At 28.0% G+C, this 144179-nt stretch overlaps 2 protein-coding genes across 3 annotated transcripts in view; both read left to right on the plus strand.

Moving 5' to 3' along the window:
- The window catches only part of LOC129961680 (CDK5 regulatory subunit-associated protein 3-like), a 21484-nt gene extending 1548 nt beyond the window's left edge, over positions 1-19936 (plus strand). Inside the window, exons 3-14 of the mRNA XM_056075210.1 lie at positions 1636-1767; positions 4028-4177; positions 4529-4617; positions 4950-5039; positions 6914-7050; positions 8931-9096; positions 9551-9640; positions 11497-11614; positions 12565-12650; positions 16166-16374; positions 18403-18574; positions 18681-19936. Of these exons, the coding sequence (XP_055931185.1) occupies positions 1636-1767; positions 4028-4177; positions 4529-4617; positions 4950-5039; positions 6914-7050; positions 8931-9096; positions 9551-9640; positions 11497-11614; positions 12565-12650; positions 16166-16374; positions 18403-18574; positions 18681-18770 (1529 nt within the window). The 3' untranslated portion in view covers positions 18771-19936. The remainder of the gene's footprint in view (positions 1-1635; positions 1768-4027; positions 4178-4528; positions 4618-4949; positions 5040-6913; positions 7051-8930; positions 9097-9550; positions 9641-11496; positions 11615-12564; positions 12651-16165; positions 16375-18402; positions 18575-18680) is intronic.
- Positions 19937-57380: 37444 nt separating this feature from the next.
- LOC129962005 (protein singed-like) lies at positions 57381-116348 on the plus strand. Of its 2 annotated transcripts, none has more exons than XM_056075666.1 (6): positions 57381-57501; positions 73419-73863; positions 76848-77301; positions 102926-103082; positions 110098-110399; positions 115216-116348. In XM_056075666.1, exons 2-6 carry the CDS (start codon positions 73450-73452, stop codon positions 115419-115421), a joined length of 1533 nt encoding a protein of 510 aa, XP_055931641.1. In that variant the 5' UTR covers positions 57381-57501; positions 73419-73449; the 3' UTR covers positions 115422-116348. The 2 variants fall into 2 exon arrangements, with proteins under 2 accessions (XP_055931641.1, XP_055931642.1); XM_056075667.1 differs by having other exon boundaries at positions 110110-110399.
- The last annotated feature ends 27831 nt before the right edge of the window (positions 116349-144179 follow it).

The following is a 144179-nucleotide window of genomic DNA, read 5'->3' on the forward strand; positions in this document are numbered from 1 at the left end:
TTTTCGAAGTGCATAGTTATATGTAGTCATATGATGTGAATTTTTAAATGTCATTCAATTTTTCTAAAACAGAATTCTATTGCCTACATAGCAAACTAACTACCTTAAAACAAAGATGCTTGTAAGAATTTGTGTTTTATATTTTACATCATTCTAAATATTTATTATTACTTTTCATTCCTTAACTTGTTTGCAGAAGATTGCATTTGAAAACATATACATACAGTGACTTTTTGCAACTTTTAAAATTTTATAATTGGTTTAAGTAGAAAAGGGGGGAAAGGAAGGTTACTGAAAACACTGACACAATCTTTCATTTTTTTTTCATTCTATAGTATTTATTTCATAATGCTTATTTTTCAAACTTTTCATAAGATTTTTTTTTATTTTCTTTAGTATTTTAACATAAAATTCAAACCTATAACATCATATTTCAAATAATAGTCAAATTTCAACTACCTAACAAGAAATTTGCAGATTCAACTCTCAATTCACCAAAGATGTGCTGTATGGATTTATCTAGTGCATATTAGCCTTCTGCTAATCTGATGTTATGTCTAATACCGATGTTAAATGTTATACTTCTCATTTGACTAAAATTCAAAGCCATAACTTCCATCCTCAAACAGTCTTTGTAGTGTTTCAAAATAGAATGTTATTGTTACTAAACTAAACCAGGAAAGTTTAGTTTAAAACATTTTTCATCTTTTCTTTTTGTTTTGCAGAATGTTGTGTATCTAAACTAAAAAAAAAAAAAAAAAATCATTAAGTATTTTCCTGTTTATTGAGATGCACTGAATAAAGTATTTATAATTTCGAAAGGTTCACAAATACCATAAATGTTAACTAGGATACATTTGAAATGTAGAATATAAGGAATACAAGGTCTTTTATTAATCTGTTTTTCAAAATTCCAACAATTTGAAAGGAATTTAAACGAAAAAAAGAAAATCTTCTGAAAATTACAAATTTGCAATTATATTCAAAATATATTGAGCACATACATTGAAAAATCTGTTATGTATAACTAGTTTTTACTATTTTCTATATAACTTGAAGCAACACTTGAAGCAGCTTTAACATATTAAGTGAGTAAAACAGTAAATTATTGTCTGATTTTATTATTGTATATTTTTGAAATTAGAATAGTCATTATGCATATCTATTTTGTTTTTAAAATGAAATGTCTTTATTATGAATTTTTATTTATTAATAATAGTTACACTTCACATTTATTGATTCAAAAAATTAAATATAACTTGTAGAAAAGTATGTTATTAATTTGATTCTATTATACAAATTGTGAGAAATTTTCTTTTAAACATAATTACTGTTTCGGAATAATACTGTTTCATTTAGCCAACTTGTGCAATGTGGTTGCTATCATACTAATAGAAGAGTAATATTTCTTTGTAACATTTGTGCTTCTTATAATCTGTCATTCACTAACAGAAATTTACTAATAACCCTCACAGAATTATAAAGTATTACATATCATTCAAAAAAAAAAATGTCATGCCTTTAATTTTTGTAATTAATAGGAAATTATTTTTATAATTGTTTAATTGTAATAAGCACATTCTATTTTAAATGTTTTTTTGACAATTAATTGTAATAATTTTTATATCATTTCAGATTGGCTTGTCAGCCGTAGAATTTGTCCTCGTGATTGGCAAAAAAATATTATAACTGTAAGACAAAATATAAATAACGCTATTCAGGATATGCCTGCTGTAGATGAAATTGCAAATTTATTAGCTGGGACTTGTAAGTATGATTTTGCTATTTCATAAATTTTCTCTAAATGGTTTTAACAGTATATGATTAATTAATATCTGTAGATTGCAGTTCATTTTTCTTGTGTTCTTACAAATTATTTATCACAAAGTATTACATTCACTTATTCATTGCAAAATGTTCTTAATTAATTTCGAAGAAAAACTGTATGTAACACTAACTTTCAAAAATTTCGAGATTTGAAATTTTGCTGAATTCAGGAAAAAATTTTAAGTTTTAGATTTTTATGATACCATGTCATATCTCACTATTTTCTCACAGATGATTATATCCAATGAAAGATTTTTTTCCAAGAAAGAATTTTTGGTTGTGAATAAGTATCTGGTTAATATTCTTATAGAAGGTACAGAAAACAGTTTGACTTCTTTTAAAAACAAATTGAATAAAATTTGTACAAAAATATTTACAATTTAATTTGTACAAAATTTTTTAAATAAAATTTTGTAGCAAAGAAATTTTTTTTAACAAGTTACAATCTCCATTGCAATATATATATATATACACTGAAGAGACAGAAAAACTGGTATAGCAGCTCGTATGCAAATAATGGAGAGGTTCAATCATTCGGCGTAGCGTGATGCGGTTGGTAATTTGCATAGAAGACAGCAAGTGTCTGAGGAAACTATTACATCGATTCTTGCTGTTATGATGGCAGGTTATTAAGATTTCGGTGATTTTTAACGAGGCGTAATCATCAGCACACGAGAGATGGGAACAGCATTTCCAAAGTAGCGATGAAACTTCAATTTTTGTACATGACTATTTCAAAGGTATACCATGAATATCAAGTTTCCTGTAAAACTTCAAATCTCCTGCAGTGGTGCAGCCAGGAAAAGAACAGAAAGGAATCATCGAAGGCTGAAAATAATCATTACACGAGATAGATGTTCAACGCTACCTCAAATTGCTGCAGATTTGAATGCAGGCCCCCATCAACAAGTATCAGTGTATGTACTGTGCAACGTACCCCTATTGATATGGACTTTTGCAGCCTCAGACCATCTCATGTACCATTTTTGACAGTGACACAAAGCTCTGCATCCAGTCTCAGCTCAGCAACATTGTCATTGGAATCTTAATAATTTGAAAAATGTTGTTTAGTCTGACAAATCATCTTTCCAGTTGCATTGGGTGGATGGCCATGTATAAGTGTGGGGAAAATCCCATGGATCCCTCATGCCTACAAGGAACTGTTCAAGCTGGTGGAGGTTCTGTGATGGTATAGGCTGTGTGCATTTGGTATGAAATGGGACTGTTGATGCACCTAGAGAGGTCAGCGGTACGTTAATATCCTTCATGACCACCTGCATCCATTCATGTCCTATGTGCATTCCGATGGACAATTCCAACAAGATAATGTGCCACTCCACACGTCTACTGTAGCTACAAGTGGCTTGAAGAGCCCTTTTCTAAATTTTGTTCCCTCTCTTGTCCACTTAATTCCCCTGACATGAATATTATCGAGCATATCTGGGATATTTTGCAACGTGCTGTCCATAAGAGATCTTCACTACCTCGCACTCCCATGGGTTTGTGGATTGCCCTGGAGGAGTCATGGTGTGACTGTCTAAAGAATGTCTTCACAAATTAGTTGAATCCATGCCACGCTGTATTGCGGCACTTCTGCGTACACATGGGGGGCTCTACTCGACATTAAATAAGTGTACCAGTTTTTCTGGCTCTTCAGTGTATTTTTTATTTATGATGAAATAATCACATACACAACTAAGTAAGTTAATCTTACAAATATTTGAAACACCACTTTAAATTCTTTAATTTGTAGTTTTTTTTTATCATTTCTATTATTTAAAAATCATATTTGCTATGTTATATATATTGTTATTATTTATTTTTAAAAGTTAAATTTTATGTATTAAAAGTATATCATGTTGTTTTTATATCACAATCACATTAATACATTATCACATCTTGTTACTTACCCTATTATATTGCAACAACTTTGCATTATATATATTTGCAATTTTTATAAATATTTCTGTTTCAAAAGTACTTATATTTGTTAAGTAAGTATCTTTTTCTGTTGCTTTTTCTAATTTCTGTTAATATTATTTTAATGCATTTTTTCATTTATTATGTCATCAGCTGAAAAAATAGCAAAGAAAACTAAAATGTTTCTTGCTACAATTGTGCAGTTCTTCGTATAATAATTTTATAATTGAATTCTGTTCATAATATAAATATTTATTAATTTAAAAATTCCATATTTCAGATATTAATTACTTTCATTGTCAACGAATAGTTGAAATTTTAAAAGAAACAGAATCTTCTACTAAAAATATATTTGGGCAATATTCATCACAGAGAATGAAAGATTGGTTAGAAATAGTGAAATTATATGAAAAAGATAACATATACTTAGGTAAGCATACTGCCCTTTTGAAATATTTAAATTTTATTTCTTAGAAATTAAGTTTATTTTGCTTGTGTTAAAGTTAAGAAGTAATTATTTCAAAATGAAATTTCAATTTTTAAAGTAAATTAAAATTGTATTATATTTACAAATATATACATTATAAAGTAATAGTGTCATCATTTTTGATAATATTTTATCATTCTAAACTTTTTTAAAACCAATCGCTTCTTATTGCTTTCTGATTTTATAATAAACCTTTTTTCTGAAATTATCTTATTATTCAATTTTTTTTGGTGATTCATGGTAGTGTTATTTCAATGTCTGATCCTGATTACTTATTAAATATTTTGATTTCAGCTGAAGCTGCTCAGTTATTGGTTCGCAACATTATTTATGAACTCCCTTCTTTGAAAAAACAACTAGTTAAATGCAAACAGATTCAAGAAGTAAGTTTATTTTTATTATTTTTGTTGATATATTAATTATTATTCTATAAAATATAATAATTCCTGCAGTAATATTCTGATGTAAGTTTACTGCTTGAGCAATATGTTTTTAAAATGTGATGTAAAATTTTGATCCATTCTAGTACTAGATTAAGGGCATATTTGCAATGGAATTGTAATTACTTAAAAAATTATTCTATATTATATGACATTAGTTTTAAATGGAATTTTGTAAAAAATAGTCAACTTATATAGTTACATTTTTTCCTTTTCTTACTATTAGACTGTCATCTTTTACTATATTAGTTATGCTTATTCTCCTTTTATTTCAGGAAAGTGTTAAGAAAGAAGGAGATTATGTGAAGAATGAACATGCTATGCGTGAAAATTATCTTTCCTCTTGTCAACAAATTGGAATTGAGGTAATTAATTATTAATTTATATTTGATTTAGATTAAAATAAGCATAGTTTTGTATGTAAAATTTTGAATCAAAGATGGGATATTAACATATGGTAGGTTTCTTTTACCTTATAAAACTGAAGAAATTGAAATATTTAGCACATTTGTGGAAAAAAAAATAATATATTGAATTATTTTCAGCATTATTTTAGAAATTCAGTTATAGAACCTTTGCTTGTATGGTTTACTGTAGCTGTGTTTCATTTTAATTAAAAGTAAATTAAAATTCTAGTTGCTAAACACTTGAAAATAGAAAGGCCTTCCTTTATTTAAGATATTTTATAGAAAATAGCATAGCCTTATAAAACTATTGCATACATTTATTTCAAAGATTTTGAATTAAATCATTAGATTTTATTTTTAATTTATCCATTATTATTAATTCTATTATTTAATCCTTTCTACTTATCAAATAGTTATAATTAAATACTTTTGTTAAAACATTGTTCTAACTTGAAATTTAGCCCAAACTGTGTCTCTGACTCGTACCTTCTTTGAAAATCTAGATGATAATTATTTATATTATAATATATTGTTTATTAAATATTTCATCACAATTTTTGTTTTTATGTTCAAAGTATAATGTTTATATGCTGATTAATTAATTGAAATTTAAAAGTGAACTCATCAAATTCAAACTTTATTTGGAACTTTTGATATACTTTCTCATCATATGAACTAGTAAATATAATTTACTTTAAAATCTCCAAATTAACATTTAATACTAATAATATATCATGGTATATTTACTTTATATTATCCATAAAATTGCTAAATATTTTGTGAAGAAAATTTTCATTAATTATTTAATGAAAGGTTAATATTTCCCTGAAAGGATAACTACATTATAAGTGTTTTACTCTCTTTTTTCATTTTGTCATTTTGTAATAAATTGATTTTTTTTTTTTGCTAAGAATTTTTAGCTATTAACTGCTTTTTTTCCCTTATTGAAAATATGAGCTTGTAATGATTTCCTTCAATTTTGTGATGTAATTTCCATTAGAAGAATTTACCTTCCATTTGACACTCATATTTATAATTGTTTCATTTTATATTTGTCCCCCATGAGATTTTTTTAAAACTATACTTTACTGTTAGTTGGTTCCTCAAGTAAACTTTACAAATGGATAAGAGATTTTTTTTTGTAAGCTGAATGATTTTTCTATTTTATATATATATTTCCAAATCATAAATAAACTTTATAAAATCCATAATTAAATTGTTATAATATTTTACTCGAATTAAGAAATATCAATTATTTTTTCTTTCCAAAGAGAAAACAAAAATTTTACATAGAAGCATAATACCATTTGTTAAAGTAACAGAAAAATTAATAAATATTTGATTTATGGGTGTCTTTCATTTACTGTCTCAGTAGATCTATTAAAGAGTTTTAATTTGTGAATGAAAAATTATGAATTCAAATTTCAGTCCCACCCCACACAAAAAAAACTTATCATATACTTGGAATTGTCATGAACTATATCTAAAACATTTTTCACATGAATTTGTCAGAGAATAAACAGTGTTTTAATCTAAATAATAAATTTAATATTTAAAATTAAATAAAATGTTCTACTATTCCTACAAATTATTAATACTTATTGAGTTGGGATATAGAGCTCTTAAAAATATACTCATTATTCTTGATTATTTTAAAATTCCTTTACACCTGATGTTCTGAAGTGTTAAAATTTCCGTTATATCTTTGTAAAATGGTGTTAGTTCATTTTCTGTTTATTAATTTTGTGTAGCTTTCTTGTATTATTACTTTGTTGTGAGCATATAAAAAAAAATTGTGTGTCTCGAATAATATATTTTTTTTATGATTTCAGGGAAAAAACATAAAAAAGGAGCTGCTTTCATTGTTGGATGAACTTCCTGGAGCCTTGAATGCTATTGCAATTTCGGTCAAAGAGCTTGCACCTGTCCGAAATTATTATGTGGCTTTCTTGAATTTTACTCTAAAAAAGTATATATATTTTTTATTATCCTTTATTATAATTATCATTTATTTTTCATACAAATCATTGATTTTTTTTTTTTGTAATTACTTCAAGTAACAGTGTTAAATTTTTACGATTGCTGATTAATTCAGCTTTGTTTTCTAAATCAAAAGGTTTTTTAAAGAATTTTCTGTATTTTACGTGGATTTTTTATTTTGTATTTTATTTGAATATTTAGTTTAAGAAATAAATTAATTCCTTTTTTTTTGCATTGCTTCATTTTGAAAATAAGTGCTAAATTGTTCCTGTAGATCGAATTTTCATTTAATCAAACAATGGAAAACATGCAAGTTTTTATCTTCGCTTACATATTGAACTCATGCTTTACATTGCATGCCCAATTTCTTTTTCTGTTATTTAATTAAGTACCATCTGTTATTATAAAATTAAAGTTTTTTCTTCTTATACCTACATATAGAAGATTGCCATTTTATTGAACTTACGTTTCAAGCTCTATATTGGAACAAGTTATTCTCTCAATATATTTTCAAACAAATTTGAACATAATGCTTTTTTTAGAAATTATTTTTTTTCTTTTTGCATCGTTATTGTTGTACTGTAATCATTTTAAAGGTTCTGTTTATATCAATAAACAATTTTTTTATGTAAGAACACTAAATTTTGAACATTGTACATTAATATTCATTGACCTCTAATATTTTTAGATTTTTCCTTTCCTTTAATTTCAACATACAAAGAAACAAATTTCTCACTGAACAATGACGCTATATCTTTACGATCAAAAATGTGTAATTGTGTATGATTTTGTCTAACTTTTGTAAACGTTCTTGGTCTTATACTATAGGTTTTGATCTAATTGTCATTAATTTTAATCCATCATTTATGATTTGTAAAAGCAAATTTCATTCCATGCCTGTAAATTTTTTTCTAGATGAAACGTTATTCACATTTATTATACTTTTTCTTAGTTATAAAAGAGCAGAGGTAGAGAAATTTGTTATCTTTACCCACATGGCACATTCTGAAAATTCTTCATTGCTTAAAATTGGGGCTGAAATTCTTTAAAAACTTTTAAGAAATTTTTTAAAATTGGATTTACAATTATTCTCACTTTTGTTAATTTATTTAAAATTTTCTTAATTATTTATTTTAAATGAATTTTTTTTAGAAAAAGTTATTCTTTTGATTTTAAATTCATTTTGATAATTATTATTGAAAAGCTAGTTACAGATGCTGTTGAATTGTAATTATTTATGTTAATGATTATTAAACATACTAGCTGAAGCATGCTATACAGTTAGAAATGGAATTGTAGTCTATCTTGGTGACAAACACATGACTGCATATGTGAAAAATATACTGAGAGCTATTGTTATTATTCATTTATTTATTATTTATTTATTTATTATTATTCATATATTCATTCATTCATTTATTTATTTTTTTAAATTTCAGAATGAGAATTACATTAAAGAGCACATTGCATATTTTTGTACATACAATTAAATCTCATAAAAATAAAGCGATTAAATTTTTTTGTCACCCTTAATCAGTTTTCAATTAATTAAATTAAAGAAAGGGGGGGGGGTGCAACATTGTAGAATGGTATTTTGCTGTAGTTTTTAACACCAAAGCAAGCCATTTTTTATGCTTATTTTTTAAAAGAAAAATTGTGAACTTTTAGTGTGACACAAATTTTTTTTTTTTTTTTTTGCAAATACTGATAAATAAATAAAAATGAAAATAAAACAAATGAATAAACAAAAACAAATAAAAATAAAAACAAAAAATTACTGCAGATAATATACATTTATGTGATAAAGCTTATTCAGAATGTAGTTTTAATAAATTTCTAAAGTCTATTGTTTTAATTTTTTATTCATAGAGATATGGATTCAGATTGCCTTCTTCTTTTGCATCATATTCTTGAGAAGGGTAATACAACCACCTTTGAGTGGAGAACTGGTGAACCACCCGAAGTTGTTGAAGTTACTACACCAGTTCTCCCTCTAGATGTCGATTGTGGAAGTTCAGGAGCTGCTGATGACCAGGTAAAAGTGCATATTATAATAGGCATCTGCTTTTGTATCTTGATTCAAATACTTAATGCAAAAGTAGTTTTTAAAATTCATTGTCAATTACAAAAAATATATTAGTTAATGAAGAAAGAGCATGCTTCAGCATTTAAGATTAATGCAAATTGTAGTAGGTACATGGAACTCAAATACTTGTATATGTACATACTTTTCAACTGAAATTGTGAAGTTCAATTAGTTCATTTTCTTTGCATATTTGTGTAATTTTTATATTTTAATTGTTTTACAAATAATAAAATGCTTTTTATCTCAATATTTTTCCTCCATATTCCATAATAAACTATTAAAATTAATTATTGATACAAGTTCAATCACATGAACTTTTTTTTATTTTCTCTATTTGAATTTTATTTTTGAATATTTGTTATAAATCACCAATCATCTTAATAACTGTACATTTCTTTATCAGATAGATTTTGGAGATTTGATTACTAATTCAGAATCAGGTGATGACAGGAGTTCTAGTTCTCCAAATGGAGATTTTGTCCATGTTGATAGAGTGAGTCAACACTAAATAGTTATTTTATAAATTGCTGAAAAATAATCATATTTAAAATATAGTTTTTTAGTTTTCTAAGATATTTCCTTGTTTTATTTTTTAAAATTTTTATTTTATATTGAAAAAAATCTTTTTAAGATTCAAAATATTATTCAGATGATAATTTAGTTTGCTTGTACACTGCTTAACTAGTTTTAGTTTAATTTGCTTAGTTTACTATAGTTTTAGCTTGTAATGTGATTCAGAAATTGTAATTATGATTAAAAAATGTTTTCTCATATGTGTTCCATACTAAGTCAAAACTAGTTTTTCTCATTTTGTATAATGTTAATTTTTTTTCTTTTTTTTTCTCTTCCTATTAAAATGGAAGAGATTAAAAAATTGACTTCAGGATGAAATTTAGTATAATGCTAGTATGTCTTCTGAATATTCATTCATTAAAGTTTTAAAATGCAATAGCTGGCCAATTTCAAGAAAATGCCCCTCAAATTTTCAGTATAGCTTATATAATAATGTGCCACTGTTGCTGAGTGCCAGAAATGCTCACTTAATAGCATTCAAGAGACCTGAATTTGGTCCTGGCTAATGTTCTTTCTTTCTTAATGTTTATTTTCTTTCAAAATTATTCCAAATTAAATTAACAATTTAAGAATGGTTTCAATGAATACTTTACTTTTCTCTTGATACTTAAATTATAATTAAATCTTTAGAAAAAAATAATTAAAAATATGGATGCGATTTTCTTAACAAATTATTTAAATAAAATTAACAACTTGCAAACAATTTCAATTAATATGCAACTCCTGTATAATGCGAAAAAAAAAAAAATCATCCATCTAATACTTGTATTATAATTTTATATTTAAGCATTAAAAGTAATTGCAAATATAACTTAAGTGATGATAAATATTAATTATAATTACTGTCATTATAAAAATATTTCACCAGTTTTATATTATATATTAGAATTGGAATGATAATTTTTGTAAAAACATTGGAAACAAGATGCATTTTGGCATCTTGCATAATTGATAAATAATGATAATCCTTAAGAGAAACATTAATGGAATTGATTAGGAAACAAACTTACATTAATAAAATATTTGTCTTTCTTTTGAAAATTGGGCAACATACCAAGCATAACATATAATGTTGTTAAACACTTGGGACTATTTGCCTATGGTTTCCATAACTTAACACCTGCTTTCTACTTATACTGAGTTTTATTTTTGCAAACTCATAGAATTAACTAAAATATCTGTGTTGGTAGTTTATAAATGTTTGAATTTTTACTAAAAATTAAAGTAAGCTGTACTTAATGAGTGGCTTTTATAGATTTTTGAATTGAAAAACTGGTATATTTATAAAAATCTATTTTTAGGATTAAAATTAAGTAGTGAAAGTGAGAATAAAATCAAAAATTTTCTAAATTGGGGGTCAGGGTTATTTTCCATTGTTTGCTTATTTTGCTATAAAAATAACTTTTATTTTTTCTTTAACCTTTGAAAAAAAAAATGTTTCCTAATGTTTTTCACCACTAAATTCGCCTTCGAGTTCATTATATATATTGAGTTGGAATTATCTTCAATTTTACCAGGTGTTATTCAGTGTGATGTTTACTGATGCTATTTGATTCTGTAATGAAGAAAAAGAGATTTTATTTAAATAAGAAGTGAATTACAAAGATCACTAACTTTGGAAATTAACTGCTTAAGTATGAAGTTTAATAGATGCAAATTCTATTAATTTTCTCTTTATATTTCTTTATAAGATTACTATGTGATATGTCTTTTTATCATTGATTTAAACTGTTACTAACAAAATAGTGCGTTTCTTACTTGTGTTTATTATTTTAGGAAGAATGTAAACCAGATAATGGGGACCAGATTGATTTTGGCGATTCGGAAATCAATTGGGATATTTCTGTTGAAACTTCAGGCACTTCTGAATTTCAAGTTCTTGATAGTGGATCAGGTATTTAAGTTTTTCTTATTTGATTCTTTAATGTGAGATATGGCAGAAAGTTATTTTCACTAAGAGATTAGGTTTTTAATTTTTATTGGGTCATCGTATTAATCTTTTAAAAATATGTAGTATTTCTAAATCATTTGAAGAAACCATGAAAATTAAATATTTATTGGTTATTTTGTTTTAAAACAGTTGTTTGTGATCTGAATTTCATAGTTGGATATGTGCTGGCAAAAGACATATTTTAAAAAATTATTATTTTTATTTTAAATATAACAGTTTTATTTTTAGTTGAAAAAATATTATAAAAATTTCTTTGTTTAAATTTGTAAAATTTTATTTTATGAAACCTAAATTAAATTTATTGATTTTATTGCTGAAAGCATAAATTAGATTGTTATAGTTTAAACCTTTTTCTTTGTTTGTTCTAAAATTATTTAAATTTTAACTACTTTATTTATAAATATAATAATTTTTTTATAGTGAAAAAATATCCATTAAGATTATTTAATTTTTTTAAATTTGTTTTGTCAGTTTGAAGTAATTTTACTTTTTATTCATGATAATGCTTAGCTTTATCACTAAATTTTAGCATACATTTGTAAATCAGGTACTTTATTAATTGACCAATAATATTGCCTTTAATAACATCCTGCAAAACATAATGATTTTAGAATCTGTTTAATATTTATAACATTATCGTAGTTTATCAATTGAAATGCTTTTGCATATGTAATATTTGTTTTGTTTCAAATCATCTGGATATTATTAACTCACTCTAAAAGATAAAGATGGTAAATGATTTATATTATTGGCATGACTAACTTTAATATTTCAATTTGCGTTTTTATATATTAACACAACATATTTACTGTCAATAATGCATTTTTGACATATTATGTAGACATAATAGAACACATATTTGCATGTAATAATGCATTTTTGAAATATTACAGGTGGAAAAGTGGCTCATGGTATTGATGCATTGTCTGTTTTAGAAAATGAATCAACTCGAAATTCTTTCTATAATGACTTGTTAGAGGTGTGTATATTATTTTTTGTTTCCATTCTAATATGTTATATGTAAATTAATCCACTCTTCTTGAAAGAAAAATTCTAAAAAATTGCTTGAAGCAATTACAAATTTTATCTGTGGTCAGGATATAGTTATCTATTGTGGTTCGGATATAGTTATAGTTTTAAAATTATATTGTCTAAACTTTTCCTTTTTTGATCTTTTCTCTTTGATACATCTTTCTTATTACTTCATTTTTCAACAACTGGCTGAGTGCAAAGTAGAACTAAAATCTAGAGTTAACATTTTTACTGAATATCCCAAGTTCTTGGGTTAATTCAAATTGAAATAGGCCTTTGAACTTGAATTTAAATTATTAAACTTTTAAGATTGTCTTATTCAGTCTTTTACTTTCTTTGTTAACAAAAGTTTTCCCCATCTGACTATATTATTTTTTATTTCATAGCTTATTTTGTTTCATATTGCAATTTTGTCTTTGATAATTACTTATTAATAAAGTTATAACTTATTAGTAAGGTTATGCCGTTTTAATTTTTTAAAAATTATTTTTAATTTTTTCTTAAGTTTGTATGAGTTTACATATTTATTATAATTTCTAAATGTACTGTTGATATATTTATGAACTCAATAAACTCTCAATCAGCTCAATAAAATTTCTACTGCTGATATAGAAGAATGTGTGTTTTGGCTTTCTACAGAATAAATCATTAAATCTACTGCTACGAAATTTAGGAGGGTAAAAACTTAGTATGGCGTTTTAAAAAAATTTAGAGAAATGTTGACATTTTCTCTTCATAATTATGGAAAATATTTGGTCACTAAAGTAATTTCTAAAATTTAAACAAATTATTACACCAAAATTAAAAAAAAAAATTATCATAATAATTTGGTTGGTGTAAATTTTCTGTCTATTTTTAATCAATTTTTAAAAATATTTTTTTTAGTGATATATTTTATAATTTCAATGAAATTCAGATAGCTTTCATTATTATTTAATTCAGATAGCTTTCATTGTTGTCAGAAGTTTAAATATTTCACCCTGGATTATTTTTCCATTATTAATGATGAAGGCTGTTGATATAGCTTATTTTTCCATTTTTTGAAGATTTTTATTTGAAATATGCTTTTAATAATATTTTTTAATTTTTTGAGGAATAAATTTAAGAGCTAACTTCACAAGCAAGCAATAATGAAACATTTTAAAAATGTGTTCATTTTTTAAACACTGTTGCTCTTTTGTGTCATATATATATTTGTATAAAAATATATTATTATTCCTATTCTTATTACATGAAAATTATTTTCTTATTACTTATTATTATCAATTGTTTATCTTTTCTTTTATTATTATTTTGAGACACAATGAATTCTTTTGTTGAATCAGATACATTTTTATTGAATGTGATATTATATACATTATAAAACATTCTGTAATACATCCAAAACTTTAATTCTATGCAGTTTCACTTTCTACAAATATTTTTTATGAATATGCTTCGAATTCAGGCAGATAGTTTTTGTATTATTTGAAGTTTAATCACTTTCATTTCTAATTAAATTTCAAATTTTAGGAAAAATGACAGAAAATTAGAGAGATGCACAGCTCAATGATAAAACTCCTAAGCAGTACATCTGTCAAAATGTGAAGTTTAAAGATACTTTACTGAAAAAGCTATTAGGAGCAAATTACTTAATTCAGTTCTTAGCAGCTGTTAATCCAGCAAAGTCACCAGAGACAGTATTTAAAACAAAACATAAGAAAAAGGAAATTTGATTTGTAGTTAAAAATTTACGTGAATAAATTATTTATTTTCCCAATATCTTACTTTATAATTTTAATTCATATATTTTTAACTATTTCATCTCTAATGGTTGAAATATTTTTCTACAAATTAAAAAAAAATCACACAAGGACCTGTTCTATTTTAATTGGTTGATATTGATTTATATATGATGTTATAATTTTCAAAAACTTTCCATCCTTTAAGGAAATCCTCCAAGGATTAACATTGGTTAAAAAACAACAACTTAAAATTAGGCTTTAAAAAAAACATGGTTACTGATTGTAGTTACACATTAAATAGATATTTATGATGGAAGAAAGAAATTCAGTTCAATGCTGATGTGATTATTTTTTTCATTCGGAATTAATATTAATGGATTTCTAGATCTCAAATATACAGACTCTATATAAACTCAATAATGACTCAATATTGACTTGTCAATTGTCAAAACCTGCAGATTGCTATACTATTTGTTGACTTAGCTGACTTAATCTGAGCTCATTTTTCAAGTGCAAGATAATAAAAGATTTTTTAAGAATATAAGACTTTTAAGACATCAAGATATAAGAGTTAAAACTTAAACATGTATTTAGTAAGCAGTAAATGTAAGAGGAATTCATAATTGTTTTACCATAAATTTTAAATATGGTAAAATACCAATAAAATTGTTACTATTTGTAAAGCAGAAAGTGCATGCTATGTTTCTTCTCAATGAAATTGGCACATGCCACTCTGAAATCTGTTTTAACATTAACTGGACTATTTTTGGTTTTCAGAATTAAATATTTCTTAAGATATTTAATTAAATGGCAAAAAATTGAGTCAAGCTTTAGCAATTTTGTTTAGTTTTTCACTATTGAATTAAATAATTATTGCATGGAAATGGTTTATATGCCATTTTAAAGAAGACTAAACAATTATATTTTCATTGAAATTTTTTCCATAATATGCATTGCTTTGTTTAATTTCCACAAATTTTTAAATGACTCTAATCATTAAGTTGTGTTTTATATTCAAGGGAGAAACTAGAGAGAAATAAAGGGGAACACTATGCTATATTTTTTTTTTCTCATCAAGCATGCAAACATAAAATGAATGCATTTTGGCAATATAAATAATATTATGGAGGAGCTATTATTATCTTAAGAGCAATGATGAATAGGGGAACGGCTAGACTTGTACAGGTGGTTCAAAGTATGATATGCAGAAAGATAAGAGTCTGAACTGTTGGTTGAGGACTGCAGGTGACAAAAGAAAGGGCAAATAATTAAAAAAAGAAAATGAAAGAATATTAAGCGATATGAATACTTATTTTTGGAAAATATTCAAAGTCAGTATATAAAATAAATAAATATTTAATAGCTCTTTGTTAAGTATAAAATTATTTATTGAATTAATAATTAATTGGATTATTTTATATCTCTTTGGGGTAAAAAAGTGTGATGAAACTTAAATGTAAAAATTGATTCAAATCTCTATTATATATCAGAAATGATATCATTAATATTTTAATTAATTCAATATTGTGGAATACATAATATATATCCATAAAATCCTCCAAAGTTTTGAAGTAGGGAATATGTTAAAATTTTATCTAGCTGAAATCTTATGCCTTTCTCTAATGAAATGTTATGAAATAATAATGTTTCAAATCAATTAAGGAACATCTTCAGTTTTTGGTAGTTAATGAATATATGTATCTTTTTTTTCTATTAATTTTTTATTTTTTATCAATAGCTGGAAACGTTTCTTGAACAGCGCCTCTTGGAAGCTGAATCAGCTGGAAATGATGTTTTGTCTTCAAGTTTGTTTCACAATGCTCCATCAATTTTACAGATGCAATCAACTGAAAGTTTGAAACAGATGTTAATTTCTGTAAAATCTATATCATCACAACTTATGACAACCAAGCTAAAGCATTTATATCTTATTAAAAACTCACCAAGGTAGAAAAGATTTTTTTATTCCTTAACTTTTTCCAAACTTCCAAAATAAGAAAGCTATTTATAGCCTAGTTTTTAAAATTTTCCAATTATTTTTATATAAGTCTAAAAATATCCAAATTTTTTGTACGAATTATTGTCTTTCTATTTTTATGGTTTATTTCATTCTGATTGTCAAAATAAAACATCAGTCTGTTATATATCGTTACCAGATTTGTCTTTTACAGAAGAAAAGAAGTTGTATTTTATATAGGAAAATATTGAATTATCCTTTAAAAAAATGTGTGAATTTTTGTTCCCTGTGATTTTTAATAAAGAATAAAACCTTGTTAAGCCATCTCTTGGGACCAGGCATTTTTGACAACGTAGGAGGATCAAGAGATTTTTTGGGAAAAAAAAAAAGCACTGAAATATTTTCATGAATTGCCGAGTGATTCAGTGACAAAAACAAGAGTTTTAGAAATCAATATATGCGAATGAATGAGTGGAAAATAAAAAAAGCAAGAAACTACTTTTTATAATTATCACATTCTATTTTCTTTTAATTACTTTGGTACATTAAAATATCGAAAAATCCAATAATATTGATTGATGAAAATGGTGATTACTGGAAATATTTTTCTTTATTTTATTTTCTTTATTTTCTTTTCTGTACTGGAAATATTTTTCTTTATAAATATTGAGGCTTTAAATTCTTCGTATGTTGTGTCTTGAATGGATATTATTGTCTAGGGTTTCAGTTGTTCTATCTTGTTGGGTGGGATTTTGATCCATATTCTCAACCTTATTATCCTTGCTTGAACTGCTTTTTTTTTAAAAAAATTATCAATGTTGACAAATGCATTAACACCATTGATATTGCACTCTTTTTGATTTGCAGTAAAGTCTTGAATGGTTCCAGCTTGATGATGTCTTCATTGTGGATTTCTGATTCTGTATTTGCTATGAATCCAGCGTGTTGAAAAAAATTTCAAACAGTTTCTGTTGAAACAGAACTCCAGTTTTTGTTTGTGTATTTGATTGCATTACAAATCGAAACTTTTAACTTTTCATTCCTATTAAGGCTTTTATCAGATCCTTTACAAGCATTTTTTTTTGCTTAAAGCCATGAATTATCCCTTAATTAAAGGATGAAGAAGTGCAGTTACATTTGGTGGAAAAAAAACAATTTCGATTGCTTTTAAATTTTTGGGTTGATTGTAGTGGTGCAGTTATTAACAATAATGGCAACATTTCTTTACTGATGTGAAAACTGATAATCCAGTTTACGAATATGTTGTTCCCAAATCATTGTGATTTTAATTTACTTCATATTCATCTAGAAGGGATTTAATATTTTTAAAGCATCATGACTTTTTGCTTTTACCTATTACAAGTGGTTTTAGTTTCACATTTCCACTCATATTAACGCCAAGCAGAAGTGCCGAGCATTGCTTACTTGCTTTTCTAAAAGTGCACTATTCATCCTTAAATGATATGAGTTTTATCAGGCAAATGATGATAAAATAAGCCAGTTTTATCAAGATTAAAAACATTTGATTCATCAAACATAGATAGACAAGCATAAATAGAATGTCCTCGAGAATATTGTTCTTTACTTTATACAAAAACTAGCACCTTACTTTATAACAGTTTGATTGAGAAATATTTATTTTCTATATTATTCATTTGACAATATATTTTGCTGTCATGATGACATGTTTAAAAGTTATAGAATACATATTTTATTTTTTATTGAAAAATAAAATTATTGGGAATTTTTGAATTAAAAAAAAAATGCTCTCATGGTTTATATTTGGTAATATATAGTTTATTAAAAGTATTATTTCTCTAAGGTCAAAAACTTGTTATATGTGTTCAAATTTATGAATAAAATCATAAAACTGTTAAATTAATTGGAAATATTTTTTGTAAAATTAGTTCACTAATTCCTGAAATCCTGTCAAACTTTCTCTGTTTTATTTTATAAAATATTATTTTTAAAATCGAAATAAATTCAAATATTTATGATATTTAATCATTTTTTCAAAGGTATGTTGACAGATTAGTCGAATCCCTTAAAAGCAAATTGGAAACTGCTGAGAGAATGGTTGAATGTCAAAAAGCTGTAAAGCTGAAGTATCAAGAAGCTGTTGAAGAAGAAAAAGCTCTTGACCCTAAGATTAAGTTAATTGTAGAGAAAACAAAAATTCTTCTGTCTGAGGTAAATAAATGTAAAAATTTGTTTAAACTATTGTTCAGTTATATATAGTATATTCTAATGGTGTTTGCTATTTAATATTGATTGAAAACTGATAATTTTCTTTTAGGTTGAAAAGGATATATCAAAGAGATATAAAAACCGACGTGTTAATATCATGGGAGGATTAAGTGCTCTACAACAGATTACTGCTTATTGAATGTATATTTTTTAAATATTCATAACAACCAAAAATTTTGTTGTAATAATTTTATACGTATTCAATTTTTTTTTTATTTTCGATGTGTTTTTTTTTTGTGTCAAAGAAAATTATTTTATTATTAAATATGCCTAATATTAATTATTTCAAAAATTAATAACTTGCCACTGAATAAATTATTTCTTTTGATATTTATGAAGTTTTTTAAATGCAAATTCAGATCTTTTGATATTTATTAACAAAAATGTGAAACATTAGTGAAGAATTATATCTCAAAATGTGAACCTTGCACATGACAAATATTTATTTCTCTATGAAATAAATTCCAGATTATGATATGTAAATCAATAGTGAATGTGTCCTTGAAGCTTATAAAATTGCAGCTGAAGAATTTTTTCTTCATTTCTGTATTCTTCATTCAGATATAAAAACTGTTACTTGGTTCTGTTGCATGATTTTACGAATACTGAAATTCAAGCCAAAAAGAATTTATGTGAAGAAAAAAAGTCAACAAATTCCATATTTCAATATTTTTTTGTGCATATTAATTAGACCTTTCGGACTCAGTCAGTTTACATGCAAAGGAAACAAATGTGTAATATTCTCATCTTTCATATCTTTGAATTTTTTAAACAATTTTTTCCTTGATGTTGATTTTCTGATTATAAATCTTAGAAGTAAGACCAAAGTAAAAGTCTTCTCAAAATCGTTTGTGAGTAGGTAAATGAATTGTACGACTAATTTTTCAGTAAGAGTTTATTTTAATGTTTCCTTACTACAGCCATTGTTAAATAATTTTCAAAAGTCGTTTTGATTTGCTAAAATATAATTATGCTCAATATCCTGAAAATGTGCACACATTATGAGAAGTGCATACAAATTATTTAAAGGAATAAGTTTAGAGTTGTTTTTAATAGCATTCTTATTTTAGTACGAAGACTTTTTTTCCACTTAAAAATCACTGGGATGTTTCCTGGAAGAATAAATTGTCTTAGTGCCTTACATTGGTATAATATGTTTTCTCATTAATATATTTTTTTACTAAATATGTGACTTATAGAAATTTTTCAATATAAATTGAACTTTGAAATTGATGCTAAAATTTTGTTTTCCAAACAAGATCTTAAATTGCATATATCTTTAATTTATGGTTATTTATTTTAGCAAAAAAAAAAAAAAAAAAAAAAAAACTTCTTTGTTGGTTAAAATTTATTCTTCAAATTTTTTTTCTGATATTATATATCATATGTAATTTGATTCTTGCAACAATTTACTTTATGTCTCTTTTCATCATACATGAAAAAAAAAATATTAAAAGTCTGAATGTATTTAATATAACAATTCAGATTAAAATGTAATGGTTTGTGAAATAACTAATTTAAGAAACTTCTGTATTTATATTGAAATTAGTCTTTTTATTTTCATGTTTAACTTCATAAATATAACAAATCTTACTCAATATGCATTTCTTTGATGCTCAAAAATTCAGATAATATTTTTAATTTGTTGACTGCTAATTATATAATTCAGATATATCTTTATTTTGTTGTAATTTATTTATTTATTTTTTATAGAAATGTAAACTAAGAAAAATATTATCCTTATGGTTAATAAGAATGTAAACAAAGAAGACAAAAATCCTTTTATTGATTGTTTGATGATAAATTATACTTGTTATATTCATTTATGAAAATAAAGCCATTTTAATTCAATTATTCTGTGTAATCTTGTACATATATTTCCATAGTATTATCCTTCATGGAATTCAGAGATATTCCATTATGGGATTTAATTTCTTTATATAGGAAACTGTCTAAAACACTCCAAATTATGAATCTCTTTTAATAATAAAGGGGAAAAAATGTTGGTACTGAACAAGAGATCTTCTGAATTATAGTTACTAAATTTGACATAAGTAAATTTTCCCTTTTTTTTAGTGGAGTGTATTTGTGTGTGTTTGTTGGCCGTGCTAAATTATTTTTTTTTCAAAATTTTTATTAATAAAACATTAAGCAATATTGTTTTCTGTTTTTTAGTGATAAATTTTGAAAAATATTATTACTCGAAATTCATTTTGCTGTTTTAATCTCTAATAATAATAAATATGAATGTGTGTGGCTGCGTTGGAGCTGTACAGGCCAGACAAATCGACTTATAGCTACAATACATGGCACATATATATTTTGGAGGTTAAAAATGTGTATCTGGGCATGATCATTTAAAACAAAATTTAATTAGAATTTTATTTAAATAAAATATCAAGTCGAACTTTTGATGATTTTTTTGCTTGATAAATTCTAAAAATAATTTTTAAACTGTTTCAAAATTTAATTTTCTTTTTCTAATAATATCAGTTTTATAGGCGTGCAGATTTTTCTAATTTTGGCGTTATTTAAAGGATATTTTTTTGTCAAATTTTCAAAAATAGATTGCATTATTGCCCTGAGATTTAAAAAAATTTTTTTTTTTTCTAATAATATCAGTTTTATAGTCGTGCTGATTTTTCTAATTTTGGCGTTATTTAAAGGATATTTTTTGTCAAATTTTCAAAAATAGATTTCATTATTGCCTTGAGATTCAAACCACTTTCATAGTTTCATCAACTATCTGATTGCGTTATTTTCTTCCATTGTTATAAGCTTAAAAAGAAGGATCATGTTTACTTTCTGTGTAGCTTATCAAGCGAATAAAAAAGCGAAATTACAATACTGCAAAAGATAGGATATTTTCATTTGAATTAAAGTGACAAAATATTCCCAAAATTGAAGGCCTCATCTACACTGGTGTGCAAAAACGTAAATAAGAAGTTTTTTTTTTTTTTTTTTTTTTTTTTTGCTCTAACTCTATGAGAAATCATCTGAGAGACATGAAATTCAGAAATGAAAGTCATCATTTTGTACTTGAACGATGACGAAAGCATTGTTGTGAAAAAATGAATACAATGCGTATAGTATGGAATCGAACAAAAAAAAAAAAAAAGGCTTTATTGAACTTATAGCATCGTTACATATGATTGTCTGTTCAAGAGGGAGAACAATAAGCAGATGTTCCTTAGTATGATATATGCCCTCCTCGCACCATCTCTCCATACTCAGCATCGGATTGTCCAACATTTCTTGAGGTAAGAGTGCCCATTCCTCAATCAGCATCTGTTTCAGTTGTTGGGTGTACCTCGGAAGAAGTAATCGTGCTGCAAGGCGTCTCCCCAAAGCATTCCATACATATTCTATGGGGTTTAAACCAGGAGAGAATGCTGGCCAATCCATCCGAGTGATATCTTCACTTTCCAGTAGCTGCTGAACATCAGCAGTCAGGTGTCTCCGTGCATTGTCATCCATAAAAACGAAGTCTGGTCCTATAGCACCTCGGAACCGACGTACATGGAGAAGGACCACCTCCTTACAATAGCGATCTCCGGTTATAGGACCTCTGTCAAAAACGTGGAACTCAGTCCTCCCTTGCAGCATAATGCTCCTCGTCGACAACACCAGGACCACCCTAGCGGTCTCTTTCCGTGATGTTACTGGGATGAAACCATGTCCCGACCTATTTCTAAATCAACTGGCATTGAGAATCACTTGTGGCACTGAAACGACTCTCATCTGTAAAGAGGAAGGACACGATGAAGACTTTGTGAAGGCGTCTAGCCACAGTAAACAGCGATACTTGTCGCCCTGTTGCTGTTCACAGTTGCTGAGCAGTGGCGTTTGCTGACTGGTATTGGACTCTTTTCGCCTGCAAGATGATATATCGGTCATCCACTACAATTGGGGTGGGAGGCTACCACCAACCTTTCTAACAACTGTACCCATGGTTTGGAAGGCTTTCCAAGCGCACGAAACGATACTTTTGTTGATTCCGAACTCCAGCTACACTTCTCAAATTGCACCACTCCACCAGCTTTCCGATCATTCTTCCACGTGGGAAGTCGTTCAGGTGATTTCCTCTAGCCATATTTCACGAAAGAACTTACTTGCACTTGCAGCGATGTCTCTAATTGCTCCTTCATTCTTCCTTTCTTTGTAGTCTTGACCTGCGCGCACCGACTGTACGCGTTTTGCGTACATTCACGTCGCCTATGATGTTTTGTTCCTGACATTTGCATACGTATCACCTTTCTACTGAATTGCGTGTTCATTGTACTGATCGCAATAACCCCTTTTCTGCACTTTCATGGCTACCTACTTAAAATTTACATTGTTGCTTAAGTTTTGTACACCAGTGTAATTGGATAGAGGAGAAAATAAATCAATTAAGGGATTTTAATGAGCAAATTCTCCTTGAGTGATTGACTTTCATATTTTTTGAAGAGACAAATCTACTAGGGATGTTTTAAAGCTAAAAATGTTTGTAGGCATACTCGATTTTAATACCTATTTACTATGCCGCCAGATTGTCTCTTTTTATTGTACAGCTTCACTGATAATTGATTGGTTTGGAACTCTTCAGAATACCATTACAATACGTTTGATTATTAAAATATTGCGTACTCAGTTTATGAATCTTATTAGGAAAATTTTGTGTTTTCAGCTAGCTATGTCCTGAAATCGCAGAGCTGAAATTCTGTGAAATGTTCTCACAAAATTTTATTGCTTGATTAGGAAAAGTTTTTACATTATAAATAATGCAGTTATTTCTTATTCAATTTCTTTTATATTGATTTATTTCTTGTATAATTTATAATTAATTTTTTATTTTCCCTCTCAGGGCCTGGATTTCTAAAACCTTGTACAGTTGTTTGTTTCTGATGCCAATGCAATAGTTTAATATTTTCAGTATTTAATTATTGATTATTTTTAAACAAAGTTTGATTCCAGTTGAATGTGTCCATTGGCATTGAATTTGAGAGAAAAATTAGTTTTGGATTTCTTAACATGCTTAATAATGAAATAAATTTAAAACTAAAAGTAGAAAAAACAATGAAATAAATTTAAAACTAAAAGTAGAAAAAATAATGAAATAAATTTAAAACTAAAAGTAGAAAAAATAATGAAATAAATTTTTAAATTGATGCTTTCATTAGCTTTTAAATATTATAAAAAATCCTTTTTTTGATCCAAAATTTTAACATCAAAATAAAATAATAAAATTGTGGGACTCTGAAAGCAATATTGTGAAGAATTTCATGCATAATGAAAATCATATGAAAGATACTACCTAGAGATTTCTTACAAATTAAAATAGGCAATGTGATTAAAATTTCAATTTCAGACCCTGTATTTTGTACGATTTTGTCTTGTGCTTGTGGTAACGATATATTTCCCCCCTCCTTTTATTGCACAAATAAAAATGTGTTTTGAAAAACATTGTTATTTTTTATATTCTTTAATGGGATCGTATCGTCTGTTAAAATAAATGAGAGGAAGTTGATTGTCCTTTTGATCTAATTTCTGATATTCTGAGGCTCGAATATCAGACAAAATAAACGACTTTCTTGTTATTCAGAATTGTACAAATTACAAAATATTCTGTACTTTTGAATAACACAGACAAGAATTTAGAAACTCTTATTAATGTTGCGTAAAAATTTTCCTGTTTAAAAATCTAATTTTCAAATGAAAATAGTTTTGAAAATGTAAATAGTTTATGTATGTAAATGTAAATAGTTCAATAGGTTTTTAAAAATTAGTTTTGTCGCAACAACTAACAATGTGAATAAAATCCAGTTCTTAAAATTTCATGGATTCTGTTTAAAAAGTGATGCATCAGTTCTTTCTCATCGACTGCTGAAAAGGTGACGGATGGAATTAAACAAACTAAAAAAAATGAGACGTTTACTGTTTACGAAATGAGTTAGTGCTGTATACCTCAGTATAGTTTAAGCTACATGAACGCAAAATCTCAAGTTAGAAATCTGATTGTACTGCAATAAACTTTTTCAACTGTAGAATTAGAATTAAATCTGACACCATCTGTCTCATATGAGAAAACCAGTTCTTCCTTCTGTTATTTCTAATTTATATTCTCAGTAAGTCATTGTACAAATTGAGCCTCTGAAGTATAAAAGTGACTCTTTTAATAAATAAAGCATTTTAGCAGAATGTTTATAACTCCTTAAGATAATTTGATATATTCTTTCATACATAAAGACATCATTCATTCATACTTGTACAAAAACACTTGTTCGTAAAATGAATATGCTAAATTAATAAAAGTAAAATTGTTATGATAAAAAATAATGCCAAAAACGTGAGAGGATATTTAATATTTCGCCATATCATCAAAAAAAACTATGAAAAAAGTTTCGTTATGAACAGAATTTAAATGTTGAATAACCTTTATGTTCGTAGAATGTAAATTATTTAAGATGTGATACCCGGAAACGGAAAAACAGTTTACTCTTGTCGAAATTCTGTGGTTACGTCTTCTTCGCTCCCAGGTTGGAAACTGATCAGATTAAATCAAATTCAGTCTCTCCAACGTTTCAGATGCTAGGAATAATAGGTTATTACACTGACTTACATTTTCCGATACAGAAGAATACGCAAAGGCATTAATTAAAGGATTATTTGTCGATTTTCAAATAGAATCCAATAGGCAATCTTTTGGAATATTATTTTTTGTTGACTGCAAGATGCTTTGACTTAACATTTTTCTTTCATACCCATAGAGTGGAGAGTTTATGATTTATTCTCAGTTGGTTCAGAAACTTTAACCAAAAAAAAAAAAAAAAAATGGTTGTTCTTTATCCTAATTATATTTTAGATTCTTTATTTATATGATTTTAAATAACATTTTAAAAGTCCCTACCATTCTGCTTCATGCTTCCTTGTTTCTTTGAGGTTAAGAAAATTATGTCTTAACAATCTAGCGACTGGAAATTTTAAAATGGGGAAAAAGTATGGATAAATTTTTATTATTTCAATCATTTCAGTAAAGGTCTAGTATAGCTATTTCAAGCTTTCCCCTTAACGAGAGGAGAACTTTGGCTCTTAGATGGAAAAAACTGGAAGTGAAATGAAGTGGTTTTTCACTTTATTCTTAAATTACTCAACGACACATGCAGCCCTGAAACTAGGTACATAAAAGGCGCACATAATAAAAATTTGCGTAAAATGAATATCAATATTATATATTTTGCTGTAAAAGTATTAATTCTAGCTCTTATTGAATTTCCGCTTAATTTTTTCATTTTTTAAAAAAAGTGTCTTTTTCTTTCGAAAGAAGATGCATGCAGTCAAATGAATTAACAAATAAAGATTCTGTGCGAAAAACTTTTTCTTATATATACATATTTAGTTGGTACATCAAATCCAGAGTGTTAGTGTGGTTTGGAAATTTGGAGAGGGAGATTCTGCTAGTTTGGACATTATTTAATTTACCACGGTTCAAAATTATGAAGTCTATACCAAAATAGTTTCACATAGTCTCTAAAGGTACTTTGATCTAACTATTCTGAAAATACCAAGCAATCTTAATAAATTTATTTCTACTTTTTAAAATTGGGAAGAAACTAGAAAAATTCAGTGTATGAAGTTTTCACATTTGATATTTTGCACGAACTACTACAAATACATATACTGAGGGCTTTTTTACAAACTTTAAGCTGATCTCAAAATTCCCCAATATTTTTTTATACCTTCCTTATTTTTACTTGAAAGAGATGAAATGAGTAGAAAAGTTTATTTTTCCAATCTTAATAAATGAGACTCGTTTTATAAATACTTTTTAGAGCTGAATAACCATTTTAATATGATCCTTATATATATATATATATATTATAAATACTTTTTAGAGCTGAATAACAATTTTAATATGATCCTTATATATATATATATATATATTATAAATACTTTTTAGAGCTGAATAACCATTTTAATATGATCCTTATATATATATATATAAGGATCATATTAAAATGGTTCTAGACTATTTTATTTATTAGATCATTATATTATATTATTATATTAGAATGGGTTTTATTACAGAGAAAAAATATCTGTATTTGATCATAGAAATTAATATGCAGTTATAGCAGATCCATTTCATTTGTTTTTCAATTTTTTCATTGCTCATAACTATTTCCTTTTCATAGATTCTTTCTTTGTGCCGGATTTAAACAGGACAGCTCGTGATAAGTTTCACAAGATATGGAATAATGGAGTCCTAGCTTTCATCAACCATATATTACAAACTTTTAATGGGAAACATAAAATCATGTTCAAAAGGAAATTAGAGCATATGGCTGCGTTGATCGAATGGGAATTTTAAAAAAATCATCTTTAACAGCTCAACCCCGTACCTCAGCATTTAAACTCATTTTCAAGCCATGTCTATACGGTAATAAACTTGAAATAAAAGTTGTTCAGTTGCGGTTGAAGTGAGTGGTAAGATAGTTAAACTGACTGTTTTATTTTCTGCCACAGTTTTGATTAAGTTTCAATGGCGATAATCATTCAATGAAGTTTCATTTATAGATGTACCATACAGGGACAAGAAGAATTTTATGTCTTTCCCAATTATTTCTAAGCGAGAAAATCACATTGATTAAAAATTATATTGAATGATGCCAATCGGAGGTTTTTATAATAATTTTAAAGCTTCCAATTTTCTGTATAAACTGTAGATATTTCACTACATCAAGAAAGAAAGGGATGGGGAGAACAAACGAAGGAATTAAGCATTCTTTTTTACATTTACTTTCCAAACTTCTTGATAAATAAATTTATTATTTCTTCCTTTTTCTTTTTTTCTTTTTTTGGCTTGAAGAGAAATATTCTAATTTTCGGCGAAATTTGAACTGTCATGATTACTAATAGATTATTACAAAATAAATGCACAATTGTGATGAGCTTTTGAGGTTCTGAGTTCTTTCTACAAAGAGTAACATCAGCATCATTGACAGATATACCGGGCTTTGAATGTATCAGAGAGCAAATTAATTAATATACATTTGTTGTTTGTACTTGCTAAGAATTTTTCCTGATTTAGGGTTGTATTCATAATTTACTCAAAAAAAATTGAGAAAACGCTTTGGATCATCATCAAAGTTGCTCCATGACTTCAATATTTTTTTTGTAGGATTATTATATCCATCTAATATGGTATTGCGGTTCTGGCCATGTTTTTTTTCGACATATTTCGCATATTGATCACGAATTTTTGTAAAAGAATCGTTTTGATATCGCAGTACTCGATGAAAAAGGAATTCCCCATTAATGACATAGTTTGTGGTTCCGAAATCAGGATAAGCATTGATGGAGTTGAAACATTCGAATGGGGAAGACCACTTTGTTTTCCTTACACCAGTTTCATGAAAACATAATGAACCAGTTCAAAATTTAAACATACACGAAGGTTATTTTTGTGATTCTTAAATAATCTGATCTTTTGATTATAATGAGTTGTTGAAATAACAGCACTGTATCAACAAGAATGACAACATAATGTACCATCACATAAAAATACTCTAATATTCAATCCATCAAAGCAATTTATCTTTTTTACATTAAATTTTTCTATCAAACCGATTGCTATAGACATGATCACTTGCACTTTTGGAAAATAGCTGTAGGTTCAAAATTACTTTTATACTTTTTTGACGTTTTCTTATTCCCTTTTGATTCTCGATTTTCTTGCACCCACATGTTGTTCTTTATTTGCAAAGGAAACTTCACAATATTTTTCATTTTTTTCGAAATGTTAATTGTACTTAAAAGGCAACAAACTTATTTCAAACACTTTCTTTCGTACTCCTTCGATGTACAGTTAATTTTCCATGCAGTTCATATGGTGCGCAGCTATATCAGTGATTTTATTTCATTTTTGGAAGCTAAAAGGACCATCGCATATGTTTCCTTATATTCACTGCTAGTTTTATTTTATTTCCCACCGTATTTAGCCTCGTTTATCAGTTACTTGGAAGCTTTTTTGGAATGGAATTAATAATTTTAAATCATTATCAATAAAATAGTGCGCAAAACCCCTGGAACTCCCGTTCTAAACTTCCACGCCACACTAGCGCTCTGGTTTTGATTATCAATATATATACATATATATAAATGTAAAACCTTTGCGCAGATTTTTTATTAAACAATTCATTTGATTGTATGCGTCGATTTTTAGAAGAAAGGCGATTTTTTCATTGAAAATTGGGAAAATTAATCGGAATTTAAATTAGAACTAGGGCAAGCATTTTTATTGCAAAATTTATAATATTGGTATTCATTATATATATATATATATATATATATATATATATATATATATATATATATATATATATATATATATATATATATATATATATATATATATATATATATATATATATTCTACAACCTTTTTGTCATGCAGTTTTAATATTCGAAAGTCCTGTTTTGAGTAATTTAGGAAAAAGTGGAACTACTTATTCTTTTTTCATCTAAGAGCCAAAGTTCATTTCTCAGTTGAGGGAAAACTTACGATAGTCATACTGGATTTTATTGAAGTGATTAAGGTAATAAAACATTATTTATACTTTTTTGCAGATTTAAAATATGCAATCAGTATTTTATACCCAGATAACTAAGAGAAAATTTTCTTAGCCTCCTCCCCCTCCCCCCCCCCCCCAAAAAAAATGGAGAAGTGTGCTGCAGAATCTCGGGGACTTTTAAAATATAACTTAAATTGACGCAAATAAGGTATTTGTGAAGAAAACCGTTCGCATAAAATTTTTCCGAATAAACATCCCTTTTCGAATTTTTTGTGAAGAAAAACGTTCGCATAAAATTTTTCCGAATAAACATCCCTTTCCGAATTTTTTGTGAAGAAAAACGTTCGCATAAAATTTTTCCGAATAAACATCCCTTTTCGAATTTTTGTGAAGAAAAACGTTCGCATAAAATTTTTCCGAATAAACATCCCTTTTCGATTTTTTTGTGAAGAAAAACGTTCGCATAAAATTTTTCCGAATAAACATTTCTTTTCGATTTTACATGTTTTTATTAACGGACTTTCTGGTATCTCTATCTGTTCGATGCAAATTTTTAAACTTGAAACTTTAAAAATGGTTTAGAACTGAATACAAAATGTAATATAAATTCGCTTCTGACTGTTCGTACAAATTTTTTAGTGGATTAAAAACTTTTAATTACCGGCAAAGGGCGCCATTTCAAGCTCACCTGGAAGTTAGCTTAAAATCGATTGTAACTTCGCATTTGGTTCCGAATTCAATCGACGTTTTAGTTGTTAAACCAGCGTACCAAATTTTATCTATCTAGTTTTTAACATTTTGTCATTGTTTTTTCACTTGTATTCTGACAGCTGGGCAAGCAAACTTCCTCTAAAATTTGATTTGATTTCGCTCAAAATTTGATAAAATTCTACACATTTGGTGTAAATATATACTATTTCAATCCCCCTCCCCCCTTCAGCCAACACCTTTTTCAGTTAACGTGCTCACAAACAAATTACAAAAAAAAAAAAAAAAAAAAAAAAATTGTTTTTTAGACTTAGAAAAGTCTAAAAAAAATAAGAAAGAAAATATCTCTTCATTTTGCATGTTAATGTACATTGTACAGCTATAGTGATCTAGATGTCTTTGAAGAAGGTTAAAAAAAACCAAACCTAGAAACAGAATCTCTTTCCTGCAAAGATACTTCGTTTCCAGAAGATAATAAACTGATTGATTTAAATAATATTTTCTTGATGATAATCACTTCATCATTATTCCACTGCAGTCTTCTTCATTATAATGTCAGGAGCCGTCTCGTTATTTTCTCAAAATAATAATCTAACTTTTTTAATAATTGTTTTAGAATGTCTTGAAAAAACATATTTAGACACTTTATTAGACAAAAACTACATAATGGGCCAAAAAATATTAATAGTTTTGTACCTGAGGAAGACTGGATATAACAGTTCTAATCATTAATCACCATATAAATTTTGTATTATTGGTTTCGATAATAATTCTTTACCATGGGCATTTCAGTAATTGAGTGATAAATATACTTCTTATGATTTTAGAAAGAGCCAAAGTAAAATGAATAAGAATTAAAAGAACATTATAATAAAGACATGTCGATATTTTTTATTTTATTATTTTTATCAAATCACTTAACAAGGCGTAATAAATGTCCAAAACTGCTTTTTCGCGCAAAAAAAAAAAAAAAAAAAAAAAAAAAAAAAAAAAGAAAGAAAAAAGCATTAATATGAAATATCGAATAAGCTTATGTAAAGTTTTATTTTTCATACACATTTTATCTAAATTTAAGGACTACTTTATGAATAATTGGACACTTTTTCCTATTATTATTTCAGCTTCAATAACACAAATGCTATGTAAGTGTTTAGGGAAAACATTTCTTTTCCTCATAAATTTATCAAAAAAGGCACTTCTAAAACATCTTATTCGCAGCTAATTGAAATTCGAAACGCGTTTACAAATTAGTTCGAAGCCGAGCTGCTGAGGACTGTCTTAAGGGATGGTCTTGAAAAGCTGCAAAGCAGATAGGGAAACAATGCGCTAAGCCTTTCCAAATAACGCATTTATCACCCTATTACACAGATTATCTGTGGTACGTTGAAGATGGCATATTTGAACGTTCTGAACCGTTACGATGTTTTTCTATTGATTCCAGACGAAAAGTCGCTAGCCTTTGTTCTATATTTGTTATCAGACCGTCTAGCGCGAGTACGTTGGGCTAAACGATTTCACGTATGATCAACGATACGGAGTAGTTAATCCAAACAACGAGTACGAAAATTGCGAAGGGTGAGATAATTTATCGGTTCAATTTTATTTAAGATTACTGAGGTTTATCTTTTTTCGAAGTTTTATTACTTTTAAGCAATTAATTGAATATACTGTCTAAGAAATGTCACAAACCCTATCGTTCATGCATCAAATACTGAGGATTAATTGAGAATTTAGTATTCAATAAAATTAAGAATTGCGTTCCTTTCCAAAATCTGTAATATGGGGTAATTAAGCATTTATGTAGCTCGAGTATCAAGCACTTAAATTTAATTTGTCAAAAATAAAAAATGATTTAACAATTCCTTTTATTCGAATTTACGAATTAGAACGCAGCTTCTAAGACTTTTTTCACATGCGACCTCTTTCCATTGAGGAAATTGTTTTTATATATATGTATATTAAATGTTTGTTTAATTGTTAATCCATATATATTTTAAGTAGCCAGATAAAACTTCACTAAAGAGAAAATTACCTTTTTTTAATATTCCAGATTTTTAATAATATTTTTAATTTACACATCATTTATAAATTTAATATTCTATTAGCATTAAAAATATATTTTTACTTTAAGAATGAATTTTTAATTGCTATGTTTTTAAAACATTCTCAGTTTTTTAGTTTAATTATTTTTTTATAGTCAAAGATATGGTTGTCAGAGCAAAATCATAAAAATGTGATATTACTCTACATTTATAATATATTTTAGTTTTCATTGAATATTCAAGAATATTTCTTTATTATAATTTTCTAGTCTAAATTTTTATAAAATTTATAATAATATTATGTCCTAATTTTTACTAAACTAATAAAATGACTTTTAAATCACATATTTATTTTTGTTATAATTTTCACTTTTTAATTCTTTCTATACTTTATGATCCACGGTTACAAATATTATTAAATCTAAAAAACATTATTTCTCAAATTAAGTACCAGATCGTTATAATGTCAATTTTCAGCTAAAGTAATATATTAACTGTAAATTAAGAGAATACTTAATTTACAGTTAATATAAAAAATTGTTACTATATTCTATTGTAACATAGATCCAAAAAGTACCAAATTTCAGAATTCTAATACATAAGAAAGCGAGAAAAAAAAATTGATTACAGAAACAATTTTTATAAACATAAAGCATGTAAAGTTAAGATAAAAGAAAATTTAAAAAAAAAGGGGGGGGCATATGTGTTAACCTTTTAAAATTTTTCGTGTTTGAACTTAAAATGGAGAAACTGAACTCAAAGAACCTGTTTATAGACATGCAAATAAAATGGCAAATGAAAGTGTCAAATTTCTCGAATTCTTATTGAATATATACATTTGAATTTCTATATATCAATAATCTCTGTATCCTGAACGATTTTCAAGAAATTCGAAATTTTTCCTATATATCGGAGAAATTTTTAGGTATGGAATAAAGTTCTTAGCTTAAAGGAATACGTAATCAATTTCAGCCAAATAACACTAATTTAAAAAAAGAGCGAAAAAAAGATTTCATTAAAAAAAAGGAGTGTAAATTAAATATTGGGGGGGAGGGGAACTGTCCCCCCGATTCTTATTGGAACAGAAATTTACTTTACGAAGTCCAAATTAAGCAAAGGATTAAAAAAAAAAAAAAGGATAAAGTAGGAATTGCAATATCGGACCAAAAGTTCAATACCGGTATTCGATTTTCTTAGATCTTAATACTGGGATACCGGTTTTAATACAGGTAGTAGAGATTTTAGAAATAGAAAGAAAACACAGGTGTTTCTTTGTTTTATTTGCCAGTTTTATTAGAGAGTGTAAATATCACAAAAAATAATTAGTAACTTATAAATTATAATAGTATATGAAGAATCACAAGAAAGTAAAGGAACATCTTATTTATTTAAATCACAAAAAAAAAAGTGTAAATATCACTATTCATTCTGTGGAACTATTACAAATTTTTGAAACGTGATTTAAAAAAAAACATAATACATCAATTGTACTGTCATTAAGCCTGGAACGTAATTTTGTGCAAAAATTTCCAGCTGTCGAAAACGCTTTTTCGGCATCTACGCTAGTTGGTGGTACTGTTAGGAATGAGCGATATACTTTTTCCAAGTATTTACCTCTAAATCCCTCATCTTCAAATAAATAGATTTCTCGTCGGATGGGTTTTAATATAGCTGATTTCTGTATTGTATTTTGGTTTGTTGAAATTTTTTATTTATTGCTAATTCTAATTTTGGTTCAAGAGACAATTCTTTTTCACTTTTGACATTAGCTTCATCATAATCTTCGATAACTGTACCGAATTCTTCTGAATGTGAATAGGTTTGTAGGTAAGAAATTTTAAGAAAATTTACTATAAACTTGACCAGATTTGAATTGGTTAGTCTCTTTTCTTCGTTTTCATTTTCATCTTTAAAATCATTATAATTATATAAATACCGTAAGACATTTTCTATTTCGGTATGTCTTTCTTTTGTGCGATTTTTCAATGTAATATATAATTCTTCAGATAGTGATGTGTGCTGTTCTTTCAGTGACTGCAACATGAAATTTATTGTTGCATTAGCTGTTAATAAATTAGAATCACTCTGACATAATGCCTCAACAGCCAATTTTAATGGAAGTACAGCTGATACAGTTCTGGTTATTAAATCGAATTCACTATTTGAAAAATTAATTTGCAGGTTGAAGTCTACTATTGCTTTTTGGATTGGATTTCTCAGTTTCAAAAATCGTTCCATCATTAGGAGTAAACAGTTCCAACGTGTTTTAGAATCTAATATTAATATATATTCTGTTTTATTTCCAGTTAGTATATATTTTTGTAATATGGCATTTTTTGTAGGGAAACGTTTAAATATCTTAACAATTTTTGGAACTTTATAAATTATAGGAAGCAATTTTTGATGAGTTAATATTTCATCCTCATTAGCAATATCTTCTTCAACAATTACATTGTCATTGTCTTCATTGTCAATATCATTCTCAATCTTACTCCCTTCAAAGTCGGAATCCGAAGTTTCTATATCCACTGTATTTGGATTTTTTTGCTCTTTATTTTCTTTGGTATAATACATTTATTACTCCTAAATGAATTCCATGAACATAACACAATTGTTGATTTGCATCAATCAACTTTCCAACTTTTTTCATAACTGTTGCTCCATCAATCGTTATGGATATAATATCTTCTTTCAGGGATAATCCATGTTTCGCTAATTTAGATTTAAGCACTTCCACACATTTTTCGGTTGGTATACTTCCCGAGACATGTGTATGTCCTATATTGCAATTTTTTTTTTCTGAATGAATATTTATATTTAAATAGCGTCTATTTCTTACACTGTCCATTCATCAAATGTAAGACTAAATTTTTCACATTTTCTTTAAATTATATTAGCTCGTGTTTTCAAAGAATTGCGAACACTGTCACTGTAGTTTATAACAGTTCTTCTTATATTGTTAATCGATGTTAGTAGATTTTTAAAACCTCTGGCGAATAGTGATTTTTTTAATTCAATAGAATTGCAAAACACTCGAAATGGATGCATGAGATGGTTTCATCTCATGCTGTCATTTTACTTATAATTTCATCCAAATTATCTTTTTTTTCTCAAATTAATTTAAAACCCCTGATGGCTTGGGCTTAGAAACTGTGCTTAAATTTGTATCTACATCTCAATTACATTCTTTCCTCTTTAAAAAATTTGTATCATGTTTCGTTTTTAAATGTGTATGGAGTCCGCTTGTAATGTGTATGGAGTCGCTCCATTCACTTTAATAACTCTCGAACATTTTTTACATTGTGCCACCGTATTCTTTCCATCATATAAAGAATGAAACCAAACCGAAGTATTATCAACTGATTTTTTATGTTCTTTAAAGTTATTCTTATTCATTATTATGGGTTATTATTTATGAGTATATATATAACAAATCTGAAAAATATTTTGAACCCTAAAGTATGATATGCAAATAGAATGTGAATAACAAACTCACTAATTTAAAAAGTATCGAAATATTACGCACTTTCTTCACTACTACAACTTTGTTTTCACAGATACGAATATCTGACTACGAATCCTGCGCGTGTGTAGCATCGCTCGAAGCTGTAATAGGATAGTTTGGACCCGCCTCCTTGGATGATTCGCATTTTATCACTTCTCTTGATTGTACGATGCAACATAACATAAAAACAGAAACATATATATTTTGCTATGTTGGCGATCCCTGAACCTATAGTGGAGACAATTTAAAAAATTTCTAGTAAATACCGAAAAAACGGTATTTAAACTTGTGAATACCAGTATTACAAATTGTACAAATGGCCCAAAATATCGGTATTCGGTATCCTGGTATACCGGTTGCAATCCCTAGGATTAAGCGCTTGCCATCACCGTTTTATTTCTAGACTTGATGAATATGTTCTGTAATACAATACAATACTGTTCTAGAATACAATGAATATGTTCTGTAAATGGAATTTTTTTAAGCGTGGAAGATAAAGACAGCAAAAAAAAAAAAAAAAAGACCTAAAATATGAAATTACAACAACAATTCTTATTTTTTAATCATTAAAATCTTTGAAAGTGAGGTAGGAAAATGGGAGCGATTTAAATATTCAAATTTGACAAAATATATGAAGCAGTATTAAAGTGGTAGGAGACAAAAATATGCATGTGACTTGGATAAAGTCACTGAGTTTTATGGAAAGTAGGCAACTTGGTAAATACAAAAAACGTTATATGTAGTTTTTTTTTAAAAAAATGTACATGATAAAAATGAATATATATATATTAAAGTTGTGTGTCCATTTATCGAAATTTTTATATATCAATTCCCCCCCCCCAATCTCTCTGTATAAAAGGTGCGTATATCTTATATAGTAATCCAAATATCAAGTTCTATAAGCATTAAAATATCATAAAATTTGGATAAATCTTACAAATAAATACACACACAAAAAATTTAATTTCTACATGTAAATTAAATAAAATTTGTACCGAAGAAAATATTTTTTAAAATTTACCTTGAAATATGTAATGGTTTCTTGGAGGATTTTAAATCAAAAGTTGATTGAAAAAACAGTATTAAGCTTCAGATAAACAGCTAGTAATTCCGTTTTTATGGTAAATTTTTGCAACCACAAACAAAGATGAAAACTTAAAAAAAAATAAAAAAAATCTAACATTTGTTATTACTGATAGCTGATCTAATAAGATGATTTCAAATGTAAGACCCCTTCATATAATTAAGCTCTACATTGATCTTAAGAGAAGACAGTGAAACAGTGACAGAGAGAAAGGGATTAAATGATTCGAGAGTTAGACATGACGACTGCCGCGATGAAAAAAAAAAAAAAAAAATACTGCATTTATGTCGCTTTTCAAAATCAAATACAGCGACGGAAGGAGATAAAATCGCTATGACCATCTACATGCCATCTGCTTTAATTACTACACCGCAAAGCAGATTATTTCATATCACTGCAAAGTACAACTAATTCTTTCTATCTTCTTTCCATTTATTTATTCATTTATTATTGTTATATTTTGTAAAATATTAACTTGAAATCAGTTTGTCGAAGTTTAGCTAAAGAAGGATATTACCTAAAAGATATAATAAGAAAATAATTTTTTAAAAAAAAACCACGTCTGGAAAAAGAAATAATCGGATTGGCTGCTTATTAGAGCTTGTTTTCGATGAAGGTCACAACACACAACTATGAAACAAAAGCCTTTTATCTTAATTAGGATTATATATATATATATATATATATATATATATTAGTGGTTATGTATGGTTTATTGCTATTATAGCTCTATATGGTATTTAAAAAAATAATAATTCAGTATGTATAGTTTTATTTTCAATGTATAAAGAAATTATCCGGGAATGGTTCAAATTTATAAAACGAATAAAAAACAGAAACTCAATTTATTCAAAGCAAAAAAAAAAAAAAGAATGGTTAGAATTTTAACGAATGTCGATAGCTTAGTAATACCGTCCTCAAAATAGTTGTTTGTAAAATTTCTTTAAAACTGTGCTTATAGTTCTCGTACATATATTCACAAGAATGATATTTTTCTTTTGTTTAAAAATCTAAATTTAATCACTTAGATATCTTTTAAGTTTCGCAGATTGCGGATTTTGAAAAATAAATGTTTCTTATAGTAATATTTAGAAATGCTATGTGTTTTTTAGTTTCGCTTATTTATAAACTCAAATATGCATGGATTTGAAACATTATAAATTAAAACAGGATGTCATTTTAACAAATAAAAGGATAATAATTATTCAAATGATTTGGAAATCTTGTTGGATTCATAACAGTTTCTTAAACTGCAGTTCGTTTATGAAATAATGAATGGAGTATGTTAGTCAACAGATTATGCTACATTTTACATGACAGAACCCTAATCTCTCTAAATAAAGCCTCTAAGGCAGAGTTCTAAAAGTGACTTTCTGACTTGAAACATGTAAAAAGTGAAAAGTTATTTGAAAAAGTTACAAAATGTTAACATGCATATGATGTACTTTTGATTTGATTACAGGAGCATTGAATAGACATATAGATCTTTTATTTGCGAAAAAAAAAAACAATGCTTTTTTTTGGGGGGGGGAGAATCTAATGTGTTAAATAAAAAAAACAAAAACATAGTTATTATTTACAGAGAGTCTCTTCAATAGAAAAACTCCTAACCCACCTCCCTCCAGAAAAAAGAATGATACTTTTTGCACTCTCTGTGTTGGAAAAAGGTCGTTCATCTCGAAGCCTGAAATACAGGGTGTTTATAAAGTCCCGGACCCATTTTGATGTTTAATAACTCATAAAATAATGAAGATATAAACAAACTTATGGCATTTATTGATGGAATAACTCATATATTTTCCTTTTCAGGTTTGAATATTTTTACTTTTGTAAATATCGTCTGCGCGTGTGGTTAATTTCAGATAATTTCATTTTCCAGTCTAAATATCTGTACTTTTCTAAATATCGTCTGCTTATTAATTGCCTTTTTCTCTCTTTTGTTTTTGGCAACTATTGCAATGTTATGTTTACTTTTGATGTGTTTGTTCTATGTAGTACTTTTGTATGTGATGTTTTATTCGAGTGGATATTAAGGAGAATGCATACACCACAAGAGAAAGCACAGATTTTATGGTGGTTCATAGAAACAAAATCGATAGTGCAAGCACAGAGAAATTTCAGAAGAATTTATCAAAAAGATTCTCCATCCAAAAACAGTATCTTGCGGTGAAAAAAGAATTTTCTAGAAATTGGAAGTATCGCAGATAAGAAACGTTCCGGACGTCCTTGAGAGGAGGATTGGGTGGGGAGGTCCAATTCCTTGGCCACCCAGATCACCTGACATAACGTCGCTGGACTTTTTCCTTTGGGGGTTTGTAAAAGTCAACGTTTTCAGGAGGAGAGTGTCGAACATTGATGACCTAAAAGCCAGAATTACAACCGCAATAGGCTCTGTGGATTCCGACATGCTTGCCGCTACCTGGCGTGAAATTGACTATCGACTTGATATTCTCCGTGCGACGAAGGGGGCACACGTGGAAGTTCATTGACAAGGGCCATGAAACTTTTTGAGTCTATTTAACCATTTATGTTATTAATTTTAATCTATCTTTATTATTTTATGAGTTATTAAACATCAAAATGGGTCCGGGACTAAATAAACACCCTGTATAAGCAACGAAAGAATACAATGGGCAATGAACTAACTAATCGATGATAAAACCTATCATTAAATATAGTTGTTATAAGTTATTTCGGTTAATTTTAATCTTGATTTCTTATAAAGTACTACTTGGTACCTGGCGGGTTGCTGCTGCAATAGAAATAATTTTGGAAATATTGTTTCAAATTTTAAATAGTTATCTTGTTTAATTAGAAATGCTAGAAAGAATGATATTTATTTTCATGTCGATAATGAATACATTAATTAAAATGGAATAATATATAAAGTAGAAGTATAAATAATATTTTTTCTATTTTTTTCTCTTTATATCTTTTTAAATATAATAATTGTACTATGCCTATAACCTTCAGTAGGTGCATGCAATAAGTTGGCAACATTTTAAGAAGAATTGATTTTTCATGCTGCATAATTAATTATACTGATTTATAGATGCATTTTTCATATTCCTATTTTCGATAAATGTTTATGAACCAGTATACGTTTTGCGGAGAATCAGAATTCATACATTTCTTGGGTAACTAATTGTTGTCTTTGACAATATTTTACAGATTTTTGTTTCATTTGATTTCATTCATTTTTGTTATTCATTTTTTATACATTTCGCACTGTTTAGAATTTTAAAATTTTCTGCATTTGTGTGTACTTATAGAAAATGTCCTACTTTAAAAAAATTCAGAACTTAATTATTAGTTAATCGATCAATTTAATTAAATTTTGATTTCTTATTGAATTAAATAATAATGAATTAAAAAGTAAAGACTAAGAAATAGAAAATAATGGTACCTTTTTAGTGCGTTAATAAAAGCAAGCTACAAAAGTATTTTTATGAAATTTAATTTTTTCAGAAAATATTCGGCTAGAAATACTACTTTCTTATATTCTATCTTGAATTTTAGATATCGATTTGATCATTTTCTACCATCAAGTCTTATAGAAATACCACGCTTTGAATATCATTATTTTAGGCCAATCAGGCTTGGGTAAACTTCGGATGCTGATTGGTGTATTTTCTATAAGAGGTCGATAGTGAGATCTAATATCACGCATTTTAATCGAATAAAGATATTTAAATTTCCATAACTCTATCAGCTGTAGTCGCAAAAGAGAGGATTTTTTAAAAAATTTAATGTCTCAAGAATATTTTGTTAAATGTGACTTACTAGACAGAAGATTTGTATAAAAAATTAAAATTCGTAATTCATCCGAACATATATTGATTAAAACTGCATAAAATGCTTATATAATTATTTCATTTAAACCATTTTTTCTATTAGATGTATGTGCCTATTACTAAAATTTTAGAAATTAGATATTAGCCCTGATTAGCGTAGAAATCTTGTATGTCTCATATAAAATTGAATTATTGAATTAATAATATAAATATTTTTAAAAATGTCAATACTTTTTCCTGCATTTATTTTTTAAAGAAAATATCACATTCATTCATTTTATTCAGACACATGCTGAAAATTACGCTATTCTAGTTTTAGTTTCAGTAAGAGTTAATTAATTTTTTAATTGAGCTTTTATCAAGGTGATGGCAACACGTTGATAAAAGCTAATTTTTCCCATGCACGCATAATGTGTTCGTGCAGGTTAAATTTTACTTTTATTTTGTACGAAATAATCAGAAAACATGATTAAAATATTTTTTTAATTCATGAAAAATATAAGCTTAATTATAAATTAAAACATTGGATCATTGAAAACATACTTTTTTATACTTTAAAATAATATATATATATATATATATATATATATATATATATATATATACAATTTTAAAGTAAAAAAAAAGTATGTTTTCAATGATCCAAAAACGCCAATGGTTAGCTTGATTTTTAATCAATTAAAATGTCAAAAAAATAGCTCCAAGGTACTCATTTCCAACCTCTAAAATATGTATGAGTCAAACTCATGGTCAAAGAGTCTGGCCTATAGAGCACCAACTACCGCCACACATGCAAATATAAACACATATTCATCTTTATTATAAGTAAAATTGAAGAGAAAAATAGGGTTTCGAAGAATAATAGAACAAAATTTAAAGACTATGAAAGAAAAAAAAATTCTGTAAAAGAATGCACAAAAAAAAAAAAAAATGATTATAAAAAAAAAGAATTACTAAACAAAATACATTTTAATTTTTTTATATTTTATTGATTAATATACCATAACAAAAGAATTTATTTCTAAAAGATTGACAGAAATTGGTAATTTGCTTCAGGAATAAAGAAAAAAAAATTCTTTTGGTTCTTTCTTGGAAATGCATCAAGGAATCATTGAAAAGAAGCTGTTTGAAATGCCGGCGTCCTGGTATAGGGATAGTGCGTCTTCCCTGTACTCTGGGCGTCCCGGTTCGGGTATGGCTGTTCTTTTCTGTGTTCCATCTGTGAGGCGTGTGAATGTGCCCTTCTGTAAAAAGGGGTTGTGTGAGCGAATGTGACGCATGAAGTAGCTAAGTTGTACTCTTGGCCCTAGCTGGCTTTACTGAAAAAACAAGAGACGCTCACTCGGCTTAAATCGCTGACAGATAACTGTCAGCGGGCTTGTAAAGTGCCATAAGTCACAACAACTATTTGAAATGATCAAAATATTTCGAATCACTGAACAAGAAATTTAAATGAATGAATTCGAAAGGGTTCTGTGGGGCTGAATTCAAAGTTTGTGATTTCTTTTAAAACATTCGAGGCAGAAAAAAGAAAAAAAATATTATCATGATTTCAAATAGTTTTTTTGGGACATAGAGACAGTCTACTAGAAATGTGCCCGACTATTCCATAAACAAAATATGCCGCAAAATATTTCTTTTCAACCTAGGTTTTATTTTAAATGGAAGCTTTGACAGTCATCCCTACAAGAAAAATTAAAATTCTGGTCAAAACACTTAAGTTCTAATAACTCGTTTTTGAAAACAAAAATTTTCCAATTTTCTTGTCATTTCATCCAAAGCTTTCTTTTTCCGAAGAATTCTTCCCAAAGTACTTCTGCCAAGTAAGATGTCGTCTTTTCTTCCTTTTCTTGTGTTGCCATTCGTCGGAGAAAAACTGAGGCGCCACTGGTGCAATTATCTTCGCTTCTTAACTGTTCATGCCTCAGTTCGTGAAATGCTGCGACCAGTTACGGGAATAAGAAATAACTCAAGCATAAGACATTGTTTGATGGGCGTGTTCCATTTTCTAGACCCAATTTTACTTACTTTTCAGATTTTGTTCCTCTCCGAATTTCGAGAACTTTTTCGTCCTCAATGCCAAGGTTATCGGCTTCTCTCTACCACCGATTTTCGAACTTTTTATGCATATTTGATGGACGTTATCTAAACGCAAAGAAGACACTTGAAGGGATTCATACGAACGAGAAAAAAGAAAGAAAAAGGTTTTCCACTCGTATTATTCCGCATTATTTCATTAAAAGTAGAACATCATGAAATAAATAAACAGCAAGATAAGGTTGATTTAACACGATTTTTTGGCAATGGTATAATAGCACGAGGTTTTATCTGAGAATTTCTGGTTAATAGCATCGGTTGTTTGACAGATGATCAATTGTACTTGCTTTTTTTGCGTGACTATGGCGGTCAATATGGGTTGTTATCCCTTCCTTTTATTATTTTTTTCCCTTAGAATATTTACTTTTTTATTTCTTTCCCTTTTTCAAAATAGTTTATTTCAAATATGTTCCTCATCAATCTTATAAACATAAACTTTAATTTAGTTTGGAAAATTCATAGTTAAATCACTATCAATTTTATGACATCGATTGTACAAATTAAAACATTCTGTTTCCATAACATGTTGAACATTTCAACAAGTTGTTTACATTAAAGTCTCTTTTTCTCTCTAAAGTGATTTGGGGACGAACCTAGTCATTTTAGAATCGAAGATATTTCTTGAGACGGATTCCAGAAATCACACTTCTTTACACCATACTAGCATGACGACATTTGACATATACGATTGGTTGGTTGATGGAGTTTATTGGCGCAAGAACCATTTTTGATTAAACTGCGCCAAACATACGGTAAATTTGATATATACGGATTCAACGTATATGAATCTTGTGATTGTTGTGCAACTTTATTCTGTGTAAATTATTTATAAGACATAAAAGTTATCTCAAAAAACGTGCAATAATTTTTTTAATGCACACAACAAATAATTACTCAGTACTGATATATATTAACCCTTTCTAGGACGTGGGAAGTATGCTTCCCACCAAATTTATCAATCTTTGTATGAAATTATGTAGGTTGGCATCAGTTCTGACAAATTTTTTTAGAAAGGCAGAAACTTAGATGCTTCAGTTCTTTATCTCAGACAAAATGATGTGTCGATTTTTTACTTAATTATTAATTAACCAAATTAATTAATTAATAAAATTAAATTTATCGCTAAGCTAAATGAATCCCTTTTCTTATTCTAATTTCAAGCCTAAAAATATTTTAACATAATATGACTAGAAAAAAAAATGGCCCTTTAAAGGGTTAAAAGGTCACAAAGTATACATAAGAGCAGGTTTCTATTTAAAAAGGATATTTGTGGTGGATATAAGGTGAAGGAAGGATATAAGATGGATTATTAAATTATAGAATTCCGTTTAGAAAGTTATATAGTAGAAGATGTATAAAGTTCCTGCCTATTTTTTATTTTAGTATTCAGTTTGTCTTCCATTCCTATAACACTGGACACTTGGGAATGCATAAAATAAATATTTTTAATTCTAGCCAGCTAATCTATTCAGATATTGGATGAAATTACCAGTAAAACTGTCAAAATTTAAAGAAGAAAAGAAGTATCGTTTGTTGGTTTATCGTTTGTGTTATGAATATGTAATAAAAATATAATCAAGACTTAAAAACATAGCTTACATCTGCTTGATTTCATTTCGTGATATTTTTTAGAAGTTTACCTTTTCGATTGGATATGGAATGTCTTCAGCATGATTCCACCAATTTAAAATAAAATATTCAATTTTATCAATATTTGAGGCATAATATCTTTTATTAACATCTAGACAATATATAAAATCACAGAACTTTTAACAAGTTTTGTTAGTGTTAAAAGTGGCAATAAAAACTCTACTAATAATAAAGATGTATGTATGTACATCAGTGTGTGTATTTTGGCGATGTACAGTTAACAAACAGGGTACCATATACGTTAAAACGTGGGAACGAGCACTTCACCGCGGTTTTTTTTTAAGTTTTAGTTAGAATTTTAACTAATTAAAAATTATGATGAATTTTGAGGGTTTTCCACGGTAACTTCCGAAAGTATTATTGAACAAAAAAGTTCTTTTACATCGTTTTTTTTAAACCAATTTAATGATATAGTTTTATAAGCCCGTGAATTTTTCCGAATTTTTGGAATCTTTAAAAAAAAATATTTTTTTAATTTCTAACAATAGGTTGCATCGATTACCTGAAATTCAAACCATTTTCATTGTTTCTTTAAATATTTAATCATGGGATTTTCTTCCCTTGAAAAAGAAGGATTTTGTTAAATATCTGAATTGTTTACAAGGCAAATAAAAGGTGAATACGCGATACTACAAAAGTTAAAAGCTAGATGAACGGGACAATTGCGTTTTTAATAGCGATGTGATATGATTGGATTAATCAATATTAGGAAAGTTCATACACATAGGAAATAGAAGATACGCAAAATTATTAAAGCAACACGATTTTAATGTCTGACAATTTGATGGGTCTAGCGAAATTTTGTCTAAGCGATTGAATTGAAATTATATATAATCAATTTCCTGTCGAAACTAGTTGGTAGCCAAAGGTGACTAGAATAAAATATTTATCATCATGCAAAGTCATAATTCTATATTTCTCAATGGCAAGTAGAAATATATGGAATTTCGAGACCATCTGAATTGATTGAAATAACTTTGCTGGATTATGTATAAATAATGCCGTTTTAAATGTGAATTTTCAACCTGTTTCAAGTCCAAAAGCTGAAAATTTATTTGTCCAATCCAGATTGCGTTGAAGATGATGAATGGTATCATTTCAACAATTTAAATGTACAAATAAGAGAAAAATAAATTCTAAATCTGTACTTTTAATTGACTTAATAGCTCTATGAAATTTTTTTAGTATAAGTATGAAACTTAAATGCTCAGTAAATCAAATCCTGAAATAATAGCAACAACAAAATTAAAGTTTCGGAATTTAAGGAATTTTGCTTTGGAATTTATTTATTTATTTCATTAATTATAGCGGGTTAAAGAGAACTGTAAATAAATATTTCCTTTGTCAATATCGTCTCCTTCAAAAATTTAACAAACACAGATTCAAAAATTTCATCATAGAGAGATTAGCAATTGCATAAGAGATTTTTACGACATAATTTGTTACTCCTAAAACCAAATTTACAGTTGCTATGCGTTCACATATGGAGTTTTAAAGAGAATAGTCTAAATTAATTATAATCATAATAATTTATTGAAGTTCATTTACTAAACACACAATTTACCATAAATATAAACAAAAATCAATTAAAAGTTAAAATAAGCTATAATGTGTTCAATTAGTTATAATTATTTTTTTTTGAAAACAAAATCAGTAAGCATACAACGAAATTCATTGTGAGGTAGAATAGGTATGCGTAGATAAACTGTTATTATAAATTCTACGAATAATCAAAGGCAATGTGTGTATGTACGTTGTCGCTCTATAATGCAGACTGTTAGATTTTCAGTTGTCTAATTGGGTACAAATATACATAGAAAGGTGGGAACGACATTATTTTTTTGATTATATCAATTTATTTCCCTAGATTTTTGCATTATTTATTTTTTTTTTTTTGTGTGTGTGTGTGCATATTTTCTAACATTATGTTGCAGTGAAATTTAAACCGTTTTAACGGTTCATCAATTGTTTAATCGATTAAATATTTGATTTAAGTGATTTTCTTCCATTGTTGAAAGCTTAGAAAGTAATATTTTATTTATTATTTGCTCAGTTTACGCGAGGAAAAAGAATTTAAAGTTGCTGCCTCATAAAATATAGAGTATAGATAGAAGGCCCGAATCGTTACGCTTTTATTGGCACTATGACTTGATACTATTATGAAGGTTCATTTACAATACAAATAAAACTATATAATCTTATTAAAATAACAAGACTTTAATGTTAATCACAATTTGATGATCAAAATTGCTTTGTTAAGGTAATTGTAAACATAAAGTAATGCATACTTAGTTTACATAATCGAAATAAGGCACAACTAATATTCCTGGGGAATCAGCTAGCTGATATAAATTGGTTTACTAGTCGGTTTAATTTGCCATTAGTAGCGGCTAGTGACAAATTAAACTGACAGAACATAGAAGATTACGAGATATAACATCACTAGTGAGAGATTTAAACGCATCTTATGACTATAAAAAAATGCTATGAAATGAAATATTTTTTTAATTTAAATAAAGAATTTCATTAAATTGAATATATTTTACAGGCTTTATGACTAATTCATTTCATATGTATTAATTAATTTAAAATTCATTTGAATCATTATTTTATGTGAACAAAATAATATACCTCTGAGATTTTTTTTTTTTTTTGGATTGTCAATTTAAACTTTCACTTACTTTCTACAAGGGTATTTTTATCGAGTTGCGTAAATTTTAAGAAGTTAAATTTATGCAAATTTTAATGACTTCTGAAAAATTTCTAAAACTATTTCATCTGATGAATTTTATGCATTCGTCATCATTTTTTTTTAATATTAAAAACAGTTTTTAAACTGAATTAAACTAAATTAAATCTAGTAGCTAGTTTTATAAATTGATATTTATGGTACTTGTTGACATTTACGGTTTTCAATTTACTTGATGATTTTCACATTACGCCAATTTCTATTTTAAATAAGTTTTCATTTTAATTTCCATTTTATGTTCCGTGATTGTTTTATACATAATGCGTTTAATTTATTGGCGATTTATTGCGAGTGAATTCAGTTGGCGTTGTTTGCAATTTTTTGGCGATTTATTGCGAGTGAATTCAGTTGGTGTTGTAATTTTTTGGCGATTTTTTGCTGGTGCCTTAAGTATAACCAAAACTTATTAAATAGACTGAGAAAATAAATATATGAATATTAAAGAATGAAGCAAATTATTTAAAATTTAGCGAATGAAATAAATAGTGCAAAATCTTTTTCTCATTCTTTGTCTATAATTCATAAAAATAAAAATAAAAACAAATTTTGAAATTTTTTAAAAGTAAAATTTTGAGAAACTAAAAAACTCTTTAAAAATATTTGTACCATTGTAATAATATAAAAAAAATGTTGCTTTAAAATATTTCCTCTTCATTTATCATGTCATTTATTCTTCTTATCTTATATATCAGTATTTTTTAATCTTATATATCATATATCTTATATATCAGTATATATCTTATCTAACAATATTTTATCTATCAGTGTCTTATATATCAGAATTTTTTTAATTACTAACGATTTTAATAAAATTAAAGTGAAAGATGTCTTATTTTCAAGTGGACATATTTTAAGAAATTCAGTTCATGTGATCGATATACTTATAAAGTGCGCACACCTTAAATTTGGTATTAATTTCACATCTTACTAGAACTAAAAAGGAATAAACATGAAATAACGAATAGTCATTTGATTTGCATATTTACATCTGCAATTCACTATTTATTAAGAAATTGTGATGTCAAATAAATTAAAACTTTTAATTTTTTTCGGTCAACATTAAAAAAAATCTTTTTAAATCTTTTTAACACAAAATAATGAATTTAATTTTCAAAATAAGCAAATTATACCAAGATATGAACAAATTGAAAGTCAAGTTAAATGATTTCGAATAAATTTAATAAATGATTAATAGCAATTTATTCCTCATTTTTACATTGTTTTATGATCCCTTAAATTTAAGTTTTCTTGTCAACAATATATTAAATACAAGAAATTAAGTATTACAAAAATTAATAATTATTCAGTAATTGAGATATTCTAAACTTTCCTTACCTGTTGGAAAAGTCCTATTATCTTAGTATTTCAATTCAATAATTTCTTTTCAGTTTGAAATGAATTAGTCCAGACTGTAAATATTCTGATTAAACACTTTTTTTTGGTTTTTTAAGCTATGCCTCGCAGATAAATAAATCAATTTTATACAAGAAAATCCCTTCTCGAACACAACAATAATGCGAAATGGAAGGCACATCAACCATTCGCAGTCGGTGATTTAAAAAATAAGAAAAGGAATTTCAGAAACTGCGTGATAGCGGAGCACATCTCTTGATACTAAATATTAAAATTCGAACAATCACATTTTTAGATTGAAGTTCCGTGCTGTGTTAAGAGCATTGTAACCGAAAATAGGACATTTAGTTTTTCCTTTAATATAAATAATGTACTAATTTGTAGAATGCCCATTTCACTGAAAATGTATCGGAATACGATAACTGACCTGGTCGAATTCTTGAATTGCAGTCTGTCTTTCAATATTTAGGTTATCTGCACTTTTGTTTAATAAATTTGTATTAGTTTTTTTATGGAGATAAATCAATATATACAGTGGCTCAAAAAATTGAGAGTACACCTTGCGTTTACTTGATAAATGAGACTTTCAATATAAATAACACATTACCGGGAAGTGCAAACTTGTTTTAATTTTTACACATAACAAATGGTTTAATTTAGAGTAAAAATAAAGAAAAAGCAACGAAAAACATCTAAATTGAAATTTTTCTGAAGCATTTTAAATAAACACTCAGATTTTACTCATATTTTTGCCTCAAAAAATTGAGAATACACCAATGACATTTTTGCAATATCACGCATAGAAATAAAGTGTCACTATTAAATTGCATGTCTTTTGGCTCTTATAATGGCCTCTAAACGTCATGGTACCGATTCGACCGATTTTTGGTGGTATCTGAAGATATTTTACCCCATTCTTCTTGCACCACTTGTTTTAAATGGGGTTTGTTTCTAATTTTGTATTTTTGAACCACTTTTTCGAGTATCCCCCACGAATATTCAATGGCATTGATGTCAGGGTACTGTGGTGGTGTGTTTAACTGTTGTTTGCAATGAAAAAGACATCATATTTTGAAGTTACTTGCATTCTGTTTGGGGTCGTTGTCTTGCTGGAAAATGGAATTTACATCTAAACCCAAATTTTTAACACTTTCCTTTAGATTGCTGCTACCATATGGTTCATTTAACTTGTTGCAGAAATTTTTCAAATCATAGGCAGATGCGTAAGTGCTGAAACTGTGCTAAATGCCATTAAAGAAGCTGGATATAAAAGTAGCATTGTTAGAGAGAACCGTTCACCAGCTTGCAAATTCAGAAAAAGCATTTGAAGTTTGCAAAAACTCACCAATTGAAGACCAATAACCTTTGGAAGAAATCTATATTTAGTAATGAAAGAAACCTCAACACTTTTGGCAGTGACAACCATCTTACTGTATGGAGAATGCCTAATACTGCTTTGTATCCAAAAAATTTACGTCCTACAGTTAAACATGATGGTGACTCCGTGATGATGTGAGGTTACATGGCTTCATCCTGGATAGGAAATTTAATTTTTATAGATGGCATTATAAATGATACGGTTTACTTGGATATACTTCGCAGCAATCTAAAGGAAAGTGCTAAAAATTTGGGTTTAGATGGAAATTTCATTTTCCAGTAAGACAACGACCCCAAACAGAATACACGTAACTTCAAAATATGGTGTCTTTTTTATTGTAAATAGCAGTTACACACACCACCACAGTACCCCGACATCAATGCCATTGAATATTCGTGGGCCATACCCGAAAATGGGGTTCAAAAACGCAAAATTAGAAATAAAACCCATTTAAAACAAGTGGTGCAAGAAGAATGGGGTAAAATATCTTCAAATACCATCAAAAATTGGTCAAATCGGTACCCTGACGTTTAGAGGCCATTATAAGAGCCAAAAGACATGCAAATTAATAGTGACACTTTATTTCTATGCGTGATATTGCAAAAATGTCATTGGTGTATTCTTAATTTTTTGAGGCAAAAATATGAGTAAAATCTGAGTGTTTATTTAAAATGCTTCAGAAAAATTTCAATTTAGATGTTTTTCGTTGCTTTTTCTTTATTTTTACTCTAAATTAAACCATTTGTTATGTGTAAAAATTAAAACAAGTTTGCACTTCCCGGTAATGTGTTATTTATATTGAAAGTCTCATTTATCAAGTAAACGTAAGGTGTACTCTCAATTTTTTGAGCCACTGTATATGCACGTTAGTGTGAATTAAAAAAAAGACGAATTACTTTTGCAAACATTGATTAAAAGTAAATTTGAGATCACATGCTGTTATTTGTTTGAAGTTAAATAATATCAACAATTATGTTTAAATATAACTAATTTCTAGATAAAACTTCAATTGATTAGTCTTAATTTCTGAGGTATAACTTAGAGCAATTACAATTAATTAATTTTTTTCCTTGTATCTAAGATTTTACCAAAGTCAACCCTTTTGATATGCAACAAAGACATTTTTGTTGTTCTAATCAAATCATAGAAAAGCAGTTTATTAGTTATATCTTTTGTCCATATTATTAACATTTTTTTTTCTGAAAGACATAAGAACACATCAGTTAGAAACTGCATTTAATTTTCCATTGCAAATCAAGAGGAAGTTTTTAAACGAATTTTAAATGAATCTGTTCTCCTGGTCTCAATTTTAACATAAATGGCCAGCCTAAGATTTTACCATTAATTTTGGTATTGATATTCCTTAACTCTTGGAATTATCTAAATTATCTAGTATATTAATTAGACAATACATATATATTAATTAGACCTATTTGGAACATCAGTTGCTATTTAAATCCGCATAAAAGAGTCAAGAACAAGTGAGAAATTTAGCGAATGTCCCGGCGAGTTTTGCCTTTTAAATAGATTGACTTTTGTATATAAAAGAGAATATTCGAAAGTATTAAAGTATCTAATAGATAATGAAAGAATAAATAAACGTAAAACATTTATGACTTCTATTTTAATGCAGGACCTTCTTTCAATCAAATTCCTTGGTTAATATCTTCTCCTATCTCTATTTTAAATAAAATTTTGGTCGAGAGACAGAGAGAGAAGGAGATTATTAAATATAATTAATTTAATTTCTCTTGTAAGCACGGATACATTCTTAATAGTAATTTAGAAGATTCCATGATTAGTCCGACCATTTGTCCTTGATCATGTTGCATTTTGCATAAAAAGGAAAAATGAATTAAAACGTTTTAGTATTTTATCTAATACAACTGCTTTCAGCAGAAAGAAAATACCGGAAATTGAGTGTCTTCTTCATAATTCAAGAAAGTTCATGTTTCTTGAATTACAACAATGCTGACAGAGTTTAGAATTCCAAGATGTTTCACTGCTTCACTTATGTGATATATTTGATAGATTAACATTTGTGATTTGATGGATTTTGCAAGTATGCACGAAACATTATATTTTCATTCTTCTAAAAAACATATCCCTCCCAATGATTGGAAACGTTCGTTTAAAATGAAATCTAACTGCTTCCAGCACCTTGATAATGAACAAATTTACAGATGAGTTGACAGAAAATGTAACTAAAATACAAGGTACATAATTCAAATATTTTAGAACATAATGATTTTCATCTTTGTTGCTACCGTTTTGTAGCTGAAGTATAAAAAATTGTAGAGGTGAAATTAAATGGATTGATAAAGTTTTTAATAGTGAAGAAAATAGTATTAGTGATAGTTGTGGTGAAAATTTTCCTAATTGACATCTATTTACTTTCTCAGATCAAAGTATAAAAAAGAAAAATGACTGTAATAATCAAAAATTTAAGCTCGAGATTTTGATGAATCACTATGTTTCAAATCTCCGCGAGGCGGAAAACATAGTTTTGGAATTATGTCTGTCTGTGAGCAGAGCACGATACTTGAAAAACACTTTGAACCAGACATGCATAAGTTGAATAAAACCATGCAAAAGCTGTTATGTCGCGTGGAATTACCTCATACAAAATTTATTCATTCACTTCTCATTTCGATTAAATATAGAAAAAATGATTTATTCTATTTAAAAATGCCAAGTTTGATAGTATTTACAGATAGAAATATTCCTTTTTGCTTTCAAAAGGAGGCTTTAAAAATCGGTTTGAAATTCTAACGAAAGCGTCAGTTCCTTTGTAAGTCTGAGAATTCTTGAGCCTTGAAGAGAAACGTGAATGTATATATGGTTTAACCTGATACACATCCCTTTCATGATATAGAGAAATGACTCGATGATATTTCCGCGCTTGAAATTATTGAAAAAAACTGTTTCCAGTATATGGTACTCCCTCCCGTATTCTTCTACCAGTCTTTCATCTAATATTTTCTAATATAAAAGTTAATTTTGTTTAAAATATGAAAATAAAAATAAAAAATTCTTTCCATTCTAGAATATTTTTTTAACCAGAATGAGCATGTCAATAAGATGACTCTCAAAACCCACTAATAGCTAATTTCCTCCATAATTTATTAATATTTTTTTGGATCAGTACTTCATATTTTGTTCATAAATACTTCAAATAAGAAATATTTTAATGAGGGATTTGAAATAATTAATTAAATATTAATTTTTCAATAATGAAAAACAAAAATAAATCAACAATTGATATAAATTATTTTTCGGATACTTTAAACTTTTTCTTTAGTATTCCTGCAGAATTCTGCTGATGCTTTCTAGTAACAATCCTCTTTGTATTTGCTTGCAGTTTCAATAATACAAATTTTTAAATTTGATTCAATAAACTTAGGATTTTTTAAAATTCAAATTCAAAAAAAAAAGTCAAAAATATAATAAATAACACAGAAATATAAACGAATAAAAGTAAACTAGAACAGCCACACAGTGGAATTTTGTCTAAATTTCATTATTTCAAAACTGTCAGCACCGATTTAATTCTTAAATTTTGAGAAATTAGAAAGTATTGAAAAAAATTGCACAAGAATGAGATTGGTAATATTAAAAATTAAAATATTGAATTAAGTATTATAAAAAAAAGTTTTTTTTATTCTGAAGTTACTGTGGGAAAACAGTAACTTTTAATTTATTTTGAAATTAGAAATTAAAATTTTTAATTTCAATTTTTTAAACTTCTTATTAAATATTAAATTGCGTTTCCATTTTCAAAAGTTGAAATATTATTTCTCTTGCTTAAAAAACGAATGCGCAAGTTTTCTTAAATTCGATAGAATTGTTTAAGAAGTCATGTTGTTTAGCCACAATGGCTTCTATTTATATTAAAATGCAATCCCAGAACACATTTTTGCTCATTAATTAATTTTAATTAATTTTCTGATAACAAATCTGGCTATTTTTCATTTAGTTTGGTACATTCAACTCTTGCATTTTTATATTACAATTTCAACTGAAATCACATTTTCGTTCCAAAATGATTAAAGAAAAACAACATTTCACGCTTCAGTATCATATTAAATGATTGAATAAAAAATGATCAGTTCTTAAAATAGCTTTAAATTAACTAAACATATTTTATAAATCATGGAACAATAGATTATAAATCATTTATTTTCCTAAATAGATCAAATTTTATGATACATGTGTTGTTTATTCTCTTGTAATATGCAGTATGCTGTTTTCAAATAGGATTTGAATGTAAGAAAAAATATGTTTTTAAAACTTTGTATTGTAATGCCTCATTTAATTTGTAAACAAAATGGGCAAGAGAAAGAACAAAGGCACGAAATGTCGTTTTAATGAAGAAAAATGTTAGTTTTTTAAACAATCAATTTTGATTAGAGATCTTATTCATTATTCTAATAATACTGAATATTTAAAAATAAAAAAAAAATATCAACAAGGATGGAAAATTCTAAACAATCAAATGATAAGGTTTACCTTTTTCACAAAATTCAAAACAACCATTGAATAACATTTTGTTTGAAGAATATTACTTTTTTTTTTCAAATCATTTTGCAACATTTTATTTTTATATTCTTGCTGTATAAAAATATTTTATTTATTTATTTACTTGATGCTAAGTAAAAAAAAAAATTCTTTCAACAAGATGAAAGGCAAAACTCGATTCCTTATCATCTAAGTTATTCTTTCCAAATTCCTTTTAATCCTTAAAGAAAAATTCAGTTATTACATTTTGAAACAACCATAGATAATGATTTTATTGCTATCTCAAAATCCAGCATTTATTGTAAAATAAATAATAAGGTAACAAACATTAAAAAAATAATATATAAATATAGGCTTGTTACAAAGTTTATATTAGTAACCTTTAAAAGTTGTAAGCAAATACAAAACGTTTGTATCAGTTTGCAAGAACTTTATCTCCTTATTTTAAATATATTTGGTGAAATTAACTATAGTTTACAATTATCCTTCTAACAATTAAATGCAGAGAATACCGTTTGATGTTGGAAAGTACAAATTTATCGTTTGATTGTTTAATTATATTTGAGGAAAAAATCGCCTGCTTTTCTTAATTTATTTTGGAACCAAGAGCTTGTTTGTTTCCCTTTTGAATAATTCAGTTATAACTATTGATTAGATAAAAGGGAATTTATCGTAAGTTTAAAAATATATATATATTTCGGTAGTTGTGTATTAATTTTGCAATATCATTATTAGTGAATTACTATTGCCCGTAACTTTATTCCCCGTATTCCCCGTAACTTTAGATTTCTTATTATATTAATTTGGTGATTTTGAAAGATTTGGCTGGAATTTTTTTCCCTTGGCGGAAAATCTGGTACTAGTATACGAATTTCCTATTTTACCAGAGATATGAAAGAAATAAATTTACATTCTAGCTTCCAAGAAAAAGATTAAAATAAAATATACTCAAAAGAACTAAAAACGCACTAAAATTCTGAAAATTTTTAAGCTTATCATTAAAATAATGTTTCCATTAAATTTTTACTTAATTAATTTTATTCAAGCATTAAATTTTAAACCAATTGATTCAAACAATTTAAAAGAATGGAAATGTAATAAATGTAGAAGTTTTATGATATTTATGATGTTGTAACAGTCAAAATTAGTGGTTTAAATTTACTTTTAATCTCTAACTTCTAAGAACTTGAAATTTGAATAAACTTTTGAATAAATTTGGGTTCGAGGGACCATTATTGATGGAGATTTGTAATTTTTTTTCATAGTCATGTCATGAGAACCATTGCAATTGATAGTCTTTCTATAAGGAATATTCCTAAAATCTTCTAACAAATTGAAATAACAAAATATTTCATTGCAAGCTGTTTCAAAATCTAGTTTATAAATAAAATTTTAGAACTACTATCTAATATTTTTTTTTAAAGGAAACAGTTTAAATATCACAAAACATTTCTAATAGAATCTGAATATTTAAATGCAAATTTGTGGGAACTGTTGACTTATGATTCCGCCAGACAAGTAAGAGAAGAGGGAATCGTAGTGATTTGTAAGCGAATTTCAAAACTTGGAATAAAAGCTCAAGGAAATGATATTCTGAAATTCAACTCATACTTGCCTTTAATTTTAATAAGTTCAAGTACATGGCGTTTTGTAAATAAAATGACCCCCCCCAATAATTGGACTATTTAAAATTACAGTAAAAAAATCTCGAACTTATGCCGTTCTTCAAAGTTATGGTGCCCCTAGACAATTGTCTACCTTGCCTACTTGATAATCAGACTCTTTTTCACAGAACCATCTATATCTAATTATTAACGCAAACAAAAGTTGCTGTAACTGATTTGCTAATTACATTGATTAGCAATGATTGCTGAATTAAACAGGGACTATTAGAAATTTTAGGGCGCTACTTCATACAAAATTTTATTAGATCCCTTTAAATTTTAATGGAGATTAAACATTCATGTGATTAAATATTCATGTGTTTCACAATTACATGGCAATTGCAATTGAAAATGTCATCTAATATTAAATTGCACGTTGATTTTCCATTTTTCTTCTGTAGAATGCACATTATATACCAAAATGATATCAGCGTAATATGTGTGACATATAGCATTTGAAATTCCACTTAATTCACTAAGAAATCTCAAAATACCTTTCATCCTGATAATAAACAATGTATATTTTCTGTGGCTCTTCAAATTAATCTTTCCTGTAAATTCTGTTTCTAATCAATTGAGTATATAAAATAAAATTATAACTTTAAGTATTATAATTCTTTATGTTAATTTACACATAAAAAGGAGAACTTTAATTGCGGATTGTATCCTAAAGCTAAGCATGAATATTTTAATGCGTTGTTATTTTTAGTAAAATTTTTCAAACATCATTTTACACAAAATCTAGAAATGCGGCATAATTTTCAATCGCTCAAAAAGCCCAATTTTATGATTTTTTTTTTTTTTTTTTGTGAGTAGATTTCATAAATAGAATAGAGATATGGTATATTTTCTTCTCGATTCGAATAATAAAAATAAAAAGCTATTTTAAGAATTTGCACAATTTTAATTTATATTTTTTATGTATTGGATTTAGATATACGTATATTTAATTCAAACTGAAAGTCTTTAGGATTGTTAGATGTTTTTATTTTAAAACTTTTACTATAATTTCCAGTTATCACAAACAGACTTAGATATTAAAAGGATTTGAATTCTAAAAACGAAGTACGTATGGCGTTACGCAGATATTGCTTATTTCTCATCCTTGACAGCAAAAATAAGGAAGCGAAGATGTGTAATTGAATTTAAAATTTAATTAAAACAATTGCTGTTGACAAAATTTGTTTTTCTAAAAAAAAAAAAATGCCTTCATGCGAAAGAATTTTGTAATTTAAGATGAAATTTTTTATTAACTCGTTAAAACGTATTTAGCTTTCGTGTTTCTTGGAAATCTCATAAACTTAAAGCATATAAAAACAATTCTCATCTCATTTTCCGCCAAACTCTCCTAAGTTCTAAATTTGTCCGAGAATAAGTGTAGGTCAACGAGCGAAAAAATAAAATAAAAAAAGACAATCGAATTCGGATGAAAAAAAAAAAAGAGCGAAGGAGAGGGGCAATGGTAGTAGCGCTCCGAATACAACCGGAAGAGGTAACAAAAAATATAAATAATAATAAAAAAGAAACTATTTCCCCAAAACAAAAGAACTGTACGGAGAAGAGGGAAGAGAATGAACGGTTGAATCATTCTACATTCCCATTGGTTCATCCTTTTCACGTGACCCAAAGCTATCATAACTATCGAAGTAGAAGATGGAAAACTGTCAGACGATCACCTGAGCAGCTGGTTGGAACAACTCGGCTCTCGGAGAAAAAATCATTTGTTTATCTTCCTCAGTTTCAGCGGTTTATTTCATTTTACTCTTTGTTTAAAGGTAAGTAGATATCTACCTTATTCTCTTTGCTGATGCCATTTAAATAACTAATATGAATCGCAATAGAGATTGTAAATGCCAAACACCTTCAATAGATTTGTAGATGGAGTTGTTTTAAAGGAAAAAGAATTCTGCGCAGAAATTTACTTATTTTGGAATAGTGTTATGTTAACAAGCAGTAGGCGCATTTTTTAAAGTAAAAAACTTTATTTGTTATTGTTTTATGTTTTGTTACCCATTTACTATTGAAGAAGGAAAGTAATTTTATTTCATATTGTTATTTAAATAAAGTTTGAGAATAAATTTTCACACTGGTTCTAATTTTTTTGAGAAAAATATGAACGAAAAAGATTTTTTTAAAATTATTTTTTGAATAGATAATACATTAAGCATTTTATAGATTTTTTTGATGGATAATACATTAAGCATATTTTATATATAAACGCTTGTTTGTTTTTTCAAGAAAATGTTTATTAAAGATATTTTTGAAAGACAATGAACTTTTTTTAAAGAAAAAATTTAGAAAAGTCTAAGATACTTTAATTTACAGTTAAATTTTGTTTATTGTTTGAATATTTTAATTAATGCTTATTTTTTGTGTTTGATATATGAAAAAAACCAGAATGGAATAGACAGAATTAATTTCTTTATGCATGGTACTTTTTATGCTTATTATGTGTTACTTAATTATATAAGTTTTAAACAAATGTATTAGTATTGTAAATTTGTTGCTAATTTTAGAAGAATATATTTATTGAATTCTTTAAGCGAGATCTTATTTTCGTTTTTTTTTTAATCGAATCACAAATTTTTTGCTGTGAGGAAAATAATCAATCAAAAGTATTTATGCTTTCACTTTAATAATAATTTTTTTCAATAAATATTGAAAATTATCTCTTGAAATTCATTTACATATTAAATACTTAACCGTCATTCTAAAGGAATTGTATCGTTCTACATGTCTTAAGCATTGTTCATTAGATTTCTACAATTTCTATTACCATCCAAAGATTTCGCCTAAATTCCCATTATTATTAACTATATTCATGATTTTTAATTAACCAGAAAATATCTACGTCTTCGCGAAAAATTTGCTTTACTAGCTGAACAAAAAATCCCACACATTATAAAAATGTCAAAATAGTATTTGTTAAAAATGACTGTTTTTTCGATGTGATATTAATAGTGATGCCATTAATTTAAAAATAAATCAAAAGGAAAATATATTATTCAGTTTTGCTTCTCCACATCAAGCTTTGGAAATTTTTTGGCATTTTTTAACTAAAGAAAAGCTGATCAATTTTTTTTCCATCATTGGATCGCTTTTGTTCCTTTTATCAATTTTGCGAAGAAATGTTGCAATTCTTAATCTATAAGAAATTTTCGGGAAATCAATTGGTAGGTCAAACAACTGTATTTCATCTTTTTTTTAGAAATATTTTATGTTATATGTTTTGCGGGAAAAATTATTCAATTGTTTGATCAATTAGCAGAGTCATTTTTTTTTCTTATAATTGATTAATTTATCAATTTCTAAAAATATGAACGAAAATATAGCATTATAAAACTAGGATTTATAATCAATGTTTCAAAGAGACCTGGAAAACATATGTTTATAAACTAGACAAACATTCCACTAGAAAAAAAAAACTTTTATTTTTTACTTTGTTTCTCAAAATTGTCTAATAATAACTATTATAAGTAATGTAGTAGCTTTTATAAGTTAATGAGTTTTGTTCTCTTTTTATTTTTCAAAATATATGAATGTGAGAGGGAGCAGCGCTTTTTTAATTTTTTTCTGATTAACATTCTACATATAACATTACTTTAATTTTTAAAAATATACAATTACATGTGTGATCTCAATTAGTAAATATGAATTTTACTTTCCTGATCTCTTTCATTAGCCTTTATACATACTTCAGTATCATATGTCCTAATACATGATAAAAAAATCGAATTCAGTATGATGAATGAGTAGAGAACATTGGAAAAACACAGACACTTTATACAAATTGCACATCAGATAAATTGAGATGCAAGCCATATTATATAAAAGCAGCTTAGATATTATCTTTCGAATGTATTTTTTTTATGACAATAGTTCTTTCTTCAATGAAATTGGGGCAATTTTATTGATTCTAAAATTATTCATTTCAAGAATATATACATATTCTTATTTAACTTTTTCACAAAAATGATAAATGAATGATTTTTTAAAGAATCAAATCGATACAATTTGTCAAAAACATTTTTTAACGTGCTTAATAGAAATGGCTTGACGAAACAAGGCAAAAAATTTTCTGAAATTAATGATGAATACATTAATTAATGTAATTTTTCTTTCTCATACCGCAACAGTGTCACAACAGTTGTAACTTCAACAGTGTCACATTTATAAGTTCATTTAAATGATCCTAAGTTTTGAACTATGAAGCAGTTATAAATAGTTGACCTTACAATGAACTTACAAAGATGAACTGAAGCATTATTCCCTGACTAATTTTTGTTATAAAAATAAAAAGTATTTTCTTGTTCTTGAGTGACAAAAATTCACTTAAATGGCAAAAACCACTCCAAACTCATGAGCCTCACAACAGTCCATTTTATATAGTATAAGAGCAATGTTTATCAGTATTTTTTTTTTTTTTTGAATAGAGATTCCTATTTAGACTTCTTTGGATCAACAAGCCATAGTTCTACTCCTGTCAATTGTGTCATTTGTATTTTTTTTGGGGAAAACATGTTTATTAACATTTAAATCAATATTTAGGCAAATTACAATACCCATTAGCAATGCATAACATCTCCAAATGACAGAGAAAAATTTTATGGGACTATTAATCAAAAATTTAAATATTTTATTAATATTGAAACTCACGTCAAGAAAATCATAGAAGTAAAATATAGATTAACCATAGCCATTTGAATCTAGTATGTAATTTTTTTGGAGTGTTTAAACAATGTCATCTGACATTTTTAAAATGGTTATGATTATAATTTTTACTAAAAAGGTTTTAACATTTAAGACACTATGAAAATCGAATGAAAATTATATTTTGCCTGCCTAGATTTATTTCTTAAATAAACTATTTCCATGTTGATATAAAACAGGAATTTGTGTTCATAAAAATCAGATGGACTCGTAGCGATATTTTTTAATTAAAAATCTTTTTTTCCCAAATACAAAAGGGAATTTTAAAAAAGTCCATAAATAAAATCGGTGTTATATGCACTGTTTACCTTTAAATACATGAAGTGACGTCATAAGGTTACTTTACATTTCCTAATTTAATCCTATATGTATGACCTCGTAAGTGCGTATTTGATATGGATTGGAGCACGGGATTTTCATGTTACATCATTTTGTTAAAAAAATGTGTGCAAATTATGAACTTGGTTTTTTTAATATGCCAATATCTTAGTGATGCAATTTTAGGGCAAAAGAATTACAAGCTTCAGTAGAAACATAAATTCCTAAGATTTAAAGAAAAATTTTTGATTCCAATGAAATAAATTTTTTTTGAGCTAAAGTTCTTCAAATAAATAAAATGTGGTTAAACTTTATGAATAAAATCAAAAAGCAAACAATCATTTTTGATCCTAAATTTCTTCAGGCCTATTTCCTCCTACGGTTAAGGACAGCGTTTTGTAGACAATAAAATACGTCTTTATTCCAAGTTCAAGAAGAAAGATTTAGCTCAGAAGTTGAAATATGGCCTCAATCCTTGCATTTTAAGTGGTTTAAAGTAATCGAAAATGCCCGCGGGGTTGCTGCTTCTTGAAGATTCGGAATATGGGGGAAAAAGAGAGATTATTTGTCATCGCGTTTGAAGTTTTTTTCAAAAAAAAAAATCTATATATTCAGAAGTAGGACACAAATCATTATTTAAAAAAGCTTCTGTTTAGAATTGCATTTATTCAATGTTGTGCTGTCTTTGTTATAATTTATTATATATCGGAAAATGAGGTAGAAGAGAAAACATTTGTATATGAAATCTTTTTGTTCATTAAACGTTAATTCAGGCCTGTGTGAAATTCGTGATATTCATAATTTATATCAGCGAGTTTAATCATTATAGACCATTTTACAACAAACTGCTGACATTTCTATTTCGATGATTCTTAATGAATTGTGTCATTATTACTTTGCATTTCATAAATCTACCGAATATGTAGTTGATGCCTGTAAAAAAATAAAAATATTAGCATTCAGCTACTTTTCCCACTCTGTCCATCCCTCTTAGAAAGAGCGTTCTTTTTAAGCTCCTGGACTTATAAATTCCATTATGTATCTTATTATAATCTTATATATTTATGTATTACTAAGGCTCTACATAAACTTTCTTACCTTTTGCTTAGTATATTTATTACATTGTTTGAAGTTTATAAAATTCTTTGTCTGTCCATTTGGTCATGTTTTTAATCAATTGATTTTTTTACAATTATAGATGAAAGAATGCATCATATATCTTCATAACTATTTACTCCCCATATGGAACAGAAATATGTAATGAACTGTTTTTAGGATAAACATATAGTTTTTCATTATCAATCCATTTAACTTTATTTTATGCATAACGAATTTTTTCTCACTCTTTTAAAAATAATTCCTCATACAGATTTTCTTCTTTTAAAATTAAATGTTTATTAATTGTTAAAATATTAATAGAAAGAAATTTCTTGTATTTCTTTCTGAAGAAGAATTGCAATTCAATATGCCTTAATACATAACTCTTATTGTAAGAAAAAAGGACGAGCAATGAAAAAGTATAGAATAAATTAACTAATTCTAAAGTTCTGAGAATGCTTTAACTTAAGTATTTATTAAAATTATTCCTCTATAAAAGTTATTTAATTTCTGCATAGTAGTAAACACTAAACATATTTTTTAAAAGTACTTATTTAATTATATAAAAACCGAATATGTTGCAAAGTAATACTAAGAATATGAAATCTTATTTATCTAATTAAACTGTAATTTTTAGATTTGTACTAATTATTATTTTTTTTAAATTTATATTTTATTATGATTTACTTTATTTTTTGGACTAATGCCTTGTATCGAAACACAAGACATCAACTCCAAAAGTTAAAATAAAGTAGGAGCCGTTAGGATTAGACCTGATTAATTTTGAAATGATATTGTTTTATAATTTTAATTTTACAAGGTATATTTCATGGAATTTTAAAATACTCGTCTAAGAAGTAATGATTAATATTCTCCCTGAGAAATGATATAGAAATCGTTCACTTTTTATTTCATTTTTAAGGAATGTGTAGATATAGTTCAGGGGGTTAATTTTCAACCAAAGCGACATATGGCACACTCATTTGGAAAGGACGGGGCAAGGATAAAGCCGGAAACTCATCCGGGGCAGACTTTTGATAGGATTACTTACATCGATTATCATTTATGCAATGGCATCCTTCTTAATTTGCATGACCATATTTGTTGCCATAGTCATTGGACCTTTCAAAAATGTTGTTTGGAATAGAAAGAGGGCTGATCAGAGAGCGATCCACGCGATGTGTGTCAATCTGTGGTAGGTCATCGCTGTCCGCAGGAAAACAGATAAGCCTCTGGACGAGGTTCAGTGGTCAATAACAAACGGAGTGCAGTTTTGTTTTGAATTTTTTCGGTCATTTTAGTAATTTTAAGAACTGAAACACGTTCTGATTTTGATTCGTCATTTAATCGCTGACATTGGAGCGTAAAGAAGTATAGAAAAAAAGTATCTCAATCCTGGTTAAGAGTTATACGATTTTAAAATTGTTATACGTTATGATGGAAAAATTCTTAAAAAATATAAATATTGTTTTACATACAAAAATAAGTTACAGAATGAATAATTGCTTATTAGTGTGCATTGTTTATTCTGGAAACTATCTGGTTATTGGCTATAATTGGCTAGCTTTCCTTATTATTTCTATGTTGACATTTATTGCTTTTATTTTTGTTTATTATTTCTTTTAGTTTTTTTCATAGTTTGATTTTCTTTTTCAAGATTGCTGCATGCATACATATATTTGTTTTTGGCAAAATGTTTTTTTAATCTTCGAATATAAGCATTCAAAAACTCAGAATACCATTTAATATTATTTAAATACAGCTAATGGTAAGCAAATTAAAGCATACTGTTATAAGCTGCAAACCAAATAATGAGATTCAAAATAGTAAATCATTACATACTATTTATGTTACTTAATAGCATAGAGAGGAAATAATAAATTATTTTTGAAGTTATTATTTAGATAATCTTAAAATGCTTTTATTTTATAAAAAAGCATTTAAAGCAAATGCATACATATAAGCAAAATAAGTTGATATATGTAGTTCGAAAATTTTTAAAAATTAATCTCTTAATTTCTGCGAACCTATCAGATTTAAAATAAACCTCTTTCTTAGTGATTATAGAATTATTGTCATTGTACAAAGCACTGATCCCACAAAAACAATCCGGCCATCATTTTGCAAAAGAAATTAATTGGATTTTCATTTGAGGTCAGTGAACGAAGACAGTAATTAAATTTTTTTAAATGGAATATAGTGTAGTGATTTCAGTCAGCAGACTTTGCCAAAATATCCCAATCAACATCAGGTTCTTTCGTGCTTCAGCTTGTAGACGAATTAGAGACTAATCGACCTAATTAATCGAAGACACAAAGGATGAAATATAATTTCTTTACCCTTCTTAATTGCGAGCTAGATTTCTTTTGTCTGCAGATGAGTCTTTTGCATCCTTCCATAGCACGATTTTCGTGCATTACCGGTCATTCATGACCAACTTAATTGGATATTCTCTTTAACAAGTCCTAAACAAAGTAGGAGAAATTTCGTAGACCAATTATCTTACACCCCTTTATCACCTTGTCCTTCATCGCGCACGCACTCTGTAATGAAGCAATTGTTGCGCTATCAAACCTGTCAACAGTTGGCATCTCCCAGCGCGTCTGGCCTTTTTCGACAACTGTTTATGCATTCAAAAATGATTTCTTGCTTCTTTCGGATTTTGAATACAATCGGACGATACCTTCCGTTATCGGGGGGTTAGGATTTGAGGGAATACGTCTGCGTGTGGGAGCAATGTGGTCTTTTCTTCCTCGTGACAACCCAGACCTGAGTGTGCAGGTCTTTGGCTATGGGCCATCGCGCACGAAGGTTTCAAGAACGGTATGCCGTTTTAACGATCGGAACGTCTGTGGAATCCGGTCAAGACGCTCGTAGGTATTAAAGGAGACAGAAGTTAACTCTCTCTCTTCTCCGCCTGCAGGTAATTCATTTTTCATCTTTGTGTTTTCTAGTACGAAAGCGATTTACTCTGCATCTAGATGCAGACTTCCCGGATACGTTATCCTAAGCTCGATTGAAATATTTAAAAACATTTTTTTTTCAATTCAGGAAATAAGATTGATAGAAAATCATAGAAATAATTGGTCTAACCTATTTTTCAATAAAAACTTTGCTTTATTAAAGCCAACTAACGAATTTCAGTTATCACGAATCACTTTACGCTTTTAACATCGTTTGCAACTGAAAAGGTCTTGGCTATTTTATTCATTTTTTTTCTTCCAACTCAAATGAATTGAAGATTATTTAGATAATAATCAATAAATAATTTATAAATCACTTGAGAAATAAATAATTGTTAGATCATTTTACAATATTATATGTTTTTTTTCATCAGTATGAAATAATTTATTTTTTCACACCATTTCTAATATATTTCTTTAAGTCTGTTTTTCATTACCTTTCCAGACGATTAATTATTTTTTAAATCTATTTTTAACACAATGGAACATCACAGCTAATGTGAATCTACAGTTTAAATACATTTTTAATACTTTTGACAACCGCGAGTTTAAAAAATTATACAAACATTGCATACAAATCAACTATTCTAAAAGCAGGAAGTCCTATAATTAAAATTCATTTTAAATGTAGTTAATTCACAGCTTTATAACAATTTTTTATATGCAAAATATTTGCATACATAAATTTCAATAGTTTTAAATATTTGCATAATATTCGGTTAAAATATTTTCTAAAAATACATGTGTACTTTACAAAATAAGAATTAAAATTTAAAACTACTTAAATTATTTTCTCAACTGCCTTGTCTTCTATTTCAAGATACAAAATATTTTAAAACATCTATTTATAATTGCACAAAAGCTTTATAAGAAAGTATATATACATTTTTAAATTTTTGATATAAAATTTATATTAAAATATATATTGATAATTCTTGACGCTTATTATGGCATTGATTAATTCTTAGAATCTTTGGCTATTAATTTGTGTTGAAATTAGCATCAAACTCTAAATAAAAGTACTCATTTTATATTTGGAAGAGCGAGGATTAGTTTGAGAAATCAATACTTTTATTGCTAAAAAATTTATTATTCATAAATATTTCATAATTGAATTAGAATATTGATCTTCGTAAATTTAATCTTTGATGTATATTTTGAAACTAGTAAATGTTACTGCGCAATGAAATTTTAATATAAATATAAATACTTTATAATGAAATCAGAAAAATTTGCATTGTTTTGCAATTACGTGCCTTTTTTTTTTACATACAATGAACATACTCATTTAATTCGTGACATTATTATTTTTATATACATTTTATCCTAATCATATCTGACTTCAAATTATAAGTATCTTTAATTAAAATCCTAAATATTCAGTCCATGACGAGATTAATTTACTTAATTTAATTCAAAGAATATCAAACTATTCAGAGTGAAAGAGTTTATACAAGAATTTTCTGCCATCAAGTTTTATGATATCAGTGAAATTACAATCATTTTAACATTGGATTTTAAAAGGAGGTGAAAAAAAGGTTTTATAAATGTTAAACTCAAGATATGAGTAATGTGCTTAACTCCTTTTGATATCAAATATTAGTCTACAGTAGGATATGAGACATTTCTTTATCCCTCCCCTCCCCCTACACACCATGTTATAAGTTGAGTGGTAAATAAGAAAAGAAGTCAGGCTGTCCTTGTGCTGAGGAAAGATGCCTTATCGGCTTCCGTATGGCGACTTTTATTTCATCACCGATCTCAAGACAAACAAAATTGAAAGAAAATCTATATTTTTCAATTCTTCCCTCAAACTGTTTTAAATGCAAGTCTCTCAACTGGTATTTGAAAAATTAATTTTTAAAGTCAATTTCACGTATTTCTGCCCCAAGTGTGGAGAAACATTACTATTTTTTTATATGGAAGAAAATCTACTTTAACAGGCACAATTAAACTAATTGTATAGTTTTATTTTAATTTTTTTTCGTGATTAGAATAAAAAAATTCTTAAAATAATTATAAAAAGAATATGTATTTTTTTGTCATAGAATTTGAGCTGCACATATCACGAGAGCTATTGTCAGTAATTAAAAAATGTATCATGAATTTATTATTTTTATTTTATATTATTTTTTTTGTTATTATTATTTATTTTACCATATGATGCAATGTATGCAATTTCAGCATTTTTAATCTGAAAGCTTTTAATGGTAAGAAAAGTGCTCTTTGATAAAAAGTAATATATTATTAAAATGTAACATAAACTGCAAATATCGTTTATTTGTTAGGTGAGTAGTTAACTCCTTAGTAATTTTCTTCTTTTTTGCATTTATCATGTATTTAAAGTCCCTTAATCAATATTCCGTTGAATTATTTATCTCTGAATGCATTACATTCAAATTTGAACAATATTGTGCAAGAAATGCGCTGTTTAATAGTATAATAGAAAAGTAATAATTTGAAACCAAGTTTTACAGACAAAAAAATTTAATTGTATTTTTTGAATTAGATATTTAATAAATTATCACACCTTTCCTTGAAATAAAGTTATCGAGTTTATATTACGATAGAACATACTAAGCATCCAAGATTAAAAGCACCGGTAGGAAACTGCAAATTATTCTACAGATTTAAAGGTGGGAGAGGAATAGATCACCCGCGGTGTATTACTTTGAACGTGATGTTCGACCTCTAAATCTTCGCTTGCTGTGCAGAAATAGCTCACTTCTTTTGTTTGTACCTCCACACGATTGACCTCAGTCCGGCCGCCACCACGAGCCGTGACCAAAGAAGAAAAAAGAAACTCTCTCCACAACTAGAGTCCTATTGTCCACGAGTGCCAAGCATGCACGACACGCAGAGTGACACCAACTTTTTCAAGACTTATTCACTGCAGAAAAAAATAAAATAAAACCTTTCACAATGGAAATAATATCTGTTTCGAATGCTCACAGTCACATTGCATCCTGCTTAAAAAAATAATCACTAGAGCATTTGGCGCTTTCATTTCATTTTTTTTATTCATCACTTTTTTTTTTCCTTAATGGAGAGCCACTGACCAGTATTTTGGTTTTTATTTGGCTAAAATGTTTTTCAATATCACGACTGGCGATATTATTCGTGGAATTGTTATTAACCAATCTTGGTAATGGGTTGCGTGGACGAAACGATGTATTTAATCCATGGTTTTGGCAATCAACGAGAAGATTCTTACAAATCTTAACAATGCTCTAGTATTTATCAGTAAATCTGTTTTGCAGAATCTGAAATGAAACTAGTAGTTTTGTATCATTAACAATTTTGTAAGCAGTGATAATAAGGTAAGCAATTGAAAATAGATTACTTTTTTTTATGATTGTTGGTGTTTATGAAGAATTGTTATCCCAAAATTTCAAATCAAAGGCACTGAATCTAATGTTTCTTAAACATGCTATTTTTTGTTCAGTTAATTTTTCGAATGTTAAAGTAGCATTTACATACTTAATAGATAAGTTCTAAGGTGAAATTTTTTAAATGTAGATTTTGATAAGCAACCCATCGATGACGCCGCCTATATTGTTAATATATCGAATACTATATGAAAGTATAGTTATTCCGTTCCGTATTATCTTACTTCTCCAAAAACCATTTGCTTGGAAAAGCTTTATGTTATTAGATAACTATTTATTCATCAAGAGTAAAAATTCATGAAGGATATTAAAATATTATTTTAAAAGCATGCAAATGCTAAATTTGTTTTGATAATAAAAAATGTAACATTAAAAATATTTTTTATCTAAATTTTATACGAAAATTTTATTTTATATTCATCTTGTATTTTATATATCATTCTTATAAAATGTAAAGATTATATTTAGAATAATTTAAGCCGAGTTATTTTGCATTTTCTACTCATCATTCAAATGTGATATATTGGCAAGGATGATTGCGTTCCGATTTTCAATACTTTTCAATCCAGTTTACTAATTTCCTCGAATTTCGCCTAGTAAAAATTTCTCAGTGATCTACAAATTATAATTTTTTTCAAACGATGATTATTCGCTAAATGTCACAAATCAGGCAAGTTTCAATTTTAAAAAAAACAATGAAGAGTAAAGGATTTTTTAGCGATTTTTTTTTAAAATCACAATTTAAGATGAAGGCCGTTTAGCGAATTTGGCTCCAAGTTTATTGATTTATTAGGATAAGTATATTTATAATGAATCTATTTATTGAATTTATTAGGAATATTCGCAAGACCAATTTAAGAAGGAAAGGATAGTAATACATTCCCAAAGAAATACGCGTTGAGTGAACCGATTACATACTGAAAAAAATACTGACATTTTAAGAAATATCTGCATCGAATTTAACAATCTGAATGCTGCTCTATATTGTGAAGTAACAGCTTTTATTGCTTTGATGAAATTCATAGATAATTGGTTAAATATAATTTTAATTGATGGAAATTTGTTAGACAAAGAAATCAAAGTCTATCAAATATTTGTTCAATTACTATAAATAGGAATTGAAAATATTGATGCAGTGAATAATTGAATTGAAGTATCATATAAAATTATACTTCAATAATTACTTACTTTATCATTAAAATTAAAAGAAGATGCAAAGATGAATTATCTAGTGTCGACAAAAGTAGTTCAATTTGTTAACTTTCTTTTATAGACACGATTTTAAAAGGCTATTAAATTATTTGGATAATTTTATAATAAATAAGGAATATTTTTGAGAATACATCAGTCTTATATTAATCTGTATGTGCAAATCAGATCATAAAATATTATTTATTTTCTATAAGCAAAACCCCATGTGAAATTTTGGTTTCTGAAATTTCTATAAAATTCCATTGGTCAAGAATTTATGGAAAATTATTAAATTTTTCATACATGATATTTTACCGAAATTCTTTACTTCCTTTACCTTTACCTTTTAAAATGGCTATTTTAACAGGCTTAATTATTAATGAAATAATTTTTAAAAAGTATATAAATCTCATTAATAATCTTAATAATTGGAAATTATTTCGGATTTTTCCCTTCACGTTTTTATGCAGGATTTTTATGGATTCGCAAACATTCCTATTATAGCTTTATTCCTTTTTTTTCACAATCTCTTCTTCAATTATATGTAACTCTATAATCATACAGATTCATCATGTATTTTAGAATGAATGGTACTATTTATCTGTTTTTATTTTAAAAATATATTCAGTTCAATTTATTATTTCATATTTACAAAAATGCATCTAAGAATTATCGAGCGAATAATATTGAAAGAAAAAGAAGTTTCATTCCTTGACTTTCTTGTATACTAACCCAATTCGCATGTGATGGGATGGTGAAACGTATCAAATATGCATTTAGACCTCCCATAGATCTGTCGATTATAAAATTTGATACAGATTTGCCATGTCTGCATCAAAATCAGATACAAAATTTCTTTTTTCTTGCTTATTGCATCTTTGAATTATCGTGTTCTTATAAATAAATATAAGAGAAAAAGAGATAGGCAGTTTACTAAAAATTATTTCATTTTCAACAAAAATAATGTTTTTTAGTAATTTATAAAAATTTAAAATATTACAGAGAAATTTTTAAACACTAAGCAATATGAGAATATTTGAGATGAAATATTTGTTATATATTATGTTTATATGTTTCAGTTAAAGTAAAAATTTGGTTTGTATGAACAATAGACGATTATTATTAGCATTAACTCACGGCTATTACTAATAACAACCGAATGGCCGCTTTGATAGTAATATATATATATTATTTTGCGTTTTATTTGTTTGTATTAAAAACATTGGTTTATTTTTATATTAAAATTTATATATATATAGATATTGCCTTTCGATTTATTTTTTATTCTTCCTTATAAATATTTAAATGAAACTGCATTCTAAGATATGCATTTATTTTTGACTATCATATCTCATAGTAATAGCAATTTGAGAGAAAATTCGATTCACCGGAAAATAAGAATATTAATTTCATAAGTGTCTATTTTTAAAACGACAGATGAAAATGATCCAGTTTAAAAAAGAGCTACTATCTCATAGTTTACATTTTCCAATTCTTCCATAAAAGCATTTCAAAATGCGTTACATTTAACTTTCTTAATCCTTGAGCTCATGGCATGAAGAGGAAACTCTACACACAAAAAAGAAAGTTCATTCTACTTCAGAGTTAAGTTCAAAGGAAGTAGACACATTCAAAATTACTAGGTTTTGTACACTTGCGTGGAATGGCACTTTCGAACAATGAGTTTGAAACCTGTTTTTAAAGGAAAGTCGAGAAGCAAACTGAAAATATACCAATTATTTGTTATAACAGTTTGCTCAAGAAGTTAGTTTATGATTATGGACAAAAGCTGTTGAAATCATTCACCTGCTACTCGAATTATATAAATGAAAATGTTTCATATATCAGAGTTTTGCAAAAGATTTTATTTCAAGTAACTCACTTTAAATAAAACGCAAATAAATGTTAAATAACAATTAAAAAAATTGTCTCGAAACCCTCTGAATATAAACTTCTTGTTTTAAAACAACTTTAAATATTTTCAACTTGTTTTAGTTTATCCATTCTCAATTTATTCCCATCTTTATATTACTACTTTAAAAGAATTATAATAAGAAATAGCGAAGGGGAAAAATGAAATACTAGTGACATCCTCATGAGGGAATTATCTTTAGAAAATGCTGTTTTTATGAAGAAAAGAAATGGAAGAAAAATTAAATTAAAAAAGACATCATATTTGCAAACAAAAGCAATATCTTTATTAAATTTAAGTATTTATGAAATATTTTTTGTAACCATTAATAAAAGCCATTAAACGTGCGATTTCTTTTAGATAAGGTAGTCTTATCTTGTTTCCTTTATTGTTCGTTCTCTATTTTATATTTTCTTGTAAAAAAAAATTGTCATTTTATAATTGTTTTGCTTTTAAGTGAGGGAACTTAATAAAGAAATATCGTTACATGCTACGAAACACTTATGTAATTCTCTTTCAAATTTTGGGTTCTTTTCCATGGAAAGATTTCTATTTACGAAAAAAAGCTTATTAGGCTTAGTCTTGGAATTCATTTTATTTCAAATGAGATTTCTGTTTCATACGAATTATCTTTAACTCTTAAAAGTTTTTATTATATTACGTGCTGTTCGAAAATGTCCCTGATTTTAAGTATTAAATTATTTTCTTTTAAAATGTATCCATTTTTGTTTTGTTTCATGTACAAAACCATATTTGCAAATAATGTATCTTCAATTTAAACAAAGTTCGTTGCACCTTTCAAAATAAATCTTAAACATCCATTGCTAGGTAATTTTAGTTCCTTCATATATGGAACGGTTAATTTCGAATAATTTTTCGATGCGTTAACATTTAAGAGTTGATGCGTTCACCTTATTTCCGAAATTTATTGGATAGTGTTTTTCCAAAAAGGAAAAGAAAAGAAAGAAAAAAAATAGAATGTAGCAGTCTAGATTCGAACTAGTTGTCCTCAAGAATTTGACAATTAATCGTGTATCCTATAATAAATATGTCACCCATTATAGTGTATAATGTAGCTGAAGGCAATTCGCCCAAGAAATTTCTTCTATTAATTGACTGTTGAGGTACCTTGAATTCTATTTTATGATGTCGAAATGACCTTGACAGTGAATAAAGTGCAATAATTGTTGCTTCACAGTTCGAAAAGCGGATTTTAAAACTTCTGGTCAAGTGATAACCGGAGGCTGCTGGTTTCTTCAGGATAATTAAAAGTTCAATGTTTCTTACAAAATCTGTCTTCAGCTAAAGTTTCCGAAATTCGATCTATAAAAAGAACGAATGAGGTTTTAAACTAGCTTGTTTTCTTTTAATTTTAGAATCGACCTTTAAAATGGTTCAGTTCACATCATATTAATTTATTTTGGTAGCTACACCAATGCTCTTACCTATAAAAGTGCAGGTGTTTAGAAATTTCTCATTTACTGTTTTCGATTATTGCAGCAGTTGGAAACATTGGGTCTTACACTGCAATATTGCCAGGTAAAATTGTAAATATCTTTCAACTTGTATTTCCTCTTATCTGCAGATTGCTTTTCCCTATGTTTTTTCATATTCTGAAATACTTAAAAATTTTCTTTATTATTTTGTAATACGAATTGTGTATTATTATTAGGTGCTCATTTTATACGCTACTATTTACAATATTCTTCAAAATAATATCCAATTTAAATCTGTACATAGTAATGCAATCATCATTATTTTTGCAAATTCATTATTTATGCATTGCAAATTTACTATTATTATTTTTTTTTAAAAAAAAGTTTTAAAATATTTGCAAAAAGTAGTTAAGTGGTGGAGTTTGGATTGAGAAAAAAATTCCGTTCGACATGACTTTTCATGTACTTCTTTTCAGAAAACTTGCACTGTTTTGAAAGGAATACGTCAACCTTTTCTATTTATCAATATCATTTCAGTGGAAGTTTCTGATTTAAATAAATTTAATTATTTTAACGAAAGCTACTTTAGATGATCAGTTTTTAATGATTCCATTTAATTTAGTGTTTCTGTTTGTCATTCATCAATATGTACCCTTTTCGTTTGGTTTCTTTCAGAAAAAAGAAACAACTCTTCAGTTCAGGAATCATGTCTGATACCAACGGATATACGAATGGGATGACCAATGGTCACAATGGCTGCAATGCTGAACCCGTCGGTCAACACTGGACTGTTGGCCTTCTCAACTCCCAATGCCGCTATCTCACCGCCGAAAGTTTCGGTTTCAAAGTGAATGCCAATGGAGTAGGCTTGAAGAAGAAACAGCTGTGGACCCTTGAACCTTATGGGGATGATGATTCCGTTTGTCTGCGAAGTCATCTTGACCGCTACTTGAGCGTTGACCATTTTGGAAATGTTACCTGCGAAAGCGAAGAGAAGACAGAAGGCGCTAAATTTTTCGTGGCTGTAGCCAATGACGGAACTGGACGCTGGGCACTCAGGAATGCAATGAGAGGCTACTTCTTAGGAGCTGCGAATGATAAGTTGCTGTGCTCTGCAAAAGTAAGAGTTTTACTTTTTAATAATCATCTCTAGATATTTTTATATTGTAAGAGTCGTAATCGTTTCATATACAGCAAAATAGTTTCATTTTGAATATATGAGCAGTGTTTTAAGAAGCAGCTCATGATCCATGATTTTTTCATTTTAAAATAAAAAAAGTACTGCATCAGGTTTTTATTTACGCGTAGAGCCGTTTATAAGAAATTCTAGTAATCTATCTCTCTGTTTGAAGATAAGGTCTTTAGCCTCATATTTCCGTGTAACATCGCAATAAGAAGTTTGATTTATTTTGACTTTTCGTGATCAGTTTTCGTGATCAGATTAACACTTTTAAAGTTTTTAATTAAATATTTTATGTAACTTAATAGCTTCTCCAACAAAAGATTCTTTATGTTTCAAATTTTGATATTCATATAACTCGTACTATTATAGAAACCTTATACCGTTCTGTTCATTATGTTAAGTATCTATCTAATTTTCTGTCAACTCCTTTAAAATTTGAATTTTAAAGTGAAGTGGAAGTGATTAAATTTCAAATAATACAAAATTTTTTTTGCTGAAACTAAACAGACCTTTAAAAAATTACGAGTACATAAAACCGAATCATTCAGCATTGATGTCTTACGTGCATTACAGAATATTTTTTTACAGTTTAAGCAAATATTTCAAAAAATTATTCTGTACAAATTTATCGGATTCATCATAGAAGCCCGTTTTTAGTCTTATTTTCAAAAGGATTTATATAACATAAATAATAATATTTTGTTTCAATCAATAAATATATTTCTGGAATTGTTTGTTATTAAATCTAAATTTTATACAGCCCTTTTGTCCTGAGGAATCATATCCAGTGAAGTATTCTTGACACCCCAACTTTCAAATTAAAAAAAGAAAAAACGTTTATATCTTCTGCGACCGAATCTGCTCGAGTTACGAAATTTTGAATATCATTATTTTAGAACAATCAACAACTTTATAATTTTAGACTAATAAGCCTTGTTGTAACTCCGCGGGCTAATTGGCGCATTGACTTTGAGATGGTTAATGGAGTCATGTAAAAACACGCGTTTTAACAATATAGTAATATTGAAATTTTCATAAATCACTCAGTTTCAGTCGCAATTGAATGAATCTTTCTTTTTACATAAAATGTTAGTATTTTAAGAATATTTTACTAAATATGATTCATAGTATCGATGCTCTTAATGAAAATATGAAATTCGCTATTCGACAGAACATTTATTGACCGGAACTGCATAAAATACCATTCTTTACTTAATTTAGGTCATCTTTCTTATAACATACATACACCTAATACTAACAGTTTAAAAATTAGTTGGTGGAATCTGATTACAATGAACATCTTGTATATACATAAAACATTTTTGTCTTAAATACTACATAATTATTGAATTAGTCATATAGATTTTTTAAAAGTTCACAGAAATTGTTTCTTTGCACTTATCTGTCCAAAATATATCATATTTCCTTTCTTACGGACATGTTAACAATTAGACTTTTCATGATTAAGTTTGCAGTAAGAATTAACTGAATTCGTTAATTTGATCTTTGTGATGGCAATGCATTGATGAGAGCTAATAACGTCAAAATGTTGCTTAATTTTTAATTAATTATAGTTTAAATTTTACAAAATTTTTATTAAATTAATTAAAATTTAATTTATTAAATTAATTGTAAAATTAATTTTATTAAATTTTACATTCCCATCCTCCAAAGTATACAGTGGCTTCCAAAATTGAGTATACACTATACTCTTTCTTCTTTAATTATATTCTTTTTGATCTTAACATTCTTATTTATGGCTAATATTTATAAGAACGACAAAATATACATTAAGAAAAGTATTAGGCTAAAAAACAAAACGGAGGAATCAATAATATTTTTATTACAGTAATTTTTATGTCAAAGTTGCAAATTCCAAAGTCACAAAATTGAGTATACACCTTATAAAATATGCGACTTAACTACCATTATTTTTTTTCCAAATGAATAAGTAAAATAGTTTTGTTACTTTAATTGGCAGTCAGTGATTTCCAATCGAAAACAAACGTTTTGGTTATCATAATGAGCTCCAGAAATGAAACAAATGTTGAAATTCGGAAACTTGTTATTCGATTGTCTGAAGATGGTACATATCTACGAGAAACTGCAAGGGAAATTCAACGCAGTTACGGATGCGTTCAAAAAATTATCCAGAAGTATAAAATGTATGGACAAATTGCTAATAAACTTGGAAGAGGAAGAAAAGAAATCCTCAGTGAAACGACCAAGAGAAGAGTTATTCGAGAGTAACAAACAATCCTAAGGTGAGTGCTACAAAAAGTGCTTCAAAAATTGTTTTTTAGCCTAATACTTTTGTTAATGTATATTTTGTCGTTCTTATAAATATTAGCCATAAATAGGAATGGTAAGATTAAAAAGAATAAAATTAAAGAAGAAAGAGTATAGTGTATACTCAATTTTGGGAGTCACTGTATATGTGCAAAGTTTGATAGCTCAAGGTCAAAGGGATGTAGCCTGTAGAACGCCAATATACACACATACATTCATTTTTATTATAAGTAAATATAAAGATAAGATTGATAATTTTATTCTTATTGTATGGCGACTAGAGGATTGACTAAATGTAAATATAATAGGACCAGTTATGTTTTTATTGCAAAATATATTTGTAATATTATGTGGTATTTCCTTTCACCTATCATAGGAGATATGATAAATAATTGAAAAATTCATTGTAAATTTTTTTTGTTACTTACTGAATAGCAACAAACGAAGATTGAACAGCGTTTATAATAGCAAAACTTCCTCTACTTTGCAAAAGATTTTTTTTTGTGCTATAAATTTAAGATGTTTCTTAGAGAATATTCAATCTGGAAATCTTCAATATGTACTTAAATTTATTATATCTAAAATAATACCTAATCTAGTTTGAGTGTGTTTAAAAATTCTTTTTTTAATAGGTTCCTGGCCCTGCTGAGTTGTGGACTGTCCATCTTGCCGCCCGACCTCAGGTGAATATTCGAAGTGTCGGACGCAGGCGATACGCTCGTTTATCGACAGATCACGAAGCTATCCATGTGGATGCCAATACCCCTTGGGGAGAAGATACTCTTTTCACTTTGGAATTTCATGACGGCAAATACGCCATCCACACTTGCAATGACAAGTACTTGAAATTCGACGGAAGCCTCTCCGAAACATTGGTCTCTGAGTGCCTCTTTACTTTAGAGTTCCATTCTGGATATCTGGCCTTAAGAGACAATTTGGGCAGGTACGTCGCTCCTCTCGGCAGTCGAGCCGTTCTCAAGACCAGATCCCAGACTGTCACCAAAGATGAACTTTTCTTCCTGGAAGATTCGGTTCCACAGGCAGCTTTTGTCGCTTTCAATGGAAAATACGTTTCCGTTAAACAGGGTAAGTGTTTTTATGTTTTAAAAATGTTGATTAGATTATAAGAAAGGATTATCTACTTCTTTAAAAGTGATTTTAGCTTCATCAGTTTTGTAATATATGCGCTGATAATTGAAATGGTGAAATTTCGAAACTATACAGTGCTACGAAAATATCACCAAGGGAAATATTTTACTACTTAATATGCTTCTGAAAATGAAGCATTGCATTGTCTTTTAAATTATCTGAAGTTCTTCGTTTATCCTGTTTCCATTTATCTATTTCGTTTAAATTTGTTTGCAAATTTCCATAAACATGATGTGCGTTTTTTTTTTCAAAATTGAATTTTTTAAATATTTTTTTTTTAAAAATAACGCATTGGTGTTTAATCTCTATTTGGAGAGAAGAAAAATCATATTAATGAATTCTATTGTTATAAATATTCACCCATAGAAAAAGATCTTTATGGAATATTATTAAATAGTCAAGCTCTACTTGCCATTTATTTATTTATAAAATAAATGCAATTCGCTATTTCGAAATATACGAGATATTTCCTGCAGTAGAAATCTCATTACTCTAAACATAGCTTGCCCAATAAATACTTCTTAGATGTTTTTTTCTTCTTACTGTTACTTTATGCTTCTTTGACTTTCTCACCTAAATTCTCTTCTGTTGTAATCTTCATTTGATATTAGAAATATTTCGCTGAATGCTCATCGTGCGAACTCCATAAAATATTGCCCTTGCGATGGGATGCTTAACACGCCGTAATGCATTTAATGACAAGAAAACACATTTTCGTGACCTCAATTCAGCCTGTGCATTTTGTTGCTTCTCACACAAAGGTTTATACTTTCTATTTATAAACTCCTTAACCAACTCAATAATCTCTTCAAGTATCGATGACACACAAGGGCAATCACATCAAGCTATCAGAGCGTTTAATTGTCTCCACTTTACGACTCTTTAATTTTTCTTGTGACCTACGCTGCTTGTAATCGTAAAAGAAATGAATGCGCAGATTAGACAAAAATATCCAGAAACAAAAATCCAATCAGCTTCGAATTTCTCTAGTGTTTTCAGACTGTTTTGTTTTGTTGTCGCTGACCTTATGTAGGTTTCGAACAAATGTCACCATCAGTCACGGTTATGGATGGTGTAGTATGAGAATTGCCACTGGTAACTCATCCGACTCGCGTCGTACATCCCACAAATTCATTTTCTTTCTCTCTTTTCTGTCATTTTATTTTTTTCTTACTGCAGTCGTGTCATTTGCTTGTTTTAGACTCTTTCGGGTGTCACCAAAGCCGTTACCCCTAATGTCACACGAAGAAGAGCATTAGTTTAAGCTCATTAGATCTTGAAGATTATTAGCACTATACTCGGCAAAGTGAATCAAAGGTAGCATCTGTTAATCCTTGGAGATAATAATCGTTTGGTGTGCACTGTATACTCTGAGGAACGGCAGCAAATGCCAAAGATAATGAACACCTGTTTAAATTGTGCATGGGCCATTTACGTAAATATTTTTATCATATAGCTAGTTTTCGGAAGTATCAATTAAACTTTTGAACTCTTTCCAAAGCAGAGACTTTCTTTATTGTTTATTTTTGAAAAGGACGGGACATTATAAGCCTAAAAAATTTCACTTATATTCTCGAGTTATTAGTGTGTCTAAGCTAAACAATTAGTATTCAAACAAAAAATAATTTCAGTTTATAATTGATTTTATTTAAAATTAAATAATCTTCAAAATGATTTTAAACTATATTATTCACTTCTTGTGTAAGTACGATAGGTTTCCAAAGCGATTACCAACAAAAAAATATTATAAACTTTAGCGAAATGTTTATTAAAATGGAATCAGTTACAAGATAACGTAACAAAATAACAGCATAAGACATTTAACTGTCTTTTACTATAGCTTGTATTGTAATGGCATGTTAATTTACCTTTAACGAGTGGTGTGCTGGATTCCTAATTTAAACTGATTGGCGTATTTGGTATTATCCCAAGCATAAATTTATTGCATCGAAATTTAGTTCTACTAATTGCCATAAGTTAAAAATAAAGTCTTTAAAATTATTTTTTCTGAAAAAGATCTTGTATTGTTTTATGCACATTTAAAAAATGAGTTAAGTTAAATTAATTGAGCAACACCAAAGTTATGTTAAAAATTAGAAAAGTATATAGGAGCAGTTTCTTAAAGTTAATCCTGAGTCGTGATAACTATTTCTTTTAACCGTAATATTTTATTAGGAAGGGGGGATGCAAAATTTCTGTAATGATCTCGCGTTTAGCCTCTCTTAACGACATTTGTTTATTTTTTAATAAAATTTTTGATGCATTCGTAATTGCTTGAAAAAAGAAAAACGCGTTGACAAAACAAAATGTCTAGGAACATTTAAATTTTTCCTTTTCAATTTCATTTCCGATTTTTCGATCCATCTCTTTAATTGCAGCCTGCTTTGATAAGGCATTCATAAGTTTTTTTCCTCTGTACAAAGTATTGGAAAATATATTTCCTCTCTTTGACAAGGATACGGATATTTTTTTTTAATGTTGTTCATATATACTATGATGCAAAAGCAAATAAATTATTAAGTGATATATATAGACTCATTTCTTTCAAATATTTTACTTCGTCTTAAAAATCTTATAATTATTGCTTCATACTCAGTACTTTTCTTTCAATTCATTGTTCCGATGATGAAATTTTTAATTCTTCTTATTCTACGTTTCTTTTTTCATTCTTTTGTTTTATGTTCGCATGGTATTTACTCCCTTGCGTTTTCTTCTTGCCTTCTGTTATAATATGATGCAAAGGAAAAAGTTCGAATAATTTATCAATGGAATTTAATTATATACAATCATAAAGAAATTAGAAGCAAGTTTAGATTAAACTTCGATAAAAATCAAAAATATTTTCTCATTATTTTCTTTTAATTTTTGACTTTAAAACAATAGACAGAAAGACGATTTTTTTTTCTTTTCTGCTTTTATCTTTTATCGATAAATGGAAATGGTAAATTTTTAGATTTTTCTCCATTTATCTTTTTATTAAGGAAATACAAAAACAATGCAAATTTCTCGGATGTGCGCTTTATTTCACTAAAAAAAAGTTGCTTTTTATTTCTCCTTATTATATCCTGCCAAATTTCCTCTAAGTTTTCATTTATGAATATAACTATTTTATGTCGATACTTAGTAATGCTGCATAGGTATAAATAATGAGCTTTAACATATTCAAGTAAATGGCTACTCAACAGGCTTCTGGTAGAAAATAAAGATCTATTTTTATGTTTTATTTGATATTTTAATGTATTGTATATTGAAAAAGATTAACAATACATATAAGTGTATCATGACATAACGACAAATGAGAGATGTGTTTTTGACATTGTTTCAGGGATAATCCTTTCTTTTTCACAAATTGCCAAACCTCTAAGAGAATTGGGAAACATTATTTATAGCAATAAATTAAATATTTTTTTTTAATCAGTCAACTTATTAAAAATATTAAACTAAATTTAACTTAACGAGTGCGAGATTCCTCGAATCAAGGAGGGTTTCTCAATCTCTATAGCTGTTTACCTTCTTAATCAACTGATGTGGTGTGGAAGTTTGGAGAGGGGGTGCTAGCTCAGGTGTCGTCCACGTCATCTGACCGCGGTTCAAAATTACGAGGTCCGTCCCAAAATAGCCCTAGTGTTGCTTTAAAACGAGACGTTAATATAATCAAACCAAACGTTCTTGTTTGTTGTGTTGTGAAAAATGTTTTAATTTTTCATCAGATATACTTTTCAAACAAGACATACAGAAATAAAAAAAGATAGTAAGGATTGTTCTTGATAACAGTTAAAAAATGATAATTTGTGGAGCAAATTTTTAATACTATAGTCACTACGCAATTGCACATTTTATTATATGGCAGATCTTTAAAATATCGGATAAATGTTTACGATCTACTAATTAGATTCTTATCCAAATAAAATGCCTGTCAAAATTTATATTGTTATATGGTAAAATAGAATTAATTCTATCGGTTTCAATTTTCCAATACTAATTATAACTTTTTAATTTTTTTTATAATATTTCAGTTATTTATGAATAGACTTTAGCTTCCTTAACAACCGAAACGACTACGCATATTCATTTAAATATTATAGCAGGAAAATGTTTTTTTTTTTCCTTCTTGCTTTTCATATATATAAGTGCTGTGACGTATTTATTTTAATACGGTTTTGAAAATAAAATCCCATACAAAAAAATCAAATCTTCTAAATTAAAGTCTTGAGAATTTTCCTACCTATAAATTATCCATCAATCACTAGTAATTAGTAAGTCAAGGAACGAATCAAATGGCTTTTCGATTGTGTTATACATTGAAATATAACCTTGAATTTTTAAAGCAAAGAAGCCTGATTTCCGCCGGAGTATATATTTCATTCACTTAGAAACTACTATATGGGTGGATAAAACATTCGGCCCCAGTCTCGTTAAATGAAACTTGAAACGTGAAACGCAAGGAAAGAGAACTTGGAATTATACAGGTCAATTTTTTTTCTTTGTCCATTTTATTAGACAAAAAGTATACATTTCTTTTCGTATGCCAAAATGCTAAAGCAAGATAAATGTTTATACGATTTGGTATATTTTTATATTCTTAAGCTGTAATAGAAATTTCGAATACCAGTTTTAACAATTCGTTCGCATTTTTTGATTTTTGATTAGTCAGAACAATCGACTTAAAAGAATAATTTATGATTAATCAAGATAAAGTAATATTTCCGCTTTGTTCGGCCACATTTCATAGGCACTATTAATTTTTATAAAAATTGAGCAACTACGCATAAATATTACTGAATTCGGTAATAATATTTGTATATATTCAAATATTAAAATGTGCAGCCATAACATAATAGTTATTAAATGTTTATAATTATTCTATATAATTTAAAATTTGATCAACTCATCTTACTTCCATTATTTTAGTGATTCTTGAATTTGGCGATTAATGATTTTGGCATGTTTTATGCTTTTTTGTAAATGTTGATCAAGGTTTGCTTTCCAAATTTCAGTTTTCAAACCAAACTAATTTCTAATCCTTTGCAGAAGATTTTTTTATTGATGAACTGTGAAGTTGCTGTTAATAAGATATATGCAATGAGATTTGAAAATTTTATAGATTTTATTTATGTTAATAATTTCTTTCTACATTTTGTATGCATCAGATAAGGTTACTAGTTTTTATTTTTTGAATAATCATAATACCTCTTTTTGTAGTCGCTTTGAGATAAACCATCTCACGATATTTAAGATTCAGAAAGAATAAGAGACCTAGAACAAGAAGAATTGGTGAGCGCATATAATACTTTTGGAGATAATGCCTCATTATCCTGAACTTCTGTGCAGTATACTGGTGACCCATTTCACAGGTGGATGAAAGAGGATTTCAAAGTTTTTTTTTAAAAACAAAGTAGCAAATAAGTCTCATTTGCTACTTTGTGCTTGAAATGATTGCTGTAGTCCGTTCTTCTTTTCTTGCTTTGGCGTTTTTACTTTGGGCTCTATTGGAGCAGAAAGAATTTTTTAAAATTGAAAATGGCTGAATTTTATTGACAATGACTGTAGTAAATGAGTTAAAGTTACAAAGCTGTCTTGTTTTAACGCATTGAGAGTCAATGAGAAAATACTTATAACTTAATTCTCGGAATTACAGCTAATTAATAGTAAAATTTTAAAAATGGTATTGAAAGCCATTCATATTTCTAATAGAATATGTTTAGAGTTAAGTTTTTTCATTCATTTCTGATAGATATTGAAATACAGCAAAAAATGAATAACATTTCATTCATTTAAAAAGGCTGGTTAAAAAAATGATACATACAATTTAAGGACGAAAATCATTAGGTGATTTTTCTTAAATTTTTTATTTTTTTCTGGAAAAATATCCAAAATCCGGTAAGTGTACAGTGAAAAGTCCAACGGGCTCATTAAGCTTTATTCAATGCAAAACGTAAATAATAAAACAAAGACGAAGCGTACACAAAACAATACTTGCAGAAATCAACAACGCAAAAGCAATCAATTGCTATTAAACAGTTGCAACAGCACAAAGCGTCCAGGGAAAACTCGCTGTAGAAACTAGCTCAACGATTCGCTTGAGTTCAAGTCAGCTGACTCAGGGCTCTCAATTGCATGTTTTGTAGCTTCCTTGATAAGATATAGAATATTCTAGACTAAACGTAGGGACTCGATTTCTAGTGGTATCTCCAAGATTCTTGAATATCTTGCTTGGTAATGCTATGCAGTGGAAAATGGATAAGCTCAAAAAGTAAATAAATGAAATTTTACGCTACCCTTATTTTCTTGACTGGTGAATTTGATTATATTTCATGAAAAATTAAAGTTAATGAAAAAGTTCCAGAGCTTTGTTGGTCATCAGAGTTCTGGAACAAATGTTGGAACTCGAGTACTAATGAAGATATCGCCAAGATTCACGAATATTTGGGTTATTTCATTTTTGCCGTTAAATTTGCAGGCAAAACCGGGGTATCCACTTAGCATCCATTAGAGCTATCTATAATCAAGAATGATCAGAAAATATTTAAAAATTTAATTTTTATAATATTACATTGTTAGAAAAAAGCATTAACTTTTTTATTTTTCATAGTAATTAAATACGGATTGCCATTTAATTATTTTTTCCAATTCTTATTAAATTTATTTAAAGTTCAGCCTTACTCTAATGCTGTCAATTTTAATTTAATGTTAATATAATATTTTTGCAAATACTGGTCGGGTATGAAATATTTCTTCCGAAATATGCATATCTAAGGGAATTTCTTGTTTGAAAAAACTTCATTTAGAAATCGCTAAATTGTAAATAGATCTGTAGCATGTAACTCAGCTTTAAAAAAACATTAGATTACAAATATACAAATAAGTAATAAAAAAGTCCTCTTCTTTATTTTTTTGTTTCTCGAATTATGAGAGCATTTTGTCTTCTTTGGTACTATTATTGCACCAATTGAAGATCTTGATAAACAGAATTACACTCACGTTTTAACGTTTTTAAATTCCTTTCACGTTTGCGTGCACTGTGCTTTTAGTTCGCGAGGTTGCTTTAAGATTTTTAGTGCTGATGACGAAGTTCAACGACCGTGCAAATCACTAATAAGCTTTCATTCCAACAAGCAAACCTTATCTTTACCAATGGGAGTTACTATTAAATTATTGCTTCGTGCCCTGTGAATCATTCCACTGACCCAATTTTAGTAAGTTTCCCCGATTGCAAAAGATAAAATGAATGCTATTAATTGATTTTCTGTTCTGTAAATGAGAGGATGGGACAAAAGGATAAGGATCACGAAATAATGCTTCTAGAACAATAGGTACAGGTATAAAAAAGAAATTTTATTGTTTGAAGTTGAAGTCAATACTAAAGCAATCCATTATACATGAACTTCTTGGATCTTAGATATGAAAGATGAATTTTTCTGTTTGCCAGCTTTTATAAACGGTTTCAAGGATATTTTCTTTGACACTGTTTATGCATTATTAATAATTTTTAAGATAAAAAATGAAGACTTATATACTAATATTGTATGTTATTTAAAATATCAACTAGAAAATATAAAGTAAATTAAAAACAAAACTAAGCGTTTTTTGCTTTCGGTTTTGCTGTTGCAGATTGGATTTACTATTATAGAGTTTCTCTTGAGATTTCTTTCCTGATTAAAATTATTTTAAAGTTAGGATTTGCTGAGTCTTTGTTATAACCCTACGAAGTTTTTAAGATTTTGAATTGCTATTATTATTAAAATTCTTATCTTGCTATTCTAATATTTAAACGCAGAAGAAGATTCATCGATTGCACAGTAGCATCAAATTAATAGTTGCAGACTTCTAATGACTGCGCTTTCAAAAAAAAGAAAAAGAAAAAAAAAAAAAAAAAAGGCGAATTCTATATAAAAAAAAATCTGTTTCTTAAATCACTTTTTTAGTTAAATATCTGCTGAATACTTGAATATAAACCATTATGGGAATTCCGCCAGAAGAAATATTGTAAATGTAGGAAAAATAAATTCGATAAACTAGTTGGAATTAAAATAAAATGAATCCTCTTGGAACAAAAACATATTCAACTTTCAGAAATAAATAAATGCACATAATGCAAAAGATATTCTTTTATTAATTATTTGAAACTCTAAAATTCACTGGTAGGAGAGAAAAATAAAATAAAAACAATATTAGCCATAGAGAAAAACTGACATGGAAAGGTATGTCTTTATTAATTAAAGCTCACACCCAATGGTTTAAGTTAATATAAATTTGATGTCGAAATCGTGTTTTGTAGAAAAAGTAGTTTTCTTTCACAGTTTTCTTTTAAATGAATCTTAGCGGAAGCTTTTTTGTTAATTTCTACATTTGTTAATTTTTTATAGCATTTTTATACAATTTAATGTTTTATTTAAAATGTTTTTACTTATTTGAAATAAAACATTAGAAATGAACAAACTCTTAGCTGTTTAATTCCAGAATTTACTGAAGTTTTGAATTTGACTCCTCAGGGGCAGCCTCATTTTCTTACATTCATCATTCAAAGAAACAACTGTGACAAATAGAAAATGCTGTTTTGTAAATCCTTCTGTAACAATAGCTCGTCTGTTATATAGCAAACTTTGCGTCCAGAAATGCCGCCTTAATTGGAAACGGCAACACCTTACGCAGTTCAGTTCGCTGACCGCATTAGCTGATACTCACCAAAAGTGGGTTGTAATAAAAGCGTTGGCACGGTTTCTTCCATACAAAAGAAACGCCTCAATTTATCCCGAGTCTTCAGTACTTCATTTCAAGCATTGTCGGCTTTAAATTTAGTCCTTTACTGAAATCTCACCTTAATTACATTTTCCAATGCAATTCGAATCATTAAGGTTTTTCTTTTCTCCCTTCCATCTTTCCTTGTTGCATACTATTGTGATACACAAAGATGAAACTTTTATGGGAACATTCAAGAACTGGGTGGTGGTGATTTATTTCTTTTGCAAAAGGATATAAAAACATTTGAGAGCATTTCCGGGTTTCTACAAATTGAGTGGGCATAAGTTTGAACTGCTTACTTGGGCGGTAGAAAATTTGTTTATTCATAGAAAACTCGCTTTAGGAGTTATTTGAAAAATATTTCCATTGAAAATTAAATTCTCTAGCATACTCGAATAATATCAAAATGCATGTTTTGAATTAAAACATCTTAAAACTCGGTTCTCTGTAAAACCTACAAAAAATTTAGATCTTTAGCATTTAACAGTCAAATAAAGAGACAATTTTTCTCTTTCTTTTCGTCATAGTTATTATAAACCGAAATCCGTGGAAAAAATTATGCAATTTCATTATATTCATATAAGAAAAATTAATTTCTTTTTCTTGTATTAATTCCTTTTTCTTGCATTTGCTATTTAAAACATTACGAAAGAATACAGTATCTGTGTATACAAACTGATGGTTTCTGCTTTTGTTAAGGAAGAATTAAAAGAATGTAATTAGTTGAATTCTAATGCGTTTCATTCAAATGAAAAGTTTTAAGCTTAGTAAATGCATGTGTCAATGCATCAAAAAATCAACAAAAAAATCAAAAAATGTTTATCTTTATCTGGTACATAAATTATGAAACTAACATTCATTATAATGAATGATATCGCCATTGTTCAACTTTTTAAATGTTTTGTGCTAGACCTTTAATAGCAATTTTGCAACATAAATGTTGTAATGAATGGGTGAATAATGAATAAGAAAAAAGGAAAATTGCTTTATGTAGCTTCAAAATAAAAGTAATGGGAAGAATAATTAAGAAATCTTCATTATAGATACCCAGTTTTTCCTTTCACACTAAATATTCACGATATATAAAATGCACATAATTACAGTTTCATTTTTCTCACGGGAAAATTCTTAAACAAATTTTCTATTACCTCATTTTATTGTTCATCATAGTGATTTAAAGTTTAATTAAGTTTTATATAGAAATTTTAATAATAAAAATGATTGAAAAATTGAAAAATAATTTAAGTTATTCTTAATATTAAAAACTGAAATGGAATTTTTCTTCCTTAATAACAGAAATTTCCCAAAATTTAATTTTTTTGTTGTAATATCTATTAGATCATTTTTATTTTACTGATTTATTTCTTGATTATACATTTATAGCAGATATTCCTGATTTTACTCTCGTTTTTATAGACTGAATGTAATAATGATCATATGTAATTAAGTTTACATCCTTTAAATAGAAATGGATTCTTTCAACCTGTTAAATAAAAACAAAATATTTTTGAAAATAATGTCTAAAATTCCTGAATTTGACGTAGAATTCCGACTGCTTTTGTTCAATAATAACTCCTAATTTTTTTAAATTTGTTCACATTTCCCAGCAAATCTTTAGAAACTATATTACTTAAAAATATGTGCGAAAAACACTCCAAACAACACAAAATATTAAATATAAATTTATCTACAATAAATTTCAAATCTTTTTTGTTTCGATACACATTTAGTTACCATTACGATTCTCTATTTCTTGTCTATAACTGCGGTAAAATTGTCTGGATGCTACAAATACATTTACACACGTACATACAAACACTTTCTCTTATAAATATAGATATGGAGAAAGCTTTTTTCTTTATTATATTGATAGAAAATGATTCGTTCCCAATCTAATATTTACTGTTCCAGCAGCCACTCCCCGCATCTAGCCTGTTTGCCCACACTGTTTAGTTATGTCTTGTTTAGTTGTTTGTGACCAACCATGGTAAAAAGTCGGCTATGAAATCAACCATAATGCAAAGTTTGATTGATTTAACCGCTGCGAGAAATAATAGCTGGGTCAACTTGACCGTTTTTAAAATTTATCTTTGCTGTATTATGAAATGTTAGAAAGTTTACATAGTAAGAAACATATTTAATAGCAGGTTACTGACTTAATATGTAGAAGCAATAAAATTAGAAGAAACTATATGGAGATATTGAGCGAATACCATCGCTGCGTATAAAAAACTGAAGGAAAGAACAAACAAAACAAACAAACAAACAAAAAACAGAAAAATGTTAATACTCTTAGTTTAGCAAGCACATATTGTTTGATATGGTAAGTTTTATCCGATCATTTTTTTTATAATTGTGCTTAATTATCATTTCAAACAGATTAATTGTCAAAAAGATTTAATTACTGAAGAACTGAAAAAAAGAACAATTCTGACTGCACAGATATTGCAAAAAAAAAAAAAAAAAAAAGGGAAAAAAATAGAAAAATATTTGGCAATAACGACAAAAAAGTATTGTATTTATTATTTTAACGTTGTTTACATTATTTCAATATGTAGGTTATAATTTTAATTTTAGAAAACAATATAAATTTTTTATTATAAAACTCTGAAATTCGTGGTGAAATGCTTATCAACCATGCTTTATATTCCTGCGGTTTCCATCTGGTCAGTGTCCCAATCACTGGACCCTGACAATCGGAAATGACGTAACGGTGAAAAGAATGTGTTCCGGAAATGATGACCCAAACCTTTTGTAGCGGTTTCTTTCATCCTTTTAGTACCTTTTTCAGTGAAATTATCTTTTATAGCTGTATTTTCTCAGGAAACAGGCAATAGCACTGGCAGTACCTCGTGCATGAATGCCCGTAGAGATGCGAAAGAACGTAAATATGTTGGAAACCATTAAATATACATGATTATTTTATATACACTCGCTTTAAATATCTAATAAAACATACAAATTTACTGTATGTATGTATATATATATATATACTAAATGGATGATAATGAAATTGAATTAGTTATTTGTTTAATGCTATATCGAATCATTATTTTCTCAGTAGAAATGAATTTTTCCTGAATATGTTTATGATTATGAAATGCAGCAGCCAGTCTCATGTAAATGGTGAGATGTAATTGTAAATCTCATGTAAATTTAATCCTTTATTTACCGACGATACTTTAAATTAGCGTTTGAATCCGGCTGATATCTTCACAATTCTTTTTTCTAACAGAATCTGAAAGAACACGAAGAACGTTTTTCCAATAGAAAACAGTAGATATTATCTAAAAAATAACATTAAAAAACTTTTATTTTTAATTTAATTAATTAAATTATTTTAAGGAATTTTAAAAATCTTTTTTCTTCTTCTTCTTCTTCTTGGGTTTATTCTGTATTAAAACTTAACTAATAGTTCAAAAATAAATTTGAAAAATTGATGGTAAAATAATTCGGTAAATAAAGAGTTAATAGTTACCTGCTATCTTATTAATATCGGTTTTCTTCTCTTAATTATATGTGCGCTGCGTAACAATAGATAACAAAATTGACCGTGGATAAAAAAAGAAATATATTTTCTTATCCGTGGTAATGAATAATAAAGAACATTCAGGAAAATTCGATAGCATTAGTTTTTTTCCCCGCTTCATTTTTATACTTGGATTACAAAGCAAAAACTTTTTTTTATTCATTAAACTGTACCTGAACTTGAGATTGTAACGCAATCGCGTTTTATCGTGGAATGAACAATAGCGCTATACATTAATTATCATAGTTTTTTGTTACTAGAATTACTTGGGTAACGGCAGATATTTTGTCTTAAAAATTAATTGCTATTTTATTCATAAACTACATTGAAGGCTTTTAAATTATTGAAATCAGATTTTACTTTAAAGAACACTTAGATTTTTCACTTAATTTGATATTACAAGAAGATATAGATTTTAATAAAAAAAAATTAACTTTTTATGGGTTATTTTCATGCTAAGGTTATAAAAGAGCCCTTCGTGTTTCTAATTTAATCAAATTATAATGTTATATTTATGGATTTTTAAATGCCATTATTAATATATATTCATCCTTATGTTGTAAACTAATTAACAGAAGAATCAAATATACGAATTTACGTTCATTTTATTCCATTTCGGTGTTCGGTATATGAAAATTGGCTCACATGATTGGTTGAATTGTTTAAAAGAAATTTGTGCTGTAAATGTTTTTCTAGAAGACAAAAAATATACATTTAAATGCTTATAAGCACACATTTTATCAATTAATGATTTTTATAATTATTCTATTTTTGAAGAAATTATTATATCTAAATACATATCAATACCTAAGTTTTTCATTTCTCATCCATCCTATACAGTATTTTAATGTGTGGTGGAAATTCGGTAAAAATTATTTTCTACTTGAAACGAACTGTCGCAAACGAGCTGTGAGATGAGTTTATGTAATTTACAATAAAATAGCTTATTTTTATATAAAAAGAATGTATCGTATAGTAAATTTACAATAAATGCATTTGTCTGTTAGCTGTATTTAAAAGCACTCCTTTCTTGCATGACCTCTTTAAGTGTCACTCGTTATATATTTACGATTCCGTGTATGTAAGAGTTGACACATTGCACGAAACATTTTCATGGAGCTCTTCGGCAGTAAAATGGATGGTCATTTCGTAAATCATATGTTTCAAAGGGGAATAAACTTATAAAATTTGGAGCAACGGGAAACACTTCTATAGCACATCAGACTCGACTTCCGAAAACCTTTCGCCTAAACAAAAATATTATGTATTTATGACTGGATTTTAGTCAGGTTGAATCAATACGGAAGTATGTGTCTTGGTTAGAAGTATGTTCCGATTCCCTATCACTCGTGTCCGAGTCACCTGTACCCCCAATACAGTAAGAAAATCAGAATGACAGCTGAAAAAATAAGCTCACTTGAAGATTCACCCGTTTTGCACCATTAAAAGCAGGTGCTTCCGCATTTAAATATCTGCATTTATTTTACTTTTATCTCTTCTTTGTCCTTGTATAGCTTAACACTTTCCTTCAAGGACTATAGCGAATGGAATATCGATATTCTTCCTTTTTTGGAAAGATATATTCACATTAAACATATATAAGACATAATATTTTAATGAAATATTCATTAAAATAGGCATTATTTCTTCCGCTTCAATAAAAATGTATTGTTTTGATGAAAGTTTGATTTGAAAACATTCTACTGTATAGTACAATGTACAAAAAGCAATTATGATTCGAAATTCAATTTAATTTACACATTAACAACATTATAGTTTAGAATTCATAAAATAAATTTTATTAGAATTTATAAATATAAATATATTTATTTTGAAATAACTTCATAAAGAGTAATAAAGAAAAAAGGAAAAGATACTTCGAATTCTCCAGAAAAAACATCTTAGAGAATTCGAAATCTTTTATTATGTTTCTGAACCTTTATTATGTTTTAAATATTTTATTATGTTTCCATTGTATTAAAATCTTGCAAGATCCTATCAGTTCCTTCGTAGAAAAATTTTCAAATTTCATTAACTTCTTCCACATTATTTCTTCATTATGAATTTCAAGTAATACTTATTTCAGTTTCTGTTTTAAATTAGTACACTTTGCATCAAATATTTCAGTATGGTTATACCTTAAATATTTAAAAATGGTTAGTTTTTTATATAACAAAGAATTAATTATTTTATTGATTAAGTTTACTGGCTTCAATAAAGAAAATAAAATGGAATTTAATGATTTATGTATAGTTTTAAAATTGATTAATTTTATCTGGCATAAGAGCCGGTATTAGCCCAGCTACACCAAGATAACTATAAGAATGAATGCAACGTTCAAAATGCGAGACTTTTTAACGCTATTTTTTAAATGCATAATTTGTTGTGCTTCATATTTATTTTGTATATTATGTTGTGAAGAAACATTTCTCTTCTAGCTAGAAATTATTTCTATTTTAAGAAACATTTCAGAAAAATCTTTTTAAAAATAAATATGTTAACCACCATTATGTAAAAAATGAGTACATTATAAAACAAGCAAGGATAACAATTTTTTTTTACAAAGAAAGCTTCCATCTTTGTTTCCAGTAAGTCCTTAATTTATTTTTATCAATGAAAAAGCTTAACCACATCCAAATGTTACAAATAGACAAAATAAAGGGGGGGGGAACCGATAAGATTTAGGGATTATTTTATTCAATGTGAAGAAACTGGCCTATCGAAATAACTAACAGGATTTTATTAGTAAGCATTGTCTTTCGAATTAATCCTTTCTTCCAATTGTTTTGCATATGTAACAAAACAATATCAAAAATAATAAAATGTGAAAAAAAAATCTACAACTGTATTCTTTGTTTAGCACTGCTAAAAAGAACCTCGAAAGTGTTTCTTCAAATTAACGAGGCTATATTTTGTCATTGCTTTTTAATGGATTTTCCTTATAAAGAATAGTTTCTTTTGAAACAAGATTATGTTATCCATAAAAAGTATTATTATACATGCATGCAATTTACTTGCACATTTTGTATTCAGATACTGAATATTTTTTTTTTTTCCTTCTCCTATTTAGAACACAAAGGTTTTAAAAATCCTAGAACAGACGAATTACGAATTAAACATCTTTGTTCTGATTTGAATAGAATTATATATTGTATGTTCAATTACCTATAATATCCAAGGAAAAATTTTATTGACTAACAGATGCATTGGCATCTAAGAATATATTTTTAAATAAAAAAGAATGTAATCATTGATTCACCAAGTCCAGTTTCAGTTCCAGAGTTATGACTTCGTTGTGATATTTTTATCCTTATATAATATTAACTCCATTTCATTTTATATTAACCGTAGAGAATTTAGCTTAATCTTTTTCCTTCAGATACTCAGGGAATTGTACCCTGAGGCCATTATACACTTAAAAAGAAATTATAAACTAAGCAAAACAGATTTACAAACCGATGCGGTTCCTTTCGTTACTCAGAAAAGTATATTGCCTAGATTTATTTCAAATAATCCAACCACAGCTATTAAAAGTAATTTCCTAGACGTGATTGAGAAAAATAAATCAAAACTTTATCAAAGATCTGCTCTCCTCCCTAATTCTACTCTTCTTTTGATTACACATTTACTCATTTATCTAAGTATCAACAATTCAGAAGACAAGAAGTTTAAGTTCTGGTGGAGAATTATTTATGTTAGTCTATCTAACGCAAGATAGAAACTGGCAACGAGAACAGTTTAAAAAATCTTAATTGATTTCTGATATTTTTATCAAGCATATGTTGTATTTTTCAGTTATTAATAACAATATTTGGATGAATACTTATTGGTAATTATTTTTTTTAATGCAATCTTTTTATTTCTTTAAACATGCAAAAATTATATAAATACGAGTTTCTTCAATTTCATCTATATTTATTTCAGGAATAAAATTAAATAATTTTGGTATTAATTTAAATAATTTCGAAAATTTCTCTGGAAATTACACCAAAATTTGAATGTTGAAACATCTTTCTTTTTAATAACATTATAGATCAAAATATTTTTTTTATTTATAAATTTAAATACACGATATGAGATGCTAAAATGTAATATCAGCGGTTAAACTCTATTTATAGACAGATGACTGGGAAAACCATTTCCTTACATGCTGCTATTAACTTTTTTAGACAGGATACGATCGTCATTTTGATGTCTTTCAAGCGTTTTATTTTAAACGCTAGATATACTTGTTACTTTTTATACTGTTGGTATATAAAAAGGTTATTTGCTTTGATTTTCCTAGTAATTCTAAAAATATATTTATCCGGAGTAGCTGCCAGCCTTTAAAAAGTTTTATTTTTTTCATTTCATTACTGCAAGATTTTTTTTTTTTTTGCTACAAAGTTTGTCTAAATCTACAAAAATGAAGTTAAAAATATAAAAAAGCAAAATTATAATGAATTTTAATTTTAATTTTTCTTAGAATTAATTAATTAGGAATCTGAAATTTCTTTTTTAAATCAAACAAAAATTGTAATAGATTGTTTTGTCGTTAATTATTGTATTTTTCAAAATTAATTTTAATTTGGTAGAAAAGGGAAATTTTGGAAATATGTGAAATCAATATGAGAAAACAGTTTCCGCTATGATAATTGATGAACTTTCGAACAAAAAGCTGTTCAATTCTAGAGATTTTATTAACATATGAAAATATATGAATTCACATAATATTTTATCGTTATTTACAAATTAGAAGTTTTTTACTTTGAATTAAAATCATTTTAAAATTCAGATTTTTTTTTGAAAAGTTTGAATTAAAATCATTTTGCCTTACAGAAAATAGCATGAATGCATATTTTATAGAATGTGCTGAAATAAGAAGCATAAGCAACGCCTTATACAGCATAGTATGTATGTAGCAATGGAAATGTATTATAATAGGACCACTCTGAGTTAAAAATATTGTTATAGTTATCTTAAAAAGTATTCTACAACATGAAAGATCAAAAGCGTCTAATATACATACTTGATATATACTATATAACCCTGGAATTTTAAGCTAAAGCATGATAAAAATACATTATTATAGTTTTAATTTTTGAACAATTTGTAAAGAAATTTTTTTGAACAATAAATATAATCTACATTTTTAAGAATCAATCATAAATTTTCATTCAAACTTCAATTTATGAAAAAAGGAGCCTTATTCTTTATTGCAAATGAAATATCGTTTTTAACTGAAAATTCGTTCTCTTTTTGAGGAATCTTTAAATTAATCTGCTGTTTAGTATTAAAATGCAAATATTTTTTTTTAATCATACTAAATTCGTCTGCCCTTGCAAGTGCAATAAACATATAAACATACAACATAACTTACAGAAATAATCTGAACGAGAAAGGGAATGAAAAAAAAAAAACTAATTCAAATAATGAAGATGCTATTTAGATTTCAAAAAGGCGTGCTGCTTTCTACCAGATATTCTACAAATATGAAGTTTAAAGTTTTAGAAATCAAAAAAATTAAACATTTAGCATCTTGCGCTACTATTTTTAAATTAACATGTGCTCGAACTGAGTATACATTTGTTGAAATACTTAAAAAAAAGATTTTAAAAAAACCTTTGTCGGGATTAGGCTAAACAACCGTAATTATTGACCTAAATAAAATTGAAATTAATATTATTGGGAAGCTTTATTCAATGTTAATAAAAATTATTTCATTTGACTGTGCTATTTAAAGTATTTGATATTTTAAGTTATACACACAAAATTTAATTCTAAAATCTAAAAAATTATTAATTAAAAAATAAACTAAATTCTCTTGTAGCCAAAAGAAGAGTCTGCTTGTTACCACAGGTTTTGATTATAAACATTTGAAAGTTCTGGAAATCTTTTACTTCAGTCTTTACGTTTCATTTATATATATATATTATATGTAGTTCTATTCTTCTATTCTATTCTTGTTATTATATATTTATGTATGTAATGACAAGAATAGAATATGGTAGTCACTATTCTGACTATATAATTGCGTTCTGCGGTTACAGTTTTGAAGGTAATATCACTTTTAATTGTTGGTCTCTTGGGAAAACATATCAAAGGCAAGAAAAAAAGACATGAAACGCCCTAAGCGTCTACACTATTTGTTTTGTTACTGCCGAAAAACCTGATAGTCTCCTCTTACATCATTACATGGCCCTTGTTCGGGCTAAAGATTTATTCTCAGGAAGTGAAAAGAAATAACTGGAAATCGCTGAACCGTGGAGTCCGTGCGGAACTCTGCTACCGAGAAAAAGTAGATGATGCGTGCTTGGGTGGGAGGGGGCAGGGGTCCTTGGAACTTTAACGAACTACAAATTAAAATCTCTTCTCTTTACTAAGTCATGCATGGTGGGATGAGATTTTCTGCGAATGAAGTGTTCCCATCTAACCTATTGACATTGCTTCATCCAGTCTGTATACTGTACATCAATTAGATAATGGATACATCAATTTATGTCTGTAAAAAAACATCATTTCTTTAATTATTTGTTTTCTGGCTTCCGAATATAGATACTTGTCTTGTTAGGAGGTGCGGTCTTATAACGTAAATGTCTTTTGACAAAATATGTCTTACAGGAGGTGTGTTTTTTTTCCAGTGTGAATATATTTTAAGATATTACATGTCTTGTAGGAGGTACTTTCTAACAGCATGAATGCTTTTTGGGCGAATATGCAGACATAACCAACGTGTTATCAAATGTTTAAAACGTAAAAGTAAGATGCATTCGTAATGAATATCTTGAAAGAACTACTATCAAATATCATGAAACATAAAGAAATCCTTTTAAAACGTATTTAATGTTAAATAATTCGAAATTACATAAATGAAGTAAGCTTAGACTAATTCCAAATCTTAAATAGATAATGGAATAAATCATCCAAAAGTGAATGCAAATATTCTGTAATGAAAACTCAAATGGCAATAAAAATGAGTTTAAGTAAATGATCAAATATTCAAATACATATTATTTTGTTTCTTAAATTTTAAAGAAATACGTGGAGGAAAACAAGGTTTATTTTCAAAAGGAATATATTCGTATTTTTGATTTTCTGATTAAAATGATAAAGTTCTTTCAAAACAGGAAGACGAAATAGAAAACAAATTTGAATACTTAATTTTTCTGTGTCAAAATTTTGTATTTCTTGAACTCGAATTAAAATAATTTTAAATTAAATGAAGATATGATTCGACAATCCTATTTTTCTTTCAATTCCATGCTTACAAATACAGCATGTTTACACAATTTATCATAAAATTCTGAAATAATACATATGTTTGGCACTTTTTTTTAAAATTATATACATATAAAGGCAAACAACGATAAAAAAATAAATGGATTATAACTGCATTTTTTAAATGATGAAAATTTAGATTTTCATTATTTTTTAAAGAGTTAAAATGTTTAGAGGTTAGTAGTAATGTCGACTTTCTATTTTGAACTTTGATCGAAAAAAATAAAACTACCAAAATGCACGAAAGTCCAAAACAGCATACGAAGTGTATATGCCAAAACAGTTGAAACGTATGAATTACGAGACACTTGATTCAAGCCCTGTTTATAAAATACTTTTACTTCCTTTAGGAAGTGCTGGAAAATCGAACCCACTCTTTCTTCACTTTCCTTCATCTTAATAAAGGGTCAATGTTTGGATCAAGTATTGTTCATTCAACCAAACCGGCTGCTCCATACACGAGCAATGTGAAAAATTACTTTCTTTTTCTTCTTCCTACACTATCATCTGCAAGTTATGGGAAAGGTGTACTTGATCATTATGCACTTTTTGAAAAATGATTTCCTTAACATTAAAAAAAAAAAAAGAACTATTTTTGGGAGATAATTTTATCTGATATAATAGATCTATATTTAGCTTTCAATAGATTTATTTTGGATTTTTATTGCTTATTTCAGAATAGATGTTGAGGAGGGAAAATTATCATCACATTGCAATGATTTTCCTCAGATTATTTTTATTCTTTGTTTAATATTTAACAGATTAACATTCAAAATACAGAATTCTGTTGCGCGCGTCAACTTCAGAGTTGGCATGCTGCTAAGTCTTTTCAAAATTTATAATTCTGAATAAGGATAAGGGTAGTTAAAAAAATATGGTAAACAAACAATTTATTTTTCCAAATTTGCATGAGCAGAATTTTCACATAATAATTCGAAAGGGAGTTGAAGGGAAAAGAAAGTGAACAAATAAAATAAAAACAAATTTTATTAAGTAAATAACGTATTTTTTGATTAGATGATTTTAAAGTTCCCAAGGTGTGGTATGTTTTAACGGACAGTGTTATGATAAATAGTTTCCAAATTTAGCCAATATATATATATTACATATCAAAGGAAATAACTTCTGACTAATTTTATAGCTACAGACTTGTTTTCACCTGGTATTTAATTTTAGATTTTAAGCTAAAAAATCAACTAAGCCAATATTTTAAATCTTTATTCCCCAAAATAATCCGTCATTACTAGAGTTTTTTTTTTAAAATTTGGTCAATTAATTGTCTTAAAATATGTAACAATATTTTAGTTTTTATTTGTTTTATGTTTTTACAAATACAATATTTAAAATACTGCTATATTATTTACTACATTTTAATACTGTATTTAATTTTATTATGAACATAAAAGAATAACCAAAAAGCAGTAAAAAGAGGTGGTCAACAACCGAATGTATAAATTAAATGCAAGAAATGAATTAATACTCCACTGACTGTGAGAAAAGAAATAATATAAAAGAAATAATTGTGTATTATACGGAATATGATTCACGGTATAATGTTAAAAAAATTAAAAATGCACCTTTTTTTTTTCCCTTGAATGCTCTCTTTGGAACTAAATCATAAGATATCGAATAAGAATAAACTAATCTTTTATTCATTCGTGAACATAAAGTAAAAATTTTTCTCTCGGCCACTTTTCCTTTTCTCCCTGCCAAATGTTGCTTCAATTTATCATTTTTTTTATTCCGTAGAAGTTGTGGAAACACAATGAACATTGACAATGGCAATATCATTTTTCTGTTTTTCTTACGGCATCATATGATTCTGCGTTTTTAAAAATATTTTACAAACATTTTCTCTTTCAGAATAGTTTTAACATTTTTTGCATTTCCTTTTATATTTAATTCGTTGCAGAAAAGAAAGAAACATGAACTGCTCATTCATTGCAATTGCATTAGAAGTTGAAAAAACTTAGTGATGCAGAAACAATACATACAAATGATATTCTATATATTTGGAATATATAAGGAACTTTGCTGATGAATATGGTGCCTATAATAATTTTCCTATAATATATGAAGCTTATAATTAATTTTCTATAATCATGTCTATAATAATTTTTCTTATCGTTAAGAAAGGATGAAATGTATTCACATATTTTATATCCATAATTTTATTTATTATTTATTTCTAATAATCTTATTTCCACTTTTTAAATCAAAATGAGTAATCATGTAATAAATGATCCTGAAATGTCAAATTTAAATTAGCATGAATTAGTAATACATTATTATTTTTAGTTAAAATTAGTATAATAAAATTAATATAATTTGTATAATTGAATTAGTATAATAATAAATCAAAATAAAGTCCGAAATTCTGCCCCCTGAAATTTTTTAAATATAAAAAAGAAAATAATAATATTTATTTTTGTTATATTTAGATATTAATGTGAAATATCTCTTGTCATTGGGCATTTAAGAAATTACATTAAGAAAATTGGAGAACAAGCTGAGCTTCAGCATCATAACATAAATTTATCCAAACTGTAGTTAAAGATTATTATAAAGTCTTTTCTAGATGTGGAAAAGAAAAATTATTAGGAATATATCGAATGAAAATTACTTCGCTATTCCATATTCATCTATACGGATTATTTAGGTATTTAATCTTTTAGTGACCAACATTTAAAGCTCCACATAGGATTTTTTTCAAATTATATTTTAAAAATGAAACTATTATTTACATCTTTGTGAATCTACTGGTTTTAGTCAACAACGATTCCTGATCATTCTTGCTTTTCTCGTACCACGTTTTGAAACAGACAGTGTAGTGGAAAAGCAATTACACTGAAGAAAAAATACCAAAGCAATCCGTTTCGAGATCACTAGATTGTTTTTGGTCACGATTATATTTATCCATATACCTGGAGCAGTCGAGATTTTATTGCGTAGTGTGTCTTTGAAAATGTCAACAGACAGTTCAATTCAATATGCAGAAAAGAATTTCACGTGCTGTAGGAATACTGTTAGATTTCTTTTTAAGACATTTGTTTTAAGTATGGTCATTTCAGTCAAATTATTATTATTATGATTGTCAGGTAGAATAACATGAAAAGTTATACTATTAGTTTACTATAGTTATTATTATTACTATTAGTTATTATTAGTTTACTATTTTCAAAACCTGATATGTATCAACTTTCTTTTGAATTATATAATTTTCTAGCCCAAAGTACAAAGAAAGCAAGTTCAATTCTTGAGGGAATATGAAACGTACATATATTCTTTTTTTTTCCTAACGATTTTTAATAAGATAAGCCAGCTTGTAAATGAGGGTGTAACTTCTTCATTTGAACTGCTTGAAATACAAACTTTATAAAAATAATATATTTTACTTTATAAATATTTCACAAATATGTTATATTTTCGGTATTTCTGTTATATGTCATATTGTAATAAAAGAATCCCATCGAAAGCATAGAATTCACCCTCCTTTGCATTTTGAATATAAACTTTTTTTTTATGTTCAAGATGTGAAATAGTACTATTTATCCAAAAAATATAGATATATGATATCTGGCTTTCCATCAATGTTTTTAAAACACTTTTCTTTTTTGTTTAGTGAAATTTTAAATTTCATAGTTATTCTACAAATGATTCTTTAAAATCTATTTAAAGACTTTATTTTTTAAGATTTATATAAAATACAGTGCTTGTAACTGTTGAATGCGTCTAGTACTCTGCAGTGGCGAGCTATAAAGAGATGTAATGTAGGTAATGCCACGATTTGGAAGAACTGTAAGAATGCTAATAGCTAATATACGTCCTATACCACTGAAATCATTTTTTAACCTATATAAGCAAATTCCTTACAGTCACGTTTTGTTTACTTAAGAGAAAAAGAAAGAAAGCTTTTCGATTTCCTTTTGAACAACTTTGTATTTTTAACCTGTATTAGGCAATTTTGCAGTGAATGTTGCAGAAGGTTGACGTTTGTCCTTGACAATTGAATCTTTGACCTTTCATACTCCACCCCAATTGTTCTAGTAGCTTTATCAAGCTATGTAGATGCGTATCTCGCCATTCTTTAAAATCTTCTTTGGAATATTCAACCTCCCTTTCCTGCGACTTATCCCCCGATTGCGACTCACGCGAACACGTGTTTCCGCTCCATTGTCGCGTGTAGCTTTGAAATGTTACTTTCTGCTCGACAGAATCAGCTCAGATGTGGCATGCGGCTTACCTGAATGGATGGCTACTTGCATTTAGTATTTGCACATACCTATAATTATTACGAATAATTTATTATATTATTTCACTTATATTTTAAATATAAGCTAACAATCTATAGAATTATTTCTATTAGGAGTTTAAGACAACTTTAAGAAATTTTTTTTTTTAAATTCTTGTTGATAATACAGAATTGCAGAAATTTTTTTTATTTCTGTTACTTCACTGATAATCAGCCATTGCAAATTTGAAGTTTTTTTCATTTAATGAAATGTATATATCAAAATGCCTCATGTTGAATTTTCGTTGAGATAATTTATTTCAGGTTATTCAAATAAATAAATATAGTCGGTAATTTGAGAATCACGAAAGCATATATTTATCATGTATGTGTCAGTTAATAATCAATCAGAAGAGATAGGGGTTTAGTTTAGATTTGTAGTTTAAGTTTTTAATGAAACCTTGCAAAAACAGAGACCGCAACATGTAAATAACTTCAGATGGCAACTTCATTAAATAAAGATTATTTCCATAAATTCTTCCTTGGGTTTTATTGCATTATTTCCTTTTAAATTTTCAAGGAAAACCTTTCTGCTGTATCTTGATTATTTTTATACAATGCATTTTCGCTGTAATTTTCTAAGTATAAATGCTTTTACTGATGCTTATTGGCAGTAATAACTTACAAAATGACGGAAAAATATTTTATGCTGAATGCATTAGAATTACCTCTAATATTTGTTGCTGTTATAAAAATTTGTGTCTTTGAAGCAATCTGTTTGACCATTTAGAGAGATGCACTTTTGTGATTAAAATAGGATACAAGGCCATCTTTTATACTTTATCATCTAAAATAACTTTAGAACATTATGCAGTAATTTAATTTTATGGTATTGTATAAACTTTTGTTATAAAGGCCATCCATAGAATCCTATTGCTTTACTAATTCTATGCTTATAAAACCTAAATTAAAGAAATGAAACTGAATGGTAAAATGCATTAAACGAGGCTCTTGTTTGTCACATTAGAAAGTATTAATTACTGTAATTTACTTTTTGTCTTGGCATGAAACTTCATCTGGTGCTTCTAAACCAAGTTAATTTAGAAAACAGATAATTCTTTCCACTATCTGTTACTAGTATATTGACCTCGTGTAAAAAAAAAAAAAAAAAAAAAAATTATAATAAATGTAGCATCGAAGCAAAAATGTTTTCTGAATTCACATTGCTCTGTAAGGAAAAAAAAATCTGATTTCAAGGGGGGAGGCAGATTTCAAGCAAAATAAAATTGTTAATCTTCAAATTTAATTGAATAATAAAGAGTCTTTATATATAAATTTTTTACAAAGTATCTTACAATTTTGGGTTATTTCAATTTATCTAAACTAAATCCCATGGGGGCAGAAATGAGAAGTACCCGGTCCTGTGGCTGGTTCTAGTTTCCCTGGTGGGTTCAATAATATTATAAGATTGAGTACCAAACTGTCACCAGAATGACTCCGATGACAGATTTTTACCTCTGTATGAGGGGTGCTTAAAATTGTGCGCTTTAATTATTGATACGCCCTCTAATTCGAAGTTAAATGATATGTACATTTAATTATTCTAATATATAATAATCTAATGTTTTATACATTAATAATATACATGTAATTATTTTCCAAATGAACTAGAAACGTAAATCATTGTTAAGAAAATCTTTTTTAATAATTCATAGTTATTAATAAGTTAACTTCTTTTGAACAAAATTTAATCTATGTCAATTCTTTTTAATGTGTCATTAAAAAAATTCTTTTGTTTACAGGTGTTGATGTAACAGCCAATCAAGATGAAATATCAGACCATGAGATCTTTCAGCTGGAATACGATATACCAAGCAAAAAATGGTGTGTTCGAACAATGCAAGACAAATACTGGAGCTTGCAAAGCAGCTCTGGAATCCAAGCTAATGCAGATAAAGGGTAATGCATCCTTTAAATTTTCTATTAATTTGAACTCCTGTTAATTGGAACGTTTTTTTAGTACATTGGACATTGTAGGTAGCAAGTTGAAAATGGTGAAGGTATTTACTTAAAAAAAAAAAGAATTATGGGAACTACACTTTTCGCATTTGCTTCACAAATACGAATACAGTAAACGCAAATAAATAGAAAGATAAATCTTAAGAAAGAAATATGGCCGTAATATTAAAAAATTATTTGGAGTGTCACTGATAAATATGAGGAGTTCAAGACCCAGATTTATTGTATCTTCTCTGAAACAAAACTCTTATTAACTCTGCAACTTCGGTATTCGATGTTGCTTAGGGTAGCAGTACACCGACATATTTTGAACCTCTTTGTAAAACATCAGTAACCATTAAACATTGACGATTGCCTCTGTATATATTTAGAATGACAATCAAAACATTGTTACGAGTGATCATGCAGATGAAATAGGTCATAATTAATAAAAAAATATAATATCTATGTCAAAGTAATAATGGAAAATAAATGACATTTAATATTTAAAAATATAGTTATCTTTTAGATATAAATTTAGATATACATTTCCAGACAGGTGTGAAATTTTGTTAGTATAAAGTCACAGTTAATAATAATGAGGGAAATAAATATGGAAACTTTATTTTGAATAGAAATTAAATTCCACTTTTAAAATGTCAATTTGAAGTTGAATGTATAAGCAAGCAACTTACAGTTTTGAAATATGAATTCATATTTTTATATCTGGGTTTCGAAAACAAAACAAAAAAAAAACATACAGCATTTAAAAAAAGTACAGATTTTAGTACTTAAGATTCTTTATCATAGTCTTTTCAAAATATTTACTCACAAAAACTGTTTGGAAATGTTCTCTTATTCGCATATATTTTGTATTAATATTCTTCATTTTCACAATAATCTATAATTTCTTATCGATAATAAAGATGATAAGAGGGTTTTTCATGTTTTTCAAAGTATTTAAAGATAGTTAGATTATATGATATTATGTATTAGATATCATTTAGTATAATAATGTAATTAAAATGGTGAAACAAAAAATTTGAATTTGATCAAACTGTTTAATAATGCAACTGTTTAATAAAAATCAGAAAGCTTAGAACGTTATCTTTTTTTAACATGGAAAGAAAGGAAGTTACTCTTTCTCTCAAAAACTGGTGCAAAACTTGTTTTAAGCAGTAAAATAAAAAGTATTCAACTCTCCTTAATGTAATTTGAATAAAGATCACGTTTTTTAAGGAGGTGTACCAAATCTTAACCTCTTTATTTTACATTTTTTTTATTACTTTCAGGTGAAAGACATAAAATGATAAAAGGTTATAAGAAATTTATTGTTTCCTTCTGAACTACTAAAACGGGGAGTTAAATAACTTTTCAACAATTCAGTCGTTTTAAGGTGTAAATTCAATTTTTTTAAGTTTCGAAAGCAACCGAAAACGTGTATGTTTTCAGTTATCATTAGATATTTTCATAAATAAATTTCATATTCTATATTCATATTTGAATAAATGTTGGGCTTTTTTTTCATATATTTTTATTTTGTTTAATTTTCTTGTAGGATTTTTTTTATAAATAAGTAAGATATTTTATAGCTGACGCATTTTGCGTCGAAACAAGTCCTTGCCGTAATTCGTAAATGGTGGATTCGGTTCAAAATATTGTTAATGGAGGTCGATAAAAATTGATTCATTTCTTCACAATTCGCAATTATTGATAGAACTGCAAATTCTCTAATATTTATCCCGAAAAAAAATATATATCTAAATATAAACTCGTCGTTTTAAAACTCGTGCCGTAACATGAAAAAAAAGCATTGCAAGCTGAATAGAATGCAATGAATGGCCTTATGTATTGTAATCGAGATTTTTACTGTTACAATCAGACGCAAATATTTTAAATTTTAAAAAAGCACATCTATTCGAATAATTTGTAAATGCGAGTAATTTTATACATTCTGTTTTGGAATAAGTACATTATTTTGCAGCTTTTTGCAGTTTTACAAAGGTTTTCTAAATACCTTAGGGCTCCTCACGAAAGGATGGTTGCAATTCAAATTCCAACCAATTAATCCAATTAGAGGATATTAAATTATACATATTTTTTCAAGAACATAATTTTACAGGCAGTTATCTTATTTTAGCATTCTGGATTTTGAATGTAAATATGATGTATAACTTTATTTATTTATTTATTATTATTTTTTTTTGTTGCCCACACACTTTTTCCTATCAGACTTAGTTAAGAGTACAGCATGTAAATTTTTAAAAATATCAAGCTGAGCAGAATTTTATCTTTTACAAATGATGGAGACAATATCTGAGTTTAAATATTAAAGCACTAGATAGTACTGAGTTTTAAATGCTATTCAAGTCCAAAATAATTTTATTTTTGCCCAATCGCATTTCCAACATACATTTCCAGAATTAATAATTTACAATTTTTTACATTTCATTTGTAAAGACATTCGCGAAAATCATTAAAAATGATAAATAAAAATAAACGGGAGTTATATTTTAATCTTACCAATCTTTAGTTTGAGTAAGAAATTTGTTCATTGAAAAAAATCAGACTTTTGCAATGCTATTTGCCTGATTTAAAATTATTTTACAAAATTTTATTTGAATTTAAATTATTATTAAAATTATTTTACAAAATTTTATTTGAGTTCAAATATTTCATGATGCTTTTCATCTCGATCAAACGCGAGATATTTAAAAGGCCTATACATTACTACCGCCTGCTATTTATCCGATAAACTTCATTAAAGTCGGATCGATTTAGTCAGCACTGAACTTGAAGAAAAATCCATCACCGATTAATCCTCTGATGAGCATGAGTATCGTCTATGCTGTTTTTAATTTTTTTTTTATTTACTAGGCATAAATCAGTCAACATCTGTCATTTGATCCTATTGGTTATCAGGATTAGCCATAAAAATATTATTCTAAGCATAATTTTCGCTGCAGACGATATACAAAAATCTTTTTAAACATCAAGATGCAGCTTTTATATCTGTCCTCTTCCATAACTTTCGCTGAAGAATTCTGTGCTCTCTTTGTACATAAATACTGTAGGAAAACTTACTATCTATTGTTAAACGGTTAAGGATGTAATTCAATGCGTGTAAACATGCAACAGCTAAATAAATAGTAGCGAGTAGTTTCGTTCCAAATCGTTTCTCTTCACTTTTGTTTTCTGTTTTGTCTGTACACTTAAAGAAAATATGACTTTTATTCCATACGCATAGACTGCCACGAGTGTTTTTGATGGTCTATTCTTTCAAAATTGTATGATCAAGTAAATATTTTGTTCTTCTTAGCCAGGAGTTGTTAATCATGTTTTTTTTATTACATTCTAGTGAAATTAATCTAAAATTCTAGTCTTCATAATAATTATCTTCATTGAAATTATAAAACGAAGATTTCTGATTTTGAACGTGACCTTTATTCAATTTATCATTTTTCAATTTGTCATGGGCATTTTTTTGAAAGTGATTGAATCTAATAACTGTTTTTACCTTACGTTTTTCATTTCAATGTATTTTTATACATATCATTCCTCCCAATAAACGATTCTTTAAGTGTATGAAATTTATATTTTTATTAACCATTTCTAAGGCCGTGGGAAGTATGCTTCCCACCAAATTTATCAATCTTTGTATGAAATTACGTAGGTTGGCATAAGTTCTGACAAATTTTTTTAGTAAGTCAGAAACTTAGATGCTTCAGTTCTTTATCTCACACAAAATGATGTGTCTTGATTTGTTACTTAATTATTAATTAACCAAATTAATTAATTAATCAAATTAAATTTATCAAAGAAGCTAAAGGAATCTCTTTTCTTATTCTAATTTCAAGTCTAAAAATATTTTAACATAATATGACTAGAAAAAAATGTGCCCTTTAAAGGGTTAATTTAATCTTCATGTCTTATCTTTCATGGTTTTATCAGGTACAATATGTATCTTTTTTTTTGAAGCAAAAATGAATTTGCAGACAAAATAGTTATTTTGTTTAATGCATTTCGTTTAAACTTGAATTTATTTAAATTCAATAAAAGTTAATTTTATTGTTTTTTTAGTTCCACCGAATTTTTTTTAAACACTTAGAAACATTTGTAAAGCTTCAATCTTCTTAATCTACTTAAGACCTTCGATATAGCATAATACTGTCGAGTAAATTATATATATTCTTTATAAAACATGAAATGTTTAATTAATATCTTCAGATTTACGAACTAATGCATTGTGCGGAAGACAATAGCATTATTTCTTTTCTTTTTCATGTAAATTTCTTATTTATTTGCTGCATTTCAATGTTGTTATGAATAACTCTTTACATTTTGTTGATCATATATTTTCATTTCATAACAACAAGAAGTACAGGTATTCATATCTCATTGTACTAAAATGGATATCGCAGCCAATTATGGTAACACGCACATATTACAGACAGGTTTTTTCTTACCTCAACTAAAGACCTTTTTGTAATAAATACGATTAATAAAGCAGAAACGCTTATCACATCTTTTTCTTTTACTTGTTTGTGCCGATTGGCTGAACTTTTTAACTCGCATGATACGCTTAATTTTTTGAAAGCTGCTTATTTCTAAAAGGGAGGAGATTAGATAGCCTTCATTTGTCAGCCCTTTGTTTCTTTTAGAACGGTCGGAAATACATCTCACAGGAGTCTATCTTTAGGACAGGTTGATAGATCTATCGGAGCATAGCCATGGGCCATTCACCTTCAGGGTCACTCAACTACCGTTATGAAAAAGAATGCTAAATGATATTTACTATTTAATGCTCCGCAGAACAAATATTTTGGTGTGATTTTCTTTTATTCCATTTTTCCATTTTGATTCCTATAATTTGTTCTGTATTAGCTCATTCTTCTTCTGGATGAACTTTCACAAAAACCTCTCGAAATTCTTTTTCCCTTAGTCTTTATTTTTGTTTCGAGATGCTTATGCCAGAATCGGTGTCTGGTACTTGTCTGCAACAAGTTTGCCTTGCTCTGCTTATTATTAGTGTCTTTTTGTTCATTCACTTTTCAGCGGAAACAATTATTCAAGCTTCTTCTGCATGTGAGGCATAACAATGAGGTTTTCTAATTTAGTTACCACTATATTAAAAATATATCAATAAAATTAAATGCTCCGAAGCATTTCTGCATTTCCCTAGGTTGGATTTCAGTTTCAGAATAACAGTTTTTCATATTTGAACTGTGTAAAGAAACAATAGAAAAAGGAAAAAAGCTAAATGGTTGTTAAACTATTCTTATTTTATTACCATTTTTTAATCGTTATTCATATGTTTTACTTAGTTGCTTAAAAGATCGATCAACTAGATATTGAATATAATCGCGCATGATTTTCAATATAACTGATAGTTTTCTTAATTAAATGATATAAATATAAACTACTGTTTGAAAAGACAATATTCGGTAACAAATAAAAATGCAACTTCACGTGAAACTTGTTCCTTGCGGATAAATGTCTAGCCTTATTAAAATGTTTTTGGTATTTGGAACTTAATAAAGTAATTTACAATACTAATTAACCCTTTCTAGGGCCGTGGGAAGTATGTTTCCCACCAAATTTATCAATCTTTGTATGAAATTATGTAGGTTGTCATAAGTTCTGATAAATTTTTTTAGAAAATTGGAAACTTAGATGCTTTAGTTCTTTATCTCACACAAAATAATGTGTCTTGATTTGTTACTTAATTTTTAATTGACCAAATTAATTAATTAATCAAAATAAATTTATCTAATAAGCTAAATGAATCCCTTTTCTTATTTTAATTTCAAGTCTAAAAATATTTAAATATAATATGACTAGAAAAAAATGCCCTTTAAAGGGTTAAGGAAACTTCTCAGGCTTATAATAGTAATAGCATTTTAACATTCATCTTCTGTTTCACTCTGTATTGCTTTTGAATTAGTACAATTACATTACAATTTCATTTTCAGAAAAAATAGACCTTGCTTTTATTACAATCAAAAGATCACTTTCAAAAAATTAATATGATAGGGTCGTACCAAATGGAAATTCAAAAGTTTAATGGTTTTTGTTCAAAAATATCCAAGTACATTACCACCATGCTGTTATCATAGAAATAAGAAAAAGGACAAATATTTTTATGAAAAAGAAACCGCTTTAAAAATGTTCAAATGTTTTGAAGTACATTTTTTTATATAAATTTAGTAAAATATTTTAGAGTCAAATATTCATTTTCTTCAAAAAATACTGTCTGAAATTTCCTAACCGTTTTTTTTTAAATTTTTTTCTTAAAATATATTAAAGATTTTAATAAATTTTGCAAGAAAGTAATAAAAATTAAAATCTCAGTTTATTTATTATTTCAAAAAGTAAACTTTATAAATGAAAATATTAGTAACCTTTAGCAGTAAGCTACTTGGCCGGTAATATTGGTTGTGTTTGATTAAATATCTTAAACATAACTTGTTGCTTATGATTTCACCAACAAAATATTTTTAAGCATTAAATTTCTACAGACATTAAAATCTTGTTATTTTAATACCCTTATAACTGTTCTATTCTATGAACAATCTTGATGGAGTCAAATCTCTTGAGAGTTTAGTGGTTTTAAAAAAGTAAAATGTTAGGTTCATTTATTTTATAATTTTCGCGATAGGCAATAATTGCATTTTCTTATTCGCATGTGAACTATACAGATTCCAAACATCATCTTTCCTCCTCTAGCTTTCAACAATGGAAGAAAATCATTCGATTAAATATTTGATGAAACAATAGAAAACATTTTAATTTCGTTGCAACAAATGAAACTGCTTTGAAAATTAATAAAAAAATATTTTTAAAAATTGCCAAAATTCAGGAAATTAGCGACTGATGTAAAATTTGACCGCAAGAAATTTCTAAATTTTGTATTTTTTCTTTTATATTCTTATTTGTCATATATGTTTTAGGAGTTTCATTTTTATGTTTATTTCAGTTCTATTAACAGTTTATTCTCCCTGGAATGGCAAGAAGATGGAAGCGTGAGTTTCGTTGCTAACAACGGCAAATATATTATTGCCAAGAAGAGCGGCCACCTCTATGCTAACGGAGAATCTAGCGATCAAGATGAAGCTCGTTTCTACTTCTACCTAATCAACAGAAGAAGTCTTGTACTGAAATGTGAACAAGGATTCGTCGGCTACAAAAGCCATTCCAATCCAAAATTAGAGTGCAACAAGGCCTCCTATGAGACCATAGTCGTCGAGAGAGACGAAAAAGGTCTTTGCTATTTTAAAGGTAAATTCACAGTTTTTGTTTTCTAATGTAAAGCCTTGCTGGTGGTAAAAATTGGCTCACTATAATTTAAATAGCTATTTGAGTGGAATTTTTTTTTCAAAATTGAAACATGAAATAATATGATATTTCCTAAATTCTGCCACGATGTTCGTATCCCTTTGTTTGAAATTTTTAACATAATAATATAAAAACACTATCTATAAATCATGATATGCACTATGAAAACAGTTCAAGACGCTCTATATGGCATACTATTAGATTTAGAACTACCAAATTTGATATGTAATTATATCTAAGAAGTGAGTTGTCAATAAAAAAAGATTTTTTTTTTCAAATTTTTTGCATTTAAATGTTTTTAATTAAACTTATGTAGGAATTTATATGTTTTAAATGCTTTTCAGTTAGTTCGGAGCATATTATCTCACGGAAACTAAATTATATTTCTTTAATATTTAAAAAAATTGAGCTTTTTAGTGATATTAATTTTATTTTCGTGCAATTTTTTCAACCTTTAACAAATTTTAAATAATATTTTTTAGTTATTTTTTATATTTTTTAGTTTTTAGTTATTTTGAATAATATAATATGGTAAAAAATACAACTATATTTTTTTACCATTTTAATAACTTAATCTACATTCATTCCCGTTCTGATGATATTAAAAGAACTTTTACATGAACGTTATTCCTGCTATATAATGAAGAGCAAATATTAAAAATAAAGAAGGCGATTCAAGTCAAAAACATTAACATATTCCTGTGGTTTAATCAGCAAATGCCGTGCTATTTGCAGCAAATATAAATATCTTTAACAATAATAAGTAAATCATTTATAGCAAGCTTTTTTTAGACTAACCTGTTAAAGCTAGTTTATTTATGTAGATAACTTTATAAACTTAATTTTATTAAAAATGAAATTTCAATAATTATAAAATTGTGACGACATATGAATAAATAATATTTGAAAAGATAATGACCACTCGCAGATGCAATGAGCATATGAATAAGCGTATTTTTGTGAAAATATAAATAGTTGTCTTTATATTTTTATGAAAATACTTTTGATTTGGCTCTGTTTTTGTGATCCTCATCCACACCCATAATATAATAAGAACTTTGATAACCAAAATTTCTTATATATTTAATAAAATATTCAAAATCCAACATTTGAGTTTTATGTTCTGATAATATGACAATAAAATTATCACGGTAAAAAAAAAGCTTACATGAATTCTAAACACTGTGAAGTTAAAAAGGAACCAAAAATCTGTTGTTAAAAAAATGCACAGCTAAAAAGAAATGTCTGTTGACACGTTTCAGAAAGTATGACTTTGAAGCAAGCGTGATAAAATATATAAAATACAATAAAAACTGACAAAGTTATCAAGTGAGATAAAATCTTATTCAATGAGTTCCAACTAAAAACAGTCATTAAAAAGATATATGATATACAAACTGGGCGCATTGAAAATTTAAATGTCCGGAAATGTGAGACAAGTCAAACAATAAAAGAAATCTCATTAATTTTAAAAGACAGGATTTAAAGATAAATTATGTGTATATTACGTATTAGAAATGAAATGTCCAAAAAAATTTAACATTCGAAAAAGCATGCGCGTGATAGATGAGTTTTTGCAATGAAATAAGTTTAATTTTATTACAAAGAAAGCATTGTTACAAATTATATTATTAAAGTTATTTTTTAAAAAACTGTGCGAAAATTAGAGATATAGTTAGTTATATGGAAATGAAATTGGCGTTTTTGAAAAATTAATTCTTTAAACTTTAAAATGGTGTAAAATTAGTTTTTATGCTAGGTTATGTTTCTAAGTTATTGAGGGAAAATACTAAAAATTACTTATTCAATAGTACATTTAAACCCTCAAAGTGCGAAGAAAAATACATTTCAAATTTCGGTCGAATCCCTCAAATGGTTGGGGATTACATAGAATGCAAACAAAGAAAGAAACATATTTTTTTTCTATGTGTATGTGTGTTGAACCATAAATTGATCATTCGACTCGATAAATTACATTATCAACGGATGTCTCCTATAAACTTTGAAAATTATACCGCACAAGTGTCTTCCGTTTTGTCATCCCCTATTTGCACCACTAGTCACTCTCTTGATAACTATTTACATCATACTTATCATTGTGAGCTGCGAGTATGATGCAAATTTTTACAAATGCTGAATATGGAGGATTCGAGCAGTTTGAATTTATCAGAGTTATTGATGAGACACGATCTTATATATAATCTGTATTAAGAAACCATTTTGAATCGGCATAAGTGCATTTTGCACGCTTGCTAGCTCAATCAACTAAATAGCCGGTATTATTTTTTTTATTGGCCACGATTAGTGAGTTGTTTTATCTTATACCATTAAAATTGGATAAACTTGACTTCATAACTACGAAAAAAAAAGGGTTTTAAATTTCTATCAAACTTTTCATTGAAATATTTCAAACAAGGAACACTCAACATCTGTTTTTCTGTGAATAAATGCCGCAATGCAATTATTTCTGTTCAATTCGATTTCCAAATGAAAATTAATTTTCCTATAGAAATTTGAAAAGAGCATCAATTCTATGCACGTCCAAATCATTCCATTTTGATACGAAGCATAAAAATTGTAAACGATTGCGTGAGAAATAAACATTACAACATTTTACACAGGAATTAAGATTTAAAAAAGACGTGATGCAAATGCAACCTCCGGAAAACGTAGTTGTTTCGAAGGTTAAGCTATTCAGATCATCCATTCTAAAGAAACAACGGAAGTGCATTCAATTGCTCTTTCATTTACAAATCTTCAAATTTGTGGCTTGTATATTAAGCAAATATTATAAAAGCAAACTCTATATTTAGATTGAAAAAAAGCATTTCATGATTATGTTTTTAAAGTGATAGAAATTGCGCTTACAGTTTTCGCATGAGCAACAAACAGATGTATCTTTAAATTTATACTAAGTAATATTTTTACTGTTGCATGGACAGGAATGGAGAATGTTATTTCTTTTTAATCGGAATGATTAAAATTCTATGAAAATTAATATTATGGAGATTAGTTTTTAGTAAATTAGAAATTTCCCAACATATTTTTTAGAAATGAGAGAAAATCATTTTTTTTTTTTTTTTTTTTTTGCATTCAGTTACTACTTGATGTTATTGAATTAGTTTATAAAGATATTAAAACTAATTCTTGAGAAAGATGGAAGCATTCTAGGCTTGTGTGTTAGTATCATTATCAAAATCAGAGTTATTATTTCTAACATCTTGTTTAGTGGGTTGGAATATTTTTTAAAATGTAGGAATTTAGGAATTAAACCTTAATACGCATTATTTTGTTTTGAATGCCAACATTTCATAGATATTTTCATTTTTACTTCACTGTACATTCAATGGTTCATTCATAGAACTTTACACCAAAAAAAGATTCATATAATTTATTTATATTATGCAATTGCACGATGGTCCCTGAAGGAGCAGCACTTCCTTTCACACGCGAATTTATTCAAAACATTCACATTTATGTGCTGAAAGCAGCCACAGCATCTTTTTATTGCATGGACATATAATTCAGCGTTTCCCTCCTATCTTTATATTTAATGGAGATTTCGTTCTATTCTTATAACTGAGTACGAAGTTCTTTTTTAAAAATAGCTCTTTATTGAAGTTGCACATGATTTCCTGTTTTTATATCCTCAAACAAAGCTGCTATTCTTTTCGTGAACTTAATTATAAGTGCAAATGAGAGAAAATTACTCTCTAATTACTGAGGACAGCATTATTATTCTAAAGAAAACACAAGACATATTTATTCAAAGAGAATTTCTATACACAGTTTTGATAAATGCGCGCATCTTGTTTTACTTATACATGAAAAGGAGATTTTGTGTGCATGTGCGTCAATGTTTCTTTTTTGATTCAGTAAATGCTGTTTTGCGTCTTTTATAGTACAACAATAGGATCTATATTGAAAAACACTCTTTAAAAACTTCATATACATTGTTTTAACCAGTTAACTGTTTTGACCACTTCGGAAAATGCGTATCTAAGTTGTCATAAACATTATGTATGACGAGTATACTCGTCAGAAACAGTTAATATTGATATGTTACAAATTAAATTTTAAAAATTAATCTAATTGACTGTAATTTTATATATGAATATTTAGTTTATTTATTTTTAACAGAATTGTACGTTAAAGAATAATATATTTTTAAATATTTGATTCCTTGCTAATGCTTATGGTAAACTACATTCTGACAAAAACAATTTGAGGTAATATTCCGCAATCAAATTAAGGGAATATTTTATTGGAAATGTAATCTTTTCTTAGATGAAAGGGCAGGACCAAAAACTTTCTGCGCTTTGCTCTCTGTTTTCGTCATTGTTACTTTCATACAGTTTACTTCTTTCATAAATCATTATCGCAAAAGACAAGCGTTTCAGACTTTAGTTTGCACCGAATAATGCAATAAAACTGAAAATATATTGAGATGGTTCCGGTTTGTGACTTCAAGTCTAAGTAAGTATTTACATGCTGGCAGGATAAATTATTCCTCAGAGTCTTTTACTTCTTAATTCTTGTAGGAACTAAAGTTACTATTTGCATTAGTTCGCATTCGTCTTTTGATTTTAAAGTTCATCTAAAAAAATAAGAATAAAGCAGAGCTAAAAAAATAAGAATAAATCTTTATATGAGCATTGTATTCTAATGATATTTTATATTAGAATATGATACAAGTAAAATATTGTCGATTGTTCTTGTAGTCTGATTGATTAATATACTACTCACTTTTTTTAATCAGGTTCTAATGGCAAATATTGGAATGTTTGCGAAGACGGTACGATTACAGTCGATTCAGACGTCAGACATGGTTTCTTCATCGAATTGCGAGAGCCTTCCAAACTATGCATCAAGACAGCTCACGGAAGCTACGTTATGGCCGAGAAGAACGGAACATTCAAGGTGAACGGCGCGAGTTATGACACTGCCACATTCTGGGAATACTGAAAAAAAGAGAATGAAGTTTCTCTGTTACAGAACAAACTGTTACATCTTTACTCTTCATTTACATTATCCAATTAATGGATTAATTGAAAATATTCTTGCCGTATTCCAATGTATTGGATATTAATTTTTCTATGGAGTTATGAACTCGAAACAGACTGCACACATTTCAAATCTTTTTTTTAAAATTAGTTTTTGAGTTAGCGATGTGATATTTCAAATTTTATCTTTCTGTTTCTACACGTGAAACTAATATAACATTGGAAAAATGCTAAATTTGGGAATTTGTACGAATAATCCAATCAAAACAAATTCTAAAATATATATCGTAAACATCGGAAAAGCTAGTATTACAACTTTGATATTTAAAACTTTTAGCTTCTAAAATGCTTTTTTTGCATTTTAACTTTATATAACGAATGAAAAAGCATGAGTTTGTGATATTTTTGTATACTTTGTGTTTTAGAATATTAGAGATTTAGATCTATATGATTATGCAATTAGAGTTTTATCATGTATTTTTACTGTTTTCTCATTTCTATGTTCTTCAGTTGCTGAGCAATGTTAAATGTTAGTGTTAAAGTGCTTGTTATCTTTGTCCCTTGTCTCTTGTGTGCCTGTAATGAAATCAATACAGGTGGTTGTGTACAGTTCCTGAAGTATCTACCACTTGCAATATTTTACGATTGTTGGTGCTGGGTTACAACTTAAATATTTAAGCACTATTTTAGAATGCTTTATGAATCATTTGTAGTACTTTGAGAAATTGTCTGAAATTTTATATCTCCATGATTTTTTTAATGAAAATGCAGTTGTATATATACTTTTATATTCACTAAATAAATATGTGCTTTCAAATATATAAAGAAAAACAGTTTCAAGCAAGTAGTGATACTGTACTGTGAAATGTTTTATATTTTCATATTATATGCCTTAATAAATACATTTCTTTGTATATTGCATATTTATTTCATTTAAAAATCATTTTTAAACAAAGTGAGAATGAAGTCTTTGAAGTCATCATCAGTCCTTAATTTAACAAGAAAGGCGAATTATTAAGCAAACAGCTTTATTTACTGAATAAAAATGAATTTTTTTTAATTTAAAAGACATTTTTATAAAGATTCCAAATTCAAAAGTTGTACTCATCTCCCCTCGATGGTATCGAGAGATTTTTATATATTGGTTATCTATATAGATATATCACTTATCATTTATATGACCGTTTTACTTTACTAAAATTAAGTGTGACAGTAACGGCAAGTTAATAAAAACACCCATTGCATACTTCTTATTTATGTTTACTGTACCATTGTATTTGACTTAAAACTAGACTCTGATTCATTTATTCAATGTCACTGAAAGAGTAACAATCAATAAAAGATCATCAACTCAAAAACAAAGTTGTGGAATATAAAATGGTCTTTCCGAAATTTTCTCGCATATTTTAATAAAAGTGTTTTCTTCACCCTCCCCTCTTCAAAATAAAATCGTACACCACGAAATAAATATATTGAAGGAAGCGCCGTAGCTTAGATTCTATTTGAAATAAACAAATATATGCAGAATTCTATTTCTTATAGGTTAGAAATATACTAATAATTCTTACTTCAATATCCGTTTTGGATTGGTTGGATTTCTTCAGCTTGGATATATAGAATACTTTAATCTTGCCCAAATACTCCACTTAGATTCAACTTTTGAGATTTAATTAATTTTTAAAGAAAGATTTCAGATATGCCTAAAAAAAAATTCTGAGACAAGAATAGAAATTCAAATAAATTTAATAATAAATGTTTTGCTATTGATATTGAAGAACCAAACTTTCTACAAACTATTATAAAAAGAATAGAAATATATTAATACGTGAATCAATCCCAAAGTTGAATTAAATGTATTTCACACAAGATTTGGATTTGATTCAATAGAAAGCAAAAACATTAAATGTTTTAGACGAAACATTCCAAGAACATTTAAAAACACAAAATAAACAACGGGAATTGTATTGAATTTTTTTCTCAAATTGTCTGTACAACACATTTCAAATCTAACTACAGCAATTATGCCTAACTACCAAATATGCCTTATTCATAAATCAACGTTTACTAAAGTTACAAATAACCATCGATAATTTTTACAGTTAAGGTTTGTTTGAAGTATCAAATATCCTGCGTTAACATAACTTTTTATTCCACTTACACAAAGCTAAGCAATGAAAAAGTATTGGTATATACTTTATTTATCACCACTAATTCATCGTAAGCAAAGTTACCGCTGCAGAGATGAATAAGTTTTTTCGCCAGCATCTAATATAGTAGGCTTAGTTTTAATTTAAACATTGTTTCAAATCTAAGTTGAAAGAAAAAATAAAACACCACACATATCTCCATATTATAGAGAGGTGCAATGTTTCATCCTGCATTCCGACAGTTTAAATTTTCGATACAATTTTCAGCAATAGAATTCATTGCCGCATTGAAATTCAAGCTATTTAAATTGATCAAATATTTAATCACACGACTTATGTCATTAAAATCAATGAAGAAAGGTTGCTTTTAAACTAAACAATTTACATAAGAAATTAGGACGTAAAAAAAAGACAATACAAAAGACAACATAAAATTTGAAATACATTATTCAAATACTTTATAGTAGTTTCATGATATCATGGAACTATTTCATTTATGCCTCGACTTCGCATGATCTAGACATTTGGCTGAATATAAAGTTTAGTGCGGAATTTTGTATAAAGAGTACATTTCTCTACAGAAAATTTTTGTAATATTCGATGAAATATGGATACTTTTAGCTTCAATAAAAATTTTACTTTAATAAATTTAATCTTAAGAAATTCTAAGCAAAGGGAGTTTATGGCTGTCTGATATATATAATAGAAAATTAAGTACATAAAAAAGATGAAATTTAATTTTTGCAATTACTTATAATGCCAGGAAATTTAATGGTCAATATTTAACACATTAAGTGCCATGCCAATCATCTGACTGACAGCATACTTTTCTTTCAACCTGCTCTTGTCAATGTTGACTAGTAGTATGCAATTTACAAATCATTCTATCGATAAATTTGAAATATTTTGGAGATCATAAAAGGAAGCATCTAAATGTATACGCAGCCTTATTGTAACTTTAGAGAGGTTTCACAGATCTCCGACATCAAGGATATTTATGAACTCGGTTATTCCTGGTTGAACGGAAATGCTATCGTAACATGTGTCCAACTCTTAAGATCTTCTCATTTATGATCAATTACTCTGAGAGCTTTAAATAATAAATTGTGCCATCTGAATTGGTTGCATAAATTACGACGCAAATAAAAGATGCGAATAGTATAAGAATAATTTTATTTGCAATTTTGGTTTACAGAAAACATTGCTTACAGTATCATTACTACATTAAAAGAGACACATAATTTAAAAAAAAGATTCAAAACAATTGAAAAAATGCAATTTGCTTTTGCTATTTTAAATATTAATTCAATAATTAAAAGTAGAATTTTATATACAAATTAAATCATCTTTTATAGATTTTAATTCACAACTCATTAATACAATTAATCTGAATTGATCGCACAAATTATGACTCATTAATACAATTCAATTCAATAGATGGTCACTGGAATGAGGGAAGATTTAACTATAAGGACTAATAAATAATTAAAATATTTAATATATCGAAAAATAAATATTTACATACTATCACAGAATACACAAATGCAGAAAGTTTCAAAGCTAGCGCACAAGGAGGATAATCAATACATAATTCCAATTTAACAAACTTGAAACAAATCCAATTAACCCTTTCTAGAGCCGTGGGAAGTATGCTTCCTACCAAATTTATCAATCTTTGTATGAAATTATGTAGGTTGGCATAAGTTCTGACAAATTTTTTTAGAAACACAAACTTAAATGCTTCAGTTCTTTATCTCACACAAAATGATGCGTCTTGATTTGATACTTAATTATTAATTAACCATATTAATTAAAATTAAATTTAATAAGCTAAATGAATCCTTTTCTTATTCTAATTTCAAGCCTCAAAATATTTTAACATAATATGACTAGAAAAAAAAATGGCTCTTTAAAGGGTTAAAAAAGTTTAATATATTGCTAAAAAGTTGTCAGAAATAAAATATTCATTTTAAATAACTTCACAATAAGTTAATGATTTATTTAGTGTAACATTTGGGAAGATAATGTCTCTGATAATGAGAGAAATTTAACTTAAAACTAGATATATAATTTTTCAGAAAATAAATTTAGCTATTTAAGAGTCGGATCATTCAGAATCTAAAATTTTTTATAATATTGATAAAAAAAATTGAAAATCTACTTCTGTACCATTATTAACCGCATCCACTTGGTATTTTTTTTTACAAATAAAACAGCGAGAATTTACTAATGAATTTTTCCGAAATTATGCATGGAAGTTAAGTAAAGTTGTGTATTTATGGCACATTCCTGGCTCGAGCATATTGATCATCATGGTGATCAGCCATGATGATCAAATAATGCTTTCCTAAATTCATAGGATTCTTGATTGGTTGGCCGGCCGAACCAATCAATCATCTTAAACCGGAAAATTGAAAAAGAGTGCGAATGAATTCGTCTTATTTATGATATTAGGATGTTTAAAAAGAATTTGATAAAATCTTTACGTTAAATCTCTAATCTAAACTATTAATGTACTTGATATTAAATTTACCTGGCATGATCTTAAAATGGATGCAGCTAATATTTTAGTGTATTTATTCATTAGAAAATTAAAATTCTGATTCGGTTTTAAAAAAATCTGATAATTGTATCCTATGACAATTCAATTTATATAAATAACATCTCATTAAAGGAAGAATTTCGAAAGAATAAGAATGCTTAAGGGAAAAAAAAAGGATTTGAGAACATCTTGAGATACATCACTCCTCGTCAGGCTTTGACATTTAATAATTTATCAAGTTGCATCTGCATATTGAAAAATTCGCACAAGATAATTCAATTATTACCAACGACGGAGAAGCACGCTGTCATGGTATTTTCCTTTTCACTGAAGCATTTGATTGCTTTACAAGCAGTACAAAAAGAATGCAAAGATCAAGGGTTATCATTAAGTATATAGATCGAAATTTTTAAGCTTGTTTATTAATTGTTTAATACCACTTTTTTTGTACAATAATTCATTGGTTTTCAAAAATTGCAACAAAGAAAAAAAAAATTTATTATACAGAAATGCATATTTATAAGAGCTTATAAATATAAAAGATTAAAGCTATTTATAACACCACCACAAATCCCGAGCTGTGATATAAATGAAGTGAATAGTATAATCACAATATTAAGAATTCATAAATATTTCACAATTAGCATTTTAAATAAAAATTGATTAATAAATAACATACAACTTAGCTCGTGAGCCCTTTTTCATTTTTTACACATTAAATCGTTTACTGAATAATTAATGATGTAAAACTAATTACATACAAGAAAATCTGTCCAACAAAATTATTAACAGAAACACACTTGTTAAGTATTATTGAACTTCGTAATAGTCGCGTTCCGATTCTACATATAGTATATAAAAATTACTGAAATAAACACTAATTTCTCAAAGTGATGGTTAAAATTAGTTTATGCAGAAGAAAGCAGAATTTACAAATTTCAGATTCTTCAATGAAATAGATCTAAAATCCAAATATAAAAAACAATCATTTAATTCAAAATTTAAAATCTTATTAAATCCCTGACCATTTTTTTATAAATTAACTTTGACAGAAATGAATACAATCACTTATTCGGCAGTTATATAAAAATAAGCAATTCTTTGACTTCAGGAATTACACATCATTTATAAAGTTACGGAAAAAAGCGAGTTTATATTCAACTGCATTATTTAATTCATGCTCTGCCGAATAAGCATTTAAAAGTGATTACTCTTACAAAATTGTGAACATATAAAGTTACATACAAGTTTCCAGATTAAAAAGAAATCAAATATAATCATAAGGATTCATATCTCTTAACCTATATAACCTCAATATATCTTCTCTATATAACCTTAGAATTTCAGTAATTATCAGTAATAAAATACATTCTGAAATTACTACCGGTTAAAGCATAAATATTTTTTTTTTAATTTTATTCCAGTGACCGTATTTGACAATAAAAGACGAAGAGCATGAGACAATGGCTTGCTGAAGTCAAAACTGACAATTCAGGAGATCAGATTCAACTTGAAATTTTATTGTTCAAGAAATAAATACTATTTAAAATACAGATTATATTTCAATATCGCATACGCAATCCGCACTGCTATTGTTACTTGATCAATAAGCGTCATATGAAGTTGGTTAAATCTGATAAAGACCAAACTAGTTCGGCACTTGCAATAGATACTTTTTGGCGAGAACATTAATAATTTACAGGTAAAATATATTTTTAAAATTAATTCTAAAACTTTGTTATCAGTAGGGAAATTATCAGAAAAGCACAAGCTAAAATTACAATTACAGAATTTTATGGTGGAGAGAAACTAATTTTTCGTAATAAAAAATTTTCAAAGCCAAAATTCCGGATTCAGATTTTTTTAAACATTTCAATCAAACATTATCTATTCTGGACCATCTTTTTAAACAATAAATGTTAGAAAAATCAAATTCTCTTTTCGAATTTCAGATAATCAGAACACATACACTGGTTAACGGAAAACTACTTCATGTAATATGGAAAGAACATTAGAATGTTAGCCGTTTTTATGGAATCTTATGAATGCGAGGATGGTAAGTAAGTGGTTTTGAAGGACGTAAAAGCAAAATAAAACTGCTGTTCTAAAAATTCAAAGGATGGAAATTTGCAAACATTTGACAACAACGGTGTATAAGATTATGCCATCATTAAAAATTTTGATGTCTCAGTACGCCATTCAATAATTGCTGTTCATAAAGAAACTCTGCTACAAATTTTCGTTTTTTTTCTTCTTTACATTTGTATACCAATAAAGTCTTGCCTGCTACTAGATGTCTTCAATGACTAGTTCCAATGCTCTTGGAAAAGACGAATTACGATATGTTCTTGATGAAGGTTTAAAGTCGTTAAGCAGCAACTCCAGTTTAATATGATCGAATGCGATCTGAAAAAAAGAAAGATTCGATTTAAAGGTAATCAAGTAAGGATTCATCCATTCAACAATACTAATGATATATAATATTGATTAGCAATTTTTCAGTAACTCGTGGTTTATTTGATAATAAACGGATTGAAATTTTGGCATCGATGAAACGAATGAGAGGAATTTGACTTTTAATAAAAAAAAGTAGTTCATTGATTCATTTCATTTTTTATTGCAATTAAAAATAATTTAGAGTTTAAAAAAACAGTATAAAAACTTTATTTTGACGAATTGCAGATAAAAAATAGTGTAATAAGTTAAAGATTGAGAGTTAATACATATAATTAAGTTTTAATCAATCCTGCTAAATGGATAATACGAAACGATTATCATTTCCAAATTAAATCTTTTATTTTCCTACAATATTTTTCAAAGTTCTGCAACTTGCCGAGTGCTTAAGAGACGAGAATCTCAATGTCGATCATGAGGAAACATTTACTTTTCGTGTAGAATAGCTGGAGTTGATAGAAAATGGGTCTGGAATCGGAAAGGTAGACTCTAGAAAACGTCATGGGAATGAAATTTCATCATTCCTCAGAAAATCGCATCAGCGAGGGAGCCATCACTCTGCTTTTTCAGATTATTTACAACTGGAGAGAAGTTATTAATTCAAACTTTTTTTTAATGATGAAAACTATGCTAGAAAAAGCTTACGATTGAGAATATTTGCTTCAAGCACCTATACTCACTCAGGGAATCACCATTCTTTTCAACGTTCTAGAGTTCTTTTTGAAATAGAATCTTGTAGGAATTGATTCTGAAATTCTTGGAATGTAATTTCTAAAATCTGGAAGACTAAAATTGGAAGCAGTTTGGAATCGAACACGAATCAAACTTGGTCTAACTTTAATGTTCTTAGAAAAGACTGGAATTGAAGGAAGTTGCAACAGGGGTTTAAAATAAAATCCTCTTTAATATTCAGAATTGAGATTTAAACCATACGTGCCATTGCGATCTGAAGAAAAAAAATTGGAATTAGAGTTCTGATAACAATTTATCTATTCAATAACATTAATGATTTTTAACATCAGCTCATTTTCAATAATTTGCAGTTTTATTTCATAATAGTAGGTTTGAAAGTTTGGTATCGACGAAATGAATGTTGGAAAAACTTTCTTCTTTTCTAATTCATCGATTTATGCAGCTGAATCAATTTCAAGCAATTTTCAAAATATAGTAAAATAATCTTAGTTACGAATAGGACTTTTCTTAGAACCGAATGAAGGATTTATATGGAATAATTACTCAAAGTGAAAAAAAAAAATTAGTGCATTAAGTTAAAATTTAGAAGATAAATAAATAAAATTAATGAATACAATTAAACATAATTAATAGAATTAAAATAAAGTTGTAAAGCAATTATTTTCAACTTGAATCTTCGTGTTTATATAATTATCAAAAATCTGCAACTTACCCTGACTTGAACGAATCAAAACTTCGATATTTATCGCCTCTTAAACTAGAATACTGGAGTTGATAGTAAATGGATCAGGATCTGGAAGTGCATACTCTCGAAAAAATGAACATCACATGAATAAAATCATTTCACAAGAGAATTGTACCAATGAGGGAACCATTCTTTTTCAGATTAGCAACCAGAGATGAATTCTTGAATCATTTGACATGTTTCTTTGAAGTAAAAGAACACTTACAACAGATCTTTACTTCTAAAAATCTTTGCTTCCAGCGTTTATGCAGAGGAAGCTACCATTTTGCTCAGTGGAACACTCAAGAAATCTTGTTTGAAATAAAATCTTGTAGGAAGGGATTCTGAAGTTCTCGGAAGTAATATTTAAAATCTTGAGAGTGGCTTGTTGTAAACAGTACAGAGCCGAAGACTAATGAAATTTTGAAAATGGTACATCTGCAAGGCTTTCACTAATCAAAAGTCTAAGCGGTTTATGCTTCTAATGACTGGCGTTCATTTTCTAATGTGACCATTATAATTTAAATTATAAATCTTTGCCGATTTGAGTTCGATGGTCCAATGTTTTGAAATATGTTCTTGTACGTTCTTTCGCACCAGCTCTTTGCCATTCAGGTGTATTTTCCTATTGATTTCTTGCCAGCAAATGATTTCATATTTTATTCTCACACCGGAAAATTAATGGCAATCACTTCAAAAATAATTCACTTCAAATATATTGTAGATGTTGAGAGTTTGAAGAAGTATTACAATGCTATAAATGCCACAAATGATTCAAACTTCACAAAAATTTAAAAACATTCAACACTGCCATCAGGTATTTTCATTAAACTTGGTTTAGCTAGTCTTTGGGTTTAATGATCCATGTACCATCAATTAATCATATTCCTCCAAAGTAATAAGCTGAGAAAAACTTTCTTTGAAATTATTATGGGTATAATCGATAGCACTGTGAGATCTTGCTACTGCATTTCAAAATCGAACTTATCAATTGCGCGCCATAAGTTTATATTTAAAGCAGTTCCAAAGTTTCCGTATCATAGAAGTACCTTAAATCTGCAACATTATTTCTTCTATCACCAATGGATCATAAATAAGACTTGGAGTACCTTTAATCACATTAAAGTACATCAGGTAAGACCACATGATTTTGAAATCTTCGGCACCCGATACCAGTTTCATGGCATTTTAGAAAATTACTGTTAATAATCAAGACTACCACAGCCTGTGAATCTAACGCATTAAAAAAATTGAATAGTTAACTGAAAGATTGAGAAAGATTCGCCAAATCAAATAAATGCTGGTCCTAAAATAGGAAATACCTATCTTGAAGTGGAAAGAGAATTTATAGTATTTTCAATCGGTCATCAAAATCACGTGGCGGATTTCAAATACATCAAAATAATTTAACCTTCTAAAAATAAGTTTGTATATTTTATAGTCGGCCTTGCTTAGTTTGATTTTAATAAGTTACTAATAGATTTATATTTTCTCGTCAAATTAATATACATTCCGTTTATCACAAGTGTTTCACTTAAAATTAATACTACCCCTTTTCAAAACTCTATTCGATACAATTCTAATTACCTATATTTTTGGTTAAGTTTCTTTTTAGTGAATTGCATGGCTTTAGAATTTACCCAACTATAATATGCATGTCTGTTGATGTTGAAATTCCTCAACTAAATAAAGAGACGGAATAAACACGCATTATTAAAAATTATTTTTATAAAATAGGCCGAGTTGTTCCTCTGAGTAAATTCAACTACTCCGATTTTATTTTTTATCAAAGTATTTAATGAGTATATCAATAACAAATTAGTATTTATCTTACCTGAATGATGATTGAGGTAATGTCAAATAAATTTTATGGGATGCAGATTTCTTGCTTTAAAGGAGGAGAACGGTTAGGAGAATTCATATGAAACTATTTTTGTTTGTAAGGGAAAAAAATAATGATTAAAAGATAATGAAATAAAACATTAAGATATTCCGATTCGTTTTAAAATTAAAATTCCCAAAAAATGTAATTCGTTTAATATACATACACGTTTAATATACAATTTAAGAATAAGTATTAAAAATTATATCAAAATAATTTCCGAATTTTAGATTTAAACATCCTGAATAAAGCCATTTTATGGAACATAATCACTGAAGTTTCGAAATAATAGATTAAATAGAAGTCTTTTAAACAAAATTTCCAAACAGATTTTGGCATATAAAGTGAAGTTTCAAAGATTCTACATCGGATTTTGTCTCAATTTTAGGAACAGTTTATTCCTATAAATGCTGTAGAAGTCATAATTTCCTACTTAGTCTTAAATACCAATGAATTTTTAAAGGAAGCTAACAAGAACTAATTTTTAGATAACAAACTTATAAAGCGTAGTTATTAATTGCTGTTACCAATTATCTAACTGATTTAATTGTTTAGAAAGCGCAAGGCACGAGACTGTTATATGCTTTGGCATAGACTAATTATCTAAACGGTTAGAAAACGACGTTTCTAATTTAGTGATTATATTTTAAAATCGACACATAAATATGAACTTCAGGTAATAAAGTTTATATTACTTGATTTTATACCCGTCTGACACCCGATACATTTCGAAATTAATTGATCCGTGAATTCGGTATTCTTAAACCGAACATAGTCATCCTGTTTTATCTATAAAAGTTTGACGATTTAATCCAGTGTTGGAACCTGAGAAAGCTTACCTAGACTACAAGGTTTTTGAAAATTTTACATTTGATGAAATCTCGATACCAGAGGCTTTCGGACAGGTTTGAACATCTTGCGCTCTTCAGGATTTGAAATTCGCCGCGTTAAACCCCGATAGATTAGCTCATTTTTCATCGAGATATGGAATTTAACAATTCTAACTTTGTGGCATTCAAACTTTCTGCGTCAAAGATTGGCAAGAGCAAAATAAACCGTCTCCAGAAGAAAATTTTGGTAAATGAAGTGTCAGCACAGGACTTGATCATTCTTAAATGAATTGCATTAGGGCCAGAAGACTAACTTTTTATATGTAAAGATAGGTTAATTTCGCTATATAATACTTTGACATAACCAAAAAATTCCATTAACTATTACTTAGCATTTGTGTAAATTAGATATGAAGGCTGCAATTTTCTAGATTCAGGAAGAAAGATGTAGCACAAAAGGATACAAAGGCTTAAATTATCTTATTAGCATTTCGGAACGACGCCTGATGTCGTTGAGCAAACTAAATGTTCACAAAGAAACCTTTGAAAATCCAAATTTATTTAAATTCCTAGTATAAAGAACAAACTCATCAATCGGTTTAGATAAACATTAAAAATTTAGTCAAACTTATTTTGCTTCGGAATTTAATTTTTTTTTTTTTAAAAAAAAAGGGGAACTTAATCATCTAGCAATTTCAAAACCAATATAGAGGTATTGTCAAATAATTCATGCTGTTACGTTTCTGAAATCAACCGTTTTTACCAACTTGGAAAAATCTATTTTAAAGTAAACGAAATTTAGTTTGATATTGAGGATACTTCAAATAAATTATTAAAAGTTATTTTGTAATATTGTACAATTGGCAAATAATGAAAAACAAGACATTTCTTCGCTCTTCCTACCAAATCTCCAAGCTATGGCGATACTTAAAATTTAAAGCAATAAAATAATTGTTGCGACATTGAAAGATTGAAGAATTCGTTTTTCAGTAGCCTGGATCTCTACATAGAAGAAAAATAGATCAAAATTCCTTAAAATTTGCAAATATGCATATATAATAAGAGCGGAAGATACTATCGGTGAAGTACAGTTTAAATAAGAGTGCTTTCTGAATGAGTGGGATATTTTCTAACAATCATTGCTTAATAAAATAGAAAATTCAATGCCCATTTGAGTGCCAAGATGTCATAATTTCAGGATTTCACGTGTCGCACACCCACACCACAACTCCAAGTACACTGGGCATCTACTTTTCACTACACATATCGAAATATTGAAAAAAATCTCTTGACTAAAATACATCAATAGTTAATGTCTGCTTATGAAGGAACACGAATTGCGATCCTAGCTTTGACATTTCCCCCATTAGTAACTTCTTATTTTGCCCAATGCCATCATACTCATTAATTCATAAATTAAGGCATGTGACAGACAACTCAGTTTTCACTCCACACACTTCTCACTCAGGTTACACATTCCCCTCGCCTCCATACATTACCCGCTCCGTCCACAAACACCACTCTCCTCGCCTCCAACCATTACCCGCTCCGTCCACAAACACCACTCTCCTCGCCTCCAACCATTACCCACACCATGAACAACCACCACTCTCCTCGCCTCCAACCATTACCCACACCATGAACAACCACCACTCGCCTCCAACCATTACCCACACCATGAACAACCACCACTCGCCTCCAACCATTACCCACACCATGAACAACCACCACTCGCCTCCAACCATTACCCACACCATGAACAACCACCACTCGCCTCCAACCATTACCCACACCATGAACAACCACCACTCGCCTCCAACCATTACCCACACCATCAACAACCACCACTCGCCTCCAAGCATTACCCACACCATGAACAACCACCACTCGCCTCCAACCATTACCCACACCATCAACAACCACCACTCGCCTCCAACCATTACCCACACCATCAACAACCACCACTCGCCTCCAACCATTACCCACACCATCAACAACCACCACTCGCCTCCAACCATTACCCACACCATGAACAACCACCACTCGCCTCCAAGCATTACCCACACCATGAACAACCACCACTCGCCTCCAAGCATTACCCACACCATGAACAACCACCACTCGCCTCCAAGCATTACCCACACCATGAACAACCACCACTCGCCTCCAAGCATTACCCACACCATGAACAACCACCACTCGCCTCCAAGCATTACCCACACCATGAACAACCACCACTCGCCTCCAAGCATTACCCACACCATGAACAACCACCACTCGCCTCCAAGCATTACCCACACCATGAACAACCACCACTCGCCTCCAAGCATTACCCACACCATCAACAACCACCACTCGCCTCCAAGCATTACCCACACCATCAACAACCACCACTCGCCTCCAAGCATTACCCACACCATCAACAACCACCACTCGCCTCCAAGCATGACCTTCTACTGACACCACTCGCCTTCACTTGTTGAACGCTTCGTCAACAGATACCTTTCACTCCACAGATTCATTCCGACAGCATAAATTTTCCCGTTATTTATACAAACGAATGAATATTTCCTTTTTCACCAATCTTGCTAAATTTCTCTCCACACATCAGACCCAGCAAACTCCCACAGTATTCACAGTCCATTGATTACCCACAGGAAACACTACCAGCAGTTCATGTTTCCTCGCAATGGTCATTGCAAACATCCACAATTCATACTCTAGCACATATCCAATGATACGACCCACAGCTCATACGTTCTTGTACATTACCCACTGCCATCCTTCGCAATTCATGCATTCCGTCATTTTGTCCGTTGCCACGATCAGAATCTTTAAATCCTTCAATAGAAAATTTGTCGTTTGTTATTTTATCACATTTTTGATGAACCTTTTGTTTCCGAATTTCCCAATACCCTAAGTTTTGAAGAAAGTGTAAACGAATTAAATACATATTTTCATGGATATATTTGCAATATTAATTTATTTTTGTACATTTAAGATTCAAAAAAAGTAACAAGAATTATTTGAATACGTGTCCTTAATTTGTCTTATGCTTGTACAAATAAAATTTTATAATTGATTTATAACTGCGCATAAGATTAAAACTTCATACTATTATCTATTTTCCATGACAATATTTTAAAGTTTTCACAACAGTTATCATGAAGTCGATACATTGAATTTTTTTATCAGTAATGAAAATGAATAAATTTCTGAAAGAATCTATTTCATGTTTACATAATATTTACAATAAAAACAATTTTAAATTTGTAATATTTAAATAAAGTTTAAATTTTACTGCTTTACTGCAATAAATGCGCATTTAAACTCATTTCATTTTTTAAATGTCTCCTTTCCCAAGTTTTAACATGTGGACTGTTATTAATGCAAAATTTAACAAATTATTCGACGAATCTTTAAATACATGTTGATAATATTAATATACCAAGAAAATATTTGATTATCGGTAATACCCAATTCCTGAAGATTAGATATATCAAACTATAAAGATTCTTTTCCCATGAAATACTTTCGAGTAAATATTTTACTATGGATGAAAAAATGAATTGAAAAACGTGTATCGAAATATGATTTGGCAATTCGCAGCCTTCATATTTGGGTCACAAAGTTAAAATTACAGAAAAACTGACTCGAAATTAATTAAAGACTTCAGAGTTGACAAAACGCAACGCTCCCTCTGATTTTAAAAGAACTGTACACGTTTCTCTCGCCATAAATCAACTAATTTATTGCAGATCGAGCGCTACACTAAAATTTAAACTCGGTTTCATTTATTATATTTTTTTTCTAAAATCTATTCACTTTGCTCTTACCCCGAATTTAACCAGAAAGAAAGCTCTAACTGCCATCAAGTTGTAATAGTTTGATTTTACACTTCGATGAAAACGTGACTTAATGAATTGACGTTTAGAGTTTAAATCGTAAAGTATGAGGGAGAGAGCAAGAAGTTGAAATCTGTCGCAAAAGCTTTGGTATCATGGCTTAACAAATATTCAAAAAATCTATTAAATTAAAAACCCTTTCTTCAGTTGCAAGCCAAAAAGAAAAAAAAATTGCATAATAAAGGATTTTATGCTTAAGAATACCTTTTTCCAGAATCTTGTAATTTCAAATTGAATTAGATGTCAAACAGGGGAAAAAATAAATATGGACTTGAGATCGCTAAAAATTTTAATCAATGGTTATGCTCTTAAGAAAAGAAAAAATATGTCTTCGGCTAAACAATTAAAAATTTCAGTTTGTGTACATAATGTGTTTAAATACAAGAAAACCATTCTTTACGCTTTCAATTCAATCATATTGCTTGTAAACTGGTTACGGTTATTAATATTTTGATTTTTTTTAAAAAAAAATCTCCGTTTGACAATTTTTATGAAAAGAATGTTCAGCAATTCTAATAATGATTTATTTTGAAATTAATTGAAGTGATTTTAGAGAATTAGGAAGTTGCAATCCGAGGATGACTTAAATGCTTACTTTCTACTTAAAACATCTAACAATGATAATTCCTTTGTTTATGAAGTAAATTCTGGCTAAATTATTTTTTAAAAAATTGTCTGCAGCATTTTGCCCTTGAAATCCTTCCCTATTTTCATAATTTATATCAAAAGAGGAAAATGATCGTTTCAACGGCTTTATCTAACTATTTTCCTATGTAGAAAACTTATTTATCTAGAGGGATTGGTTTGACAAAATTCAAGATACTTTTAGACATAAAAAGGATTATATATTTACTGTATACACCAGCAAAAAATTTAAACGATTGGAATACTAAAAGACATCATTTCGTATTCAGATATACTTTTAAACAGCTTTTGGTGGCAGGGCATGTCTGGTAGCAGATTGTCGATGTTAAAAATTGACAGATATATCGCCTTATTTGCCCTACAATACATGAACCCACACAATCATTAAATTGCTTTTAAATTATGTGTATTTGAAAAATAACCGAACCCTTAGAATCCTTGCTATCCGAATAAGAAATGCACATCTTATACAAAATATTGAATTTCGTTTCAATTACATCGGTATTATTTCTTTTACAGGAATAATATGGCGATCTTTTACAATAATTTCAGAGTCAACTATTCAATTTTTTTTTAAATACATTAGATTCGCACGTTATGGTAGTTCGATTTCTCTTAATATCCTTAATTTTGAAAGTGGATGTGCCCCTCTAAGATTTGAAAATCATATGGTCTTACTTGCAGGAAAATGCGAATAATGCTGAAGAAAGCTACTTTTGTTCGAAACAGTATCATGAATAAACGCATCGGAGGTTTCACTTCCTAGTTGTGATCGTCCAACTTCGAAAATGAGCCACATTAACTGACAAATTTCACGTTCCTTACGACTTGATTATCGGAGAGGGAAAGGTGGACATCTGACTCCACTTTGTGCTGAAATTTCTGTCAGACAGCGAACCTGAAAAGAAAAATTTAGGTTACTCGTTGAGAAAGAAAATCACTGGATTTTTATGTACAACCAATTTAAAGATTAGTGATTGGGTAAGCTAAAACTTAACTCATCTTGCAAAGTATCGAAGTATTGTGCAAATACTAAATATGATAGTCTTAAGAATTAAGACAAAAGGTTAGTCAGTTTGGAAGAACAAATAGGAATTAGATGCAACAAACGACGTCATCTAATATTTACTTAGAAAAGATTAAGCTCCTAGACTAACTAGAAATTTTAAAAATGAATCCCGTGATGACAAAATTTTAACAGCGCTGGAGAAAGAATATTTGGGAGGGAAGTTAAGATATTTTCAGTTAGAAGGGCATGTTAGTTTCATTGAAAATATCAATCATCCACTTACACCCAAGGCAACGTATTTCTGCTTTAATTAAAGTATAGGTTCACAAATTTTATTCATTATCAAGAATAAAGATTAGGTTAATGGAAGACTTGAGAACTTTCATTCACTGTACGATTTAAAATCTTTTCCATAAGGACACCATAACTATAATATTCACCATTTTTATTTCACATTTGTTTCTTTTGCATTAACTTTCTAAAACCATTTCAGTTTTGAAAAATATAAGATGTTTTCTTTTGTATTCGTATACAATTTTATTTGACAATTCACATTTTCTGGATCTAGACATTTCAGTAAAGAAAATTTCTAGCGGCTTTCCTAATTTTAGCTAAATGGAACAGCTCTTTGTAAAGTAGGCAATAGAATACAGAAGTGCTCTGGAATTACGATATAAAAGACTGGTTAAAAGCATCTAAATTTACATTTAACTTTCCTTCCTTCCTTACGCATACAAATGCGTCTTAAGTTAAAATGTATCATGTTCAGGTCTGACTATACATATGCAATTTGACTTATGTATCTCCACGATTCCTACCTTATCTAACAGACCCAACTTTTGAGAAAGGATCATTTCATTAGAAAGTTCGATTTTCAGACAAACCATTGAAGCGAATGCATTAGTCAAGTCCTAAAAAAACTATTGCCAGTGAAATATGGAAAAATAATGGTAAAAGTGTTGTTTAGTGCCCCCTTGCTGTGCCAAGGATGCCAAGTCGCCAATAAAGATGGCGGACAAAATAAACACTTCCGCAAGACAGTTTCGGTTACTACTTTCTGCATTAAAATTATGATATTTATTGATAAGTATTATTTTATCTGAAATCTCTATCTTTGCTTATCTTAACAATTTTGAAATAAAGAAGCATCTGAAGAAGACACCGGGCAGATTTTTTTTACATTTAAAAGTCATCCTACGGCTACGCAAGCAGCGGGATCCTCGTAGCTTCGCTAGCTCATTGAACATAAGGACTGCGTGGATAACAGGAAAAGTACATAATCGAAAGAAAAGAACAAAGGAAGAAGAAATCAAACCATTCTCTATTCAAAAATTTTTAAAAAGCATCCTTTTCCCAACTTTTTATGAACTCTTAAAAATTATATTACATATATTCAACTAACCATATATTTCACCCTTCATCCATTCTGCAGGTTCAAAATATTTCCTGCCATCCCATTCACCACACATCCGTTCTTGATCAATTAGCGACATAAGGACTTATCAAGGAAACCGTCTCACCAGAAAAAGAATTACGAAAAGAGCAAGGAATTTCTTTGCATACGATTTCTTAAAGTATGATTTCAGACGAATTTTTAAAACGCATATCAACAATTAAAAAATGTAAAATAATAAATATTTTCTGTTCGTATTCATATTAAAAATAAAATTACATTGTCTTATTAGCAGTAAAAATTTTTTAATTATAACGCAGAATTAAATTAAAATCTTTAATAGATATATTTTATTTTACATTTTTCATAAAATGGTTGTAGTTTATATGCAACTCAAACATTGTAAAAAGTTGTTTGCTGGGAAATCGTTTCGTTGGGTTACCATATTGGAGACAAACTTGGAGGCACACTAAACTACACTTCAATCAAAATAATTTTTATGCGTATAGACACAAAATAATGTATATTAAAATAGAATGTTGCATAAAACTGAATTATTTCGATGACATTTAAAAATCAGATAAATACAATTCATAGTTTGACTTTTTTTACATAATTTTTTTAATTACAATATCAACAAAATTTATATAATTTAGAGTTCGTAGAAAATATTCCTCATTAAAGTCTCACAAATTTATAACCGTTTTCCAAGGGAGCCGAAGTCCTTCAGGTATTCTGAAGGGGTTTGGTTTGAACGCGTTTGCCTTTCTGTAATTAACTATTAGTTCTTAGGTATGAGAGCCTAATAGGGCCCCTTTCTTAGCAATCACGGCCCTAGAAAATGCAGGGAGTAGGCCTTTTTCCCTTCCAAAAGGAAATGATTTTTAGTAATTCTTGCATATTGAAGGATTTTTTTTTTTGTAACAAATACTGAAGTATCAAACATTCAATTTTCAGCCATTTTTAGAAGAGTCGATTTAAATACTCTATTTAAAAAAACGTTCACATTTAATTTTAAGCAAAAAGTTAATTTTTTTCAAAATGTAACACATTTTATGGCGAAGTTTGTCGTGCTTCCTAACTTGTGAAGTATTCAGCAGATAGATACGCCCTCTGAAGTTTAAAGGAAATTTGATTTTAATTTAAAAATGTTGGAAAACATGGTCCTTGGAATTCAAATGAATCCTGAATTTGGGAGGCTACTTGATAAGTACCTACTTTTCCTATTAAATGATCCTGGATGGATTGGCGACATTATTATCCATATCAAATTGCATGGTAATATTCATAATTTCATCCATTATCCGAGTGATTTTGAATTTTTGAAGTTCTGTTTCGAATTTTGTTGCGATATAGAGAAAAATAAGAGGAAATGGCAAAAAAGAAGATAGCTCAGAGTTTATGTAAATAAGGACATTAGTTTACAAATTATTTATGAAATTAGTTATTTAAAAACTTTCAGTTTAAAAATCCAGTAGAATATTAATGATAAAATGTTTTGATAGAAAGAACTTCACTATTAACAAATGTTTCAATTAATTAGAATGAAACTATATTCTTTAGCATACAGATTATTATCAAAATTATAGCAACAAAATATCTTACCTTGAAGCCTATACACAGCAAAATATTATCCTTGAAGTGTGAAGACGAATTCAAATTTTATATCTTCATAAAATAGTGAAGATTTTGATATGTAGAGCACAATGACCAAAAAAATGGTGAGAAAATGGTAACGAAATGCGAGTATACCAACTACAAATGAAATTGGCGAATAGAAATTCAAAGTTATATCCAGTTAAGTTGGGTTCGCACGAAGCCAACTATTGTGCGCAATAGAAGATCACGCCTACTTCAGAAAAATCACGTGACTGCAACAGGACAATGGCAAATGGTTCCCCCGTCGGGACAACTATTGACCATTGTCCCATCGACGTTGTCACGACTGTTCACACAGGGACAATACAGGGACAATAGCAGAGAGACAACAATTGCGTGCAACTGTTAGCCTCGTGTGAACCCGCCTTTAATGAAAAGAGACACAGCTAAGCTATTGACTCTTCTCTTCTTCCAAAAATTTGTACAAGATAAACGCCCAGAAGGCATGGGGATTAAGAAGAAAAAAAGTTATAAGGTTTGAATTTCGGTTTTAAACCCGAAAAAAAATATATGCGAACATACTGTAAGATACCGGGAAATTTCAATTATGAAAAAAATAACTGAAAAGAAAATATTTAATAATATTTCAATAATGCGCTAAAAATATCTCTACTAACTCTTGGAGAGAAATTAGAAAAAGCAAAAACAGATTATTAGTCATTTTTTTTAGGCTATGCTATGCTATGGAAACATGGTGGTTAAGTGTCGCTTTCAGTACCGAAAAATTCCAGGTCCAAAACTGATTCCTTCAAAGATGCAATTATTTATTTAATTTTAATTAATTTAAAATTAAACGAAATTTTAACTTTTTTTTTCACTATAATTTTCGAAAAATATAACAGCAATGAAAGTGATTTTATACCATCTTAAAATTTAAAAATTATCATTTCAACTATAACAATTTAGTTATCGTTTGGTAATTTACTTTTCTAAAAATCAATTTTTAATGGTATCTTTAAATTTATTTTCAACAATATGTTAATTTCTTGTAATAAATTCAAATCGTTGTTCAATATCATCCTGAATATTTCTTGCGCTGTTGAAGACAGAGTTCTAAATATATACAGCTTTTTTGTCCAAATCGGATCGGTTTCTGCTAATAGATAATTGTAATAAAATTTTATTGTATTTATAATGAAAGTTTTATTTCATAAATAATATTGACGAATTTTTTTTTTTTAACTTAATCCATTTTCATTCCCGCTTCTTCTTAGGTTGGCTCTGATTTTGAGATTGATCTCGCCTTTAAACAAGGGTCAGATAAAGAGGAAAATACCTGAATTCTCTGTATGTTTCAGCAAAACATTAATGCGAAACGTTTCACCACTGATATCATCAGACAAATATACAATACTACTTGAAGGAATTACTTTTCAAACTTGGAACTCTCCGCTATTGAAAGTAACATTTAACCACCAAGCTTCTAGGGTCTTCGAACCATTATCTTCGAAAGGATGGTCTATAATTTGTTAATCACTCTCCTTTTTCTAGATTCTCTTCAAGAGCTTGTAATTTTTAAAAAAAGTTTATCATTGAAATATTGTTAAATATTTTCTTTTAGGTAATATTTTTTACTATCGAAATCGTTCAATATTTTTTAGCTTGTCCGCATTCTTTTCTTCTGGGTTCAAATCCCAAAGTTAAACCTTACAATTTTTTTTTTCTTAATTCCCATGCCTTCTGAGGGATTATTTTGTATAAATTTTTAGAAGAAGAGGATCAGTAGCTTAATTCTGCATTTTTGCACTAACTGAATTGATTTTTTGAAGTGTTAATGCATCAATTTCATCTGCATTGAGTTCAATTCAACAGTTGCGTTGAGATTTATGTTTGTCATTCGACCGCTTTATCTCCATTTTGGCAGTTGGTATTTTATGGTTAAACTCACATTTCTTTACTGTTTCTCAGTGAAGACTTCCTCATGTTTTTGGCTTTGGATCCTCTTAATATCTTCCATATTTTGTCAAGAAGTAAAAATTGATCTTCTGTCTTCACACATCAAGATTAATAACAAGGTAAGACGTTTTTCTTGTTCGAATTATATAATATTTTGTATTAGGGAATATATTTTTTCCTGATTTTTTTTTTGAAATATTTAAACAATAAGTCTTTGTATGGTAAAAATTTTATCACTAATAATTTGTTGGATTTTAAAACAATGTTTTGGGCAATAAATGGAATTTCTCATTTTATTTGTATACTAATGCCTCTACTTACGTAAACATGAAGCAATCCGTTTTCTTACTTTTTCCACATGTTTCAAATATTTCTGTATGTAGAAACAGAAATCGAAACATGTCTGATTGCCTATCTAATTATTAAATGAATCCTAACTTATCTTTTAACTGTCGTTTATGAAAGGTCATTTAAGTAATAGGATGAACTAATTATATTGTGGTTGTGAATTGTAATTCAATGTGAATTGTTCTCGGATAATGAAGTTATTAGTATTGCCAGGTAATCTGGATATGGATAGTAATGAAGTCAATGCAGAATTAGATTATCTAATAAGTATAATAGTATCTTTCTAGTTACCTCGAAGCATTTTTAGGATAGTGGGGAACGGGGATAAGTCCAAATCCTTGATATATATCATATATGCAGTATTTAAGGATTACTCTGATTTTACAAAGACGTGTATTCAAACATATTCAATATGCAAGTTTCGTTTAAATTTCATAAGATTATGGTCGGATTTTTTTTCTTCAGATTTCAGAATTTGCTTGCAGTTAGTGTGTGTGCATGACAAATTCTTTAAGTTTTACTTTTATCATTCTGTTCAAAATTGAATTAAAAAAATTTTTATGCTTGAGGTATTGAAGTAAACTCATTTGAAGACGACTGGAAAGTGAAAATTTCACTACTTTAGTATTTGTTACGTATGAAAAATCGCTGCCCTAGTTTTGGAAGGGAAAAGCGAATTTCCAGAAACATGCATTCCCTAAGCCTTATTCGTCTCGCATTTATTACGGTTAAATTAGGCTCTTATGGCAAAGAGCTATAGTCGATTATAGAAATGCGTCGGGGAAACGCTGGTAAACCAAAAGAAAGAAACCTATGAAAGCTTGCTGAGTTTCGTCTTTCTGGAGAAAAAGTTAAATTTTGGAGACTTCATTAAAGAATATATTTTAATTAGATAACAGGTTATAAAAATTATTTGCCTGATAATAAAAATTAAACTTTTATGCTGTCCAATGAGTTAAATTTTAAAAAGCCATCGAAACGGCTTTTTTTCGTAACGCTTACTTTTATACGTATTGTTTTGTATCTATATTTATGAAAATTACATTTTTATACTTTGGCAATACAATCTTATTAGAATTTGGCTCTAATGCATTCGCCGCAGCGGCTCATTAGAACAATGACTCACACTAATGAGATGATCTCATCTTTGCTATCTCTGCTGTCAAGAAAGATCTAAATAGATAGAAGTGAATCACGAGTAATGAGGAACTGGAACCAGCATCAGCCGACATATTTAATATCAAATATAAGCGGAGTTGCATTCAAACCCAATTGTCTTAAATCTCTGATATATTTAGAAGCAAATTTAATGTTTTTCGTCAGTCTCCGGTAGTTCGTAATTTCTGGATGTTACTGTTAACCTATTTATTGCTTTACAAAGAACGATTTCATTTGGATGAGACAGATTAGGTTAAGTTCTAAAATTATAAATTTAAAAAAGAATCGGGAAGTTGATGAGGATTAAATAAAACTGTATTAAAATGTCAAACAGGAAATTTTTTCGAAATTAGCATTGATGGTATCAGGGAAAACTATAATTCAGAAGGAAATGTTAATTATAAATGTTAATGAGTTGTCTATGGTATCTTTAACAGGTTTTCATAAATCTTGAAGTGAATGAGTTGCCAACAGTTTGTCATAAACTATTTTTTATTCTTGGAAATGAATACAAATAAAATATAGTTAAAAATCATCTTCTGTAGATTTACGTCAACTTGGGTGCAAACGAATGATTAGTGTTAACCTTTAAAACCCCACCTGTTCAGAAAAAAAGGGGGGGGGTCGGTAATAGACCCTCTTTTGCCTCAAGCGAGTGTTCGTTTTCCGTTTGTCATATCTTTCGACACAAAACATAATCGTCCAGCAAGTAATAATCTAGAGGGTTTAAGTTCCCATAACTAAAGTAAAAATGTCGAGAAATAGCAAAAACAAAAAAGAAAGCAAATTCTTTAGTCTTTTGAATTTATTAGAGTAGGCACTTTTAACGTTTATCATATTAAGAGCCTTGTTGTTTCTTACTTTAAAGTGAAAGACATTTGACCTTCCTTTTGAGCATTTGCATCAATTGGTATATTTAGAGAGAATTCTAGTTTAGTGTGTCCCCGAGTCAGTCGCCAGTATGGTAAATAAAAAAAGCAAGCTGAATAATTTTCTTGATAACCCTAATTCTGACTTGATTACAATTTTTTTTCGCTTGTTCAGTTATATTTCTACTACACAAATTTTGTAAGATATGAAAATTAAAAATAAACAAACATGCATTGAATTTGGCTTGCGTTTTATAATTTGAAAATAAAACTACTAATAAACCATTCAATGTTATTTTTAAAGTGAACTATGAACAAATTTCTTTTTTGCAATTTTTACCGAATAACTTCGTTGTAATTAAAATCGTCTGCTTGCGAATTTTATCAGAAAAAAAACTTAAAACATCTGCTTGAGCTTTTTGAATCGTTTGTCTTTATTTCAGTTTATTTTAATAAAGTCTTAATATTCTAATGGAATTCTTTGCGTTTTATTATTTTGGTGGATTTTCCGTGATTATTCGGTAAGTGAGTATTCAATAATTCGATGTCTGATGACTGGGGTAATCAGAAATATTATGATCACAAATATTATGAGGGATATTGTATTTGAGAATTCGATGTCTACACTTCAAATTTATTTATAGATTGCGTCACTAAAAAGCTCCGCTGTTTTGGGGAATTCTTAAATCGTTTCCTTCTTAAATGAATAATTAGCTGAACAGAGTAACTGTATTTATCCCTTCAAATTTCTTAAGAAGAGCATCAGTCTAGTAGAGAAGCTATTAGAAACGGATGCCTTCCTTTTGCCGTTTTTGTTATTCTCAGAATCCTTAAGTGTAATGAGCAAGCGAAGTTATCAGGTTCCTGCTCCCACTGTCAGCGAAACCATAGGATTTTAAGCACAAAAAAAAATTGCCCGGTGCCTTCTTCAGAACACTCATTCAAGGAACCGTAATGCCAATATCAACAAATATTATCCGTATGTTATATGAATTGTATCAACTATAAGTCTCCAGTTATTAAAAAATAATTGAAAATTCGACTAAATGGCTGACATTTCAAATATAGTGTTTATCTTTCCACCGATTTCTTCCAAATGTGAAATTCATTTCATTATTTTCGGCAGTTTCCCATCTAAATAATAATAATAATAAAACCCTACAAATTATGCAATGTTTTGCAGTGAAATTTGACTCATTCAAAACTGAAGGGATTATAATGAATTATAATGAAAAATACTCTGTATAAAAATAAGAAACTTGATTTAAACATAAGTACAACAAAATAGAACGATAATATTAAAAATGACATTAAATATTTTAACAACGCCTTTTAATAAGTAGTGAAAAGTAGCATTTATAACAAAATTCTAAATTTCAAAAAATTTTAATAAACATATTTTTTATTGATACAAGAATTGTGACAATAAATGTTGGTGGTCTTGAAGGGATATGCGAATACCATTGTTTCATCTTTATGTAGGCATTTAAAACTGCTTAATGTAAGCACTTAATGCTAGATACCGGAGAACAGAACCCATAACCTTTTCGTTTACCTCATGCCACACACATACATGGATTACTCGCAACAGAATTAAAATGTTCATGTACGAAAAATTTCAATTTATCTTGATTTAAAACGACGAAAAATTCATTTCCGTTAGACAAAATTTAATCCATCGGATATCACATTTAGTACTTGTACTACGATATTTTATGAGATTTGTTGAGTTTTAACTAATTACTAATTTTTAAATTGGTTGCATAGAAAAAGCCACAATCTTTTTCTTTTCAGGTTCACTGTCTGACAGAATTTTCTGCATAAAGTGGAACCAGATGTCCATCTTCTACTGTCCGATAATCAAGTCGTAAAGAGCTTGAAGTTTCAAGAATACCGGCGAAATTTGTCAATTCAGGTGGTTCGTTTTCGAAATTGGATGATCACAACTAGGATGTTAAACAGCCGATGCGCTTGTTCATGATGCAATGTTTCAAACAGAAGTTGCTTTCTTAAGCGCTAGTCGCATTCGCCTGCAAGTAAGACCATATGATTTTCGAATCCTAGACAGGCACATCCACTTTCAAAATTAAGGTATATTAAAAGCAATCGGGCTACCATAACATACAAATCTAATGTAGCTTAAAAAATCTGAATAGTTAAATATGAAATTATTGAAAAAGAATCGCCAAATTCCTCCTGTAAATGAAATTATACCTACTGTTCGTTTCAGTATTCTGAGACGATCACTTTCGGATGGTTCTATCTCACTAAGCGGTTACACACGGAAAGATGTGCGCCATTTCTGGAATTTACTTTATTGTTTTAAATGTAAACATTTTCTCCTTTTCTCTGACCCCTATTTTGCCGAATTAAACCCATTAAAACGCATGCACAAAAACCGCGGCGAGTTTTAGAATCCATTGGCAAACAATATGCAACTGTAAAAAAAATCAGTATTTCTCATAAGAGGTATAATTTAAAGAATTCGGTTATTTTCAAAAATGCATTTAAATTTGATGGCAGTTTAATAATTGCGTGGGGTTCAGGTGCGGTGGGGCGACCATTTCTGAATACGTTAAGAACTCGTATTTATCATAATTTTCCGATCATTTGTTAAAAATTTACTACTTCCCACTGCAATAAATACATAATTCCTTTTATGACTAAAGAATATTTTGAACTGAAAGGCAAAACCCTCAGTAAAATGTGATGTGTAGATGTAAAAAAAAATGGTTACAAAAACGATAGAAAATCGAGAAAACGAGAAATTTTCCTTAATGATTAGAATATGAAAATGGCAAAGGACTTCAAGGACAAAATACTTCAGACAATTTATAAAAAAAGATAATTGTGACAAAATTTCTTCATAAACCAAGGAATTGTCATTGCGTATTTTAAGTAGAAAATAACATTTGTCATCTTCGGATTGTAACTTTCTACTTCTAAAAAACAATTCAATTATTTTGAAAGTAATTAATCTTTGTTAGAATCACTGATTATTTTTTTCATGAAAATTGTCAAACGGAGAATTATTTTTCAAAAGCACCAAATTTTCAATAACGGCAACCAGTCGCAAGAAATATCATTGAATTGGAAGCTTAAAGAATAAAGTGTTTCTTATGTTTATCATATAAAATGAAATTTTTAGCTGTTTAGTGAAAGGCATATTTTATATTTCTCCTTTTAAGAGAATAACCACTAATTTAAGTCTTTAATGGTCTAAAGTTCATATTTATTGATTTTACTTTGTGACATCTGATTCATTTGAAATTTCAAGATTCTGGGAAAAGGTATTTCTAAGCATAATATACTGTATTATCTAGAATTTTTTTCTTATGGCTTGAAACTATAGAAAGGTCAAATTTTTGAATATATTCCGTCATTAATACCAAAAGTTTTCCAACATCTTTCAACAGATTGTACTCTTCCATACTTTACAATTTAAGCTCTAAACATCAAACCCTACTTCATTAATTCAGATTTTCATCAAGCTATAAAATCAAACAATTACAACTTGATGGCAGTTAGGGCTTTCTTTCTGGTTAAATTCGGGGTAAGAGCAAAGTGAGTCGATTTTAGAAAAAAATTATAATAAATGAAACTGAGTTTAAATATTGGTGTGGCGCTCGGTCTGCAATAAATCAATCGGTTGATTTATAGCGAGAGAAACGTGTACAATTCTTTTAAAATTGGAGGGAGAGTTGCGTTTTGTCAATTCTGAAGTCTTTAATTAATTTCTAGTCAGTTTTTCTGTAATTTTAACTTTGTAACACAAATATGAAGGCTGCGGATTGCCAAATCATATTTCGAAACACGTTTTTCAATTCATTTTTTCATCCATAGTAAAATATTTACTCGAAAGTATTTCATGGGAAAAGAATCTTTATAGTTTGATATATCTAATCTTCAGGAATTAGTAAAACCGATAAAATATTTCTTGAATCTATTAACATTCTCAACGCGTTTTTAAAGATCCTTCGAATAATTTGTTAAATTTTGCATTAATGACGGTCCAAAAGTTAACTTGGGAAAGAGGAAGCCATTAAAAAAATGAAGCGAGTTTTAAAGGCACATTTATTGCAGTAATTAAAGAAGTAAAAATTAAAACTTTGAGAAGTTTTTTGCCATCTTCATTTAAATTTAAAATTGTTTTTATTGTAAATATTAAGTAATCGTGAAATCAATTCTTTCAGAAATTCCGTTCCTATTTTCGCCACTGATTAAAAAAAAAATATATTGAATGTATCGACTTGATAACTCTGTTTTGAAAATCTTAAAATATTTGCCGAAATTTTAGATATTCACAGAAAACAAAATAAAAAAATTGATTTTAAAATTCTATTTGAGCAAACATAAAGCAGATTAAGGCTGCATACTCAGACAATTCTTGTTACTTTCTGGGGGCTAAATGTATGTTAAAATTTATTACTGCAAGTTTATCTCTGAAAGTCTACATTATTTAGTTCGTCTGTATTCAAAGACACGGGGGTGGTAAGAAATGCGCAAATAAAAGGTTCATCAAGCATTTAATAAACTATAACAAATAAGTTTTGTGTTGAAGTATTT

The sequence above is a fragment of the Argiope bruennichi genome, chromosome 2 (genome assembly GCF_947563725.1).
Source record: "Argiope bruennichi chromosome 2, qqArgBrue1.1, whole genome shotgun sequence".
NCBI lineage: Eukaryota > Metazoa > Arthropoda > Arachnida > Araneae > Araneidae > Argiope > Argiope bruennichi.

What these genes read in the sequence shown, in the direction of transcription:
- LOC129962005 (XM_056075666.1), top strand. Translation starts at nt 73,450, where the DNA reads ATGTCTGATACCAACGGATATACGAATGGGATGACCAATGGTCACAAT. An exon ending in AGTTGCTGTGCTCTGCAAAA is followed by an intron (nt 73,864 to 76,847) that starts GTAAGAGTTTTA and finishes TTTTTTTAATAG; the next exon opens with GTTCCTGGCCCTGCTGAGTT. An exon ending in CAAGCTAATGCAGATAAAGG is followed by an intron (nt 103,083 to 110,097) that starts GTAATGCATCCT and finishes TGTTTATTTCAG; the next exon opens with TTCTATTAACAGTTTATTCT.